The 106,486-nt window shown below is 31.6% G+C and overlaps 3 protein-coding genes across 4 annotated transcripts; 1 reads left to right on the top strand and 2 right to left on the bottom strand.

The window, feature by feature from the left end:
• Positions 1 to 15,789: 15,789 nt before the first annotated feature.
• On the bottom strand, positions 15,790 to 42,359 carry LOC148604828 (glutamate receptor-like). Of its 2 annotated transcripts, none has more exons than XM_088548055.1 (17): positions 42,142 to 42,359; positions 39,967 to 40,113; positions 30,201 to 30,446; positions 28,716 to 28,912; positions 28,332 to 28,385; positions 27,790 to 27,903; positions 27,250 to 27,411; positions 26,715 to 26,822; positions 25,288 to 25,407; positions 24,181 to 24,399; positions 23,515 to 23,861; positions 22,981 to 23,179; positions 22,468 to 22,712; positions 20,676 to 20,787; positions 19,875 to 20,012; positions 18,165 to 18,278; positions 15,790 to 17,338 (listed from the first exon to the last, which is right to left on the bottom strand). In XM_088548055.1, the coding sequence occupies exons 1-17, from the start codon at positions 42,233 to 42,235 to the stop codon at positions 17,264 to 17,266; spliced, it is 2,691 nt and encodes an 896-aa protein (XP_088404181.1). In that variant the 5' UTR covers positions 42,236 to 42,359; the 3' UTR covers positions 15,790 to 17,263. The 2 variants fall into 2 exon arrangements, with proteins under 2 accessions (XP_088404181.1, XP_088404182.1); XM_088548056.1 differs by having other exon boundaries at positions 18,165 to 18,259.
• Positions 42,360 to 42,550: 191 nt separating this feature from the next.
• LOC148604827 (glutamate receptor 2-like) lies at positions 42,551 to 72,998 on the top strand. Its single transcript, XM_088548054.1, has 17 exons — positions 42,551 to 43,023; positions 54,750 to 54,926; positions 55,529 to 55,768; positions 56,109 to 56,338; positions 59,216 to 59,269; positions 59,761 to 59,925; positions 61,436 to 61,603; positions 62,166 to 62,276; positions 62,852 to 62,977; positions 63,402 to 63,650; positions 63,972 to 64,321; positions 66,979 to 67,177; positions 67,588 to 67,838; positions 68,251 to 68,356; positions 68,763 to 68,897; positions 69,688 to 69,786; positions 72,479 to 72,998. The coding sequence occupies exons 1-17, from the start codon at positions 42,921 to 42,923 to the stop codon at positions 72,566 to 72,568; spliced, it is 2,853 nt and encodes a 950-aa protein (XP_088404180.1). The 5' UTR covers positions 42,551 to 42,920; the 3' UTR covers positions 72,569 to 72,998.
• A 5,426-nt stretch (positions 72,999 to 78,424) lies between these two features.
• Positions 78,425 to 84,535, bottom strand: LOC148604826 (uncharacterized). Its single transcript, XM_088549491.1, has 3 exons — positions 84,352 to 84,535; positions 80,470 to 80,700; positions 78,425 to 79,383 (listed from the first exon to the last, which is right to left on the bottom strand). The coding sequence occupies exons 1-3, from the start codon at positions 84,510 to 84,512 to the stop codon at positions 78,579 to 78,581; spliced, it is 1,197 nt and encodes a 398-aa protein (XP_088405617.1). The 5' UTR covers positions 84,513 to 84,535; the 3' UTR covers positions 78,425 to 78,578.
• Positions 84,536 to 106,486: the final 21,951 nt, after the last annotated feature.

Genomic DNA, 106,486 nt, shown 5'->3' with positions numbered 1-106,486 from the left:
CATCAAGACAAACGTTGATATGTTATTTGACCATGATGACAAAGGTCAAGTTCAAATGTCAACCAATCTAGTACGAGGCGCCTCGCCTTGAGAAAACATAACCCCATACCAAATATTAGATGTCTAAGTAAAAAGACAAAAGAAAATTATGGCCCGGACAAAAGTGTGTATGTCATTTGAACTTGGAGTCGGAGGCCAATGTCAAAAGTCATCCAATCTAGAACATTTCACTCTAACTTGATGTGATTTACTTAAATGTCAAACAGGTCAGATATCCAAGTAAAAAGACCAAAAATAATGGCACAAACAAAATTGTGTATCGTATTTTGCCAAAAGTTGTAAGTTATTTGACCTTGATATAAAAATCAAAGGTCAAAGGTCTCCCAACCTGGTTTGCAGCACTCTGCCCAAACAAAAAACAAAAAAGTTATGGTCTGGACAAAGTTTGTATAAAAAGCGTTAAGAAGGAGAAAAGTCTTTATGGGAGTGATTTAAGGTCCAAATCAGCAAAAAAAACCAAGATATGCTACATATTTTTACTTTTGATATGTTTCGGTGGAGAGCATCTTATACACCTCCATGCAAACATTTGGATAATATCTTCTTGCTCTTGTTAGCAAAACGGGTCTAAACATAGCTTATTTTCGTATATTTCAAATTGTCAGAAATTAAGAATTTTGGTTGCTATGGTAACCAGATCCTAACCAATCAGATTGCTTTGTACTTTATTGTAAATTGTTTTCAATAAGACACACTTCATTTATATAATTGTTTAGTTTGGTAAATTTCCACCATTAGATATAAATAAAAAATACATTCAATTTGTGACATTTTTGTGATTATTAGACCATAAATAGGTGGTTGATAAGGAGTGGTTGTGGCTATGGTAACGGTGTAAACTTTTTTGCATTTTTTTTATTTTATTCATTATTTTTTTTTCTTATATACCCAACTGATTTAAAGTCAATTTGGATAAAATATCTGACATCAATAAATCACTTTCAGTGAAAATTGTATGATTCTTAGGCGGACTGCTACTTAATATTTGTTGCAATTGGTATCAATTTTCGCGCTTTGTGATTTTCGCGCTGTCAAGTGCTAATAATAATTAAAGAGTCACTTCTTTTGTGTTTATCTATCAATCGAAACAAAAAACGTTTCAGTATATTTTAAGCAAACAAATCTAAATAATTTTTCATACGAATTTACACTCTACAATTGTTTTTGTCCTTTTTTTTCAGAAACGGCTCTTTCTTTTCGGTTTTGGTTCTTTATTTTTAGGAAACAGACCTAGCACTGGCTTCATTGACTATCACAGGAATTAGACAAAGAGTTGTTGATTTTACCACGCCTTTTATGCAAATGGGAATAAGTATAATGTACAAGAAGCCTGACAAACAAAAACCTGGCGCTTTCTCCTTTATGGACCCCCTTAACAAAATCGTCTGGATTTGCGTTATGATTGGATTCCTGGCGGTCAGTCTTGTTTTGTTCTTCGTAGGTCGATGGAGTTCATACGAATGGAGAGTGATTGAAAACTCAAGAGATCGAGATCAATCGAATACTTTTACTTTTTCAAACACATTATAGTTTGCTCTTGGTGCCCTGATGCAGAAGGGATCTGATATATTCCCATGGTTGCTCATGAAAGTGTAAATAAACAATTAACAAACCTCCATTTTGTCTGTATATTATATCATAACCTGAATGAATGTAGCTGCATGCCGGTAGAAAAAAAGATTTATGTATGTATGTATTTAACAGTATTTGCATGTCCTTTACTGTACATCAACTAGCCTAAGCTGACACTTATTTTCAATTTTTCTCTCTATCAATTAAATTATGTGGCTATTACATTTTGCGACTAATAATACTTTGTCTACCATATATTCTTTAAAGGGGTCCCCTTTTAAGATGATTTGATTTTCTAGGTTTTCTAGTTTGAGAAAGTACAGTTTTAAATGTAGAAAAAAAACGATATGGTAAAACGCAACAAATGCACCAGCGTGTAACCTAAAGGCAAATACAACCACTTTCCGATGTCCCCAAATGGAAGGTGTTCATTAAGTGTAAGCACACCTTTAAGCACATGTAAACTCTGATAGGTTCCGACAACAAAGTGATAAAATCCCCGATAACTGAACGTTGACGTTGACAATTCTTCGATCTCAAACTTTAAAGTATTATTTCCTCTTTTGATGTGTTTGGGTATTTGCACGATTAAGCGTTTATAGAAAATACTAAAACAGTTAGGTTTAATGTTGTAAAATTACATTAACGTAAAATGTGATTAGATGGTAACGTGTCCTTACTGTTTTACCTGTTTGTGTCGTTGTTATGTCTTATTGTTGTTTATTCATAACAACATTAATTAATGCGCAAAGGTTAAAACTAAAACAAGTAGTTTTTGTTGTTAATAATAAAGTTTTTAATATCCTATACTAAGAATAATCCATAATAGAAGGATATAACTTGTAACAGTTTACAAATACACATTTGTTTCGAGTTATGATTAACCTAATAATCCGATATTGTCTACAGTTTTGATCTTACTCTATGTAAGTGTTTCGTTTATGCAAAGGTTTGAAAATGTGATTTTGTGATCGTTCATCCTTCTGGTTTAATTTGTATTACTGTGCAAAATTCGTTTACAAAAAATAAGTAACCATATTACTTTTTGCCATAAGTCAATGTCACTGTTTCCGTTACAATACTATTTATGTTCAAGCAAATTACTCTTTTTAAGTGGTAAAATGTCTTTACATATGTTAATTTTACCACCATGAGTGTCAAATAAAAAGTTGTTAGTAAGTAATAAGATGAAAGATCAACATCATGAGTGCTACGTTTTCTATTTTAAGAATCTTAAACATGGCTCTAAAGTTCCCCTCTTAGATTATAACCCATTTTTACATGTTTACTTCTGATCTCTCAGACAACACAGCACGTACACTGCACTTTCACATTTAAAACATTTTAAACCATTGTTCACACGTCTTACAAAATGTTTCTCTTTTTTTCCCATGGACAACGTGGGTTTATGTGCGAATAGGCAGGATTTGCAATTGAATGTGTACTTGAAACACATTTTCAATTCAATATCTATATTCAATATTTGGTATGTTTTGAAAGGTTTATAATATATTTTTCTATTTAGTCAATTTTAACAATATTTGAGTAGTTTGCTCTACTTTAATTCATACCCTTATTTTTTCTGACACGTCTGAGTAAAATAAAGCATGTTTCCCTCAACGATTATATACAAAAAAGAAAACAAGAAACGAAGATGCAGTTTATATTTATTTACAAATGTTTTCTGAAGTCAAGTTACGTTAAATGTTTTGTAAGTTTTGTAAACTGTAATTCTATTCATCTCGTGAGTTTACTTGATGCTAAAAACGTCATTTTACCGTATTACAATTTTTGCCTATGACAATACAATGCATGAAAAGTGCAACCAATCTTGGGCAAATATCAATATCTGGATGCATACCAAAAATAATCTCTAAATTTCTTACATTGTTACTCTAGGTAAGTTTTATAGAAAGTCCATACAAACTTATAAACGCAATAGTGTACAATAATGCTTTAACAAGCTAGTGATCATATTTTATAGATGTGGTTCTCATAGTGAGTCGTTAGTAATCCACTTAGTTTATACAAAAGGTAACTGAGAACATCTGTACCAGTCGGTTTTCCAATGTCGATATATATTTACATTTTCACAAATGAGAGAAAGAATTAATTGATTTAATATATATGACAGTCTGTGAATGGGCCAACTTTGTCACATCTTTTACTGTACACATGTACGATCAATTGATACATGTATAAGGTACTTTGATCGATGATATATGACAACGAGTAAAACACAATATTCTAATTGTATTCAGTAATTCAAATGATATTCTGAAATATTGTCCAGGGAGAATTTTTTTTCTTTTTATCAAATAATATTTTATTCATTATATACTACGAGGGATAATATATCCTAATACTCATGCAATGACCCTTATATTGTAAAACAGATGAAACAACCTGATTTAAAAAAAAATTGTGGAGAGAATATATATCGCATAAGAATAATTTCTGACATCGGTAAAAAATAAACAATAATCAAATAATTTAATGTATGCTCGTTGTCTGCTATTAACTATCCTAAATTCTGAAAAAAAGACTCAAATTCATAACAAAAAAAAAACAAAAGCGGAAATTGTATTTGTAGATCTATATCGGGTCGAGTGGTTGGTAGTGCATTGTGGTTCTTTACCTTAATCTTAATATCCTCGTACACAGCCAACCTGGCGGCTTTTCTGACGATAGAACGTTTACTTACCCCAATTCGTGGTGCTGATGATTTGGTAGAACAAAGCAAAATTGCTTATGGTGGCTATAAAAAGGGCGCTACTGAACAGTACTTTAGGGTAACTATATCATTGCAATTAATAATAGAATTCTTTAGTGGTTTTATCAAAGCGAATATGAGATCACGTTTTTGCATTCAAAATGAAAATATCCATGGATTTTGTGAGTATCTTCACTACATTCAAGTTTCATTTCGATTTCAATCTGGCTTTAATCGAACCGACATTCGATTACCATATTCAATGGATACAAAATATTAACTTTAATGCATAAACAGTTTTGATATAGAGAAACACTAGTAAAACGGCGTCAAAAAGGCAAACAGATTTGACTAGACGCTTCCAATAATAAAATGAAGTAAAGAAATTCACAGCCAGTCATTCTTTTCAATATTTTATTTTCATTAAAGAACGCCTGTTTTGAACTGGCAATTTTAAATTTCTAATTTAAATGACAAAATTTATTTCATTTTATACAATTATTAATGAGTCCACACAATCAACAGTAACAACCTTTGCTAAAATGTGGAAATATATGGAAGCAAATTATGACAGTCATGCAGGATTCTGACGATGAAGGCGTGAAGAGAGTAAGAGACTCAAAAGGTGACTACGCGTATCTATTGTTACTTTTCAGTCTTTGAAATATAATTAAATAAAATTTTAAACTCATACTGCACGTATATTTTTTTGTCAAATAGCAAAAATCTTACATTGGTTATACTAAAACTTAGTCAGGAGGGAGTGTTGTATAGACTCTAACAAAGATGGGTGGTAGGACAAAGGAGAATGTGGTACTGACAGCAAGGTTTAATTTGAAATTCCAAAATGAAATCAGAGATAAGAACTTGGTATATTGTCTTCAATGTTTTTTTTTTTTTTTTTTTTGCTTTTTTGTTTTTGTTTTTGTTTTTTGTTTGTTTTTGTTCTTGTTTTGTGATGGTTTTTTTCCTAGCTTATTCCTTATTTTCAGGTTTTTGATCTTTCCTTTTCAGTCGTCCCATGTCTGCTTTTTGCAAAGGGAAGTAACTATGGATTGAAACTTATTTGACTAGATATTATTCGTCATCAATTTTTTTAATCATATTTCGAAAACCTGTGGTAAATTAAATTTTATCCATGGACATAGTTGAATGCATGTAATATCATGCATTACCTTAGAATATATTTTTTTCATTTAGAAAAGTAAAATTGAAATGTTTATTGAACATGCAAGCTGCATTTGCTTCCTATGAACTTATTTAACATTCTGTTTTATTCAGGACAGCAAAAAAAATCCACTGACTTTAAGTAACGTGTCAGGTATTTTCCACATTCTTATTGGAAGACTTGTGATAGCCATGAGTATCGCTTTGTTTGAATTTATCATACACAGTTTAAGACGGAAACACAAAAATGTTCGTCTTTTTAGATTTTGTCTCTCTTAGATGCATGACGATTTAAAATATAAATCACGGAAACTCTATTTTATTATTGTTTTATCATTGGTAATTTATGTCGCAATATTTAGTATCCACATAAATTTCCAGCTCGTGGTAAAACAATGGAACAAAGATTTATTTCGAATCTAGTAGGGCTTGTTTCCTCATATATTTGTACGAAGCCTGTGTTGCATGAAATGCCGACAGTTTTGGAGCACAACTGTGTTGTGACGTCCAAAAAGTTTTGTGAAATGTATCTATGTCGTCGAAGAAAGACCGTCATATGAATTAGATGTCGGCAATATATGTTTACCACCGTTTTACCACGACTGTGGTCTAAAGCACTTTGAAGCACGTCATTTGGTACGCCCCGGAAAGCTTTATCCATGTGTGTGGTTATAGTGAAGTTAAGCATTAATAAATGTGTCTTTTTCTGCCAATAAAGAAGTCAAATCCCGAATGCCAGATATTCAAAAGGAGTGATTAATATATTTTTGTCACAATTTCTTTTGGCGACAATTAATATCAACTGAATTAGGTTTAACAAAACACTATCCAACATCTATATTTTTCACTCTGCTCCTGGTTTCAGAGGTACAGACCACCTGTTAAATCGTCAGTAAAGATTGAGAAGAAGAATCCACTTGAAATATTAAAAGCAGCTGGATACTCAGAAATGGACAACTTAGGGGTAATATAAATGATTTTAAATAATTAATATATCTGTCGTTTGTTACACTACAAATACCACGAATAACAGAGTTAAAGCGAATTGGTAAATTTTTAACAATACTCTAATCATTTATGGTCTAATCCCATGGATTCAATCCTATAATTCTTTTTGTGATTCCCTCAAGGGTTTTTAAATATCTTAATGAATCAGTATATGATATGCTGTAGCGTAGTTATAATTTGGCAAGCTTATGCCATGTGTTTGCGGTATTGTCGAAAAAATTACAGTTTTTTTTTTTTTTTTGTTGTTTTTTTTTTTTTCGTTTTTTGTTTGTTTCTTTATTCAGTACAAGAAATAATTCTTTCAAAAGATAACCGTAGAACATGTGCACAGTTAGTGTTTAACGGTTCTCTTTTGAATCATATTTGACTTTCCCATTACGTGAACTGGTCAGGCCTTAAACAAAGAAAACAATCAAACACTGAAAGTGTAAGATTAAAGTAGCCTTAAGCTACTGTTATGTACATACAAACATATGAACCTGTTAATTTCAACATTTTTTATTATAAAACATACACAGGAAAGTCGTTTAACGGGGTAAATTGTAGGCGGTTGAAAGTCATAAAATACTTATTTCTGAAAAACTTCTTGGGACAAATGTTTTAGATACCAGTCCATATAAAAATTAGACACTGTCCATATTAAAGTGGTTCATGGTGGAAAAAAATACTGAACAAACTATATTTTTTTCTATCTACATATCCATTGTTTTTACATAACAGTTGTCTTTTTCATACTCAGATCTGTACTTTTGAGAACATTTTATACATTTATCTCCAACTAAAATCAACCAAATCAAACAAAATCAAGAACGATAAATCTTGCAAAATGCTTATTTAATGCACAATCTATATAAGTTCTGATAAACTGCATTTAGGAAATATCTTTAAAAACAGTTATAAATAAACTGCCATTAGAAATGATTAAATTTTGGCGTTGTAATCTATTATATTTCAATAGGTACAGCATGTATATACGCGCTCATGAAAATTGCTCGAATCTACGTTATACTTTTCTTTAATGTGGAACATAATTAAAGTTAAATTCCTGTGATTGTGTAATACCTCGCTGTAATGGACAAAAATCAATATAAATTACAAATACATGCTGGCAGCAAGGGAAATGACACGCTAGTTTATAACATGACAAATCCCATCAAATTTTAAAAATTTGAGATGTATCATTTGCAAAGATGAAAATCAATTATTTGAAGGAAGAATCCATAGCACTGTATTTTACTGTAATGATCTTATCAGTTGAAACAGGGTTCCTATTAAAGAGGTTTTATATATATATATATATATATATATATATATATATATATATATATATATATATATATATATATATATATATATATAGGAGTACTTTGTATGAGTCGAATTAAATATATAAAGATTTCTCAGTGATAACATTATGTGCTATCCAGCATATTGTAGAATACCCTCTATTGAAGAAAAAACTACTATTTTGTAACTTTAGAATGCTAGGACTCACTCGTATCTGTTTAAAGAGTACTACATGAATTAGTATGAATAAATTTCGCATGCTTTCACCGAACTACAATTTAACGATTTAGGAATTCATGTGTATCAGATGACATAAATTAGTAGAATAATATATATATATATTTTTTTTTTTTTTTTGCTTTGTTTTGTTCTTTTTGTTTGTGTTTTTGTACACCTAAAAAAAGCCTACACATTTTTATTTTTGTTACTTAGTTGCCTTATAGGTCTAAATGATGAAATTTATAATTATTCAATCGCACCTGTCTGTTCTTATGAGATAATCCACATTAAAACTCTAACAGTTTTTATTGTGTTTTAGTGTCATTTACGGAGTTATCTCTCTTTATTTTGAATTCTACAGTGCATTCTTTAGTTTTTTTAATCTTCTATCAGCACGGGTTATATAAAAAGCCACATGTAAATTTCTGTTTACGATAACATTTTAAACAAAACAAAAATATGTAGGCTTTTTAGCCATGAATCCCATATTGTATGATTCTAAACTGTATTTGAACCATTTTTGTTCATGCTTGGACTATTGTGACTCTTTTTTTTTGTACATTGGATCTAGTCTGTTTCCCATTATTGAGCCTGTTTTCCATATTTTGACCGTTTATCGGTAACTTGTATTTGTCATTATCAAATTCAAACGTATTTTTACAAGTTGGTAACAATACTTTAAGGAGAATGAATATGCTAATTAAAACTTAACCTGGTTTTATTGTAGTTTGCAACCGGACCTCCAGAATATTTCGCGATTTCAATACACTGGTCACTTGCAAATAAAACACGATAAAACAGTAAATGTCATTTAAAGTGTTATATGTATTTCAAATGACAACTACTTTTTGTTTTTTCCTTTGTTTCATCTTTTAAGCCATCGATTTTTTTTTCTATCATAAAGAAAGAGGTTTAAACACATGTTGTGTTAAAAAAACAGTAATAGTTAAGTCTAATGATAACACATAACCTACCCTGGAGAATTTAAAGTCCCATTATTGTTCCTTGTGATAACTAGAACTAGCCACTCTGATCGGGGAATAAAAATCAGTCACTGTTAAAGTAATTTACTGTCTTGCAACTCATGACCTTTGGTAAAAAGATATTTTCTGATTACTTTCCTTTAATAACTGTTTCTAAGGGACCAAACGCTATGCATTAACGGTAGTTGAATCTGTAGCCATATTAAGGATGAACGGATCAAGATTCTATCATTCAATACTGAGTTTATGATTTGATCTTTATTTCCCATGTGGTTAAGGCTACAAAAAGATTATATCATCCACTCCATCTTAATAAGGACCCCGGTAGGTTTGCTTCAACAACGTCCTAAAAATCATGACCTTTGTGGTAGATCATTTGTAGTTTGATGCAACATAGATGCATCATATATTTGAAGGATGCAATATTTACTTTGTGTCAGATTGTGTAGAATACAGGTAACTCAATGTAATATCTTATTTTAATGAATGGATTGTGTCTTCACGGCTACGTACGATGATACAAAAGTGAGACACGGATCCTTGGAATTGAAAAACTATAGAATAAACTACACGTTATATGATTACCATCGCCATATTGTCGACTTTTTTCATGATTATTGTATTCATTGAATATCTTTTATGCTTAGATAAAACTATTAATTTTAAACAATATTATTAAGGAGGTAGACCTAAGATAAGGGACATAATTCTTAAAATAAGTGATATGTTTGTTTCATATTCAATTTCACCAAAGCTTTTCAAGCTTTCCTTTGAAACAAAATGAAATCAGTCCAAGTTTCTTTGATGCTACATGAGATTGATGTAAAATGGAGAATACAAACGTTCCAATGATTTGTAAGAGTTGTGTCCCTTACCATAGGTCTACTTACTTAAATGTCTTCTACAACAATCAAGTTTTATCATAATATCAAAGCAAGAAAATATTGCAATGAATCAATCTTTCAAGACCTGTTGAATATTCCTACTTCAATATTTGGTCTGTGTATTCCAATAATTAAACAAGAAAATTATTTGAGCTATGCATACAAGAGTAGCTGTTATTTTGCGATTCTAAATTGCAATCCATATTTAGAAAACTTTATTTCCGGAGTTTATTTTCTTCTAAAATTGAATCCGTGTCCATGTTCCTTTTTTATTCATAACCAGGCGACAATTCACAAAGAATTACCAGCAGAATTAATGTCTTATTCATGTTATATCACGTTTCACTAAATATGTGACTTGGCTTCATTAGGTACATAAAGCATAGGTACAAGTATAATAAGAATCAGGCAAACTTTTGAAATCAAAACCAAATATTACCATTTATAAAACATCAAAACATCGAGACAGTTACAAATATTATCATTCAAAAAGAATATTTTGTTCTAGAAACAGACATAAACAGCCCCGAAACATAAATATTTTAAACTTTTAATGTATGATTTTATAAGATTTTGCTCTTTGAAAGACGTCACAGATCAACAGTATGGTTAATATGATGGACTACTCAGATTGAAGATAACAGGACGAAATGCTATTTGGAAAGTTCAGCAAGTAAATACCCGGAAGTGACTTCACCAATCTAGTTTCCCTTCTTACTGTAAGTAAAATGTGACTACAATGAAACTAGTATTTTAAATTATGATTTTTGTTTTGTCTTTTTTTTAAGTTGGCTTATTCTCATGGAGCCTCGTACTTAATATTTGCAGCAGTTTTCCCCAAATAAAAAGAAATCTAAACATGATTAGTTAAAGGAAGGTTTCTTCAAAAGATATTGTCGAATGTATATAGTTGTTACTGCTTGTCTGCAAAATGTACCACAAAATATCTTTTAAAACTTTTAATTTCTATAGCTTAACCACCTGACTGTTCTTGCAAAAACTTTCAATTTAAATATGGTCCTTCCGGTCACGTCGTTACTGGAGATTAAACCATCATCGAAAACGAATCTCCATAAACTGGAATTATAACTTCAAAGTTCTTACGTGTGCTGTAGAGGACTCTGCAAGAAAATGGATAAAGCGAGAACAAGAAGACATTGATTCTCTATCAGAGTGGTTACAGGCCGTGAGTTCATTAATATTGAAACGAATGAAAGTTTTAAGACGGTCACTGAGTGCCAATGCTACATCAATTTTCAAAGACCCCGATGTACAAAAACATTGCCTATATATTATCCTACCAGCAGACTAAGCCCTAACAACATTGTTTTTGTCAGCAAAAAATTTTACATCCAATGTTTATCATCAGGAGTAGACGTAGAAAATAATAGCAGTGATAAGACTTATAGTCTATCACACTCTCCAAAGAAGAGATTGTGGAAAACCATAAATCTGTGCTATCCTATTTTTGGTCTTTCTACCAAAGACGATAATTGTGAATTATCGTCTATGTACTGGACTCCTAAACCCCAAAAGAATCCACATAGATAACGTTACACAGCTGGATCTGCAAAATTTACCACCAAATCTCTTTCAAAACTTTTAACTTCTATACCCATACATGTAACGGTCAAATAGGGTCTGCAGCCCTACCACAATACTCACGTAGTGGCATTAATTCAATGTGGATCCGGAAAAAATTCAAAAGATCTTCTGGAGGCCCTCAATTCGAAATTATTATCAGAATTTAATAGCATTAAAACCTATGATTTTAAACCCTGTAAACTTTTATTCCCCATACTCAGTTAGAATCCCGACTTAAAACATTAGATCCTTTGATCTCAGTTTCCGCTGTATAGTTGACGTATTATCGTTAAACAATCCTAGTTTTGGGGATTTGATACATCGCATCTACCCCACAGAACATGAGATAAAGGATACTAATACACACTGTGAAGTCAGCCGCATATCCGGCCCACACTGCGAGAGCGATGGTGAAGAAAATCTATTGAATATACTGTACGAAAAATGCGATGACTATTTTTTTTAAGCTGTGGCGACATCCCTTCAGCACCAGTATGCAGTTTTCGTATCTCAACTCATAAGTAAGCAGATTTTTTGTATCACGCTAGACTTCTTACAATTAGGCTTCTGGAACAGGGTTATGTTGCAACAAGATTGAGGTCATCACTTCAGAAGTTTTATGGTCGTCATCATGAACTCGTGAATCATAACGGTGTATCCATCTGCATCATAAAAACTGCTTATTTGTTCAACTTGTTATAGTTTTACTTTCTTCTTTCGTCTATCCCGGACTTGCCGTTTTATGAGCAACTCGGCGGGTGTTTCTAGTTTTTACTTTTGTTACTTTGTATTTATTCTATTAGTTACTTCATGTTCCTTGTTGCGTTTTGCATGTCTGGTCTTTGTCCTTGGATTATATTCTTTGATTTCCGCTATAATCTTGGTTCAATTGATTATTTCTTATTATAATTATACGTCATGAAGTTTACAATTGTACTTTTCATATTCGAACACAAGGTCACGACCAGTTTTGTTTTTTTTAACTTCATCACCTACCATATATTCCTAATAATGGAAAAACCGAATAAGCCTGATGTATATTTTGAAATATCTGCAACGGGCTTTTCAAATGACCAAGATGAAATATTTACATGTATATATATCAAATATTTTTTACAAGAATATCAAGCCTCATTTCTTACTTTCTCACACCATTGACGCACGTAATTTCACTTAATTCTTGCCTCGTTTCTATAATATAATTTTATAACATTTGTTGCAATAATCATATTAAGGAACGCAACTATAACAATATTTTTTTCTACTCATATAGTAAATGATTGTTGAGACACACAAATCTGTTTTGTGAATGTTGTAGGTCTGTTTGTTAGATGTTTTGGTTATTGTAAATCCGAAACACATGCGGAGCTTTCTTGTGTCATTACAACAGTACAATAAGTGTCAGCCTTTCCAGATTTTGTACAGATATTCTGACAATTTCTAGCTGCAATAAATTGAAAAAAATGAAATGTATATTTAATCAAGAAAAAAAACAACATGAACATTTGAATTTAAAAAAGAGTCTAAAAAAATTCACAATAAACCTTTGTAATCAGTATTTCATTGTCACCAAGTTCATGTTATGAATTTCTGAAATCTCATTTAATCGCTTTTCCCTCCTCTTTCCAAACCCTTTGAATGCCCATTTCGCATTGCTTTCCGTATTCAAATTCTCCTGGTTTTCTATTAATGTTTTAACGTGCTGTCCGTTACTGAGTTTTGAACTCTAGATTTACTGGAATCCGATTCTTGTTTTGGAGCTTCTGATTTGACTTCTGGAAGCAAGATATCAGAAGTTAAATCAAGCGGTTCGTCAAAAATTGTTCGTATTAATTGACTCATTGAAATGCCCTGAATCCCAGTAAATACAGAATGTTCATTCTCCATTGTTTCGGCTATTTGGGATAATTTTACGTCGTCAAATGATGATGAATCCTGTTCTATCAAGTTTGTAGAACCCATGACTTCACAGGTTGATTGCTATTTGTGTGTTGGGGTTTAACGTCCGAGCAGCAATATTTCAGCTATATTCAGACGATGAACATGAAATTGATGATAAAATGAACATGAAATGATGAAATGAAAAAGGAATGTGACACACGGACAATGGGGTCGACAAATTTTGACCGCCACTGGAAATAGGGAGAGGTGGATAGGGTCGGGCAATTTGGCCTCCTGTGGCGGAGCCATATGGTTCCTACTCCGAGAGAATACCACAGTAGGGTTCTTTAACGTGCGAGGAACATGGCATCTTTCCCAACACGGTGCACAACTATGGTTTGCGGTCAGGTTTTCCGTATTATAGCCTGACAACCCCACCCCAGCATGTAACACGCCAGGGGTACCCCATTCCACCACCTGGGGCACACATCCCAGTTGCTCTGTGGGCAGAGCGCCCTAGCCCCCGGCTAGGGTTCTGAGCACTATTTAGTCGACTTTTACGACAAGCTTAGCGCTGCTGCAAGCCTATTCTTTTTACACCCAGACCTGCACGGGGGGATTGCTCTATGTCAGTTGTTAAATATGCAAAATTTACGGTTCAGTGCATTGCTTCATACATGTTGCTTTCTTCCTACTTCGACGTCAAAAGGAAATCTACATCAGCCAATTCAGACCACTTTTTTTCTAAAATATGCCGCTAATCAATTTTCTAAAACCCTAAGTACCGTGCAAATATTGACAGAGACGTGTATTTATTTGATTGGACCATTCCACAAATCATTTACATCAATCGTGACAGTCTATATCTATTTGACAACTAAGTGCCGTGGATATGATCTCGTCCTATCGGGCTCGATCAAAACCAAGCCCTTTAATTGTAAATTAGATACAGGCAGTCACTCGTACTGTAAATAATACTTAGTATTGACTAAAACTTGTTCTTTCTTTTTTGTTTTTGTTTTTGTTTTTGTATTTGTTTTGTTTTTGTATTTTTTTGTTTTGTTTTGTTTTTTGTTTGTTTGTTTTTTTGTTTGTGTGTTTTGTTTTGTTTTGTTTTCTTTTTCTTTTGTTTTAAAAATGAGATCGCGTACAAATAATACCGCTACTGTAAATTATTATGGTTAAATTAAACTGCTTTAGAAAAGTAAACAAAGGTATAGACACTCTGTGTTCGGTTTCGTAAAAATCTCAAATTGAGATTTTCCTCAAATCCTTCTTCAATTCAACTCTTGACCAATCAGATCATTTTAAATTCAATATTTTAGGGAAAACTCAGTATGGAAACCCTGCCTTGGAATATTAACTTTGCTCATCATCTGAATGTTAAACATCAACTTAAATGGTATCCCATTGTCCAGTTTGTCGTTTTGCTATTATTTGCTTTTATCGTCCTGTTGTTTTGCAAACTACAAAAACTGTACTGCCAGTGGGCTGCTACACTGAAATCGTCAGTTCTTCAAATTTATCCCGCTGTATTAGCTTATTTTGTTTAACATATATGACAAACAATCATAAGGAGACAATTTTATCTAGTAAAAATTAAGAGACAACAACAAATACACTTTTTAAAGAGTAATCAAGGGAACCAAGGTTATAGCGGTAATCAAAGGAATGTAATCAAGGGACAGACCCGACATGGAAAACAGACATGCACAACAAAGAACATCCAGTAACTAAAATCATACATACAAAGTAACAAAAACAAATGAGCAACTCGGACTCCACTAAAAACTGGGAGCATGGACCAGGTGCACCGGTAGGGTCAGCGTCCTCTGCTTTTCTAGAAACACCCGCCGACTTGCTCATAAAAAGTCAAGTCCGGTCTAGACAAACGAGGAAAGGAAAACTATGTCCCTTTGAATAAATCAGTTTTCATGGCGCAGATGGATACACCATAACGATCCACGAGTTCATGATGACGAGCATAGAACTTCTGTAGTGTTCCAGAAACCTAATTGTTAGAGTTCTAGTGCCATACAAAAAGTCTGCGTAGTTTTCGCAAGCTCTGGCATAATGTATGAGTTGTGATATGAACACTCCATACGCAGGCGCTGAATGGATGTTGCTACAGATGAAAGGAAATTTGACAATTCTGAATGAAAAGTAATCACGTTTGTCGTCAAGTTTGGTCAATAGTTTTCCTTTACCATCAATTTCCAAGTGTAGGTCAAGATAAGAGGCTGCCTTCACAGTGTCTGTATCATCCTGTATCACAAGTTCTTTTGGGTAGATACAATGTATCAAATCCCAGAAATTAGGATTGTTTAAAGATAATACGTCATCTATATAGCCGAACAATCAAGGGCACATGAACTGGGTGATACATCAGTGAATTTGCAAAAAATACAAATGATAATTGAAAACATTGTACTACGAATAAACATTTAATTCACAGGTCTAGATATGAACAATACATTCTGTGGCATGCACAGTAAGTTATGTGTAACTAGGAAATACAAATTATTGTAAATTTTCGCACAGATAAAGTGGATCAATATGCTAAAAATACAGTAAAATTTCAACATGATACACAGGCAAATATTTTTCACGTGAAATTCATGTTAATAGAGCTTCACGTGAAATGAATGTGAAATTCACATGAAATTAACATGATTTTCATGTGAAATTCACTAAACACGAATTTCGTGTGAACATTTCGTGGGAATTTCACGTGAGGTTTCATTCACCCGAATTTTACGTGAACTCTGTCATTTTAATTTATTTGCTCAACTCAGGTGAAAATCATGTGAAATTCTTGTGAAAATCATGTGAAATAATTTTGTTTGTGTATATGATGCATAAAATGTGAGTTTAAATTAATGTATTTATATTAAACAATCAGCAGTTGGATAAGATGACATAATTACAAATTTTAAATCAAATATATGTTTCAACTTAATTGAGGGATGAAATATATTTCACACAACAGAACATCGTCGTACCAGCAACGAGTTGTAATGTAAAACACAAAAAACAGTAACATTGGTACATTATTAAAATATGCAAGTGTGGTCGAAGGTTTTGAACAACACCTAATTAAGAAGAAGTGCAAGACATATTTAAAACGCTTATATATATGGCTACGAAAGGTCACACCAATACATGTGTGAACTACCATTTTAAAGTCTTTTGTTGGTTTATTGGGGACTATTTTAACATTGGGAACACACCTGTAGTTGCATTTAGCAAAGAGTTTTTTTACGAATTTAGGAAAATTATATCAACAATTATGTGTACAATGTTCACTCAGTTGAAAGTTTTTAGGTATAAGCCAGTTAGACGGCCACTTTTCTCTCAACGTTGTTTCAGTAAAAAATATGTTTTCTAGATAATAGATAATAGATAGTGACTGCATGAACATAGAAAGAATGTGCTTGTACATTGTGTACAAACAGTCAAACACTTTCACAAAAATAATCCTTGTCTAATTTATACATATTCGAAAGTACATTGGGTTAAAAATCTGCGACACATCTCGCAACCAGTATCTGTTTACATATCAGACATCAAATAATCAGGAGTCAAATATGAATCCATAGTCTGAAACTCCAAATCTCCCATAAATGTTCTATTCACCTTTCATTATACTGACATTTACTATAAACACACCGGTTACAATTTCTCATTAAAAATATACAGAAAAATATGCGACTGACAGAAATAAATATCTTTTTGCTTGACACAAATAAACTATTAACACTAACAAAAGCATTTGTAAGTTGAAAATCAAGAAAAACAAATACACTCAAAAACGTTCTTTTTTTACTCTCTAATCAAGAGTATACCTCTCACAACTCGAAAATTTGTTCAGAAGCTACCTGCATATATTCATCGATGATTGTAAGTCACACTTGGGTATGGGTGTTAGTATCAACATATGGGTCAAAACCAGGCAGTTGTGTAGGTCCTGTGTATGTGTACTGAAAAATGAGAGATCAATTTCATCATATACAAAAACTAACGTTTTCAAGACTTCGTAACACTTTTAAAAAGTTATGTGTTTTCTAAGCAATTTTAACACACACAAAATGTAACATCCGTTCTTACGAAAGATAGAATAATTTTGTGGTGTTTTGTTTCTACCTTTGTGAAAGTAATATTGTTCGTTGGTTGCAAATTTTTCTGGTCTTTGTGGTAGGCAAAACCACGAAATTCGGTTCCAAAAAAAAACCAAAAAAAGGAGAATCCCATTGATGTATATACTAAAAAGCTCAAAACCACGATTTCAAAAATCCACGAATTTTTGTTTTCCTAATTCACAAAAATTGGTATCCACGAATTAAAGTCCTTTCACAGTATATGTGTCTATTTTTTCCTATACAAAGTGACATTTTCTTGATGCAAAAAGGGTTTTTTTCAATCAAATATCTGCTGTGGAAACTAAAAATTTAACGTTACTAACACAATTTATCAAATTAACGTGCATTATTCCAAGTTTTAAAGAGTAATCAAGGGAACCAAGGTTATAGCGGTAATCAAAAGAATGCAATCTAGGGACAAAGACCAGACATGGAAAACAGACATAGACAACAAAGAACATAAAGTAACTAAAATCATACATACAAAGTAACAATAACAGAGAATAACAGAGAATTCTGTCAACATCAGACAATCATTTCAAGCGCAAATCTATAAACTGTATAATGTGATTACTGACCTAAATTGATTTTTTCTCAGGACTACCGTTATTATTTATATACATATATCTTTGTTTAATAAGCATCTTGTCTTTTACTTTAAACTTACCGTTCCTGATGATCCGGACTTCTTCAGAGGAGTTGTAGATTCTGGATTTCCAGAGTCCATTGACCCACGGAAAGAAAGGCGAGCTTTGTTTCTAACTATAGTTCCAAATGTTTGCTGTATTTAATCACAATCATATACTTTCAAGTTATATGAAAACGTAAAATACTTATTTTTTATTGAGTATTTCATTAACTAGTTCAGAATGTTTTGGATAATAATTGCTTATTTCAGTGAGTCAATAACATTTATGAAAGAGAATGTATTGCATTTAAATGTAATCTTTCAATGTCATAAAGTTTTTAAAAAGATGGTACACCTAGATACAAATATAGTTCTTGGTAGAGATTACTCAAAATGCTGTAATGTTTGATTGACAACATATTTGTGCAGTTTGGTGGACGGATTTTTCCAACAAACGGTCGGCATTCCAATCGAAACAAATTGTGCTCCTTTACTTGATGACCTATTCCTTCACGCTTATGAGGCTGACTTTATAGTTTATCTGATCCGAAAGAAAGAGCATCATTTAGCTATATCTTTTTATCTCAGTTTCCGCCATACTGATGACGTATTATCATATTAAACAATCCTAGTATCGGGGATTTAGTACATCGCATTTACCCAAAATAACTTGAGATAAAGGATACAACACACACTGTGAAGTCAGCCTAATATCTTGACCTACACTTAGATATCGATGTTAAACCAAAATATAGTTGACCAAAATTTACAACAAATATGATGATTTCATTCAGAATTGTCAACTTTCCTTTTATCTGTTGCAACATCCCTTCAGCACCTTTAACTCACACGTTATTCCAGAGCTTGCCGTTACTAAGCAGAATTTTTGTATTACGCTAGACTTCTTACAATTAGGCTTCTGGAACAGGGTTATGTTGCTACAAGATTGAAATCATCCCTACATTATGGTTTAATGCTCCTCATGATGAGCTCGTGGATCGTTACGGTGTATCCATCTGCACCATGATAACTGATTTGTTCAACGTGTCATAGTTTTCCTTTCCTCTTTCGTCTAGACCGGTCTTGATTTTTATGAACAACAAATGCGGGTGTTTCTAGAAGAGCAGAGGATGCTTACCCTACCAGTGCACCTGGTCCATGCTCACAGTGTTTACTGGAGTCCGAGTTGCTCATTTACTTTGGTTACTTTGTATTTATTCTTTTAGTTACTTTATGTTCTTTTTGTGTTTGTCTGTTTTCCATGTCTGGTCGTTGCCTCTGGATTAGATTCTTTTGAGTTTCGCTAGAATTTTGATTCCCTTGATACGCAAAGTTTTCGTCTACTTAGTTGGTGAAAGAATTATGTTTTCTGTTTTAAGAACACTATGCTGTGTAAATACTCTTACTTTTTGAAACTGTGTTATTTAAAGTCTAAATGCAGGGGTTTCATTAAATCATCATATTTATCGATAGGAAATTTTTAAATCATCCGATTTTTGTATACGATGTTATTATGACATTAAACATTTACCCGACGGATTACATTCATATTTATCTAATTATGATCGTAATTTAGTATGCGATATTTGTGCCATTTCCTTGTATTGGACATGTAGAACTGGGTTTATTTTCGTGTTATTTTAATATAATTGTTATAATTCAGGTGTTTTCATTTTTTTGTAGAACTCCATAGTTATAAAACTATAATAATACGAGTTTAATCTTTTTTTCCAGTTGAATAATCTTTACCTTTGTCTTTTTAGAATCAACAATTGACCTGTATAGAAACTCTAGACCAGCTATGATAACAGATAGGCTAAGTCCACCTATCAAAATGTAGAATATACCAGCTACGTTGTGCAATTTCAACTCTGCTTCACTGCCATCCTGTTACAAATGAAATTATTTTCTTTTTTCTTTGTATTCTTATAGACAACATATCAATAGTGTTTAACTAATTAATCTTTATTTACATGTATATATGTCTTTCGTCTAAGAGTACACGTGTGTGTGAAGTACTAAAATAATCATTGAAATCATATATCAAAGCTTTTTTATTCGTTTGAATCTAATCTGATACGTATTCGAAATCATTTTGTGAGACTAAAGTCGGCATGAGAAGGCTCTCAAAATATTTATAACATCTACTATTCCTTGCGCTAAATGCTTTATTTTAAAATATGTTTCAATTTAAAACTTTGTAATCTGCACAAACATTGCATGTTAGATTATGGAAAACGGAAATATGACCGAAAACAAACTTTACACGAAACAAAGGTGTTTCTTCAGAAAACTCATGATTTCGAAAAAAAAATATTATAATTTTAAAAGGAGAGTCGGAAAATAAATTCGTATATTCTTTTATGAACACAAACTACAAACACAATATATTTTGTGTATATATTCATGTATTGAACAATAATTATAATTATGAGTTAATTTAAAAACGTATAAACCATATGTTATGAATACTTTGGAAACGTTTATATATATATATATAGATATATATTGTTTAATGTAAAATAAAAAAAAACAAAATGCAAACGTTACCAGTGCTGCGTTTTGCTCTCCACATTCTGAACGTTTATCCCACCATTTCTTTTTTAATGACTGTAAGTCTCCCTTTTCTCTTAAGTGCAGAACAGCTAGGGTTAGCTGGTCCCTTAAAACAATATACATAGGAAACCGTAACGTTTATGGGCAATCTAATTTGATTTTGGGCTCTGCCTACGATGGACGGTGCTCTATGTGTGCTTTCAAACTATTAGCCTCTCTTCTGAGAAAACTAAATACATTTCTTTACAACCAATAATATTAAAGAAATAATTGGTGGAGGGGGTAGATTTGTACTCATGTTAACACGGGTACTTCATCTTTATTCGATTACTTAACACCGAGCGACAGCGAGGTGTTAAATGAGAATTTAAATGCCAAACCCATGTAAAAATGAGTACAAATCTACCCCTGAAAGGAATTGTTTCCTTTCTAATATGACAAATACGGTAATTCTTGTGACAAAAATTTCCCTAGGCGTAACAAAAATTACGGCTGTTCCGTTTAAGCTCTCCCGTATTGACGCTAGATTAAGTTTGAATATTTATGTCATCGCAAGTGTCTGTATTTATATAATTGATTTCGATTAGATAACCTCTCAGTATTTAAATCATCACGTGAACGCTATTAAATTCGTGTCTCGAAGCGACAGCGAAAGAAAGGAGACAGTGCGCATGTGCTAAAGGTGGGGTTGTACCGACATATACTGTTTGACGGTATGAAGACGTCATATTAGAAATTTTAATTAACTCCTCTTCCTCGGGTACGTCAATTGTCCTTATACACGGTCCGAATTGTAATGGTTCAAAATGTCTTTGGGTCGCTTTAACTATGAAGTACGAAACATCTTTAAAGATTTATCTATTCTTGTTCATTTCGTTTAATTCTGTTTCGATTTCCTTCGACTTTTTTCGATTCTAATTCATTTTCAATCATTTTGTTTCGACTTGTTTCGTTCCAAATAATTTGTTACCGATTCTTTTAGTTTCGTTTAGTTTCATTATCGTTTGCACCTTTCAAGTACCCAAGAATCATGAGTAACGCTGATTCCGTCATTTTCGTAAAAACATCTGGGCGCCATGCCGTATACTGTCTTGGCCATTTATATCTTCAATTTGTATTTATTCATCGAATCTAGCGAATAATTTTCGATAATAGTTCGGTCCACAATACGCATTCACAATGTATATGCACATGAAACTGCTGTGACTAAAGGTACAAACCGGATATTGACGTTTTTTTTTTTCTAGCCAAAAGTATACAGAAGCCATATTGATGATACAATGATTAACGCTGCCTTAAATAAGCAACTAAATGTGAAATCGTATCAAACGACTATTAAAAGACATTACAGGGCCTCTGCACTTGTGCATTTGTCTATTTTCGTGTTGACAACCGTCACTACTGTCAGAATATTTTTAACCATTAATAATTATATTCTACACATATATAGGACGTGTGACGTCCATATTAATGTATTGTAATGTGCATGCACAGTTGGAAATATAATATTTGTTAATTGAATTTACTTTCTAAATAAAGTTTATGACCGGTTTAACAAAATAATTATCTTAATTTCACCTCGATACTGTGTTAGTAACATCATCTTTGAGTACTCATTGTCAGATGGTTAAGTGCACACTTAAATTCATACCCATGTATAAAATATGTTTTGAATCATTATACTACATGCTAATAATTTTTACATTGTTGCAGAGAACTGATAGGAAGGATTCTTGAACTTAGCACATATAAGAACTTCCTTATAATGAATCTATAATCAGCTTACCTTAAATCTGAACCAATTGGTGTAGCTATTCCATAACCTTTGGAGTCAAGGTTACTGCCAACTTTCATTGTATCACAAGGTTTCCTGCTGTTAATAAACTCGTTTGTTGACGATTCTATCAGGTAAGCATATTTGCCGTTGGAAGATCGAACCCTACCTACCCCGGCATCAGTGGATTTAACGAAAACATCCTTAGCTGATGTCATGTACGCCCACATTCTCTCATAAACGGCTACTTTTGATAGCTGAAATTGACATTGAATTCGGTTGAAACTTTTACACTCTAACACATGTAGTTAAAGTACAAAGAATTAAACAAGTCCAAACAATAATATTTAGATAATGCAACTATTTGTATGGCTTTCCAGTATCATCACGAACATGTCTGAAGAGATGTGAATTACATCTTCATTAAACAAAAACATTTGATTTTTTTCTATTGGTATGAATTCATGTTGTTGAACTAAAACTTCTAATATTTTCATTAACCAATATCATAGTAAAATGATTTACCCTGAAGAAATCTGCTGTCGTTCCATATTCGTATACACCATACTGAATTTTGGTTTGTTTTGCAAGATCCTCGGCCGACTCTATTGGTGTGTTCATTCTCTCAACAGTAAGAAAAGCAGCTAGGTTGGCTGTATAGGATGATATAATGATGAGAGTAAAGAACCACCAAACGCTACCAACAATCCTTCCTGAAACTGATCTACAAAAAACATTTTTCAACTGATAGTAAATTAAATGTTTTAAATTGTTTTTCTTATTAATCCAAAACGTGTATTTTCTAAAACGTAGTTTAACATGTTTTTTACTTTTTTCCGTTTTTTTTTTAAGGGAACTTACTCGTGATTGGGGAATTATAGTAAGATACATGTTTAAATTCATCGATTAATCCATGGTAAAAAATAGTTAAAACGACATAACTATACATATAAAAAAAAGTTATTTCGATACAAAAGCTTTGAATCTCAAAATATTACTTACAATGTATTTTTGTCTACATGCACTCCACTGCAATTATTTGTATTGAAAAGTACTTACTTCGGGCTTATATCACAGCCTTGTTGCATGAAAGCTCCCAAGGAATACCACAGACTGTTTGATATTGTGAAATCGTTTTTTATTGTTCTATCACTCTCAACATGCCACTCAGTTGGACTGAACCGGCTGACAAGGAACAAAACAACACTGACGCCCACATAGGCAAACAAGATACACATCCATATCTCGTAGGACAAAGGGTCCATAAAGGAAAAGGTGCTAGCTTTTTTATTAGTTGGCTTCTTTATCATAATACTGATTCCCAGACTCATGAATGGTTTGGTAAAGTCTACAACACGTTCTCTTTCTGATGATATGGTCATGGCAGAGAATGCTATATCTGCAGTCTAATTGATGATAAAAGTCACGATTAACGTAAAAGTTTAAGCGTTTAAATTAGTTCTTGAAATATTCTCATTTCACCCACTCATATATCACATTCATATGTATGTATGTATGTATGTATGCAATCATTGTAAACCATGACATTATATTGTATCCTTATACCGACTAAATGCACATGCTATAGCTAAAAAATCTTGATATCAAAACAATCTAAAGATTTAATTTAATGCGTTTTTATTAACCTTTATATCATTATATGTAGAATGAACCCTCTATTTCTTTTTAAGTTTTAACTATACATATTTTATATTAAGAACGTACCCCTCTTGTTAATTCTCCTATGACTCCTGTCCATGTTCCATTTTCTTGTTTCTTTCCATATATACCGTCTTTTGCAAGACAGAGAGTATAGTTGATTTTCAAGTACCGTGTTACTTTATCAATTAAATCAATTATATATCCGTGAAAGTTTTCAACTCCACACCGTATTGATTTTCGTTTAGTTTTGTCTGGTTCGTTGAACATGACGTACGGGGCTTCCTGAAAATTATTTTGTAAATGCGATATGAAATGTATTATTCTCTAAAATGTCTGAATTCAAATGACTTTGTATGAGTAACTGTAAGCCTATTAAGTTTTGCGGTATACTAGTTTTAGCTAGATGGAGAGAAAAGCGAGAATAATAGTACCAGCAAATTCATTCGTAACAATTGTTTAACGCTAATCATTTTTTTAAACCGCAAAAAAGTAAGTCTCTAGAATATGTTAATTAGACAGCAACTGCAAAATACAGCTAAATTTACCAACTGTAAAAAATAATATATTTACAGTTTACTATTTCTAGTTCGTTTTGCGTGACTTTTCTTAGGGAAATATATAGGAATGAATTTATTGTTAAAAATTCGAATATGCAGTGCAATTGTTGTTTTCTTCAAAATTTAGGAAATATAAATCCAAAATATTTTACCAAAACAAATGATATCTTTGACTTGTATTAGCCAAATTCTATATTATAATACAAACATGAAGTGTCCAACTTGAAATAGGTCTCAAATGTGGCATAGAAAACTCTAAAACATTCTCTGTTTTCATTTATTCATGAATATGACAACTATAACATATTACGCTACATATTCTTTGATCCATTTAAATATTTTACTTTTTCCATTGACATTTACGTCAAAGTGAGACCTATCATAGTTGGACATGAGGCACTGAAAGGAATGATACTTTTGTTTTAGTTTTAATTTGACCGTAAGTAATAATTTGTTTTACAAAGTTTCTTGATGATTACAAAAAATAGTCTTGAAATTAACATCGTGATTTAATATTTATTGAATTAACCGAACTTCCTTGTATAAAGTTATATTCTAAAACCCTTGCAAAGCCTCATAAGGAAACAATTTATTTAAATGTTTTAATTGTCACCGCAACAGTCACGATTCTTCTAACAGTTTGCTGTTTGGTTTTATTCAACGATGGCTCAATTTCTGGTTCATGCAATGAAAGTCTGTCACCTGGAGGTTTATTTGGGTAGTAGTTTCCAATCTGAAAGAATTCAAAATAAATAAATGTTCTTTTATACAAATAAACAATACAAATTTATAGGGAAAATCTTGATAAAATGAATGAAGAAGTTTCACTACGTTTGCGTTAGTAGATTTGTAATAATGGTTTAATAGACAAAACAACCTTTAGATGGTCAAGTCTGGTAAATGTCTTATCCCGGCCTTAAACATACAATGCAGTCCTTTTTCCTTTTACTAATTACGTGAATTTTAAAAGATTATCTGATTTTTTTCTGATATGGAAAGATGCATCATAGTGGATTTTTTTACCGTTTACACATGCTTGTATTTTGTCCTACTTTGTTGTTCAATCATTTATGAAGTAAAAGAGTAATCAAGGAAACAAGATTCTAGTGAAACAGGACAAGGACCAAACAGGGAAAACAGACCCGTACAACAAAAACATTAACCAAAATAATGCCTACAAAAATACAAAAGTAAATGAGCAAACCTAAGCTTAAATGACATATGCATCTCTTTAGCGTAGTTGACATCATACTTCAAACAAGTAATGGTAGCGTAATATAATGCAACCACTTTTTACTACAACATTTTGTGTATTTGTTTCTTTATATATTACACCAATTGTTGTTCTTTACCTCTGATTTCTAATATCGTGTGTTATTTTTTATTTGTGTTAATTCCTATCATCATCTGAGAGGATTTTTCTAATATTGCGTTTCCATTAAACATAATTAATGTCAGTTTGCTATAATAGCTATTAAAGAAAGAGTAATCAAGGGAACCAAGGTCATAGCGGTAATCAAAAGAATGTAATCCAGGGACAAAGACCAGACATGGAAAACAGACATACACAACAAAGAACACAAAGTAACTAAAATCATACATATAAAGTAACAAAAGTAAATGAGCAACTTGGACTCCACTAAAAACTGGGAGCATAGACCAGGTGCACCGGTAGGGTAAGCGTCCTCTGGTTTTCTAGAAACACCCACCAAGTTGCTCATAAAATGTCAAGTCCGGTCTAGACAAACGAGGGAAGGAAAATTATGACCCGTTGAATAAATCAGTTCTCATGGTGCTGATGGATACACCATAACGATCCACGAGTCTTATTCACGATTCACGATTAAAAAAGACAAAGGAAAAACAAAAACTTGATTCTTTACAAAATTCAGAATTTCACACAGAACCGCAGTCATAATTGGAAATGTCACGGTTCTTTTGCTAGTAAAGTAAAGTTAAATTTAACTCAATGAAATAAAGTTTGGCTGAATTGAATTATGGTAACCAGCTATGTATGAAATTAACACATTGCTAACTTACCTTAGCAATTCCCATATTCATACGAGTTTCATGGAAGGGTAGCTCAAAATCTTTTCGCCATCCATTACCATCAAACTTTATTAAGCCACTCATTCCACTGTACTCACCCTAAAATATCACAGGATAATCGATATATAATAGCAAGTGTTTGCTTGAATTTTGAATATAAAAAAAAACAAAATTTTCCCCTTTATTTAATTTTTGGCTTTTTACTTCTTGCTTTATTTTGTGGGTTTTGTGGGTTTTGCCAACCATTGAAGACCGTGTGGTGACCTGTAGAAGTTGATTTTTTGTTGCTTTGCTTTCATTGGCAATCATACCACATATCCGATTTTCACAAAGCAACTCCCTGTCACAAAGAGTTCTATTAAGGCGGCATCCATAACGAATATCTAAATTTAAACACAAATTGTTTATCTCTTATAATTTATAGACATGAAAATATTCATTAAGTTTAATGAATGAATAAGAATTGAAAAAGATTATGTATTAAACCAGACCAGGCATAGTATTTTAAACAGTATTAACTAATTACCCCCTTTAATTCACCAAGCACTGCTTTTCCCGGTCTATATTTGATAAGTCCCTCATTGTCACGACATTTACGAGGGGTATCTGTCTCCTTTGACCAAGAGCCTTTCTTTTTAAGGGCTCGATGGAAGACTAGAACTGCATCACGTACCAGAATATCCCCAAACTGCAATTTGAAGATATATTGTTTGATTTCTTATATCTTGTAAAAATGAATTGGTTTTTTTTAACACTTTATCATATTTGACTATTTGTGAAAAAAAAGTATGTGTACTGTATTTTTCAAATTATCGCGCGTTATATTGCTAAACAAGTCTTCGTCAATAAATGGTTTGAATCTTATGGTACATGTGAAAAACCGGACTGTACAGTTTCGTAGTTTTATAGAAACTATAGTGCCCTAATCTGTCTAGAAAAATCTGCCAAATTTGAAAAAAAGGTTTCATTGTTTGATTTAGAAAGCAATTTTTTTTTTGCTTAGTTTTTGTTGTTTTGTTTTTTTAGAAATTGCATTTGCATTAATAGTTTGCAATTATGTACTTACAGTTCGATATTGGTTAGAAGAAGAATATGTTTTAAGTTCATGTTCCTTTTTTAAGCTGAATCCAGAGATATTCATTCCTGCTGAAAGTACTGTCGAGTTCATATCTTTTATTCCCTAAAACAGGCATATTTGTAAACGTTAAGCGTCTAACAGTCTAGTTTCAGTCGTATTGCTACTCAAATGAGCTTAAGGTGATGCAAAATTTGAAGAAGAAAAGAAATGCTCAACATAACCAATAAACTTTAAATTAAATAAAACCACTAACAATGAGTTTGTATGAGGTAAAACGTCAGTTTGTTTGCTTGTGTTTTGTTTTGTTTTGTTTTTTTTTTTATTATTATTTTTTTTTTTTTATTTCTATTATTTTTTCTGCTGAGTCCATCTTAAAAGCAAGCTATAGCATAGCACGATGGCCACAATATAGTATGACAGAAATCCTCTGCAAGTTGCACAAAAGTTTCGAAATATGGGGAAAATATATTTAATAAATTTGAATATTTGTCTTTATTGCCACAGTTATTTTTATATAATACGTTTCTTACCAAGTCAACCAATAGAAAGTGAAACCTGTAGTTGCTAATATCTCTATCATTTTTCTGAGAAAAAAAAACATTACTAGTCAAGGCTGAATGCAATCGGCAAACCAATACAAAATTTCGTTTTATATTAAATGTATGCCACATTTACTATTCATTATTTTTTTTTTCGGATTTCCCCTTTTGTAATACAACTTTTCGTACAATAAGCACCAACGAAAATTTAAAAATCCTTGCAGGCATACAAGAACGTATTGTGCGAGTACATTTACGTTTTGAGTATCGTTTTCTTAACTCATTTCTTTTTTTTATTTGTTAATGAATCTTGTTAAATATATTACCTTTGAACGATTGTGAAATTTAGAAAAAAAAAAAATATTCTGAACATACAATAGCGGTTATCAGCTCCTGAGAATGTTCTATAGACAGATCCAGAAATATACGTAAATCCTCCTTTATCTCTGTGTTGTATTCTTTTCTTAGCTCTTGGTGACCATGTGCGACAGTATTGATTTTTTTTACAACAATGTCTAGATTTATCTCCCTTGCATTGATCTTCTGAAATAACTGCTGCAATCTAACCAGACCTGATACAAAAAGTGTGTTTTATGGCCATTAGTTCCTCATATTAATTCAGATATGTTATTATACTTAAAATACGTTTGTAAGTGGTTGATTTATTGCAGGTTTTGTTTTTTTTTTTTTTTTTTTTGTTTTTGTTTTTTTTTTTTTGTTATCATCTATCAATTTCACGCACTTAATGTACGAGATCACAAATAATTCCCTTTATATATACGAATATAGTTTATTTTTATTGGGTTTCCTCCTGATTGCTTTTCCTCTGCTGTCCTAAACTTTATTGCTTAGTATTTACTGTAGAAATGTAGGGCAATGATCAAATCTGCTTGTATACATGTTTCCATATTGGTGAAGTTTTATTGAGTTCGATGAGTTTGAATTTTTTTTATGTGTCAAAATGGTTTTGTTGAAATGCACAACGACATCAATTGTGTTCTCGAACCTTAAGGAAGTAGACCTAGGGTAAGGGAAATAACTCCTTCAATCAGTGATATGGTTGTATCATATACAATTTCACCAAAGACTTTTAAGGTTTCCTTTGAAACAGAATGAAATCAGTCCGAGTTACTTCGATGCTTATATAAGATTGATGTAAAGTTGTGAATACAAACGTTACCATGATTTGTAAGAATTGTGTCCCTTACCCTAGGTCTACCTCCTTAACATACAATTGATATACAAATGAAATACTATAAATTTATCTTGTTTTTTGTTAATTTTTCTAGAGGGTCTTTGTTTCCGTTGATAATTTTTCTTTTCAATATTGTTTTTTTTTAATTTATTTGTAGTTGCATTGTGCCCAGTATTATTGAGAAAAAGTTTCTTATCTGCAATGGAAGTACACGTAATGCTTTCCTTTATACGGTTCGTTCCACTTGAACCACATATACGCGTTCCATTATTGTATCATACCCAGTGTTTCGCCTCAGTCGACGAACCGGACAAACCGGAAGTAGAATTATTGAAAGTTGGTTTGTACCGGTTAATGGAAAACAAGCCTTGTTGCAAGAGTACATTTACCCTGTTCAATTATAGACTAGATTTTTATTTCAAACATATTATACGTAAAACATTATTTCCTTAGCCTGTGTAAAATTACTATCTTAGAAATTAACTTCTATCGAGTTATAAAGTTTTTCTTTGTAATAACATTTTCTGGAAACTGAATCTTCATCGGTACCAATAACATGATAAAAAGAGTCAGTATTTAAAATTCTTTTCAATCGCTCTTGGAAAAAAAGTTCGTAGTTTATTCACTTGACGTAAGAAATTTGAAAAGTCAAAGACAAGAAATACCTTCATCTGTTTCATATATATAATAGACTTTGGTCCATCCTTTTCTGTATAGGACATCCAGTAGACCTTCAATATAAGCTGGTCTGATGTACAACTGATATGGTTCCGCCGACGACGCCTCTTGTGGCATGCTTAGCGATATAAATGGAATTTTAAAGGTATCTGTATACGACTGTATGGTCGATAAGGCACATGATTGGAACGCTCCAAGTATTCCATAAACATCGTTTTCTAAGAGTTCACATACTGAAACGATAGATAAGTATAATAAAAATTCCTAGCTCAATTGTACAGGAAACTCCACGAAGAACAAGAGCGATAATTTATAGTCAAAATTGAAGGAATAATTAAGATACATGTAACCTATCCAGGATCCTATAAAAGCATAGTTAACTTAAGATTGACGAATAAAATAGGTCAAGCGTTGTCCCACTACATGTACTTTCAAATCTTATTACTGAAAACCATTTTTTGATTCTCGAGATGAATCCGTTTTGTAATATTGAGGTGAATAACCTTTTCTTATACAAAAAAAATGTATAATTACATTACATACATTCGTTAAAATTTTAACACATGCCTTTGTAAACAATATTATACATACGTTACATCAATTTATTAATATTATTTCATTCAGATTTTTTTAATCATAACAATGTAAATAACGTCCAGCCACCTTTATTAACGTTTACCTTGAGAAGAAGTTTTTGTCGATTTTATAGGGCTTTACCTTTTTCATATAACCTTTGATGAACCACCCGTTAATCACAATTTAAACGTACCACTTGTTTATTACATCTTAGACGTACCACCCGTCGTTTTGTAATGTTTTGCTATTATATATTTATTTGTGTTGGAGCACACGATTATAAAACGGTTTGATGTTATGTCTCCTCAACAATTTATGGTCATAGATTTTGTATGGATATGATGTCAGTACTTGTGTGCACTACAGATATAGTATCAGCATTGTTTTCTCTTTCTCTTAAAGACTTGTTCATTTTATGCAGTAAATGGTATTTTACTTCAACTAATTGTACAATTTATGAATATTATAAAATATTTTCATTCCTTATGTTTTCATGCTATCATTGTAATTTGAAGATATGTAATCAATTTATTTGCTTAATGCTGTGTATTGCAAAATTGAATTGCAACTTTTTCTCTTGAGGAATAAAATCAAATTGTCCCTTTATGAAACCAAATTCATCTTTATTAAGAAAAAAATATTGTAGTTAAATACTCATTAATTGCTGGGATTCTACCATAAAGGGATTAGAATATATTTACAAAAGAAATTTCTAAACATTTTGGGTAAAACTTATATCACCTCAAACAACTGCAATAACTATTTATACGCTCCGTCATGGGAGATATCATTTTCCCAACGTTAACTCTAAAAACGTTCACTCTAATTGCTTCTACAAGTTTGTCGGTATAGTTTGGATAAAAGCTTAGATATGGTGAATAAATCGGAGTCTCTGTGCAAAGCTGATATAATTGATAAGTTAATGTCCTGTTGTTTCAGTGTTACTCTAATAGACTGGCAAACACCAGGATGTCCCGAATCGATTGAAACGATCTCGCCAGGGTTAAGCTGAACGTCAGTTTCTTCGTAATCAAATTCCATTGAAATAACTCTTTTTATTGTCGAAAAGCATGGTGGAAATTTAGATCGATCCTACGGATACGCTTCTCCCTGGAGAAACTTGAATTTAATCATTTCCTTTTTTCTTGGATAACATTCCCACTAAGCCAAATACACTAAGCTTTCAATCTGAAGAAACAACTGATGCTAAAGATAATTTGTATAAATATTATATTTGCATGAAGTCATGCTTACATTGACAGTTCCATATTGAAAAAGATATGGATCGTTCAATATTATTCTGCAAGATTAGTTTTTCTCATGTACGAGTCAAACATTAATCACCTTTTCTTTTTAGTAACAGTTAATAGTGTGAGAAGTTAAACTGAACAAGTCTACTTTTTATAGTTTATATGTCGATAAAACTTTTTGGGGGGATTTTTGTTTTGGAATTGTATTTGTTTGTTTTGTTTTGTTTTGTTTTGTTTGTTTGTTTTGTTTTGTTTTTTTTTTTTTTTGTTGTTGTTTTTTTGCTTTTTTTAGTAATCCATCAATACAGATGAGCATTAAAGAAAACTGGCATTTCTAATGCAATGTTTTATTTGTTTGCAGCACAGAACTTATTGAAAGTATTACATTAATTATTTTCAAATAGTTCGCCATATTTGAAAAAGTCAAACTGTTTTGAAATAAAATACATATTCTTAACCTTCAAAATTGTGTATGTATTTGTTATCTTAAAAAGGACGCTGGAAAAAAAACTGTAGCGCGCATCGCTCAAAGTAGAAAAAGAATTGTACATGAAATTTGAATATAATCAAAACCTGTTTTCCGGTTGGCTGTTTCCGAATAGACGTTTCCGGTTATAAGTTCTATGTTTTGGTTCAACTATAAAACAGTTTTTTTAACGTTTTGATTTAATAAACTATTTAAAAACAGATCCAGTCTTTAGAAAAAGTTTGTATATTCCAAACACAAGGAAGAAAGAGTAATTAAGAGAACCATGATTCTAGCAGAAATCAATCGAATGTAATACAGGGACAATGAGTAGACATGGAAAACAGGCACACACAACAATGAATATAAAATAACCAAACTAATACATTACAAATAGCAAAAATAAATGATCATCTCGGAAAAAAGAAAATGAAAGGAAGGTCTTTTAGGCAAATATGCAAACTAACAAAACATATTTCGTTGTTCTCTAAATGTTTGAAGCCAAACAAAATCAATCTGGTTCATATATTTTTTTTCTTTATAATAAGAGCAGTTAAGTATATTAATATGGAATATTGACTACAGATTGTAATTTTATAAGAATATAAAATTAGTATCTGATCTTAATTTTTTAATGCGAATCCAATGTTTATAACCTTTTTTCCGGCAATTCAATTATTAAATATAAGAATAACATATTATTTATACATTTACATTGTTAATTATTTACTGAATACTAGAATAATATAGTGAAGTGAGTGGTTTAATGAAAACGTCAGGCTTAACATCTCCATATTATTATTCCTCTATGCAATAATTCTATACTTGTCAAAAGTTAACTTTATATCCATGATGTACGTCTGCGAGGTCGATATTATAGTCAGGAAATAGTTTTCGGAAAATAATGTTCGATAAATGACTTCTATTTCTTACATTCTTGCTGATCCATTATCTAAAAGAAACAAAATAAATCTTTTGCGTCGGGAATTAAATAATTCGTTACCATAGTTACTAAAATGAAAAGTGGTAGAATTGTACAAAATTGATTCGACACGCAACACACAAATCATGAGATCTACGTCTTCAAATTCACGGGTTTCTCTGAAATATTTATCAGAGTATCGACTTGTCCAATTAGTGAAATAATGATACAAGTTTTATGCTTAGTATTGGAAAATTTGTTGTGTAATTGGCCTCTTTTTATTCGTTTTTACGGCCCATTTATATGATTTACGTACGGCAATGCGATTGCACAATATAATGCTAAAAAGTAATTGAAGTAATTTAATTCTAAACCGAACGCAAATAGCTTATAATTCTGAATTAAGAAACGTTACATAATGGAACTGTCAACTCTATTCACTTCGACAAAATGAAATTGAGATTACTTTTTAGATAAACGTTTATACTAGTAAAATCAACAGCCAGGGTCAAAAACACAGAGTTGAAACAAGCACAAATGGGTACTTCTATGTTTTTCTTCAATATGTAGATTTCGGCGAGTCTTTCAAGAAAGGTATAGAACGAATACCCTGCCGGTGCACCTGGTCCAAGCTACCAGTTCTTAGTAGTATCAGGATTGCTCATTCACATTTGTTTTCATTGTAGGTGTTATGCTGGTTATTGCATGTTTTCTGTTGGTTGTGTCTGCTTATCTTTGGTCTATATTCTTTTGATTTCCGCTAGAATCTTGGTCCCCTTAATTACTCTTTCATCCTGCTTAGTCTCAAATTCTCATAGTATATTAATATATTCCCTCTGCTTTAATATCTGTTAATTTGACATGTGTTTTTTCGTTATGGTATGACCATCACGCGTTCTCATTTATACGGCTAAACTAGCTGATAAAATCCATAGTCTTCCCCTCGTTTTTCATATTGGTATTCTTCCCTTTTCTTATACCGGCATCCATTCAATATGCTACTTGAATATGCATTAATGCTTGGTTATATTTTATATTAAAAGTGATCATTCTACTTTCTTAAACCATCAATTAAATGATGTGTTTAATCGGTGGTTTGATAGATTCATAAAATCCATTGTCATAAAAGGCGGGATGTCAAACATGTATTTTGCCATACCTAAGTTCTGTATGGAAAATAAAATCACTTTCGAAACTATATGTAAGTGTTATGTGCAGCGTACATGTAACAGGATGTTTCATGTATATACCTTATGGTCACAGGTGCATCTTCTTTGATTTTGATTATTATTATTATTATTACTTTTTTTATTATGTGTTTGTTTTGTTTTGTTTTTTTTTGTTTTTTTGTGGCCGGTTGCCACCTTAGAGAGTCCACAATGTTTTAAATTATAATCTACCCAATCGACAGACCTGGTGGTATCCTATTTTTTAACCAAGTATGGCATTATACTGTTACATATAGTGGTCTATTTTTTTTTTTTTTTTTTCGAAAAGTAGAGCATACTGAATTTTGCAATACTTACACAATAGCTATTCGTGAATATATAAAACACCTTGAACACCTGTGGTTAAGATCGGGGGTGGAAAGAAAATAAAATAATATGTCCCCCAACGTCGTTTGGGAACATTATAACAATATGAAATAGTAACTGACTATCAACTTGATTTTTTTTTTCAAATTCAGTTAACAGATATTTTAACTGTTTCAAATCATAAGTTGAAAATTTAGGTATATAAATAGCATACATATTTGAATTTATTCAACACACCAAAAAACCCATGGATCCAATCATTTCATTATTTTTTTTTAATATAGTTAAAACATATTTATATTTATATATATATATCCTAATTATGAACAATTTCATAAAATTGTAATGAAGAAACATTACCACTTCCATTTTATTACGTTAAAGGTGAAATATTCAAACGTTTATTTTCCATAATACCATATATGGCTATGTATATTTTTTTCTTCAATTTGATAACAAAAACTCTTATGGGGTGATGGATCGTTAAAACGATAAGGATACATTACGAAAAATTAAATAAACGTCCAAATATGTTCAACATTACCAAATGATGGTTAAGTTTACATTGAATATATTGGATAAGCGATATTCTCCTTCAGTATAAAAACCACAATGTTCAAGATTAAAAAATGATTTTCTGATGCTGAATGAGGAAATGAATGATGGTTTCTTTATTAAAGACACGTATAACCAATGATTATAATTATGAATCAGAACGAGGGTGTCTTTATACATAAAAATGAAATGAAGGAGAAAAACAATTAAGAAAAGTTCAACTAAAATTATAGCGGTACAGCGTATTACTTTATTGCATAGTGTTATACCAGATTTAGACCGGGACCCAACAATGAATTATTGATTGATTGATTGTACCATTCATTTCACCAGACTATCTTTTGCGCTATAGCATTTATATATATAAATTTACCCATCACCTGATCAATTAACAAGATCGTGAACTTTATTTGAATAACTTACTTAGAATTTATCAAGGTCTTTGCCAAACTATTAAATTATAAGGAATGTAACTTATATCGGAATATCGTATCTTGTATAAAGAACCTTGGCTCGATTTATGCATAACATAAATCGCGATATGCCCAGTATACAAGTGGAAAATATAATACAGTCTTGTTATACATGTACCACTTTATGAATACAATTTGTTCTAGGTCGATTTCGAACTATTTACACCTATCGATATTTAAAATGTGTTAAAAAAAACTTGCTCATTCATATCACAATACAGTTTCTCCGCAAAATGCGATTTGTTCAAATTGGAAGATCAATATGTTTACATCGTCAAATCGGTCGGAATTTGGTAACCACGACGATTTTCGGTTGTTGGTATTTGACGAAAACAAAGATTTACCGCCTTATCTTGTGTCAAAAGTTCTTCCGAAGGTTATCCTTCCTACTAAATAATTGTTTATTTCCAAATTCGAGAGATATTACATTTCTGTCAATACAGAAATTTAAAAATGCAATTATCAGCATTTTATGTCATCAATCGGCACTTAGCAACAAAAATGTCGGAATTGCAATGAAAATTCTGTTAAGGAATTATAAAATTATTTCTGACTGTGCATATCAATCGTAAGTACTGTTGTTTGGTTTTTATAACAAAAAACGAAAGACAAGTCTGCCTAAATAAACAAACGACTGAAGAAAATTATGATTAAATAAAAAATGGGCTTGAACTGACGTCGAGCATAACATCATATTATAACTATATGGAGGTAGACCTAGGGTAGGAGACATAACTCTTGAAATCAGTGATATGTTTGCATTACATTACATTCAATTTCACCAAAGTCTTTCAAGCTTTCATTTGAAACAGAATGAAATCAATACAAGTTACTTTGATATATACTTGAGATTGATGTAAAATGCTGAATATAAACGTTCGATGGATTTGTAAGAATTGTGTTCCCTACCATAGGTCTGCCTCCTTAAAAAGTGTGTCCATAGAAGACCAAATTTTGATATCAAACATTTCTCATCCATTAGGGATCACCAACCTATGATTTCTTTTAAAAAGGTTGATTTTTAGTTAACTGAAATGGAAGAATGGAACCAACTACATAGAAAGCACTACGAACTTCAAAAGAAAAAGATATGATTTATTGATCTGTTCATTATGTAGACGGTTTGGCTAGGAACATATTTTCAAATTTATCAACTTACGACACCCAACCTCAATATTCTATCTTAAATCGCAAAATAAGTTTATACTTACAAACAAAAATATTGTAGGGTGAAATTGTTATGTGTTACCAATATCAATTGATCTGCCTGGACAATATCTTACATGGTGTTTACTATACTTTAACATTTTACACTTTGTTATTACCTGGTTAATTGATTTGAAAAGCCACTAACGTACGCTAATATGAATGTTTGTAAAATCATTACATTAAATTGTGTCACTAACTTTCTTAGCACCTAAATAAACACTTATATCAGGGAATCTATCGATCTCTCCCAACGCCAAATATGTGAACAAAAAAATAATTAAACTGAATTTATTGATTGTGACAAAGTTTCTTTGTTTTGCCGGAGTTTTAAGAGATTTCTTTTGCATTATTATTAAAAAGAACGACCAACATCTAGACAAAGCATATTTAAAATGTTCAGTCCGAAATGAATTAAAAAAAACACATATATCGAAAAGAAATCCGAATCCAACACCGTGAAATTTTACAGTGAAAGAAAACACAAGAAATGAAGCCAAGGCCCTTTTGGGGCTTTTGTATATCGTTACACTGCAAGTTTCGGGAAACAGCTTGTGTTATGAATAATATCAGACAAGTCTCACTTCTAGTCAGATGGAATTGGAAATACACTGGGTGACTTTAGCTTCACCAGCAGCGGCATCAACCCTTTTTTTTTTCGAAATGTAAAATACCAACAATATTTATATTTTAAATGTCGATCTGGTGTATAGATGTTTCAAAGAGTTACCTTGCTGCTGCAGATTCACAATACGTGGGTTGAGAATAGGGATTTCATAAAGAGGCGAGTGGGAAATATTGGAAGTCGGTTTAAAAGTGACTATTTCAAATCAAAGTTATTATTATTTAAATTAAACATTAGCAAAATTATGTTCAATATTTTTTAAATATAAAATTTAAATGTTTATTTGTAATTATCTTCTTATTCCATGGGTAATGGGTATTTCTATAAGGAAAAGGTATTAATCTAAATAAATTAATATCTGTTAAACAATCTTTTAGTGTTTGCACTTTATCATAAGGAATTCGGAGTGCACAGCTTAAAAAATGTTACAACCGTACTCAAAACTCAAAACACATATTATTTTTTATTTATCATATCTATGAAAATGCATTGAACATCTTTTTAGATGATATATGAACCAACAGCAAACTTTTTGTTTGCTTTGTTTTAACGGTTGTTATAGTAAATTAATTGGTTTATAAGTCTTATTTCAATCTCTTCAAAGATTGTTAATAATTGTGACCCTATTATATATTACAACTACACAAACTTTGGAACATTTAAAGCTTTTTGAAAGGTTAAGATGTCTATGAACTGTCTGAAGTTATTTTTCAGTCATTTATGCAAGCTTTACTTAGTAAAAAAATATAAAAAGAATTTCTTGATTTATTTTCTGAATAAATCCGCATCAGTTTTCATTCTTAATGAGAACGTTATATAGTTTTGGAATATTTCAATAGCGGACTGCGTATTTATAGGACGTCACCTGCCAGGTAAGTTTATGTTTGTAAAAAATACATATACTTGCCAATGAGAATTCCTATTTGAAATGTTTATGACAAGCATCATACTCTATTTTTCTGCTTTCATACATCACGCTGTGACCATTACGTTTTCTGATATAATTCGACTTTGTCGTGTTTGTCATGTGTACCGATTTTAAACAAATACACTTAATTTACTAGTTGCATGACTTAAAATAAGCACTTTGGCATCATTATAGTTCTTCACGCCAGACTAATAAAACAAGTTTATTAAGTCCAATAATTATGTTTTTGAAAATCATATACGAGCAATTTTATGTCGGCACTAAATCTTTCCCCCTTGGTAATTTAAAAACGTGATTGTACATGGTTTGTATACAAGTTAAAATTGTTCATATACAAATGTCGTTGCTAGAGTCCTTTATGTTTGAAATGCTTTATTAACATTAAAATTAGTAATTGTTTATCTATCAAAGGTATTTGATAGTATGCGAGGGTTTCCTCTTTTATAAACTACAAATATAATTTCCCATGCTTTTATTTAAAAGAAAGTTTTGGAGCGCACTACCACTTTTTTTAAACATAAGATACGTTCACATCACAGATTTCACAGCGCGCCTAAAGCATTGAGGCTTCAGTCTTTGTATCGAAAATGGTAGAACATCTTGCTGATGTATTTAGCTACACTTTTTGATAGTTGTGGATTTGAATACTTTTTATACAACTAGTTTTTGGATTTAGATCTTCCTACATAGTTACTTCTTGTAGCACATAGCAGCATATCAATATTTACAATATATAAAACTGGTATTTTTATATAGAATAGAATTCTCATATATGATTTTGATTTTGCATCAACTTGGTAGGTAGACCTAGGATAAGGGACATAACTCATGAAATCAGTGATATGTTTGTATCGTTTTCAATCTCACCAAAGCCAATCAAGATTTCACTTGAAAGATAATGAGACCAATCCAAATTACTTTGAAGCTTACATTGATGTGAAATGTTGAATACAAACCTTCCAGTTATTTGCAAGAGTTGTGTTCTTTACCCTAGGTCTATCTCTTTAAGTTAATTCTGAAACCTTACATCTCTGTTAATGTTCGATAAATATCGAACATGTGTATCTAGAAATGTACACATAATTATATTCCCTCGAAAAAAGGACAAAATGTTATGGGTACAATCATAAAATACCTAGATTTAAAAGAAATAATTTTAAAGATGACAACTTTTTCATATATCAGAAATAATCTTTGTGAATATAACCTTTGCTTACTTGCATTGCTAACAAGAAAATTATCCTGACAGTCTACGATCTTGCTTGTCTGTTCAAATTCAATTGACTGGCCTGGTCTGTCAAGTCTAGAAACTTCTCTGTTGAAGGTATCTACTAAATGTCTAGATTTCTGGTCAAATATAGCACCTAAAACAGAATGTATATATGATCTAATAAGTACAAGTTTTAAAGTATGTGCCAGAAGCATTTCTCTTACGTGGACTTTTTCATCCATTTCTTCGTAAATGCAATTTTTCTCCTTTTTGTTTTTGTTTTTATCTGTTTTTTTAATTTTTTAAATATAATTAATTATTTTTTATATATTTGAAGTATGCATTGCTTTTAAGTGAGCACCACAAGTATCAACATACTTGAAATCTCATTTTTACTCAACAGACAATTTCGGCCATATCATTTTCTTTTTTTTTTTTTTTTTTTTTTTTGGTTTGGGGGTCTGATTTATAATTCCGAATAATATACATATTCTTTGACGTCATCAAATGCACATTAATTTGATGCGACTGACGGCTTTGCATTGCATTTATTCTAAATTTTTAATTATAGCCATGCTTCGAATTATATAATACAAAGCTATATTTCCGAAAGGCAGAATAAATGCTAGAAGAACCAATGGAACAGCGGAGAAAGATCCTTAAAAGCATCACTCTTTTCACGAACTTTTTACGACAAGGCTGTCCCATGAATGATGAAGTAAAAAATGTTAGAGTATGTATTGAAAACGAGTATATATTTTCTGTAATTTAATTATCGTTAATCTATTTTTGTTTATTGCCCCCGATAAGTGTCACTTATTTTCTAGCCATGGAAGTTATATCTGCTGAATATCGGAAGGAATCCATTTTGGTTGATGACTATCACATGGGAACTTCTCAAGAAAGCTATTTTTACACAAAACTACGTTGCTGTTAAGCTCACCTGCTATTGTTATTTTATTATTTTATTATTTTATTTTGTGTCTTTCATATCAGTTTGTGTTTTGTTGATGTTTGTTGTGTTTTACTCGTGTACTCGTATAGACCTATGCTGGACCTATGTATTTGTTTTTCGCTCATTGTGCATGGATGTTTGTACAAGTAAACTTAATGTTCTAGGCACTTGTAACCTGATGTTTCTCTTTACATTACTGATACCCAGGAACATCCAACGGAAAAACAAACAAACATTCATTCATCTGTTGCGTAGGTTTAATTTAATTATAATTAGATTTAATTATAAGAAATATTATATCATCCATTGTCATGAGCAATATTCTCAAAAGTAGCAAATGTGTTTTTATCAAATTTTCTTCTATGACCCATGTAGGTTATTGAATATCATCATTTAGCGACGATCATGTTGGTGACTTTTGTATATATTTTTTATTTACCTTCAGTTGCCTTTGAGTTTTATATGGTGCCACATCTTGTTTTCTCGTTTATTGTTTCGTTTATTTCGTATCATATATTCATTGTCAATGACATATGAGTTTTGATTGCAATAAAATCAAATTGATCAAACTCAAATTGAAATACGAGTGAATGAATTTCTAGTTATATCTAAATCTCTACATTTCAGCGTATCCATAGTGAGCCAGCTTTGTTTTATTTCTACGATGTTTAAAATATGATTCTTGCCAAGCAAAAAATGACAATATCAGTGATGTTTCTTGGAAGACTTCAAATCAAAACCTTTTAAATTAGCTTCGTTTCGAATACGCATCATTTCAAAATGTAATTGTCTTAGATATAACTAGAAATTATTTCCGTAACAAGAAAAATCTAATATGAGATTTATCATCAATACTCTTAAGGGAATTTAACAGTGATGTCCAAAATGTAAATCATATAAAGAGAATGCACATCATTCTGGAATACAATTAAATTATCAAAATGAGAAACTGGTCATTCCTATAAAGTTATAACCCCCTGGGGAATCAGTCGTTAGACGATCTACACGATCAATACTCTATTTCTCAAGAAAACACCAGACATGACAAATGTAATAGAGAGAAAATATTGTCGAGAAGATTAACTTATTCTTTTTACCATCGATTGCTAAAAAATGGCAGACTTAAGTAAATGCAAGGCAAACAACAAATTCAGTTGCCCATAAAAAGTATTAAAATTTTGTTCATGAACGTAGTTTGCCGAATTATGAAGTAATCGTTATACTCACCAATTCTGATTTTCTTGGTTATCCCATACACATTTGACGTTGTTAAATAGTAGTAAATAATTAACAAAAGTGATTTCATCATGTTCTTTGTCATTTTGATGCTTTTAAATCTTCCATTATTTGTAAATACACGTTTTATCCAAAATATTCTTCATTTTACTCATAAAACGACGTAATTTGTATGCGCATGTCAGCACTAGCTATCTATTACTGAGGGCTCTTCAAGATGGAGTTAAAATTGATGTCAATAACATCCTTGCTTCTTTATTGATGGTGTAAGTTGCCTCAGTTCGGAATCTAATTACTTTCCAAAGGAAAATTCCACTGAGAAGTTAACAACACACATTTATAGATTTAAAACATTTTAGGAAGGATTTAAGTGTGAAGCGTCCGTAGTTCCTGATCATATCCCAGGATCAACGGAAATAATTGGTTAATGTCAATTTTATTTACAATGTTTATTGGTCGATTTGTCCAGTACGTACCATGTTATTTTCAGTAATCTCATTTAGCTATATTATTGGATTGTAAATCTATTACCGAGACACTACAAAATGCATTTAGACTTCTAGGAATATAAATGCCATTTTGATGGCGGGTTGTACAAATTTTGACACCGTGATTTACTACAATTAATTATTTTTATTATTTGGTACGATTTAATTTACTCTTAAATGGAATTCACCCAATCGAACAACATGAGCAGATAAACGGTTTGATCACTTTAGTCATCATTGTGGAATTACTATTAAACAGAAGTAAATATTGACCAGAAAAAGATGGCGAGTGTATTCGCCCGTGCTAAATGCTCAAATATGGTGCTTTATTTGTTTTTGACATTAGCAGTAACGATGAAAGTTAACACGATGGTATACTTTGCAGGTATGTTAAATCAAGTTTTACGATCATTAACTTTTTTTAAGCCTTATTGAGTATATTAATTCTTATGCTCCGATATTGGAAGTGTATCGATAAAAAATGAGGTTTTTTACACGTGGATGTACATTATCGAATAATTGAAAGTGCTAAGAAGTATGGTTATACTAGTAATTATGTTATTAACAATCTAAAAAAAAATTTGAATGAAAAAGCACAAACTGTTAATAAAGTCAACAGAAATCTATTGGAACTTTATGTTTGTCAATATGTAAAACATACACTCGAAAAGTTTATTATACTAGAACTAATGGGATGACATTTTACTAAAATTTCGAAACATGTCTCGAAACTTGCGCGATAAGTATGCGCAAACTAACACATATCGTATCTAGATAAAATCATACAAACTATACGAGATGTTCAGGGGAAAAAACAATCGCTGTATGCTTTTTAGCAATTGGTTTATTATCTTGTTCATGACTATGAATACTGTAAAATTTCTTAAAATCTGAGTACAACCAAATCTACTGAACCGATGCCTACCATTGAGTATCTGCTAACAGATATATTTTCCCGACTATCACAAATACAATGTGTAATGAAGAACGACGTGCCTAATGGGACAATGGATGAGGACATTAAGTTCGCCTCATTACACAGACTATATTTAGCGACACCTGCCACATGAAGAATTATTGCTGACATTTTTGTTAATATTGAAGTGATGCAAGTGTCATCAAATTTTGTTTTCGAATGCCATAAATGAAACAAAAATTATATTATGATGTCAACATTTTTGCCAAATATCATTAGTTTAAAAACGTTTTAAAACGTTTGACAAAAAACTATGACTGATTTTCATAGTTAGACATAAAACCAAACCCATGGTTATGGCTGCAATAATGCAGCTAAAAATACAACAGAAATATAAAAAAAGTATATTTTAAGCAATTAATTTGTATACAAATTTTTTTCATGATATTTTCTTGACTCGGTTGTCTCTGTAGAAAAGCAGAGGACGCTTATCCTACCGATGCACCTTGTCCATTCTCCCAGTTTTTAGTGGAGTCCGAGTTGCTCATTTACTTTTGTTAATTTTCATGTATTATTGTAGTTACTTTATGTTCTTTGTTGTGTTTTTCTGTTTTCCATCTTTGGTATTTGTCCCTGACTTACATTCTTTTGATTTCTGCTAGAACATTTGTTCCCTTGATTACTCTTGAAAAGTTCAATGCATTATTTTAGTCCGACTATCAACATTAGATACATGTACCTCTAACAGTTATTGTATAGTATATTCGGATGAACTATCCATTGAGTGCAACTGTAGTTCGACGACAGTGATTTCATCACATTTGCTTCTTTATATAATTATATGGCTTAGTTCTAAATGTAATATTAAATTAACCATTTTCAAATTAAAACGCAATGTTTTATGATGCTGCAATCAATTTCATATTAACACGGATACTTGATATGTTTTGCAAAATAGGAAACAAATAAGCAGTTGTTTTAATTGCGTGTAAAATGTTGAATGCTTTGGTGTCACAAAAACAGGTGTAACTGTAATGCATACATATGTACATGTATATTGATTAATCTGAATAAGCTTTGAAATAGATTTCTTTTGCAAATCTTCATCAACATAACTTAGAACATGATTTTTGGACACTTACAAAGAAGGTTTAGATTATGTCAATAATTCTAAACTGACTTATTTTGCAATACGAAAGGAATGAATAAAATACTTCTTGAAAATGGCTACTGTTACACTAAGCAATTAATACTTATTTAATAATGTTTCATAAGATTTAAAAAGTAATGCGTCGTTTCAAAAGGTAAATTTTGCAATATTTTCAACATCTGATATAGTTTTTATAACATGGCCACAAATGTAAAACCCTATCAAATTTGCCTGTTTTGAAATATTAATAAAATTTGTTTGTTGAATCGTTAATATATATATTTTTTAATTCGAAAGTGAATGTTCACGAGTATGTTCATGTTCTAGAATCCTACAAAAGTTTAAACTCTTATATATTAAATGTTTAAGATCAAAATTGAAAATCCAGTTTGACATCCCTTATCTCCAAGTAAGGAATAGGGAGATTTTCTGGTCGAAAATTAATCCATGTAGTACTCATTTTATGGCTTACATTTAAACTGGTTAAGCTTTGTTTAACGAATGGGGAAATTTATAATCGTCATTTCAATTTCTTTGGCATCGATTACTTAATCAATTTGTGCAATTAACCAAAAATTTAAAAAAAAACATGAAATTCAAAATTATTAAGTTAACACATTAATTTTTCATATAACGAGAAATAAACACGTGTCTGAGGCAATTTTGGTTGGCATATAAAACATAATACATATTTACCTTCCATTTGTGTTTTTTTTTTTTTGCTTTTATGTCTTTGTTAGTTTACTATAACTGTTAAGACATAATTGACAGACAGAAGAGGAGACACAAAGAATTGATTTTCTGTCGAAAGTAAATCCAGTCTTTTGCTCCTATTCATTTTATGGCTGATATATGAACTGGTTAAAATTTATTTCTGTGTGCATCGTCTTTTGATTTCTTAAAACCGTTTCTACTCTATTGAATGTGGATGCTAAAAAAACATATATCATATGAAAGTATGAATTTATTATCTTTGGGTAGAATCAAGCTGCACTTTGATCGGTAATTGTTTAACGATGAAAAGTAGGTGTCTTGCAACTCTTTTGGTTCTTGTTGACGAGAAGTCAGAAATAACCAAATGGGGCTCGCAACAAAAATTCTTTCTATGTTCTCTGAGAATGTAGAAATATTATCATTTTCTGTAAAAAAAATATTATCATTTTCTGTAAAAAATATTAATTCATGTTTCTGACCTTTTAATATCAACGTCAGCCAGTAGGTGGGTAATATACCAAAACAGTCGTGATTCTTTAAAGAATTGCTTCAATTCAATTAAGCTTTTATTTGTACCGATCAAAAAATATCACGGTAAACATAATATCATATACATTCAATCAGGTACCTGATTTGAAATGGTTTCCAATTGTGGCAGTAAATGTCATTTGTTGATCGCTATACTTATACAGGATTTACATTTGCAGAAAACAAAAATATGTCGATAAAGAAATGCTGTTTATTTGACTTAAGTAAAAGTTAACAATTTATAGTTGGTTATATTTTCTAAAATAAATAATCACATATACAATATTCAAAACTAGCCTTTTTAACCTTTTATATGTCTAAATTAAAAAAAGAACTTCAATAACTGGAGTTTTGTTGCGTTTTATTCTACAATAAATACACTGAATTATACTTTAAATTCACTGATTCATTCGAACGTTTAAAGTACGCAATGTTGTAATTGCAATCACAAATCAAATCTTACATGTTAATAGCCGTTATTCCATAATGTAAATAATGCTGAAGAAAGACAGTATCAAAAAAGTGCTCAAATTGGTTATTGTTTTAGGCTATTGCATATTGGTGATTGAGTTTCATCAATGCAAGTTTAAAAACAGAACTGATAAAAAATATTTGTTTTCTTTTACTGTCCAGATCTTAATGGATATCTCCTATAATATGACTCATCCAATTAACGACAAATAACATTGTAATACGATATCCCTCTTGATTCCAAGCACTGCAGCTGATTGAGTCAAACAGAATATAATATTTTCACGCCTCTGTGGTACGAGATGGAAACGTAATTAAAATTGCAAACGTTGTACAGCATTATCTGATTTGCAATGGACAAGCCTTATATCGAATTATAGAAAATTGCCTACTGGCTTCTAATAGACGCCCTCATTATTAAATAAGCGATACATCATGGGACTTATCTATTGACTGAACTGTCTGGGCCAATTTATGCCTTCACTTCAGTATTACACACAGTTTTCTCAAGTTCTCGTATCGATTAGTTGGTGCCTTGAAATTGAATCTTCTGTTTAGATCAGCGATTTTTGGTTCATATAACATTAATGCTCATTATATTATGAAAACAAATGTTAGTCATAAACATTGATACTGTTATATATCAAACATCAGTTATATAAATGGTGGTGCATTTTAAAATTTTATCATATTTGTCATTTGCTAAATAATAGGCATATTTGAGACGTTTTTATTTACAGTAAATTCCTATGGCATTTTTTAGAAAATGATAATTACATAACTTGATTAAAATATGCGATAATCTAAATAACGATTGAAGCAAAGAAAAATATAAATTGGCAGGGATATAACTTGCCTCTTCTACAATAGGGTCATTATATCATTTAACTTTATTGTGTGTATTATGTTATTGCTTTAAAGTTGTGTTTTTTGTTTTGTCTTTTTTTTCGGGGGTGGGGGTGGGGGCGTTGGGTTTTTTGTTGTTATTGTTGTTGTTAATGAAGCAATATTACTAAATGAAGAACACTGTGGTTCTTTAGACCGAGTTGAAACAACGACAAAAGAGAATAGGTTAATAATCTATCAGTTAGGTTAAAATGTTATATTTTGAAACTATTTTAGACGGAACATTGTTTTTTTTTGTGAAGCACATACACGCCTTATGATTTTACAAATTGTATTTTACAATTGTAAAGCAAATTGTTGTTTGGTTAAGATAATTTTGATCACGAGAATATTGTTTAGGTGGTTAAATACTTCTTTAGTAAATGGTTGGTTGTACATATAAACTCGCTGGTTCGTAAGACTAACTGTTGATATATGGTTTGTTCAGGACAATGATTTGAGAAGCACTAAAAGTCGATGGGTAATTTTTCTATTTTGTTTCGCTTTATTTGTGTTTGGTAGTTATGCCCAGTATCCTGTTTATTTGCTTTGTTTAACGTTTGTGTTACATGTATCGATTTAGGGATTTTTTTTTTGTCTAAAATTATTTTTTCACCACTGATCAATATTCATTTTTCACTGACAACTACGTCTTTTCTTCCAATATTGATTACCGTCTTTCTTAAAGAATCAAATTATATAACACTCGTATCATTTTATGAACCTAAACCATGTTGGATTTATTGGAGATAAGGATAATTAGGTTATGCAAGTACGCAGGAATGGCAATAAAATCATAAACTGTTTATAATCTAGTGTAATTGAACACACACTTATGCCACTTGTTAGCAAGGTTTACTTTTTTTGAACTGATTATAAGTGTGTTTCATTGTGTACATGTAATATTTTTTCCACGGTGGCGATAGTACTTTTACTCTGCCACATTTCTGTGCCTGTCCAAAGTCAGGAATATCTGGCCTCTGTATGCTTTGTTTCGTTTTCACTTTTATTTTTTTTTTATGTTATTTGAGTATATAGTGGCAAGTTTTTCGCTGAATCTGTGTATAATGATATTCTGGAACCAGCTATAGTTGCCCTGTAGTATGAGGATTTCCTATTGGTTCCCTTGATTACTCGATTTTCATGAAGACCTATGGGTGGCCTTTGGCTGACACTTTCATCCCAATGGGATTATTGTCTCTTGGACATCTACACCATACCTTTTATCGTTAAATTTTATTTAAGATATATTCCATAGACGTCATATTGTTACAATATAGTTTTTAAAGAGTTTTTAATTCAAATGAACACTTTTTTCCTTGTTTCTATTTATTTTTCCTACTTCTGTTTTTTTTTTAATGGTTGCTTTAGCACGAGATTTCCTGTGTACACGAGCGATAAAACTCTTAAATATGTACTAATCTTCGTTAATTTATTATTGTTTTATTGTTTAAGTGACATTACTTTACAAAGACAGAGAGAATGCAGTAAATTGCAATCAATCACACAATGTAAATACTATTATACTTATATATATTTAAATAAATAAATATGTAAATAATGTAAATACAAATTTATATAAGAAAGTTTTCTTTTTCTCAGTTTCTTTATTCTTACCAATATATTGCCTGGTTTTGTATTGTTTAGATTTATTTTCTTTTTTTATCTAAAAACAATACCGGTATATAAATGAGTGAGTGAAAAAAAAAACAAAATGTACAAAAAAAGAACGGTCAAATACGCGCAAAAATAAACACAAATAACACGAACCTTAACTAACTTCTTGCAGCAACAATCTATGATTTCAATCGATTTTAAGTTTGCAGATAATTGGTTTTATCATACATGCGAAAAATCCAAATTACAATTGATATACGATCTGCTTCAAAGTTGATATAATTGAAAGCTCTTTTTTCACATATCAAATGGCCGAATACTTAGATGAATTTACATTTTTACAATTATTTTATTTTTAAAACAGCCGGTTTATTGGTTTATTTTTTAATATATATTCAGGCTTAATCCATTGGAATCAGCAACAACACATGTTTTGTAGCTATCCGCTGTTTTTATACGTTTTAAGAATGAAGTGTTTATATATTGTATGCAATTCTAATTTAATCAACAACATGGTTAAATGTTGATATTGTACTACTTGAAACATTTTGAAGCAAAATCAGCCAGTTTTTAGTACATACACAAAATAATGTCATAAGTGGATCCAAAGCCTGGCCCTTTATGACAATAAGTGTTGAATTAATTAAAACATTGAAAAAATACTCACAAGCAATTTATAATGCTGACCCTATCGCTGCTTTGATCCAGAAGAAGAAACATTGTGTAGCCAGATACTTTGAACTATGCTTTCGCTATGAAGATGACGTTTTGTATTTAAACAATCCTAGTTTCATGAATTTTATACATTGCATTTACCTCAAAAACTTAAAATAAAGGACACCGATTTCACAGACACAAAATGTCAGCCGTAAATCTTGACCTACCCTTAGAGATCGATAGTAAGTCAAATTCATGACCAAATTATATGACAGGACAAACGCAGTGACTACCATTCCGTTGTGTCAACTTTCATTTCATCTGTAGCAACATCTCTTCGGCACCAGCGTATGGAGTATTCATATCTTAACGTATACGTTATACCTGAGTTTACCGAATCTACTCGTACCGACCGCGTTAGACTTCTTACAAATAAGCTTCTTGAATAGGGTTATGTTGCTCTAAAATTGAAGCCATTACTTCAAGGTTTTATGGCCGTAATCATGAACCATTGAATTGTTATGACTTATCACCTGCTCCACGAGAACCGATTTGTTCAAATCGTAGTTTTCCTATCTGCAATCTCTACCACGGAATTAATATCTGATGTGCGACTCAACAGGTTTTTTCATAGAGCCGAAGAGGCTTACCCCAACGGTGCACCTGATCCATGGTCCCAGTTCTTAGTATAGTCGTTGGGGTTGTTCAGTTTTGTTTCTTTATACAAGTTATTTTGTTTATTTCAAATTCTGTGTTGCATATGTCCGTTTTCCCTGTCCAGTTTTTATCAATGGAATATATTCCCTTGTGTAAAGTAGAATCTTGCTTTCCTTGTTTACTCTCAGTTCACTGAACAATAATGAATCAAGAATGGTTTTTTTAAAGACAAATTGAAACGATAATATTTTTGTAGACATATTTTTAGAAAAACTGTGAATTCTCCTAGGCCTTTTTTTAAGATATATTGAGTCTCCATTTGTTTAACAGGTAACAACATGTTTTAACGCTAAGAACTTAAGTCTAAAAAATCAAATTGCAATGAACTCGTTCAGTGCAATGCTGCGTACAATGCATTATTTCTTACTTTTTTATAATGCTTTATTGAAAGAATAATCAAGGGAACCAAATGTATAGCAGTAATCAAAAGAATGTAATCCAGAGACAAAAACTAGACATGGAAAACAGACATACATAACAAAGAACATGAAGTAAAGAAAATCATACATACAAAGTAACAAAAGCAAATAAGCAACTCGGACTCCACTAAAAACTGGGAGCATGGACCAGGCTCACCGGCAGGGTAAGCGTCCTCTGCTTTTCTAGAAACACCAACCTTCTTGAATTGAACCTACACAAATACAGATATTGATAAATCGTTTGTATCAACATACATTACAACCTATCAGTCGTTAAATGAGCGAAGCTTGTTTAAGATATAAGGTTAGCAGTCGGTATGCGCGATAGTTACTTCGATTCTTTATAATTGATAAGTCTCTATAACTATTTATACTATTTTAATAAATAAAGCAGACATCTTATATTTTTAAGATACAGTACTGTAATCGTAGATGTAAAAGGCGTTAAAGCAATATTAATACAGTGTTATGAAATAGTCAGGTTAATGTGGATAAACTTTTAAGTGCAAGTGTTTGTAAGAATCAGGCAAAATCGAAAAAAATCAGAAACATGCATGTCAAAAACCCACCGATCTGACAATGTAATAACACTCAATGATGCTTTCTCTATTTGAAAAGACCATTATTTGATCTTTGCAGCACAGGCTTTGAGCAGAAATTTTGCAATAGAATATTAGAAAAATGTGGTTATGACAGAATTATCTGCCCATGAAATGCTCATATTCAGTTCATTTCAATGAAATTATAATTTAACATGATATGGAAAATATTGTCTTTCCTTAATTTTGAAGGTGCAAATAGTCAAATTACACTACCAAATTTTTTTTCATACCATGCTTCACACACTGTCTGATTCTTACAAAGACTGACACTTAAATATCTTTATTTCTGAATATTTAGGACTATAGTTATACTTTATATACTCGAAATAGTCAGTTATATATAAGTTAAATGGTTAAATAATTACTTAAATTGAGGAATGATATTAGTTTTTACAAGTAATTTTGTCAAAATTCAAAGGTAACTTGTTTGATGTAAGTCAAGTTAAATTTTCCCTTGTTTTCCTCACGTATTTATTTTTTTTAATGAAATATGACATCTGAACCCTTTAACGGAAAGATCATTACGGTCATGAAATGAAACACGTCAATATTGTAATGGTAACATCAAGCTTTTTTATTTTTTTTTAAGATAAACATTGTATGTAGAAAAATCTGATTATTTTCCCTTGAGAATTTAATCTCGATCTATTTCCGGAATTGACTTTTTTATTGTCTGAAAAGCAATGGATAAGACAATATATGATCATGAAATATTGCCTTTAAAATCCATTTATTGTTGTTGTGTAAATAGAAACAAATTAACTTTTGGATTTTATAAAGTTGGAACCAAAACAATTGTACTGAGATTTAATTAGGACAAAAATGTTTTAGATGACTTTTGATTTAAATCTAATATATAGTATTAGTCAATGAATCAATTGTACATTATGTACACAAGCTTACAATTACTAACCAGATATATGTGTAAAATATTGTTGTCCAAATTTATATTTTACTCCGCAATTCTCGACGCATGTTTTTAATCTCCCTACTGAGATACGTATTTACACGTATATACATTGACAATAACTTGATGTAATATTGATATACGCTTGTGATTAAAAACCGCAGGAGCATTTTCACTGGTTCAAGCTAAACCTATCCTAAATTTTTGTTTCCTTTATATGAATAAATAAATTTCATGATATAGTATTTTTTAGAAATACAAAACAACAGCTTGTATTTTTTCTAAATGTGACAAAATTATTCATCATGCGAACACATTTTATACAGACAGGCAGCCGAGATCATTGAAGGTTGTATCTTCCCAAGGTTCGTCATCTTACATGTGTAAGTCAGTCAACATCTGTAATACCTGCCTTACAAATGTCGTCAATTTCTCGTCTTTAAATTCTTGTGCTTTTCTTCTCGTTCTGCTACCCTCCCCCTCTCTCTCTCTCTCTTTCTCTCTCTCTCTCTCTCTCTCTCTCTCTCTCTCTCTCTCTCTCTCTGATGGAGTTTATTGACTGTTCTTTAAATTGCGACTAAATATTTTGTGCTACTTGTCGTAACAATTTCAGGAAGAATATCATCAAAATATAGCAAATGTTAAATTCATATTTCTCTCATTCTGTCGGTTACCAAATTCATGTTCCTTTTGAACCACCGAGAGGGTTTTTCACGATTTGTACATTTACAGTTTTCTACCAATTTCATAGGATGAACCAATTCTGCCTATTTTAAACTATTTCTCCGCTCTCTCTAGTAAGATTAAGACTTAAACATGCTAGCTAAAGCACGATAATCTCGAGTAGTACTAGTTTTAAACATTCATAACTGAATTTCTTACATATGTAAACGGGAAACGGTGAGTTTAAGTGTCGAGTTATAACGCTTAACCGAATCCGGGTCGTTTCGCCTCGAATCTCGTTCTCTTCTTGAGTCGTTTCGTCCCTGTTCCTATTTGCCACATTCCGACTTGTGAAATGAGCATTTTTTCTATTTGAGTTTGATTAATTTTAAAATTGTTGTTTTTTTATTGAATTCTTTCTTTTAAGCATCTTAATACAACATATTTTTCTTTATGTTATCCTAAATATGTTACCTAACGACTCATCACCGACTTTACCAAATAAAACAACAAAATAAGGGTAAAATTATTTTTTTTATGTTTTTACAAAACAAGATGTTTGACAAGAACAAGAACTGAGGACAAGATATTCTGTATCAACTTAAGAGATGGCTCGCAAAAAAATACATTGAAACACAGGCACAACATAATTAAGGGAAATAAACATTTACAGTCGTTGGTAAGGTCCTAATTTTCCAAACCTCAGAGGATTTAAGTAAAACAAATGTTTAAAGCCCCTTACGATGTATAGATTTGTCAAAAAAGATGACGGTTGTCTTACAAGAAGATAAATATAATCAGGAGGATGAGCTTGTTATTTAAAAAGAACACGAAATGAAATTGTGATAAGATCGAATATATGCATAACAAAGACACCAACTAAAATCGAGCTATTCTGTATACAAGTTTTTGCCATAGCATTACCTGACTTTTATCATCTATTTCTAAAAAAATACATATCGCCCTTTAAATAGATAGAAATTATTTTAAATGTTTTACAATGTCGTACAATATCATAATGTTTCTAGAATGATTTCACACAATGTCAATACCGCCCACTTAAACAAAGGGAAATAATTTTGTAGTTCACAATCAAATATTCACAGATCATTTTAAATGCGGAGTAAAACGAAAAACCATGTATAAGGTTGTAATTCGTTTATCTTCTAAAATATCATTCTTTTTGATTAACAGTTTTTAAGCTTTGCCTTCTATAAAATTAATGGAAATACGGATTAGTTGATCGTATCTGTCCCTACAGTGAAAGAACAATCTAATACTAGTTTAGAGCATAAGGATAGAACTTGTTGATTCACTAATTGAAAAATTTAATCTCAGCAGTCACAACTTGATTCAGATTATATTACACATATTTCAAAGTGAAATATTCAATGATGAATAAATTTGTTACAAAACGGTTATTGTATATGCAAATTTATGCAGTGTTTACATAGATAAGGTGAAAACCATTTGATTTTCAAGGTAGATTTATTGCAAACATTTGATCATGGATTTGCTTTTAGTTATATTTCATGCCGCTTAATTGCCAATCCATCAAAATTTAGTGCTTGCAACATTTCGTCAAAATTTTTAATCATGGTGTTGTATGACTAACATTTTAACTAGTATACTAATTTTAGCAAAATAAAGCCCAATTCTTTCTGTCATAAAGTTTACTTATGATTATAAAGACTAAAATATGGTGCATGGAACGTCATGTAATAAGTTTTGGATTTGTTAAAATCTATATTTGAATAAACTATTTCATTTTATTTGTGAGCAGCGTTCATAACATTTATCTAAATATAACTTCATTCGGATACATTTCAAAATTTATTTGTACCATAAATTGTTTCATCTTGCAGATGTATCATTTATCCAAGATTCCACGTTAAGTAAGGATCACCTAGGGATGATGGAGGCCTTCCAGTACGCCGTTAAAGCTGTCAACGAGGACTTAAAACACGACAAATATATCATAGAAATAAAGCAAAAGAGAAATGTTACAGAAATCGATAATAGCTTTCTCCTTACAAGTCAAAGTAAGAATTTAGTTATCGTGGGAAAGCTTTTGTTTATTGCTGGTTTTACTACGTAGTTGCATGTTTATTGGCGATTCCTGGCGGCAGTGGGAATAAATTTACCATGTTATATAGATTAGTGTTCTGAATTAAAATAAAAGAAAGGCAATGTACCGTAAGGGATATTGCGTAATCAGTTTTATATGCCAAGAAAAGTAAATCAAGTATTTTTTTTTTTTTTTTTTTTTTGAATTACTTGCATTTTAAATCAATGCTTATCAAAGAAACTTAACGAAAAATCTAAGTTAAACAGTTTAATTAAGTGGAAGATATAGACAAACTAATGTAAATTACTAAATTATGTATAAAGTTTTCGTTATGTTGTGAGCTATATTTTTTATTAGAAACTCAATAGGTTATTGCAAAAACAGCTTAAGTCTATTGTATATATTTTAATTATTAAGTACCATGTACAAGCAATATATTAGATCTTTTAATTGTATTATTTGAATAATTTGTACATAAAAATACCTAAAACATATTTTTTATGTAAAACCTTACCAAATGGAAGTATATTTAAATTATCCATATTAGCAATTCATTTGACATATTATTATGTTCAGTCTGTAGCCTATTGAAGTATGCGCTGGTCATTGTTGCCGACTCCTCGCCAAAATCTATCGAAGTGTACGAGTCAATATCTAACAGATTGAGAGTACCAATAGTCTTGCCTCGTGGTCCAGGATATGTACATAGGTCCCCTTACCTGTTTGATATGATGCCTTCCTATACTGGTGCTATTATAGACTATATCCAATATTTCGGTTGGAAAGTTGTCTATTATATTTATGACTCTGAAGAAAGTAAGTACTGGTATTATACAAGTTTGTCTTCTCAATTACTGTTGTAGTGATATCCAGACAAATATGCATGATGATGCAACCCATACTACAAATATCAGGTCACAAAGCCATGACAACAACAAGAGATAACTTTTTGGCAATTACATAGAGTATGATCTGTACTCAGTTTTAACGAGTAAATAACTTCCATTTATGGACGTCTTTATTTTAACAATCAAAACATATCATCTCCTTCAAATCACCATCCTTATAAGATAGATCAATTGTGTCATAAGAATGTGTTTTCATATTTTTTTCAATCTACAGTTACTGAGAAATCTTTATTCTTTGTGTTATACAGGTCTGCATCGAATTCAAGCTATATATAAGGCACAGAAAAACCTTGGCATCAGTTCGTTTTCATTGCGCCCACAAAAGATCACAAATATAAATGACTCCTATGCAGTTTTACGTGGAGTTGACAGAAATCGATTTTGCGATACTGACTACTACCATCATCAATTTACTTGTAACATGCGAATTATTTTAGATTTATCGTCAAGAGAAGCTTACAATCTTACCCTAGAACAAGTAGGTATGACCAATCCAGCCGGTCATCGGGCTAAAACCACTTCTGCTGTTCATATTATTATTATATTATATTATTACCAATTGTATTGAGTTGTACAGTTGCGGAGGGAAATACAATCATAGTTTTTAGAGGTCAGAGAGAATCCAGAGTGTCATTTATAATTCTAATGAATTTGCACAATTTTCTCAGTTTGGATTGCTGTTTTTGATTCATAACAGCACTAAATTTTAAAATTTTACAGTTAAATATTAATTTTTTTTTTCAATATAAAGCTTTCTATCGTTTCGAAAATTTAGACATTCCATTAGGTAGAGGTACTCATCACCAATGGCCTCTCTGCATACAGGGCATGTTCGTTGATTACGCTCTATATTTTGCCATCTGCTGCTTTCTATTGGTAGTTTGTGGTTCGTTGTCCTAAACTTTGAAAATGTAATAATATCTTTGTCGTTTAGTATGTTAAAATATTGTTCGAAGTTATGTGAATTCTTGAATAACCGATAGTTAATAGTTTGTGGTGAGGTGTTGATGTTTCCTGCCCATTTCTGCTTATACTGGTCCTCTAGTCTTTGTTTTATTACGTGTTTTATATTAGTTGTATTTGAAAAGTCCAAAGATACGAAAATCCACAATTATCGAGAATATTTTCATCTTATCTAGAAGTCGTGATCTAAAGGTAGATATTTGCGTTAATCTAAATAGGTATTTAAATATGACTGAAGCAATTTTGTTTTCTTTTCCTGTTATCAGTTTTGTCCAAAACGATATCATTTTGGTTTGTATGTCTATGTATAACGGAAAACAACCCAATTCTCCATAAATTACATCATTCTGAGTCGATGATTTTAGGTGTAAGAGGATCTTATAAAAGTTTAATCGTACTCTTTCCAAAATGTCAATATTTTCAAATCCCCATATTTCACATCCATATAGTAATATCGGTCTGACAAGTATATTAAATAAATCTATGTGGCACTTAGATAAATTATGCAGACGACCTTTCCTTAGAACTTCATACATAGCACAAGTTGCTTTGTCCTTGAGTTGCTGTTTGCATTGTTTAAAACTGCCAAATTTACCAAAGGTAATTCCTAAATAATAAAAGTTGTTTAATACTTCAATTTAACGACCGTTATAGTAGAAATTTGGATAATTTGTTCTTCCTTTTGAGAAAAAAACTATCTTAGTTTTGTTAACATTAACTTTCATCTTCCATGTCTCGCAATAGTTTCTAAACTTGTTCAAGGGTCTTAAAAGGTTCTTAAATGTAAATGGGGCTTTTCAAACAAGAAACGCATTTTCACAATGAAAGCCATCAATTAATTTAGATAAAGGGCTGGTTTACTAGTATGATTTAACAATACATGTGAAACAGTAAAAATTGTTACTTATACTTAAACAGCTATATACCACAGTTTCATAGATAACTGTATTGAAAAGGCGCAAAATTTTCCACACACAAACAGAAACTTCAGTTGACGCTTTTTTGCTTCACCAACAATTACATACCTACTATTCAATATAGTAGAATATAAATTCCAAGATCAGGTGTAAATATCTTTTTCCCGAAAACTGTAAATCAACCTCTTCCCTTAGGAAATTGTATATAAATACGATGCAATTCTCCTGTCGTAAGTTTTTTATAAGGATATTGATACTTCTACATAGTATACAATACAACTAATAATTAAAAAAAGAGTGAATGATAAATGGAGTATGGTCGTAGATGGCGAGACATATTCCTCATATAAACAAATGGGATTCATTATATATATTTGAGTTCTCCGAAAATAATAACAAAAATACTAGATGATAAACTATATTGTATCTTTATTGTATTACACTCAAAATGAAAATGTTTACAGTTAAAAAAAGCAATTATCCCTCATTTAGACTTTTTTTTTGTTATGATTCAAATAAATGGAGATTGATTTTGATTGTTGTAAATTTAAGGCATTAAATGCATGGAGTTAAATCTATCATGATCATTAAGATAGCAGTGGTTTATCGGATGCTATCTAGACTCATACAAAATGACACACTGACTTTTTCCCGGAAATAACAACGCAAATATCAATACGCCGATCATAATATTTTTGTATTTTGTTTCCTCCTCCGCCTCCTTTTTTTTGTTTTTGTTTTTTGTTTTTTGTTTTTTGTTTTTTTTTTTTTGTTCACTTACATCAGCACCATGAAAACTGATTTATTCAACGGGTCATAGTTTTCCTTCTCTCGTTTGTCTACCCCGGACTAGACTTTTTATGAGCAACTCGGCGGGTGTTTCTAGAAAAGCAGAGGACGCTTACCCTACCGGTGCACCTGGTCCATGCCCCCAGTTTTTGGTGGAGTCCGAGTTGCTCATTTACTTTTGTTGCTTTGTATGTATGATTTTGGTTAGTTTATGTTCTTTGTTGCGTATGTCTGTTTTCCATGTCTGGTCTTTGTCCCTGGATTACATTCTTTTGATTACCGCTATAACCTTGGTTCCCTTGATTACTCTTACATTTGACCTTTTTTTTTAAATATGGAGAGCAGTTATAGATATCAACCAAATATACATATAAAAATAGAGAAAATTTTAATAATGACTTCAGCACTTATTATTTTAAACTCTTGGTGCAATATTCAATGTACAAAGGCATACTTTATGATGGTTTTGAAGACTTTATCAAGCATAATGCACGCCACATACAAAAATAATGGCAGTTTGGACGTCAAAATTGTCGCTTTTCTCTTTATCGAAGGCGTCATAGTCGATTTGACGAAGAGAAGTCCAATTAAAAATTCCTATATTTTAGTATCATTGCAGTAGCCTTCGATAGAAAATATCTGTCAGAAAAATAGAAAAAAAAACAGTAATTATTTTATCTTTATAGATTATAAATGTTGGAATGAACAGGGATGAATACCATTACATCTTGGGCGGACTGGTCAGTATAAGATTTATCTTTATTCAGCATAAGTAATTCATTTTGGTGCCCTCGGAAGTGTGTTATATAACAACATTTGTCTTAAAATTGATCATCCATAAATGATTTTTTTTTCTAAATGTTCGGTTTCATTGATGGGAGATATGGTCCATATTTGAAATTGTAATGCCCACTTTCTTAACATCAACGATAGAAGTGTCCATATTCAATTCTCAATTTCTTGTGCTCAACATGCAGATGTACTGGTCCTATTAATTATAATTATCTACCAGAAAAAAGTTCCCATTGATCATTACTCCGTCATTATACACTTTCAGAAACTATTAACAATACCTTTATACATTGTTAAAAATAAGTACTGTACATTAAGATCCACATTTATATGTGACAAATTTAACCAACTGAAACATGGATTGTCTCGACAAAATCGTAAAAAAAATCATTACTATTATCACTCTAACATTTTCATCATAAAGTTATGATTTCTATAGGTAATAAGAGAATTAGACTTGAGTGCTTTTGAGTATGGAGGTGTCAATATAACAGGGTTTTCAATGCTAGACACCCACAGTAAACCTTACCACGATTTACGGAAAGAGGAAAATAGGCGAAGATTCAAACACCTTAATAACCCAGAAACAGATAGTCCACTGACTGTAAGTTTTTGATATTGTATGATAATTTATCATCCTTCAAAAAAGTCATACACTACTAGAGTTGGCATTTCTGTTAACCTTTTGACTTACTCTGTGTACTTTGTGTATTTTGTGAAAAGGGAAGTTTTAATTACAATTAAGGGTAATATATCATATGCCATGGCATTTTATCATAAAATTGCAGGTATGTTTCGTCTAATTATGTGTACATTGAATGAAATCAATTACCCAAGTTCCATGCAGCGACAGACATTCATTTCCTCTCTAACTAACCGCTGAACACAAGCCTTTGAAAATTTTTGACATTATTCAAATTAAACGTAGTTTGACAATTGGATAACGTCCCGTAAAATGAACATCAGACGTTGTTCAAAGCTTGTTGATAATTTTCTAGGCTAGACGGTTACTTTGAGCAGTCGAGACCATGAAAGGCATGAAATGCTTCCAAACTATTTCCATATCTTTATGCAGTATTGCTAATGAAAGTATATTTTGACATTTAAGTGCCTATCCTTTTCTTACTTGATACGTTGTTTAACGTTCAAGGTGAACAGAACATATCCATAAAGCTGTACTAATTTGTGTGAAATACATCTATTGAAAACCTGTTTTACTGTCTCTTCTTAACATGTATGTGCAATAAGATTATATGATGTTTTTATAAGCCCGTCTAAATCCGTCTGTCCGTCCGTCGTCCTCAGTTCGGACAATAACACGCTTTCACCAACTTTAATGATACTTTGGTGAATTGTTCATATCTATTGACGTAAGTTCCCTTTCGATTTTTATAAATTTCAGATTTGTCGTTTCCATGTTATGAATTTTTATACTTAAAAAAGCGGGTTTTCCAAGTTTTCGGACAATAACTCAAAAACACTTTCACTAACTTTCATGAAACTTTGGTGCATTGTTCATATCTATTGACGTAATCCCCTTTCATTTTTTACCAATTTCAGATTGTTCGTTTCCGTATTATAAATTTTTATACTTAAAAAGCGGGATTTTCAAGTTTTTGGACAATAACTCAAAAACACTTTCCTCAACTTTTATGAAACTTTGGTGAATTGTAAATATCTAATGAAGTAAGTTCCCTTCCGATTTGAATAAATGTCAAATTTTATGTTTTCGTGTTAGAAATTTTTTTTCGTTGAAAAATCGATAAAAACAGAGCAATAGAAATGTATGGGTGAAAAATTAAGCCAACAAACTTAGTTAAACTTGGGATAGCCTTGATAGTGTCAAATTTTAATTACTTTTTTGGAGGGGATAGTGGTATTTGACCGGGCTCACAGTATTTCTATTTGATCATATAAATTCATTAAAAGCATAAGGACAAGTTAAAGGTGCAACGGGCGTATCATGCGCTTAAAGCGCAGCTCTTTATTTATATAGGTATATGACAAAAACTTAGTTCAAAAAAAAATTTCAATATCTTGATAAATTGCATATCTAAAACACTTGTATATTTGCAAGCCTTCAATTATTCATTAGGACGATTTTGTACCTACAGGTCGACAAAGCAATGATGATAGATGCAATGCGACTAATCGGCGCAGGAGTGAACTTATATATGAAAAAAAATGATAGTAACAAACTACGAACTCGTTCAACGTGCGACAGCGATTTCCAACCAGATTCAAATACACTTGGCGGCTTGCTAGCCAAATCAATGAAAGAGGTTAGATTACAGGAATATTATGATGCCTTGAGGCTTTTTTATTGTATATTTCTAGCGAGAACCGCGAACCAATGTGAGCTCTACGGTTATTAAATCCGTAATGACTCCCCAATATACCATGGAAATCAATTGATGTCCCAGCAAAAAAAACTAAAAATGCTTGATTGATTGAGTAGTCAAGGGAACCACGATTCTAGAGGAAATAAAAAGAAATGTAATCCATGGACAAAGACCAGACATGGAAAACAGACATACACAGCAAAGAACATAAAATAATTAAAATAATACATACAAAGTTATAAAAGTATATGAGCAACTCGGACTCAACGAAAAACTGCATATCACGTCTAAGTAACAGGTTAATCTTCTTTCTTTGGTATTATTAGGGTTTTTTTTAATTTATTTTTTTTTAAATGAAAAAAGGAATATAAAAAGTTCGGGAAATGTACGTACATCTTTCTTCGCTTTTGGATTCTGCTGGCTGTCAGAGAACCTGACCCGCCTTTTTCTAGGCATACAAAACCATTGATTTTTTGTCATATATGTATTTGTTTTCTTTAAGGTAAATAATGTTATAGGTCTAACTGGAAAGGTTGCGTTTGATAACAATGGACAAAGAAAAGATTACACCCTGGAAGTTCATCAAATGGGTTACAAATCCACACTCAAAAAGGTACGAATTTACTTCAGCTTATATCCTTTTATCCTTTTATTCCTTATTCAAATATGATATATTTTTGTAATGCTTATGTCAGCTTCAATATAATCACTGTTGAAAGAGCTGTCAAGGGAATAACGAATCGAGCAGAAATCGAATCGAAAGGATATAATCCAAGGATAGAGATCAGGCAAGAAAATAACCAAAATAACACGTTCAAAAAATAAGATATTAAGTCTGGAAATATGAAAAAAAAATATGACACAGTGAACAAATCGGCTCTTTATCTCTAGATTGATACATCGTAACGATATACTTGTTCTTCACGATGACCATAATAATTCAGTTTCAGAACATTGTTAAGATTATTTTTTGCCTTCATATTCGTATCTGTTGCCTGAATACAGTTTCATTCAGCACTTTGATAGGACATATTCTTTCAGTTGATGAGTAAGACATTAAGTATGATACGTAAGTTTTCATGTTATACTTTATATATGTATATACATTCCATGGCAAAAACAAAGTAAAATAAGGAAATAAGGAATAAACTTAAAGATACAAGCAAATAATGGATGATTATGTTACAGATAGGTGACTGGTCCCCTAATAGACCAGCGGGACAACGCTTTTCTACTGACCTGCCTTCAACACAGCCTTTCCCTGGTTATGGGTCTTTGCAAGCAAACAGAACGTGGAGGATAGCTACAAAATTAGTAAGACCTTATTTAAAGAGTTAAGGTCTTAACCAAATATATTTGATAAATAAAATGCTACTAGATGCACGTGAAAAGATGTTATTTCACGAAAATGCAAGAAATAAATATAATGCAACCAAAAACGAATATGGCCTGTTGCTGTGTCCAATCTCAATATAGGTCTATCAACTGTGTAAAGTAAATTACAAAAGAAACATCAATGAAACCAAGTTCCGAACTGTAAAAAGAATAAGCGAACAAAATACTATGATGACAAATGGACAAAAAATAAGCACTGAACAAAGACAATGGCATAATCAAATAACATATAAATAAAACAAAAGTAACGAACAACTCGGGCACCACTGAAAACTAGTAGAATTGAACAGGTGGGGGAACAAAAGTGGACATTTTTGTAACATTTGAAATGTATTTCTTTAAGTCGCCACCATTTGTCCAAGCAGTAACATCAGTCCATACGGACAAGAAGTCCGAAGGCGTAACTGAAATAAACGGAAAACTGTACGAAGGTTACTGTATAGAATTAATACAGAAAATCGAAGAGAGATACATGAAAGAACATAATACAAAATTCAATTTTAAGATGCACTTAGTCGGAGACAACCAGTTTGGAAGTGTCAACGAAACCACGCGTACATGGAATGGAATGATCGGTGAAATTGTCAGAAATGTGAGACATTTATCTGAAACTTAAGGTTTCTAAGTGCTGTAAACGTATTCATTTATCTGCTTAGTTTCTACTGCTTTTTTAAGTGTTAACATTTGTTGCAATTGGTATCAATTTTGGCGCTTTGTGATTTTCGCGCTGTTAAGTGCTAACAATAATTAGAGTTCTTCTTTTGTGTTTATCTATCCATCGAAAAAAAAAAGTTTCAGTATATTTTAAGCAAACAAATCTTAATTTTTTCATTCGAATTTACACTCTACAATTGTTTTTGTCCCTTTTTTAAGAATAAACTCTTTCTTTTCGGTTCTGGTTCTTTATTTTTAGGAAACAGACCTAGCACTGGCTTCATTGACTATCACAGAAATTAGACAAAGAGTTGTTGATTTTACCACGCCTTTTATGCAAATGGGAATAAGTATAATGATCAAGAAGCCTGACAAACAAAAACCTGGCGTTTTCTCCTTTATGGACCCCCTTAACAAAATCGTCTGGATCTGCGTTATGATTGGATTCCTGGCGGTCAGTCTTGTTTTGTTCTTCGTTGGACGATGGAGTCCGTACGAATGGAGAGTGATCGAAAACTCAAGAGATCAATCGAATGCTTTCACTTTTTCAAACACATTATGGTTTGCCCTTGGTGCCCTGATGCAGCAGGGATCTGATATATTCCCAAGGTTGGTCATGAAAGTGTATAAATAAACAATTAAAAAACCTCCATTTTGTCTGTATATCATATCATAACCTGAATGAATGTAGCTGCATGCCGGTAGAAATAGATTTATGTATGTATGTATTTAACAGTATTTGCATGTCCTATACTGTACATCAACTAGTCTAAGCTGACACTTCTTTTCGATTTTTCTCTCTATCAATTAAATTATGTGGCTATTACATTTTGCGACTAAGAATACTTTGTCTACCATATATTCTTTAAAAGGGTCCTCTTTTAGGATGATTTAATTTTCTAGATTTTCTAGTTTGAGAAAGTGCAGTTTTAAATGTAGAAAAAAACGATATCGTAAAACGTAACAAATGCACCAGAGTATAACCTAAAGGCAAATACAACCACTTTCCGATGTCCCCAAATGGAAGGTGTTCATTAATTGTAAGCACACCTTTAAGTACATGTAAGCTCTGATAGGTTCCGACAACGAAGTGATAAAATCCACGATAACTGAACGTTGACGTTGACAATTCTTCGATATCAAACTTAAAAGTAATATTTCCTCTTATGATCTGTTTGAGTATTTGCACGATTAAGCGTTTATGAAAAAAAAATCAAACAGTTAGGTTTAATGTTGTAAATTACGTAAAATGTGATTAGATGGTAACGTTTTGGTAGGATTTACATTTTGCTGCATCTTATTGACATAATTTTTCTTCGTTACTGTTTTACCTGTTTGTGTCGTTGTTATGTCTTTTTGTTGTTTATTCATATAAACATTAATTAATGCGCAAAGGTTAAAACTAAAACAAATAGTTTTTGTTGTTAATAATAAAGTTTTTTATATCCTATACTAAGAATTATCCATAATAGAAGGATATAACTTGTAACAGTTTCTCTGGAATTTACAAATACATATTTGTTTTGAGTTCTGATTAATCCAATAATCCGATATTGTCTACAGTTTTGATCTTACTCTATGTAAGTGTTTCGATTATTCAAAGGTTTGAAAATGCGATTTTCTGATCGTTCATCCTTCTGGTTTAATTTGTATTACTGTGCAAAATTCGTTTACAAAAAATAAGTAACCATATTATTATTTGCCATAAGTCAAGGTCACTGTTTCCGTTACAATACTTTTAATGTTCAAGCAAGTTACTCTTTTTGATTGGTAAAATGTCTTTACATATGTTAATTTTACCAACATTAGTGTCAAATAATAAGTAGGTTATAAGATGAAAGATCAACATCATGAGTGCTACGTTTTCTATTTTAAGAATCTTAAGCATAGCTCTAAAGTTCCCATCTTAGATTATAACCCATTTTCACATGTTTACGTCTGATCTCTCAGACAACACAGCACGTACACAGCACTTTCACATTTAAAATATTTTAAACCATTGTTCACACGTCTCACAAAATTTTACCCTTTTTTCCCATGGACAACATGGATTTATGTGCGAATAGGCAGGATTTGCAATTGAATGTGTACTTGAAACACATTTTCAATTAAATATATATATTCAATATTTGGTATTTTTTTTAAAGTTTATAATATATTTTTATTTTATTTAGTCAATTTTAATAATATATGAGTAGTTTGCTCTATTTCAATTCATACCCTTATTTTTTCTGACACATCTGAGTCAAATAAAACATGTTTCCTTCAACGATTATGTGCAAAAAAGTAAACAAGAAACGAAGATGCAGTTTATATTCATTTCCAAATGTTTTCTGAAATCAACTTATGTTAAACGTTTAAATGTTTTTTTAATCGAACTTTTACTCAAAGCTTTGTAAACTGTTATGCTATTCATCTCACGAGTTTACTTGATGCTAAAAACGTCATTTAGCCGTATTACAATCTTGCCTATGATAATACAATGTATGAAAAGTGCAACCAACCTTGGGCAAATATCAATATCTGGATGCATACCCAAAATAAGCTCTAAATTTCTTACATTGTTACTCTAGGTAAGTTTTATAGAAACTTCATACAAACTTGTAAACGCAAGAGTGTACAATAATGCTTTAACAAGCTAGTGATCATATTTTATAGATGTGGTTCTCATGGTGAGTCGTAGGTAATCCACTTAGTATATACAAAAGGTAACTGAGAATATCTGTACCAGTCGGTTTTCCAATGTCGATATATATTTACATTTTCACAAATGAGAGAAAGAACTAATTGATTTAATATATATGACAGTCTGTGAATGGGCCATCTTTGTCACATCTTTTACTGTATACATGTAATCAATTGATACATGTATAAGATACTTTTGTTCGATGATATATGACAATGAGTAAAACACAATATTCTAATTGTATTCAGTAATTCAAATGATATTCTGAAATATTGTCCGGGGAGAATTTTATATCTTTTTATCAAAAAATATTTTATTCATTATATACTACGAGGGATAATATATCCTAATACTCATGTAATCACCCATATATTGTAAAACAAATGTAACAACCTGATTTTAAGAAAAATCTGTGGAGAGAATATATATATCGCATTAGAATAATTTCTGACATCAGTAAAAAATAAACAATAATCAAATGTTTTAATGTATGCTCGTTGTCTGCTATTAAACTATCTTAAATTCTAAAAAAAGAATCAAATTCATAAAAAACAAACAAAAGCGGAAATTGTATTTGTAGATCTATATCAGGTCGAGTGGTTGGTAGTGCATGGTGGTTCTTTACCTTAATCTTAATATCCTCGTACACAGCCAACCTGGCGGCTTTCCTGACCATAGAACGTTTACTTACCCCAATTCGTGGTGCTGATGATTTGGTAGAACAGAGCAAAATTGCTTATGGTGGCTATAAAAAGGGCGCTACTGAACAGTACTTTAGGGTAACTATATCATTGCAATTAGTAATAGAATACTTTAGTGGTTTTATCATAGCGAATGTGAGATCACGTTTTTGCATTCAAAATGAAAATATCCATGGATTTTGTGAGTATCTTCATTGACTACATTCAATTTTCATTTCGATTTCAGTCTGGCTTTAATCGAACCGACATTCGATTTACATATTCAATGAATACAAAATATAAATTTTAATGCATGAACGGCGTCAAAAGCAAACAGACTTGACTAGACGCTTTCGATAATAAAATAAGATAAACAAATTCACGGCCAGTCATTCTTTTTAATATTTTGTTTTTTATTAAAGAACGCCTGTTTTGAACTGGCAATTTTAAATTTCTAATTTTAATGACAAAATTGATTTCATTTTATACATTTGTTAACTATTCCACAGCAATCAAAAGTAACAACCTATGCAAAAATGTGGAAATATATGGAAGCAAATTACGACAAAGTCATGCAGGATTCTGATGATGAAGGCGTGAAGAGAGTAAGGGACTCGAAAGGTGACTACGCGTATCTGTTGGAATCTCCAAGAAACACATACGAAAGCCAGAAACAACCATGCAACACTATGAAGGTCGGCGATAACCTTGTCAATAAGGGTTATGGTATCGCAACCCATTTTAATCTCGCCGAGTTACGGTAAGCTTCAAAACATGATATAATGAGTCATTTCATAATTCTTCCGTAGCCATTGCAACAGATTTACATATGCATTATGCAGTATATGGAAATTAGTTCTACTTAATAGTGTAAATATATTTCATGTGTTCGTTCGTCACCACTAGAAATGACGAAACTTTGAAAATCGGAGACAAATTGACTAGCTTTATTGTGAATAAAATGAAAGAAAAGAAGGAAATACTTGTGCAGAATTAAAATAATTATTTTTACCAATGCCTTTACTTTCTTACCTTAGATAAAGGACATATTAGTTTTTTTTAAATAATATATCAAGTTTTCTAGACAGTTTAATGTTACTTTTCAGTCTTTGAAATATAATTAAATAAAATTATAAACTCATTCTGCACGTATATTTTTTTTTGTCATGTAGCAAAAATCTTACATTGGTTATACTAAAACTTAGTCAGGAGGGAGTGTTGTATAGACTCGAACAAAGATGGTGGTATGACAAAGGAGAATGTGGTACTGACAGCAAGGTATAATTTTGAATTCCAAAATCAAATCAGAGATATGAACTTGGTATATTGTTTTCAATCTATATGAAGAACATTAGATATTTGAAGATTTTTTTTATTTTTTTTTTATTTTTTTGTTGTTGTTGTTGTTTTGTTATGGTTTTTTCCCTAGCTTATTCGTTATTTTCAGTCGTCCCGTGTCTGTTTGTTGCAAAGGGAAGTAACCATAAATTTTAACTTATTTGACTAGATATTATCTGTCATCTAATTTTTTTAATCATATTCCGAAAACCAACTCAAGAAGTTAAACTGTGGTAAACTAAATTTTATCTATGAATTACCTTAGAATAGTAAAATCGAAATGTTAATTGAACATGCAAGTTACATTGGCTTCCTATGAACTTATTTAACATTCTGTTTTATTCAGGACAGCACAAAAAATCCACTGACTTTAAGTAACGTATCAGGTATTTTCCACATTCTTATTGGAGGACTTGTGATAGCCATGAGTGTAGCTTTGTTTGAATTTATCATACACAGTTTAAGACGGAAACACAAAGAGGTTCGTATTTTTAGATTTTGTCTCTCTTAGATGCATGACGATTTAAAATATAAATCACGGAAACTCTATTTTATTATTGTTTTATCACGGGCTGGTCGTTTATATCGCAATATTTAGTATCCACGTAAATTTCTAGCTCGTGGTAAAACAATGGAACAAAGATTTATTTCGAATCTAGTAGGGCTTGTTTCCTCATATATTTTTACGAAGCCTGTGTTTTGCATGAAATGCCGACCGTTTCGGAGCACAATTATGTTATGACGTCCAAAAAGTTTTGTGAAATGCATCTATGTCGTCGAAGAAAGACCGTCATATGAACTAGATGTCGGCAATATATGTTTACCACCGTTTTACCACGACTGTGGTCTACAGGACTTTGAAGCACGTCATTTGGTACGCCCCGGAAAGCTTTTTGTATATGTGTGGTTATTTTTTTACAGTGGTTAAACTTTAACTTGCATAACTGTTTATTAATGATACCTTCAACAATATGGAATTGTATAATTTCCTACGAATGCTTTTAAAAAAATATATATGTTGTTTTTTGTGCTCAATGATGATAGATACAAATGCAAATTTTTTAGTGGTTATGCATTAATAAATGTGTCTTTTTCTGCCCATAAACAAGTCAAATCCCAAATGCCAGACATTCAACAAGAGTGATTAATATATTTTTGTCAGAATTTTTATTTTTTAAATTCTTTATACTCTCGACCATTAATACCAACTGAATTAGGTTTAACAAAACACTTTCCAACATCTATATTTTTCACTCTGCTCCTTGTTTCAGAGGTACAGACCACCTGTTAAATCGTCGGTAAAAATTGAGAAGAAGAATCCACTTGAAGTATTAAAAGCAGCTGGATACTCAGAAATGGACAACTCAGGGGTAATAGAAATGATTTTAAATATTTAATATATTTGTCGTTTGTTACACTACGAATACCACGAATAACAGAGTTAAAGCGAATTGGTATATTTTTAACAATACTCTAATCATTTTACAGTTTCAGTTATGATCTAATCCCATGGATGCAATCCTATATTTCTTTTTGTGATTCCCTCAAGGGTTTTTAAAAATTTTAATGAATCAGTATATGACATGCTGTAGCGTAGTTATAATTTGGCAAGTTTATGCCATGTTTTTGCGTTATTGTCGAAAAAATTACAGTTAAAGATGAAAGTAAACCTAATTTGTACGTTAATTTTAATGATGCAAATATTTGAAAAATAAAACAGAAAAATTCTGAAAAACATATTTTCCAGTAAACCATATTGTATATCTAAGAGTTAGGTCTTTGAAATGTGTCAGTAGGTTCTACTTCTAAATAAAATGAAGCTGCTTTTAATTGGTCAGAAAACTAATAATTATTTCTCCTTATAGTTTTCCTTCCCTTGTTTGTCTATCCCGGACTTGACTTTTTATAAGCAACTCGGCGGGTGTTTCTAGAAAAGCAGAGCACGCTTACCCTACCGGTGCACCCGGTCCATGCTCCCAGTTTTTAGTGGAGTCCGAGTGGCTCATTTACTTTTGTTACTTTGTATGTATGATTTTAGTTACTTTATGTTCTTTGTTGTGTATGTCTGTTTTCCATGTCTGGTCTTTGTCCCTGGATTACATTCTTTTGATTACCGCTATAACCTTGGTTCCCCTGATTACTCTTATTACATGTCAATGTAATTTTTTGAATTTTTTCACATATTTTTTAAACGATATGCCAAAATATATTAATCTCATGCACGGTTTTTAAAGTGTCTTTATGTTGTCTTGTTTTTGTTATTTTTTTTATTGTTTTCTTTTCTTTTTTTGTTTTTGTTTTTTTGTTTCCGACTTTTATTTTTGTTTTTTTTTTTTACATACAAACATATGAACCTGTTAATTTCAACATTTTTTCATTATAAAAAATACACAGGAAGGTCACTTAACTGGGTAAATTGTCGGCGGTTGAAAGTCATAAAATACTTATTTCTGAAAACCTTCTTTGGACAAATGTTTTAAGTACCAGTCCATATAAAAATTAGACACTGTCCATATTAAAGTGGTTCATGGTGGAAAAAACTCTGAACAAACTATATTTTTTCAATCTACATATGCTATGTTTTTACATAACAATTGTCTTTTTCATACTCAGATCTGTAATTTTGAGAACATTTTATACATTTATCTCCAACCAAAATCAACCAAATCAAACAAAATCAAGAACAATAACTCTTGCAAAATGCGTATTTAATGTACAATCTATATAAGTTCTGATAAACCGCATTTAAGAAATAGTCTTTAAAACAATTATAAATTATCTGTCACTAGAAATGATTAAATTTTGGCGTTGTAATCAGTTATATTTCGATAGGTGCAGCATGTATATACGATTTCATGATAATTGTTTGAATCTGCTTTATACTTTTCTTTCATTTGCTACAGAAGTGTGGAACATAATTAAAGTTAAATTCCTGCGATTGTGTAATACGTCGCTGTAATGGACAAAAATCAATATAAATTACAAATACATGCTGGCAGCAAGGGAAATAAAACGCTAGTTTATAACATGACAAATCCCATCAAATTTAAGAAATTTGAGATGTATCATTCGCAAAGATGAAAATCAATTATTTGAAGGAAGAATCCATAGCACTGTCTTTTACTGTAATGATCTTATCAGTTGAAACACGGTTCCTATTAAAGAGATTTTATATAGATATGTAGGAGTACTTTGTATTAAATATATAGAGATTTCTCAGTGATAACATGATGTGCTATCCTGTATTTTGTAGTACACCCTTTATTTAAGAAAAATCTACTATTTTGTAACTTTAGAATGCTAGGACTCACTCGTATCTGTTTTAAGAGTACTACATGCATGTACGAATTAGTATGAACTAATTTCGCATGTTTTCACCGAACTACAATTTAATGATTTAGGAATTCACGTGTATCAGATTACATAAATTAATAGAATAATATAACTTTTCATTTAGTTTTGTTTTTTTTTTATTATTATTTATTGGTTGTAGGTCTCGTTTTAGCGTACATAAACATTTTCGAATTATAAATCACAATTCATCTTAATAATATAAACATAATGATTTCTCTATTAATAATTTTGAAGAAATTTAGCTCTCAATCTTACCAGATGTTTTACCTAAAAATTGCAGTTACAATTAAGTAGCAGTCTTTGTAAGAATCATGCAAATTCTATAATATTTGATACACTTAAAAAATAACCTACACATTTTTATTTTTGTTACTTAGTTGCCTTATAGGTCTAAATGATGAAATTTATAATTATTCAATTGCACCTGTCTGTTCTTATGAGATAATCGACATTAAAAATCCAACAGTTTTTATTATGTTTTAGTGTCATTTACGGAGTTATCTCCCTTTCTTTTGAATTCTACAGTGCATTCTTTAATTGTTTTTAATCTTCTATCAGCACGGGTTATATAAAAAGTCACATGTAAATTTCTGTGTACTGTAAACATTTTAAACAAAACAAAAATATGTAGGCTTTTCAGCCATGAATTCCATATTGCATGATTCTAAGGAGGAGTGCTAATTAAAACTTAACCTGGTTTTATTGTAGTTTGCAACTGGACCTCCAGAATACGACCAGTTAAAGACATTTGGAGACAGTGCAAACAGCTGGCAATATGATACAGATAACCAGTCATGATGCTGCATATATTATATCATCGTGGCATTGTCGTTTTACGTATTCATCGAAATGGAGCATATGAGAAAAAAGTCGAAGTCGAATGTCCTTTATAAAACTTTATATAACATGACGATATGAAACTTTCATTTAATTACTTCTCATCATTTCTATGTGCTACTTCCCAACTTTCAGATTTGAAGGCCCTAGCATATCTAGTTAAAGTATATATGTTTGATTACGAAATAAGTGGTAATGTTTACTATAATTGTATGGTATTTGAAGAAAATGCTTTTACATATTTTTTTTCACTGTAGTAAAATATACTATTTTTGTAAAGAAAAATGTTCCTTGTATATAATTGAAATATTACTTGTGCATTTGATGCTAACATATTATTTGCTGTCGCATTTTACTTAATCTATATAAAAAAATAAATATCGATATTGGACTTAAATATTTCTTGGAAAGATATAAATTTCGTAATGTTCTCCTTGACAAGATAGCGTTACATATTTGGTTACATATGGGCATGCTGAAAAAAGCATAATTCAAATCGAACGAATATCTTTGATACATATATTACGACAACATTTTATGTAAGCAATTAAACCACCTTACATTCAATGCAGTATTTATTCTCCATTGATCATAGGCTCTCACAAAAAATACATAGTAGAACATTACCAACTAACTGATATCAAGACAAAACAGCAGAAACAAAAATAAACAATTTTTATAAACATTTATAAACACTATGTTTCATAAATAAAATAAACGGGTCTTTAAAAAAAATATTGATAAAGTGACGAAAATATCGGAAGTATTGTTCTCTTGGTAGAAGATACCGGGCTGGCAAATTTCGAGATGTGCTTGATAAAGGGGGATATTAATTTTCCGCGATCTTTAATTTTCGCGTGTTCATAATTAGTTGGAAATCACATTACAACAAAGCTGATTTTGTCAACCTTTGAGAGTGCAAGTTATGTTCATTTGAAATTCATATTCAGTTTAATGTCCAAGAAATGTTTAAAAATGCATAAAGTCTGAATTGAGTAACACTCTGTATTATGATAATATATGCTACGGTTCTTTAATTTATCACACTCGAATAATATATTGTATCGATCATTGATTGGAAAACTAACATAAACATGAACATAAACATGTTAAATGTGGCTAAAAGGGGTGTTTGAATTTCATTTCCGTTTCTTTATTGATTATGCATTTATTATATATAAAAATCCGTGAAAGCGCATCTGTTTTATGTATTTATCTTCTTTGGCATTTTATCAATGCGTTTATTCAAATAACGATGCATGTCTTTAACTGGAGTCTAATAGCCTATAAATCATAAAATCTGATCAATCTATTTCCTTTTTTCAATAAAGACAACTACTTACTTAAAACAAAGGAGAGCAGAGAGTTTTCACAGTATACTATGAGTTAAGGTTTCGTAATAACAATGTAATTTACACCTTTATTTGGATAAAACTCAATCTTTTATACAGTGACATCTGTCTAAAGTAGACACTTTTTTAAAGTTACTTTACAGCAACGTATATTATTTAAAAGAGTAATTACGGGAACCAAGATTCAAGCGGAAATCAAAACAATATAATCCAGGGACAAAGACCAGACATGGAAAACAGACATACTTAACTAAGGACATGAAATAACCAAATTAATACATACAAAAGTAAATGAGCAACTCGGACTCCATTAGAAAATGGGAGCATGGACCATGTGCATCGATAGGGTAAGTGTCTTCTGCTTTTCTAGAAACACCCGCCGATATGCTCATAAAAAGTCAAATCTAGGGTAGACGAAAGAGAAAAGGAAAACTATGACACAATGAACAAATCATTTTCATGATGCACCGTAACGCTCCACGAGTTCATGATGACGACTTTAAAACTTCTGTAGTGATGACTTCAATCTTGTATCAACATAACCCTTTTCCAGGAGCCTAATTGTTAGTAGTCTAGCACGAATAAAAAAAGTCTGCATAGTTACGGTAAAACATTGGCAAACTAAACATATGTTATAATAGAACAAATTTAATGTCCAATACGATTCAGTTTAGACAGGTTTCACAACAAAATTTTGAAGTATGATGTTCTTTGCAATTGAATTATCTTTAAAGTCTGGTTCACTCTGACTACACAGTTCTTGCTTTAATCTGATTGATTAGATCTTAACTAAGTGGTTAGATTTTGTATCTCTTTTTTTTTAAACTGACTTGTACATTTAACAACTTCTTTAATGGTATCAAATAAATGACCACATCTACCAGTGATTTTGATTTCTCTAGAACCGTGGACCTCTGGTCAAGCCTCGGAAAGAGAAAACTTAACCATATGTTCATTTTGATCCATGGAGATCCCTGATTGTATGTCCACTGTTTGAAATAATATTGGCAAATAGTACATGTATAGGCACATCCTTTGGTGTTGTACAAATAGAATCATCAAAAATGCTTGCTTTCCCTAATATTGCCTCCCCTCCACGCTTTACAGCCTTAGTGGTATCGTAGGAAAGTTCTTGGCCAGTTTTATGGTAGGTCTTGGTTTCGATTTTCGGCTAATTCAAACCAAACCAAAGCTTCTCACCAATCATGTAACATAAAAGGAAAGTAGTGATATGTGGTTTGCACGAAGTCAATGAGACAATGGATGGGCATGTCATTTAACATCATTTATTTTGAGATTGTGGAATTTATCGATGGATTCATCAGTCTTTAAACTAATGCTCCTATGTGTTAACACAATTACAGGCAGCGTGTTGGACTATTAAAATACATAATCTTTTGGATTAATGAGATGTTCTTTTCATCCAATGCATGAAATATCTCTACACGATAAAATCTACCATCAATTAAGTATCCATACTACCAATATCTGGATTCTAAAATCGTTATTAGCGATAGACGTCTCAGATATACACAATACTTGCTTCCCATATTTCCCATAAGTCAATGGTGTTATCTTTGTTTCTACTTTCAAAATGACAATAGGATTAAACTTTTCTCTCCAGGTGTCATGCTTGGGTGAGTATATGTCCTGCGGATTGTCTGAATGTTTATCTTTAAAAATTGTTGTTATCTAATCAAAGTGGTATATATGTTGGTTTTCTTCAATGATTTTTTTCGGTTTGCTTGAGAACATTCCAAGCAAATTATCCATGATTGAAAATCGTAAGGCAGATTGGAAATACTCTAATATACCATGTTATTGGTATGCTAATAAGAAAAGATATCGGCACATCATTTCCATCACTTATTTTGACATGATTGAATGTAGAGATTTATTTGATATTTTAGGCTTAGATTCTGCATTGAAATCATAACTTAGTGTAATTGACTATATGAAAAATAGTGGTATAATTGAAAATCAAGTCATATTCTATTCGTCGCACTATCGGTATTAAGACATATCCTGGAATTGTATTCTGGAGTTATCAGAAAAGAAAAAACTCATTAGATGCTTCAAATTAAGCACGTAGGCTTAACATCTCATAAAAGAAGCTATCGATTTTCCAATTTGCTTTCCCTTCGTTTCTGCCGTTTAAATCTTTTGTGATTGTTTAATGATGAGGCTTGTTTTCTAGGATGGTAGGGGTAATAGAGATGGCCTTAAGCAATTCCATCCTGCTTGTTACTGTAATAAGCAGGTGTTTATCCAGTAATAACCAAGCACTACATTGATTTACAATTCATTTTTTTTGCGATCGTTACACTGTTTTTAGAGGCGGTATGAATCCTTTTAAACGTCTTGTTACATCACGCTAATTATTTGTTTCTTTATAACTTCATTATCTTTTAATCTGAGAAAGATTGGAGTTGCATAAACATAAATCGTTGAGCATTTATTAAGGTTATAAAACACATACTATTATACAAGGAATTTTATATTCATAGAAACCTAAATGTTCAACATATTTGATAATATTGGATGTATAACAAAAAAGAAAGACTGAGGTAATAAAACTAACACATGTCCTGTCAATAATGTAATGCAAGCTGAGGTAAACAGAAAATAAAGATAAAACCATAGTAACTTGATGTTAGATCTACTAGTGTTGTAATGGTAACTCTACTGATTTACGCCCATATCTACAGTTGTTGTACAATATACAGCGGCCGTAATTTTATATTCACAAAATCAAATAAAAGTGATCAAGGGAACCAAGATTCTAGCGGAAATCAAAAGAATATAATCTAATGGAAAAGACCAGACATTGGAACCAAACGCACAACAAAAAAAAACATAAATCAAACCAAAACAATATATACAAAATAACAAAAGCAAATGAGCAACTCAGACTCCACTACAATCTGGGAGCATTGACCAGGTGCATCATAAGCGTTAACGTGCTCTGCTTTTCTAGAAACATCCGCCCACATGCTCATAAAAATTCATGTCCAGTGTAGACGAAAGAAGAAAGGAGAATTATAACAGATTGAACAAATCAGTTTTTATAATGCAGATGGATACACCGTAATGATCCATGAGTTCATGATGACGACCATAAAACTTCTGAAAAGACGACTTCAATCTAGTAGCAACATAACCCTCTTTTAGAAGCCTAAGTGTAAGAATTCTAGTGCGATACAAAAGGTCTGCATAGTTACGGTAACCAGTGGCATAACGTTTGAGGTGTGATATGAAAACTTCATACAAATGTAATGAAGGGATGTTGCTACAGATAAAAGGAAAGTTAACAATACGGAATGAAAAGTTTGTCATATAGTTTTATCAATAGTTTTCCTTTACCATCGACTTTTAAGGGTAAGTTAAGATATGAGGCTGGTATCAGAGTGTATGTAGTACCCTTTATCTCTAGTTCTTTGGGGTGGATGATATGCATAAAATCCCCGATCTAGGATTGTTTAACGATCATACGTTATCTATACTAGCAGAACTGAGATTAAAAGATCTAGCTAAACTAAACAATATACTTTCTTTTGGATTAGATTAGCCATAAAGTCAGCCTCATAAGAGTGAATGAATATACTCTGCAAGAAAAGGAGCATAATTTGTTCCCATTGGAATGCCGACGTTGTTGAAAAACGCTTCCATCGCACTGGACAAATATGTTGTCGATCAAAAAATCCATCAATTTGAAAAAAAAATTTTCGGTATATTTGGAAGATGATTTCGAATGGTCTTTTTTGCTGAATGCGAGGAACATCTACCACGAACTACATATTTGTATCTAGGTGTACCGTCCTGTTATCAATAACCACGATGTATAATGATTTTGAGTCGGGATTTTAATTCAGTATGGGGAATAGAAGTAAAACTGTTGAAAAAGCATAGGTTTAAATGCAATTGTAATCTGATACGTAGAGTTCCGCTATAATCACTTGTGATACATGGTGGTTGGTGATAACCGTAATTTGACATTCCATACCAGTGTCCGACTTATTATCATATCATTTAGACTGAACCGATTAAAACTGGGTCAACAGCTTCTATAAGAACAAGTATTTTACCTGCACATGCACAAAGTTTCTTAAAGAATAGTTGCTATATTTGTTTATTAAATTTTGATGGGTGCTCCAGAGAGTAAGGAATTACTAAAGAAAGGGGAAAGAATAGACCTTTGCATATACACGTAATATATAGTAGGACCAATCACGTTCTTGTAATTGTTCTTGGAACAATGTGTCTGTCCTAACATCAGTTTTGCACTCGTTACACTTAAATCTAGCTTTAAAATTTATCTTTTTGCAACGGAAAAAATTCCAATCTTTGTTGTTTTCGTAGTTGACATATGCCAATATTTAAGATAGACAAATTCATATATAGTCAAAACATGATTTATTAACAAGAACTAGCAATTGCTAAATAAAGAAAACAATGAAATGGATACCAATCTTGATAGACAAAAACTTTACAATCATGACTTAAGAAAGGCAGACTGATGGCGTGTGCATTTTTTTCACTGCCTTATTTACTATGGGTTAAGACTGTAACAAGTTAACACAGCAGCCAATACAATTCAATGATTGAGACCAGTGTAGGTTTTACCACATATTGATGCCACGGAATCGCATTTTAAACTCTCCATCCCCGTTTTTATCTTTTCCATACACGCCAACTGTCGGGTACGGATAATGTCCTAACTTCATGTCTGCATGTTGTCCACAAGGACTTTTGGCAGAGAGAAATTGTTTCTTCTTCCCGTTGATATATACATAAAGGTCAAATGTGCAGTCCGTTAGATATGAAAATCCTACAAAAAAGTTAATTTTCAGCCATTCCTGGGGAAAAGGTAGCGGAAATTGCCACAAAATCTTCCATGCATGTCTACCAGATGGGGAATTACATATCTCTGAGCTAACGTTGGCTTTGAAAGAGCATCTTTTGTCTAAAGATTTCTCTGGAAAAATAAAATCCCTAGGATCATACCTAAATCCAATGACAGCTTTGTTGCCAAGTTTCATCATTTCAAGAGGAGGACGACCACCATACTGGTATAATACATTGTTGTTCTTAAGGAATTTTCCTTTATAGCAAGGACCATCATCTTTACAAAATGAAAGAAATTGTTGTGTTGTTAGGTAATCGGTTTCATTTAATTCAATATTGTATATAGTTCTTGGGTCTGATGATCCTTCAAATTTGATAATGGAAGTACCATCAGGAAGTTTGTTCAAGTCATGCATGTTTATTTCAACGTCAAGGTTTCTATAGCTGGTGCCATCATACTTGCCATTTCTGTATGAAAACCGATCACATTCCCATGGAAAACATATCACTTTTCCATTAGTCCAGTAACTTCCACGACAAGGCGTTAACTCAACACCTACAAGCTTTTGTGGTGACTCACTACAGAAAAGGAATGGATTAAAAGCGAAAAATTTCATATTCTTTGCATAAATTATTTCAAATTATTATACTGAACAATCGATCATGATTCTTATGAAAGCTTTTTTTCAAATGATTTACTGTTGCACAAGAGATACCAGTATGTGTTGGCTTTAAAAGGAATACGAAAATTTGCATGTTAATAGAAATATATATCAAACTAAAATGAAAACGTTCGGTTGAAAAAGAAAATCTCGTTTTGTGACAATGTGTCTTTTCACTTTTCTTTGTCTACCCCGGACTTGACTTTTTACGAGCAACTCGGCGGGTGTTTCTAGAAAAAAAGGACGCTTACCCTACCAGTTGTAAGCTAAATACTTCCAGTTTTTAGTGAAGTCCGAGTAGCTCATTTACTTTTGTTACTTTGTATGTATGATTTTAATTACTTTGTTGTGTATGTCTGTTTTCCATGTCTGGTCTTTGTCCCTGGATTACATTCCTTTGATTACCGCTATGACCTTGGTTCCCTTGATTACTCTTTTCAAGAGAGCGAACACATAACAGAATAACACTGAAAATTCTGGATGGCTTTATAAAAATATGTTTGTTTATCATTTCGAAATATATAGCTGGCTATATACATAACTAACAAATACATTTTCTTTAAAATCTTTTTTTTTTAAGTGTGTTTTTTTTTAAACTATCCGGTAGATTTGATTTTTTTCAACTATTCAATTATATATTTATACAAAACATTGTTTATTTCCAACTGTATTTGCTTTGGCATGCACATGCTTTTTTGTCAAATAGAATGACTGCATTAAAAATTGAGAATATCATTTCTAAAAATAGTAAACAATTAAGAACTCTTATTGATTTAGTAAGTAAAACAATCATATTAAAAAAAACTTTATAATATAGTTTTTTATCATTATTATGTATATTTCTTCTAACTAAAAACTTTATTTTTTTCTGGGCAAAATTAACTTCAGATGATGTATAAGAAAAAAAAAAAGACCCATGTAGCCAACTTTTTTGTCGAGTACGTCCCGTATTTGTAAAAAATTAACAAGAAAGACAAATTTCTTAACTTGCACTTAATTGTACCTTTTGAAATGAATATCAAATGAATCGAGAAGTTGGCCTTGGTTGCTATTACTAAAGCAATACTTTGGAGTGTTTTCTTTGAAGTTAAGAAATCCCTTGAACGCTGTATAGTAAGATGATGCTTTAATCATGATTCTTTCGTTGTCATAGTAACTGTAGTTAGATGGTTCTTCGTATGTTGTTGTGCTGCAGTTTAAATTTCCTTCCTGATATTGCGCCGCTGGTGGAGGACTAAAATAAAAACAAACATCAGTAAAATCTACAAAAAAAATCGCTTTTTGATCATGATGCTCAAATGTTCCCGTTACCATTGCCTTAAATGCCCTTTAATTGAATTTATTTATACTTTGTTAATTTTTTTACGGTCGTTATTGTTACTGGATTGGCCGATATGAAGTTTCTATCTCACATGAGAAAATATTTCACTTCTTACTGGATTGACATATACATCTTGCTAAAGTGACGTGGCTTCTTCGATATATTGTGTTCGAGATATGTATGTATAGCTAGGTTGTGTGAATAACAAAGGTGCAAACATATTTTCTCCGGTTTAAATGACATTATACTCATGTAAGGTCATTGCAATGAGACAAAGATACAATTTCTTTTACTTACTTTAGAATTCGAGAAAAAAGTTAAATAATTTTATTGTAATTTTTGCATGCTTTATCTATTTCTAATTATCAAATTCATGATCAAACTGTTAGCGTTTAGTTCAAATAATGAACTGTAATGTGTTGTTTATCTACATTAATCAACAGTTGCCCATAATCATTGTTGGACCCTCTCTGTGACTCTGCCATGACAAAGTATGTGGGGTCGCTAAATTAGTGTAACAAGACTCTAACGGGATTATACTCACTTACAATGTGACGGTTGCATCTTGCGAAGCAGGACATGCTTACCCTTCCGGACACCTGATGTTATTCCTAATTTTGAAGGAGTTTATATTGCTAGTTATTTAGTTTGTTGTTTTGGTCTTGTTTTCCTTATCTTTATTAAGTCGCCGACCACAAATTGGCGGTGACTTATTGTTTTCACTGTGTTTCTTATTATAATGTCGCCCCAGACGAATGTCGGGCGACACGTTGTTATTGTACTGTTTCTTATTATTACTATTATTAAGTTGGCGACCACGAAGTGGCGGAGACCTATTACTTTTACTGTGTTTCTTATTATTATTTTAATTCTCCTGTCGTAAAAAATTATTTATTTGTCCGCACGTTTTCTCAGAAACGCCCTATCTGATTTAGATGAAACTTCACAGGAAGTTAGAACTACTCTTCCAAAGATGCAGAACTTTAAACATTTTATTCCAATGGCCGTCATTTCTTTTTAAAATGGCCGCCGGACTAGGCGTACCCATTTTTTCTACACCGGAATTGGAACATCATATATCTCGAAAAAGTGCTTATCAGAATTTGACACAACTTGGTGTATATAGTAAGCTCAATAGTCCAAACAAAATCACGATAAAAAATCGCGTGCGACTAGGCCGTCATTTTCAAAATGGCCGCCAACGCGGTCGAAAATTCAAATTTGTCCGATTTCCATGAAAATTGATATCTATGTTCTCTGAGCCGCCCCGATTAATAATCTGTGGCTTATTTTACAATTTAAGCTATGGATCGGCCGCCTTTTTTAAAATGGCTGCCACCGCGTTCGAAAAATTCAAAGTTGTCAGATTTTGATGAACATTGATGTATAGGTTTTTAAGACGCTATGATTAAGAATCTGCTGCTCAATCGATAATTTAAACTACGTATTGACAACCAAATGGCCACCACCGCCATAAAAAATTCAAAGTTGTTCGATTTCGATGAAATTTGATATCCAGGTTCCTTACGCTGCCTCGATTGATTGTAAGCAGTTTCATGGACGATATGTTTCTCAAAAGACTGATCAGGAAACGGAAAGCGACTTCTTTTAAGACGCCCCGATTAAGAATCTGTGGCTCCATCGATAATTTGAACTACATATCGATCGCCATTTTCAAAATGGCCGCCCCCGCGATGAAAATTCAAAGTTGTTCAATTTCGATGAAATTTGATTTCCAGTTTGTTTTGCGCTGCCTCGATTTATTATAAGCAGTTCCATTGACGATATGTTTCTCAAAAGATTGATAAAGAAACTGGAATCGACTTCTACACATTTCGTGGAAATGTAAATTTTAATAATCATTTTTTTTCTTTTTCGTTTATTTTAATGTGTTTGCTTTATTGTGTTTGTAGTTCGTCTCGTATTCCTATTGTCTGACCCCGAATTATATCATATTTTATCTGCCTTTATTAAGAAATATTCCAAATTTTTTAAAAAATACGTAAAACATTGAGGCTTCATTCCTTGCATTGCATATGGTACAACTTCTCGGTGATGAATTTGGCTTCTTCTTTCGATAATTTTGGTTTTGAATACTTCTAACAACTAATATTTTGATTACGATCTTCCTACATATTTGATTTTAATGCTGCTGATGAAAGGTTAATTCTAGAAATACATGTATAGCATATCGATATTTACAATATTTAAACTGGTATATTTTGTATTTATTTCATTCGTGAGCTTCTGACCACGTTGTTTTTGTTTTTGTTTTTTTGTTTTTTTTTTTTTTTTCGTTTTTTGTTTTGTTTTTTTGTTTTTTCTTTTTTTTGGCAAATTCTGGCATTTTGGATTTAATAAAAAGCATATGTACCGTCTAGTGATGTTTTTAAACATTAGAGACCGGCTGTATATAGATGTATCGCTATTTTTTTTTTCTATTTCTATGAATTCCTATTGTACGACGGTTTCTAGAACAAATATGATTTCTTAAAAAAAATTCGAATACATTAGCTAGCAATTAGAAAAAAAGTTACATGTACAATAAAATGCAATCTTCATATTGGGTAAACTTCCCATTATATACGGATTAGTATAGCAGGATGGGTAATGTAATTTTGTAATTTTGTATGGATGAAACAAAGTTGGAAAATGAAAAATAGCCTTTTTTAAGTATTCAAAGATTTTTTTTTTCATTAAAATAAAAAATTAAATCAATTCACACTAAACTTACTTGGTAATGTAATAAAATAATAATGAAATCTTTGGGTATAAGCTAAAAATAAATTTGAAATTATCTAGCGGACTAGCGGATACTTCATACATCGTACTACAATATTTCAATTGTAGTCCATCTAGTGTATTCTAGCCGTTTTGAGTGGCCCCCTATATCCATATAAATGATATACCTCGAGCTGCAGCCAGAAATGAAATTGTAAAATAAAAAAGTGTAGGCCTATGGAATCAATAAGCAAAATTCTGTCCTTACATTATTTAAATGAAAAGTCTGGACCATACAAGAACTTAAGTATATTGATAAATCGAAAAGCCGTAGAACTTCATGCAAACATCGATACCGATAGAGTGAGGAACAATGACATGTTAGGTCGTAGGTGATGTATTGAAGTTCCGTTTTAATACTTTTGAATGGGCTCTAAATTGGTCTGTACTTTGTGATTATTGCAATGGACGAAATATGTTTCTTCCTAATTTATGGATTATGGTTTCGGAGCTTGACGTTTTATGTGTTACATTGTATAATGATAGAAAATCAAAATCAACAATCAGTTCAATACATTTATACTAATTTATGCTTTTTGCACTTTGTACCTATTTCTGCGGTATGTTTAAAATATGTCAACTTAGGTGTTATGCAGAATATTTTGTTTGATAAAATTACATTCAAAATGATATAAATAATAATCAACAATATCATATTAAATATGTGTATTACGTTCGTGTAATATAAAACAGAAACAAATATCAGAATAACAAACTCTACAAAACTAAACTTACTTTGTTCAAATACACAAATATATAAAATACACAAATATATATACTTACGCCTCAAGATGGCCACAGTTAGTGATAGCAAGGTGATCTTTAAGAGACTGTCGGGCAGATGGGGCAGTTCGAGCAGCACAGACTATAAAATGTAACCAACAGACGAGAACTCGAAGCACGTAAATTCTCATATTTTTTATAAAATGAAGATAGCGTCCCATAAGAGTTACATATATACTTCAGTATTTTGATTCAAGGTACAATCATATGTAAATTTATTTCTCAAATCATAATTTGACATTTTCAATCAACGTACTATTTTAAAGCGTTAATGTGTATGAAATGAAATAATTGAAGTAGTTTAAAGTAATTTAGAAATAAGGTCTGTATAATTATCTCATTTTGAGAATTGTTATTCATCAAATAACTATGTTGAATTTCGTTCTTGTAGGTGGTGTCTTACATGATTGTTTCAGTAGAAGATTAAAATGATACTTTGCAACAGCCTTTCCAAAATTTTATCAGGACATTTCAAAAACAAAACTTATTCTTACTTTACTTTTTTTTGTATTGTATACAAAATAGTATTTGCTTGTTGCTGTTTATAAGTTGAATAAAAATATATTTTTTTATAACTATATAAAATATAAAATAAAATTAATGAATAAATATATTCCTTTTTTTAGAAGTATATATATTTTTGCAATATAAAAGGATACACGTGCCCACTTTTTTTGTCGATGCACACCATTACTTACTTTTGTTTATGAATAGACGTTTATAACATTATAACCACTTTCAAAATAAGGGTAACAACCAACACTTATCCGATCCATAATCAAGTCAAGTCCAAAATAAATATAAAACACCGGAACGATTGATACTGCAATGATTCTGACTTACTTGATACAGACAGTTCAAACGAAATGGTGGGTTAAATGTATGTTTACAGTGCGTCATACCTCCCTCTTCCATAGTGGCGTGAATATACAAGTTGTGATTTAGATGCTATAGAGTCGTAATTGTTTTTGTTTTTGTTTTTTTTATTATTTGTTTGTGTTTTTGTTGTTGTTTTTTTTTTTTGTCAACACTCGCTTCATTTATCATAAGAAGTAATTGAATTCGAAATGCATTTTCTTCTAGATAAAGTACAAGATATATGAATATGAATATTTTGACAAAAGTAAAGGCAACATGCAAGATATGGATTGAGTGCAACTAACATGCCAAAAATTACAAATTTTATGAATCGGCACATAGTTTCACCTGTACATTATATAATTACCAGACTTAATTGATACTTATTTTAATTTCGCACAAGATTTTCTGATGTGATAAGATATTTATTTCAGAGGGAAATATAATTGCAGTTTTCGGTTTTCAAGCCATTGTCATAGCTAAAGCGGTCCTCTCGAAACTGATGATATGCACTTTTCGTTACTTCTCCTGAACTCCTTCTAATATTTAACTCGTTTAATTGATAAGAATTAATTCTTCCTTTGTAGAACTTACTACCACACTGTAAAGTTCTGGTTTGAGAATAGCAAAATAACTGTTTTCCTTCGTGTAATCAATCCCTGTCGTATTCCGTTTCTGAAGAATAATATTATTTGAATTACGTAAATGGATATCAAATGAAGTAATACAATGTCCAATATTTTTTTGTCTTTCGTGTAAATGTATGAACTGAAACAACATAATTTTATTAAAATTTGGAGCTGACTACCCTGAAAACTGAAATAGTAAAATTGGAAATAATATAGATTGATATCGTTTTCGGACTATTAGTCAGTTTTCGCCGTATCAGTGATAGTTTCAAAATAAGGGGCAAACGCATTTAAGTGAAATGATAAAAGAATCTATTTACAGGTGTTTAACGTTTATTGTCAACAACGGTGTAGTTTCATTTGTAAGATTATTTTATTCAGTCTTTCCACAATTATTAGGATTTATTCATATGCAAATTCTTTAATACTGTAACAATGATATTTTAGATAGAAAATTAATCTTCAAGTACCGACAGTAATTTAAGTGATGGTAAACACTAATTATGTTCATGGTATATTATTGAGTATTTAGATGATTCTAAATGCAGTCGGAGCAACTATGAGGTTATATTTAGGTATTATTTAGAGTAAATTGTTTTCAATTAGTATAAGAGTGATCAAGGGAACTAAGGTTATAGCGGTAATCAAATGAATGTAATACAGGGACAAAGACCAGACATGGAAAACAGACATACGCAACAAAGAACATAAAGTAACTAATATCATACATACAAAGCAACAAAAGTAAATGAGCAACTCGGACTCCACTAAAAACTGGGAGTATGGACCAGATGCATCGGTAGGGTAAGCGTCCTCTGCTTTTCTAGAAACACCCGCCGAGTTGCTCATAAAAAGTCAAGTCCGGGGTAGACAAACGAGGAAAAGAAAACTATGACCCGTTGAAGACATCAGTTTTCATGGTGCTGATGGATACACCATAACGATCCACGAGTTCATGATGAAGATCATAAAACTTCTGTAGTGATGACTTCAATCTTGTAGCAACATAACCCTGTTCCAGAAGCCTATTTGTTAGAGTTCTAGCGCGATACAAAAATTGTGCGTAGTTTCGGCAAACTCTGGCATAACGTATGAGTTGTGATATGAACACTCCATACGCAGGAGCCGAAGGGATGTTGCCACAGATGAAAGGAAAGTTGACAATTCTGAATGTAAATTCATCACGTTTGTCGTAAAGTTTGGTCAATAGTTTTCCTTTACCATCGATTTCTAAGTGTAGGTCAAGTTATGAGGCTGACTTCACAGTATCTGTAGTATCCTTTATCTCAAGATCTTTTGGGTAGATGTGATGTATCAAATCCCCGAAATTAGGATTGTTTAAAGATAACACGCCATCTATATAGCGGAAACTGAGATTGAAGGATCTATCTAAACAATATTCTTTCTTTCTGATCAGATCAGCTATAAAGTCGGCCTCATAAGAGTGAAGGAATAGGTCAGCTAGTAAAGGGGCATAATTTGTTCCCATTGGCATGCCGACCGTTTGTTGAAAAAGAATTAGTTCATAGCTTAATAATGCAAACATTTCTTTTTTTACGTTTGTATGAATTGTAGCCAATGACAAATAGAAGAAGGAATACTGAAGAGTACAAACGAATGAAGACCTTTTCAAAAGAGAACGGCGGGATCATTACTTACAAAACATGAAGAGCAACAAGATTACAAAAAAGTGCATGCAAAGAAGTAAAAAGCATTTAAAATACTAACACCGGGATGATCTGGATGGATAAAAAAAAAACAGTTACTGCTTCTCTTGCTGTTCATTTAATATTAAGTGATCAAGTTACTTGTGCATTGTGCATAAATTTAAAATTTGAATTGGAAAATGAACTACTTGTTGTAAAAATGTCTTCACGCTCCAATACACCTGGTACATGTTCTCAACTGTTAGTGGAACTATTTATTTAAGTTTGCTTGTACAGTACCTGTATGGGATAAACTTTTTATGGGTTATGAGGCAATGAGGCATGGGGAATGGGGCAATGGGCATAGAGAATGGAGAATGGGTGTGCATTGGGAATGGGTATATGAATAGGGCAATGGGGCGAGGGAATAATTCTGATTTGTCAAACAAAAGAATGTTTTTCCCTTTTCCGCAAGCAATATATCGATCATAATTCTATGACAGCAATTTAAAGAGGTTTTTTTAAAGCCTCTTTAAGAGTAGTATTTAATGCTTACAGGTGTAGCAGTTCATTATTCATTGACATTTTTTTTAATATTACCAGAAGTAAATTTAATTACCGGTCATTATAGATTGAAAATGTCCGCGCTCATACGATTTCTAAACATGTCATTTTATAAAATTTGGATTGAAATAATTTTGTGTCGGATACACTCGCATGCTTTTAATATTAACAAATTAAACATATTGAGCAATATTAACACGACCATGTAAAAAATAGAATGCCGATTCCCTACTAACTGGCAGAAATATGTTATTTGTTGCAACCTCGAAAAGGATAATAATATTGCTATTTTTGATTTTTGAAACAATAATTTTGGACCGTTATTGAAATTAAAATTGTTCGCATCCTTACAATCTGCAGAAATATGATTTTTTGAGAAATTGGACTGAAATTCATGTTGCACAGCCACACATAGATAAATAGATGTCCGTGGAAAGGTACACAATAACACGAGCAGCGTAAATACTAGTGAAAAAATGAACTTTAAGTGCTTAAAAACATTAGAAATTTGAAGTGATGTTGACACTATGAATATTTCATATGTTTCTGGAGTATGACGGACTCAACGAACGAATTTAACAAAAGACAGCGAAGTTCTGAAGGTGAGACCCCCAAACCCGAACGTAAACAAAGTAAAATGGCTACCTGTGAATTGTCCGATTTCAATGAATTAAAAGACTCAGTACTTTCTATTGCCAAAAGTGTTAAAGAAATAAAAGATGGACAAGATAGTATGAAAAAGATGGTTGAATCAAAAATTGACAAACTAAGAAAAGATGTCCTATCAACTATTGATGATAAAATAAAAGCTCTAAAAACTGACATAGACATTGATATGGCCCGTGAATCGTCACGCATGGACACCCTCGCTAAATCTTTAGAAACACTCACTACACGTATTGATACTATACAGGGTATTGTTGACAATGTACCGGTCGATGAACATGGATTAGGCAATAACGGTCAAGCGAATACACAAAATGCTCACGGCAATCCACGTAGGCCAGATCCACTGAATGACAATGAAATCACCGTTATAGTTAAAAATGTTCCATATTCTGACGATGAAGATATAACCGAAAAAGCAAATAACATTATAAATAGTATCGGTGAAGATATATCAAATAACGTGAAAATTGTAGCAGCAGCTAGACTACGAAAGCGATTTCGTGACAAACCGGCATTGATAAAAGTCAGTTTCGAAAACTCAGATCAAAAAGTACTCGTTCTCCGAAATAAATATAAACTCAAAGAAGTTGATGAATATAAACGGGTGTTTATCCAGGGCGCGAAATCACGCATGGAGAGACTTCTTGAAACAAATGCGAGAACAATATTGAAAGAATTACCACACGGAAATTCGTACAGAATAACGGGAAGCGGACGCATTCTTAAGAAAAATGAAAACGTACCGATGGAGGCAAACGATATTCAAAACGATTCGGAATAGGTACACGGCCGGTGCAACTGGACTATTAGCATAGCTCAGCTAAATGTTTGTGGTTGGACTGAAAATAACTCTTTATTACGAAAGCAGATTGTTAAAAATGTAGATGCCGATATATTCAGTATATGCGAAACGCACTTGAAAAATGATGATAAACTAGAGATAGAAAATTATAAATGGATAGGATCGAATAGAAAAGAAATTCACAGAAACGCACCGAAAGGGTCTGGGGGTGTCGGACTTTTCGTCAAACATTGGATTAATCAGGAATATACTTCGGAAATAATAGACGCTACATACGATGGTATTCTATGTGTAAAATTTACTTCCAAAAGTACCGACCTCAGTTTCACCGTGATATCTTGTTATCTACCGCCGGAAAATTCAGTCTGGGGACGAGATTCACAAAGTTTCTTTGCGCATATCCTGTCAATCATGTACTCTTATAACGACTGTGACGCTCATATTATATGCGGAGACTTGAATGCGCGCATTGGATCCTTAAGCGACGTTTCAGAGTTTGATTCTGTACCGGAAAGGTCGTGCATTGATAAAGCAATTAATCAACATGGACATGCCTTTATAGACTTTTTGAACGAATCTAAAACGTGCGTTCTAAATGGAAGATATGATAATTCAAAAAACAATTATACGTGCATATCGGGAAAAGGAAAGTCAGTTGTCGATTATATATGCGTTCCACATGAAGCTTTACAGACATTCATTTCGTTCGAGGTTCGCACCATACGATCGATAGTTGAAAAATACGACTTATTTGGATACCTAAATGACCGCTCGAAAGTCCCGGATCATTCTGTACTAGAAACTAAACTGAACACACAAATTAATGTCGATAGTATAAGTAAAAAATCAGGAAGTGCTTTCAAAAAACGATATAAACTGAAGGTGATTCCGAACGATTTTTTCGCCTCTGATATATCGAAACAAGCAATACAAACACTTATAACACGTATTGAACGGACCCGTGAAACACAAAGCAACATAGATGGAATATATACGGATTTGTGCGATACTATCTTAAAGGAGATGGATGATACAATTCCTTGCTTTGCACCAAGTAACAAAACGAAAAAACGTTTCCGAAATCATAAACCATACTGGAATGAAGAACTATCGACTCTTTGGAAAGACATGCACTTTAAAGAGCGATCATTCTTAAAATGTACGGGAAATACAAATTCGAAACGATTAAAACGGCTCCAATTCCAAAGTGCACAAAAACTATTTGATCGTAGATTGAGATTTTATGAAAGACGGCACCGAAATGCGTTCTGTGAGGAACTTGAAACAATGACAACAAAAAACCCTAACGAATTCTGGGCTAAAATACGTAATATGGGACCACGAAAACAATCCGAAATACCCATGGAAGTTTATGACGATGAACGAAATATTCTTAATGACGAAAATGAAGTTTGCGAAAAATGGAAATCCGAATTTGAAAAAATGTACAACAACACTAATGCAAATCAGGATTTTGATAATGAATTTTATAGACAATCGCTACAGCATAAAAATCTACTAGAAAACAACATGTTAGATCCGTTATATCAATGTAACGAAGAATTAAATTCCAATATTACTATTGAAGAGGTCTCTGTAGTGATTAAAGCCACGAAAAATGGAAAAGCTACTGGTTTGGATAAAATACCATACGAAGTTCTTAAATCGCCGAACATCTTACCAATTCTACTATCTCTTTTTCAATGGATATTTGATACAAGTTTGATACCATCTTTATGGAGAAAGGCAATATTGTTTCCCATCCTGAAAGACATGTCCTCCGATAAGCGAGAACCATTGAATTATAGAGGAGTGTGTCTACAGTCATGTATATCTAAACTGTTTAGCTCTTTTATGAACAATCGTCTAACTTCCTATTTAGAGGATAATGATTTACTTGCAGACGAGCAAAATGGATTCCGCCGACAAAGATCATGTGAGGACCATGTTTTTACACTGAACAGTATAATTCGAAATAACCAAAATATAATAGCAACTTTCGTAGACCTGAAGAAAGCGTTCGATTTCGTAGACCGTGATATGCTCCTTTATAAATTACTCTTAAAGAATATCGATGGTAAACTTTATAACTCTGTGAAAAGTATATATTCATTGACTTCAGCAAGCATACGAATAAACAATACTATGACAGACTGGTTCACGTGCTATTCAGGAGTTAAGCAAGGTGATAATTTGTCCCCGACTCTATTCTCGATATTCATAAATGACTTGGTTCAGGAAATAAATAACCTAGAGTTGGGTATCGATATCCATTCAAAAAAACTTTCACTGTTATTGTATGCCGACGACATAGTTATGTTTGCGACTAACGAGAATGACATGCAGCTTATGCTGAATACTCTTCACAACTGGTGTAAAAAGTGGCGAGTTCTCATTAACACGGACAAATCTAAAGTCGTTCATTTTCGATCGGGACGAAGACCAAGAACATCCTTCCAGTTTAAAATTGGTGATAATATGCTACAAATAACAGAACAATATAAGTATCTAGGCGTGATATTTCATGAAAAGAAAACATTCGAGTCAAATGCCGATAATCTTGCTAAGGCTGGAGGTCGTGCCCTCGGGGCCCTAATCTCAAAAGTGCACGGGCTAAAGGACTGTGGAGTTAGTACTTTTCAAAAACTGTTCTACTCATGTGTGGCTCCGATTATTGACTATAATGCTGCTATATGGGGATTTAAAGGTTTCAACTGTATTGACAATGTTCAAAATAAAGCAATCAGATACTTCTTAGGAGTACACAAGTTCGCACCTAAATCGGCAATAATCGGAGATATGGGTTGGTTACCATCACGACATAGACATTTTCAACATATGGTTAGATACTGGAATAGACTTATGAAAATGCCTGACGACAGATTATGTAAACAAGTGTTTCTGTGGGACTATAACAGATGTAACAATAACTGGTCCTCAGATTTAAAGTCTGTGATGAATGACATTGGACTCAATCATCAATTTAGTAATAAACTCGTATGTGATCTTAACACCGTAAATGACTCTCTTGTTGAAAAGTACGCACATGAGTGGTTTGATATGAATGAAAACTCACCAAAGTTGAGGACTTACAAAACGTTTAAATCGTTCTTCCAAATTGAACCATACGTCAAAATGAACTTATCGAAATCTGAGAGATCTATGATGGCACAGTTCAGATGTGGAATTCTCCCTTTGAGGATCGAAACAGGCCGCTATGTAGGTGAACCCAAACATCAAAGAATATGTCGTTTGTGTGACACTGACAATGTAATTGAAGATGAAATACACTTTTTGACCGAATGTTGTTTTTACAATGATATCAGAACTGAGCTTGTCAATAACATAAATGGACTTGATACTTTCAAAACCTTACCAAAATGTGAACAGTTAATTCAACTTGTGAAATATTTTCCCAGACAAACTTCAAATTTTATTTTAAAAGCTTATTGTAAGCGTAGACAGTTCATTTACTCAAAATGATTTTTTTTTCTGTTGTTTTACTTTGCTTGAAATTGTATATAGATAAAGCTAATTTAAGTGACTTATAGGTCCAGTGGGCCGGGTGTATCTTATTTCATGTTAAAATTATTGTTTGTTAGTTTGATTTTGTACACATGTCACTATAATAAATAATTACTAATCATATGATGCTTATTTTGACAATTTTGACATTTTAAACAATAACATAAGACCATAAAAGTAATTTCAAGTTTTCGCACTTATTCAATTTGCAAAAAATATCTCATTTGCAATAATTTGGTCTGAAATATATGTATGAGTAATCAAGAGAACCAAGGTTATAGCGGTAATCAAAAGAATATAATCCAGGGACAAAGACCAGACATGGAAAACAGACACATACAACAAAAACCATAAAGTAACTAAAATCATACATACAAAGCAACAAAAGCAATTGACCAACTCGGACTCCACTAAAAATTGGGAGCATGGACCGGGTGCACCGGTAGGGTAAACGTCCTCTGCTTTTCTAGAAACACCCGCCGAGTTGCTCATAAAAAGTCAAGTCCGGGTAGACAAACGAGGAAAGGTAAACTATGACCCGTTGAATACATCAGTTTTCATTGTGCTGATGGATACATCATAACGATCCACGAGTTCATGATGACGACCATAAAACTTCTGTAGTGACGACATCAATCTTGTAGCAACATAACCCTGTTCCAGAAGCCTATTTGTTAGAGTTCTAGCGCGATACAAAATTTGTGCGTAGTTTCGGCAAACTCTGGCATAACGTATGAGTTGTGATATGAACACTCCATACGCAGGAGCCATCAACATAAAACTGATACAGACAATTTTAATATCTTTAAAATAATTTTAGACTAACAGGTATATTAAAAAACGTTCGCACACATACACTTTGCAAATATATATCATTTTGAAGATTTTTGACTGAAGTATGAGCGTTGCAACCACCAACCGGATACTAATATTGTTATTTTTAATATTTTAAACAAAAAATTTTGACTAGTTATTGAATTAAAATTGTGCGCACTCTTACAATTTGCAGAAATATGCCATTGTTTAGAAATTGGACAAAAATTAATATGTCACAGCCATACATATGATGCTTATTTTGATAATTTTAACATTTTTAACAATAATAATAGACCATAAAGGTAATTTCAAGTATTCGCACTCATTCAATTTGCAAAAAATATCTCATTTTCAAGAATTAGGTCTGAAATATATGTATTACAGCCATAAACATTAAACTGATATAGACAATTTTCACATTTTTTTAAATAATTTTAAACTAATAGGTATATTAAAAGTGTTCGCACATGTACACATAAAAAATGTCATTTTGAAGATTGTTGACTGAAATATGAGTGTCGCAACCACCAACCGGATAAATATTGCCATTTTTAGTATTTTAAACAATGATTTTGGACCATTATTGAAATTAAGATAGTTCCAATCTACAGAAGTATGTCATTTATGAGAAATTGGACTGAAATAATGTGTCGCAGCCACATATATGATGCTCATTTTGACAATTTTTACATTTTAGCGGTAATCAAAAGAATGTAATCTAGGGACAAAGACTAGATATGGAAAACCTGAAATATTTTGTTTTGTTTCTCTCATATCAACTGCAACATCGGCATACGACTATGTTTCATATCAATCAGAATTCACCAATCATTGTAGTGTAAAAGTGATTACTTATATTGAATACGACACTCACAAAAATTCACAACAATGAATCTTGTCAGTGTCGAGAATGTGTAACCAAGTCATCTTAGCCGGCTTACAACTGGTTACTGTACTCCCTCAATTGTGGTGTAAAGGAAATCACGAAAAAAGTAAAAATATACATCCTACAATGAATAATGAAACAATATTACTAGTATTTGGATTGAATAGATATAAATACCTAGAGTCATATCTCAGTTTAACATCTTTTTTTCATCTAATGTCTTTACGGTGGTCTCTTTCATTTTGATTTTTATATCTTTTTACGAATTTGGTCAAACAAAAAATGTAAAACTGATTGGATACAAGATTTAAGTAGCACTCCACATAAGAATCATGCAAAATGTGATACATGGTTGGAAAGCCTACTGATTTTTATTTTTGATATCTTGTTTAAACTGCTTTAGTAAGCAGAAATTAACATTTGGTTTTTCATATAACCTTTGCTCATAGGAGATAAAAATTGCATAGAATGCACCATATAATTAAAAATTAAGGGGAATAACTCTGTAAATGACACTCAAATACAATAGAATCTGTTGGATTTTCAATGTTGATGATCTCCTAAGAGCAGGCAGATTTGAATGAATAATAACACATTTCATTATATAGACCCTTTAAACAAATTAATTACAAAAAAAAAATATGTAGTCTTTTGTTTTGGTTGTATCACATGTTTTAGATTTTGCACGATTCTTACAAAGACAACTACTTAAAACTACTAATATTTTTTTTTAAAATAGCTTCATACTCAAAGTATAGTGTTTGTTGGATAGCTTGCGTTTTGTATGCAATTAGGGGATTTAAAGTTCAATAATTCAATTCGAAAATTAGTAATTCAATTGTGGTATAGTATGTAGAGAATAAAGATATTGTTAATATTAAAATAATTGTTTGAATTATGGGTTGATATCGGTTTATAATTATTTCCCTTTTTAAGAATTTGAACGATATGGTCCATCCTGTTTTTCTAAAAATCTAAAAAAATATATTTTAAGATAATGATTTAAAAGAAATACTGTACAAGGAATACTAAAAGGATAAGTAGTTGGTAACAGTGAAAAAAATATCATTATCATGAGTGTCCAAGAACGCCCAGATTTAACAAATGCGATGATTGTTCCCTGCTCGAATTAACTATCCGCGGCACAAGTATGAAATTGAAACAAAAATGTTAGAAAGGTTTTTTTGTAAAAAAAAAGGTATACTTTACGTTTTATAGATATAAATATACATTTGTACAGACAAATTATAGGATATAAGACAGATATCAAACATCAAAGAAATTCAGTGCATCAAGAAGTTAAAAAGAAGTTAAATATTCTTTCGAACAGACTGATTTAGTATAAAGTATACTCACAAATGTAAATTTCCTTTTGTTTAAGTGTGTCAGTGATATTTAGATTAAAACATATACTTTTTGTACTGAAGGCCATTACAAGTAATGGTTACCACTAATTGCTTTTAATGGTAGGTTATTGGTGAATTAGAAGATTGTAATGTGCCATATAAGCAAACACTGATTAAATATTACTTTAAATAACCCGTTTTCAAACCCTGACACGATATGGGTCATGCACTGGTGATGAAACTAAGAGGATGACCATGTGTTAACACTTCAGATTCTACAATGTGCACTACACAAGTACATATTTTGTTTGGTTTTGTTTTGTTTTGTTTTGTTTTTGGTTTTTTTTTTTGTTGTTGTTGTTGTAGTTTTTATTTGTTTGGTTTTTTTGTAGGGGGAGTTGTTTTTAATTTTTTGTTTTTGTTTAGTTTTTTGTTTATTTCAATATGTGATGACTCAGAATTTATATGCAAAGCTCCTTAACTCATTCGCTAATCCACTTAATCATGAACAGAGATATGCTTTATTCGTAATTTTTTGTAGTGCTTTCTGTGTAATTTATTTCAAATCTAACATTACAGTAATTTGCCAAATAACATTAATATTGTTTAAGAAAACATGAGTGTGTGACCTGTAATGGATGAAAGTCTTCAGGAAATATGTCATGTGTAACTAAATGTCTAAGTCTTCCATGAACACTACTTTAACATGTTTCATATTAAGCTGGGTGCAATTAATGATAAACAGAAGTAGTACAATCTATGATGCTTGCGTGAAGAATAAAAAAAGAGACAACAGCAAAAACAAAAACAAAAAACACAAATTCATTCAGGAGATTTTTTTTTCATTTTTGTCAGGATCAATCAATGGTGAACACAAGAATGCTAACGCCGAAATACGATGGAGGGACATTTTCTGGAGATAACAACGGAACAAAAAAACTTTCAATACAAAGTGAGCAAATCGTATACACATAAAAACGAAAAGCATGAATTTCACTAAAATTTGGATTGACTTTTAATGACCTACCCTTCTTGTATCTTGTAAGACGTCAACGGGGCTTTCTGGTCTGGATCAAGTTTGATGAGGAGGAACGACATGTTCCATCCATAACTAAAAGGAGATACATAAATGTGTCCCTTCTAATGATGTGTCTTAAAAATGCTTATCTTCCAAGAAGATAAGAAGATAATCGTTGTTATTTTTTTTTTATTTGTATGTATGATTGCTGTTTGTTGATGCTTGCCTATGATGATGATTACTCTTTTTCAAAACAACAAAAACAAACAACTACGTAAAACACCACATTTGTTATTTCATTTGTCTTTTCACCTTTTTTCAATGTTTATTTCTAAAAAGTAATGTTTGAACTCATTTGCTTATGAGTACGCTTTGCTAAAGGCTTATGCTTCCTGCACTTCATATAATCTAATACATATTCTTCTTTATTTATTAAACTGTTAAAAAAGACATTGGTATTCAGATTACTGTCATATTTTGTCCGTATTCAACAATTATTTAATATCTTGGTCCGAATTCATTTTTTTAGACTTATCGGAGTATACACGCTTTCACTGCTGCATGTACTGGGTTTAGCTTACAAAACAATGTTGTGGATTTATACATGTACATGGTATTTATTATGGTTAAATAACGGAAATATTGACTTTGTGTGAAACAGTGGTCTCTTTTAAAATGAATATAATGGTTTCCACAATTGAGCGGAGTATTTAATTTATTTTGCAAGCTACGTTGAAGAACAGGTTAAATGCTGGAATACTTACATGAGTATATGAAGTATAAGACATTTCAAATTATTCGTTAAAATTGATAATAAAATGTTAAAAAAACGTAAGAAATCATTCATGGCTTTCAAAGCGTTGGTGCTGAGAATTTATAAGGATGATGTTTCTAAATTTCATTTTATATTCTCCATTTCCTTTTTTATCTCTTCCGTAAACACCGAATTTTGGATATGGATAGTTTCCTAATTTCATTTCCGTTTGGCGCCCGCACGGTCCTTCAAATTCAACCAAGGATATTCCATATTCTACGTCGCTTATTTTTATTTTGCAGTTCTGTTTGTAAGACCACGATATGTTGATATGAAGAGTTAACCATTCTTTGTAAAAGGGGAGAGAACTTTCCCACAAAATCTTCCATGTGTGAAAACCAGATGGAGAATCGCATTTTCCTGAGCTCTCACCGTCTCTAAATCGACAACGTGTTAGTAAGTCCTTTTCAGGATACAAAAACTCTCTTGGATCGTACCTCATGCCAATGACAAGTTTACCACTTTTTATTTTCATTTGTAAAAGTGGGTGTCCACCGAACTGGTACAAAATATTATCATTACCTAGAAACTTTCCTTTATAACATGGTCCTTCAGATTGGCACAAATCGAGAAACTCCTTCGTTGACAGATATCTTGTTTCATTGGTTACAATGTTATATATACGTCTATGGTCTGATGGACTCGCAAATTTCATAATTGTTGTGCCATCAGGAAGGTTGTTTAGGTCATTCATGTTGATAGAAATGCCGAATATTTGGTAGAAGCTTTGGGTATCTTTTGGTTGACTTAAGAATGCCTCACATTCTGGTGGGGAACAGAAAACTTTTCCATTTGTCCAATATCCACCTGTACGGCATGGTGTTACTTCAACTCGTGAAAGCGTTTTTGGATCCTCACTACAAAACAGTGTTGACATGTGCTAATGAAGGATGGGGACTCAATACAAATTTATAGTCTAAATCGCATCACATACACGAATCTGACATCACTTACTAATAAAAAAATTTAAACAACCTTTTGGGGAGTACTTCTATATCGATGAATAATACTTAGCTATAAAAATAAATGCGCAATATTTGTTATAATAATAAAATTATTGCATTGCGTCATGGATTTTTATCAATCTTTTTTTTTTTAATTTTAATCACAAAAAAACTTTATGCTGACATTGGTACCCCCAGCACAAGCACAACCGACCCCGTGAGCTTTTAGTCTCAGAACAGGGTTAAATATTTTTAACTGCATTTTGTTTGCTATTATCTTAATGTATGACAAATCAAAACTTACAATTTTTAGAAAATTAAACAAAAAAAAAACAAATATTTAAAAAAAAGAAACACAAACGTTCGTTTTTATATTCGATTCAGTAATGATTTTTTTTAGATAATGGCCTACTTGTATTGAATTTCAGAAGCCATTTAGATATGATTCATGTTTCTGATTGTATGGTCTGAACTCGTAATTTTACATATAAACGTTGTCATTTTATATCAAATATACTAAAATACTAGTACTCCTGGTTGTATTAACAGAGATGACTGAAGTACTTATATGTATTATTACCTTCTGAAGTTTATTTCGAAGGATGATAGATATGTATCAGGGTAATGATCCATTGCTGGAAGGCAAAATTTCGGAGTATTGTCTTTGAAACTCATGACGCCTTGAAATGCTGTATAAAAAGAAACATCTTTCGTGGCATCAACTCGTCTGTCGTCAAAGTAAGTGTACTCAGAGCGTTTGTCGTCTGTTGCTGTGGCACAAATCATGTCACCGTTTGTTCTAAAGGTGGCAAGTGGCCTCCTAAATATCGAACAAGGATCAAATTATTAAAGAAATTGTTACAGCATTAACTTAGAAAATTAAGGTTTAATACTATTAAATAATGACAGAACTGGTTTTAATCAAAACTTTTTCTGTTTGAAAACAAATTAAATTTTACTTTGTCATATTAGCCAATATAGAGAAGAGAAATGATGGTTTGATTGCAAAACAAAAATGAAATAAAATATCTGCAAATAATAATATAACTTAATAACAAAGCATACTTTCTATCGCTGCGGGGGAATCTTTTATCGTGAATACAATGTTTTTTGAGGGTCAACAACTACAAAGTTAAATCGCCATGAATATGTCTTTTCACAATAAAATACATCCTCACAATACTGTAGAGGCGAAATCAGTTTTTTAACATCCCTAGTCGTTGGAAAGAATATCTGCAAAAATGGGTTCACAGTTACTTACTGTACATGATTAGCACAGGTAGTGATTGCAAGGTGATCTTCCAGAGACTCCTGTGTTGAAGGTGTCGACTTTGATTTACATACTGTAATAAACAATAAGAAAGTGGAGAACTTAAGCCAGTGGACTGCCATACTCAAAGTATGCTATTTTTTGAAAGAATGTGTCATTTATATATCATTTTTGCAATTCAACTTGCGAAGTTCAATTCGAAAGAATTATATCAATTGCGGTCTCTCACGTATGTGTAGATTGTTAACATTTAGGTAATTGTTTGAATTATTGATAAAATCGCATTTGATACTGGTTTAATGATATAATTGATTTATTTTTGGACCTTCTGCATGAAGATGAAACATAAATTGGAAATATGATTAGAAATGCTATTTTCATTATATTATTTTAATTTCATCAGAGTTCAAGAATTGGTCAAAACATTTTAAATTTCATGAAAGTTCATGAATTGGTTAAACAAATTTGTTTCAGTTATCATCATTTTGCACTTAAGAATGGTTTTCAGAATACATGAAGGTTGGAGAGTAATCAAAGGAATCAAGATACTAGCGAAAATCAAAAGAATGTACAAAGACCAGGCATATAAAGAAAGAACACAAGAAAGAATAATCAAAATGATATATACAAAATAAACAGAAGTAAATGACCATTGACCAGGTGTATTGGTAGGGTAAGGGTATTCTACTTTTCTAGAAACACCCGCCGCTCAGGTCTTTGTCCCTGGATTACATTCTTTTGATTACCACTATAACCTTGGTTCCCTTGATTACTCTTAGCTTAATAATGCATAAAAAATCAATTCAAGTTTTGTGCATGTTTTTTTCTGGTTCTAGGTTCAATTTAATAATCTGAATACAGTCTGGAAATCTGGTCAGTACATACTGAGAAAAAAGCTTAAATTGTACAACAGCTGTGTTACTCAACGCTACTCTATGGTTCAGAATGTTGGCGTGTGACCAAACTTGACCACCAAAAACTATTAATATTCCATACAAATAGTCTGTGCAGAATCTTAATAATATTTTGGCCCAATAAGATCACAAAGAACTCCTATCGGAATGCTGTATGGAAAATATACCAACAATTATATAGAGAAGGAGATGTAGATAGATAGAACACGTTCTCCGTCACGATCAGGGCAGCATGACCAAAACAGCTTTATTCTGAACCCCAGAGAGAAAACGCTGCAGAGGGAGACCCAAAACTATTAAAGAAATAAAGGTTTTGATATCAATTACCAATGCTACATAGAGCCTTTCCATAAGAAGTCCCCAAGAAACTACTGTCACTGGTTATATGTCAAACTATTACATTACATGTACTATGAAACTTCCATTACATGATGAGTAAATGAATTTTAAAAGTTTTATGGCGATTTGCAAAATTCAGATTACATTAAAACTTATTCATATATCCTATACTCATAACTGAAGGTTAATATAAACTGTACATATTTTGAATCATGTATAAATGTGATTATGCCTTAGAATGCATACTTATGAGAGATGAAGCGTGAGTAACGTGACAAAAAAGATTGTTCTCCTTAAAAGTATATATTGGGCTTCATCAATAATTTTTTTCAAATTAAATGTAAAAATAATTTCTGTAGGTAACGGTTACATATATATGCAATGCAGACTTATATACAAGTGAATGCAAATCTTGAAGAATAAATTGTGAATCTTTGTATATAAAAATTTGGTTGCGTGACTTAATATTTTGTGTATGTGTACAAATGAGACAATGAAAGCTCACCAGTTTATAAAATGTATATTTAATTCATTTTCTTTATTGTTCATTTTTTATTTCTATAGATTGGCTGCATTTTTATTCTGGTTTAAACTACAGGAATATTTTTTTTTTGGTTCAGGTTGAAAACTGGTAGGGAATGTTTTAAAATAAAAGAAACCATATGACATAAAACACCAGTACATAATTATAAGATGGCTTAAGTCCTTCAAAATGCTATGTGTGTTTAGATTCGTATAATTATAAAATGCGGATTGAACTCACAAATTTTATGATTAAGGAACTTAATTTACATATATTCTTAAGGCATCTTAGACATACGATGTCAATTTCTGATTTTCTTCAGATTTAAAACAAATTGAAATTATTCAAACCTCATGAAGGAATGAGAGATCACATATTTTTCTTCCCAAATGAATATTTAAATTATTCTGTTTATTCATAAAACAACTCTCATTGCTCAATATATCACAGATGAACACTAAACGGACTTGGAAGAACACAATTTTTAGAGAATAATTATGTAGAAGCCTGATGTTACTTACTGAGCGAGCATATACATAAACAAATCAACTAGCAACTACATAATTACATGTATCTACTGCTTGAAAGAAATTTTATAAATGCTAAATAAATTGTAATAATTTTCAATCATTACCAGTTTTATTAGTATAATTAAGCCATGTTCTATAATAAGACAGCTTGCAAATGAATGCAGACAATCATGTCCGTACAAGTACACACAAAAATACCTAAAACATTCGTTACTCTACAAGCACCTGCAGTATCTAATGGAGATATCATTTAGTTAGAGGACGCTTACCCTTCCGGTGCACCTGGTCCATGCTTCTAGTTTTAAGAGAAGCCCGAGTTGCTCCTTTGTTTTAGTTACTTTGTATGTAATGTTTTAATTACTTTATGATCTTTGTTGTGTATGTCTGTTTTCCATGTTTGGTCTTTGCCTTTGGATTACATTCTTTTGATTACCGCTATAACCTTTGTTCCGTTGATTACTCTTTGATATAAAATCATGATATCTAAGGATTAGTGACGTGTGTTACACAACATGTGCAGTTTCAAATTTATGACGTTTTCGATAATAAAATGACGAATCAAAAATAAACAGGACAACAAGCGATATAATTGGGTTTTTTTATAATAAAGAGATAAACAATTTGCTTGTTTCTTTTAAAAAAGAAGCCCAAATGACCGATCACGGAAAATAAAACAATCTAATAATGCATTCCAAAATTTGCTTCAGTATTCCTAAACCGTTGTTAAATGTAAATTGGAAGTAGCTGATGCCAATAATCTCAAAATGAATTTTCTTTTCTGTTGTTGAAAGTGTTGGCGGTTAGGGCCGTTTTGACATAGAACTTGTATATTTGCAATGACTTTTGCACCGCTTTAGCTAGAAGTGTATCAAACAGCCACTATATAGGTGATGAAGTACTTGAATTTGGTAACAACCAATCTATACTCGATTCCTTAAGATTTAGATCCCTCGCCGTAAATAGAAAGAAGCTAATGCCGATAAATTCAAAATGTATTTTTTTCCTGTTGTTGAGACTGCCAGTTAAATATTATGTAAATGAGGTTTATTTCGTAAAATAGTAATCACAAATTTATATGGATGAGTAACAAGAATTTGAAAATTAATTTGTAGTATTGTAAAATGAGGTTTTGATCGATGTAGATCGTTTCAAATAAATTCTATTAAATAATGTATTCTATCCATAGACAAAATAATAAAATATGTTGTTAATTTGCTCAAATCAAATGTAAATAAGAATAATGAATAAGCGAACATTAGCCACGTTTACAAGGTGAAAAAGAACTACATACATATAAAATATAAATAAAACATAAAAAGAAATTAAACAATATGAGCCCAAATTTTCGGCATTACGGCCTTCGTTAGCGGCAAAAAGTATTGAGAAAACTAACAACTGCCGGTCCCTATCAGAGAGACAAGGTGCCCTTTCAATACCATTTGCTTCTTACTGTGACTATGGTATTTTTGCTCATTCCGTTTAATACTTTCTTTGACTGTTGTATTAGGTTCCACTATACAGATGCGGTTGAGGTGCACTGTTTCGTACACTAAATTGACCTGGTCCAATTTTGTAAATTAAAAAGTAAAAGGTGAAAATGCTGATTGTGGGTAGTAGAGCATTCGTATATTAATAAATTCAATAAGAAGGTAAAAAGATATAAAATGCATGCTTTAAGCTATCCGCAAAGATTCGGGTCCTCTCTGGATTGGAATTTCTTCCCTGCACCAACTGGCTGTTTTTTCTTAAATGCTAAATATCGCCCAAGCTTTTAGAATTAAAACCATGTACAAATAAGCAGAAAAAAACACACTTTTTATTTGTTCTTTTCATCGTTACAATGTATCCATCTGCACCATGAAAACTGATTTATTCATCGTGTCATAGTTTTCCTTTCCTCTTTCGTCTACCCATGACTTAACTTTTTATGAGCAACGCGACGGGTGTTTATAGAAAAGCAGAGGACGCTTATCCTACCAGTGCGCCTGGTCCATTATACCCGTTTTTAGTGGAGTCTGAGTTGCTCATCTGATTTTGTTACTTTGTATGTATTATTTTAGTTACGTAATGTCCTTTGTTGTGTATGTATGTTTTCCATGTTTGGTCTTTGTCCATGCATTGCTTTCTTTTTATTTCCGCTAGAACCTTGGTTCCCTTGATTACTCTTCTTATAAAAATACCATGCCTGCTTACTTTGTGGGCAGTTTTTAAATGTCTGATATTTTGGAAAAACTGCTTTTTGACAATTAAATTTGGGAAAGTACCCAAAATTTGTTATGAAAACTGATATATTTTTTTTATTATGTTCCCATGGCCACAGTTTTTCAAGACAAAGTAGAAAAAAATATCTATCTGGGTTTTTTTTATGGATCTCCTTAATGTAAGGTTACAGAAAAAATGGATTTGCTTGTTTAGCTTTATTTCCACATATTGTAACGTGCAGTGACCTATTTATATATTGAAACCTTATGGCAGATTTTATGCACTAAACATTTAGTACATAATATCATTTTTACCATAGAAACCAATGCTTTTTAAGTATGTTACAGTAAATTGTCGAAGAAATTGTAACTTGTATTAATATGCTGCTTTGATCAGTGTGAGCAAGTCCTTAACAGCCAAATACGCTGATTTTTTATCATGTGAAATGCGACGTCATGGAAGTTCCCTCAGCGGGAACTGGAATTTTAGCTGCACATGTTCAAGTTCAAAAACCAGCAATCCAAGTCAGTATACTGAACATGTGATGAAAAATGTAGAAATATTAAGCCGCAAAGAAATCAAAAATCACTTTTTTAGTGTACAGCCTTTTGCTTGTGACAAAGTTCATAAACGTTCATACTTTAAGCCTTAAATGGCATGTTTCAGCTGCAAAACTAGTTGTTAGGCTACAATTTAACATGAATAATACTTTTAAGTGATCAAATGATTGCACTTTCTTGTTTGGGATGTTTTCTTTTGTTTTTAATTAAATAAATACACTGAATCTGATGGAGGTGGGCAAGTATTAGATTTTCTCTATTCTTCTAGTTCAGCGAATTTGGTATTTTTGCACTATAGAGATGCGATTGGGGTGCACTGTTTTGTACACAAATATTACCCCGTCTAGGTTTGTAAAACTAAAAAAAAAGGTGAAACTTGGTTGGTGGAAATATTGATTTTGGGTAGAAGAACATTACTAACTGAGAATATTGTGTTATTGCTCATTCTGTTTGGTAGTTATTGTGACTAATGTATCATTGCTCATTTTGTTTGTTACTTACTAAGATTATTGTGTTAATGTTCAATCCGTTTGGTAATTACTGTGACTATTATGTAATTGCTAGTTTGGTAATTAATGTGACTTTTGTATTATTGCTCTTTCCGTACGTTACTTACTGTGACTATTATGTAATTGCTCATACCGTTTTGTATTAATATGTATTATTTTATTATTGCTAATTCCGTTTGTTACCTACTGCGCCTGTTGTGTAATTACTTACTGTGACGCTTTTTTGTATATCTTACATTGACCTTCAGAAAATTATTTTCCTTAGACCTTACTTAAGAACGTGTTGTTTGATGAACTGAACCTCAGTGGGACCCATCAAATAAATTCTTTGTCATGTTATTTGACTACGTTTCCGTGTATGATGTTGCACTTAAAATTCATTCTGATGAATAAATTGTCTGTATGTCTTCCTCTTGGGAATATAGGACCGAAAGCACATTAATAAACAAGATAAATGACAACATTACTTTTTGTGAAACGGATGTCTCAGACGTAAATTCGTTATAATTGAGAACAAATTGGTCAAATTACTTGGAATATGTTGACTCTTAAATACGAAACCCTTTTCCTTATTAGATTTGTGGAGTCTCAAGAACCACATCTTCTCTATGGAATCATGTCGGTGAGTTCTGCTGAATTAATCGGTGATCGGATTTTCTACAGACAATTTACCACCATGATTTATTTGCTAATCTCCACTTGTACATAGCAAGAAAGACGCTTTTTGATTTAATAACTGTTTTGCGATATTGCTTTCCGACTCATTCCCAA

Source organism: Perna viridis, chromosome 10 (assembly GCF_037379345.1).
Source record: "Perna viridis isolate PV_CMFRI_1.1 ecotype Kerala chromosome 10, ASM3737934v1, whole genome shotgun sequence".
In the NCBI taxonomy this organism is placed as follows: domain Eukaryota; kingdom Metazoa; phylum Mollusca; class Bivalvia; order Mytilida; family Mytilidae; genus Perna; species Perna viridis.
The sequence above is the reverse complement of the archived record's forward strand: the minus strand, read 5'-3'. Positions and strand labels throughout refer to the sequence as shown.

Coding starts and splice junctions, on each gene's coding strand:
- LOC148604828 (XM_088548055.1), bottom strand. CDS start 42,235: ATGACAAAGAACATGATGAAATCACTTTTGTTAATTATTTACTACTAT. Junction 28,913..30,200: donor TATATATGAAACAGATGAAG/GTATTTCTTGTC, acceptor TTTTTGTATCAG/GTCTGGTTAGATTGCAGCAG. Junction 25,408..26,714: donor TGAATATGGGAATTGCTAAG/GTAAGTTAGCAA, acceptor GAATTCTTTCAG/ATTGGAAACTACTACCCAAA.
- LOC148604826 (XM_088549491.1), bottom strand. CDS start 84,512: ATGGGACGCTATCTTCATTTTATAAAAAATATGAGAATTTACGTGCTT. Junction 80,701..84,351: donor AACTGTGGCCATCTTGAGGC/GTAAGTATATAT, acceptor TTTTTATTTTAG/TCCTCCACCAGCGGCGCAAT. Junction 79,384..80,469: donor TTTGATATTCATTTCAAAAG/GTACAATTAAGT, acceptor CCTTTTCTGTAG/TGAGTCACCACAAAAGCTTG.
- LOC148604827 (XM_088548054.1), top strand. CDS start 42,921: ATGGCGAGTGTATTCGCCCGTGCTAAATGCTCAAATATGGTGCTTTAT. Junction 55,769..56,108: donor TATTTATGACTCTGAAGAAA/GTAAGTACTGGT, acceptor TGTGTTATACAG/GTCTGCATCGAATTCAAGCT. Junction 67,839..68,250: donor TTTAATCTCGCCGAGTTACG/GTAAGCTTCAAA, acceptor TTTGTCATGTAG/CAAAAATCTTACATTGGTTA.